At 31.5% G+C, this 138,072-nt stretch overlaps 3 protein-coding genes across 4 annotated transcripts; 2 read left to right on the plus strand and 1 right to left on the minus strand.

Moving 5' to 3' along the window:
* The first annotated feature begins 8,267 nt into the window (after window positions 1–8,267).
* On the plus strand, window positions 8,268–9,878 carry LOC146529151 (uncharacterized). Its single transcript, XM_085202003.1, has 2 exons — window positions 8,268–8,420; window positions 8,685–9,878. Exon 2 carries the CDS (start codon window positions 8,830–8,832, stop codon window positions 9,766–9,768), a length of 939 nt encoding a protein of 312 aa, XP_085058129.1. The 5' UTR covers window positions 8,268–8,420; window positions 8,685–8,829; the 3' UTR covers window positions 9,769–9,878.
* A 2,136-nt stretch (window positions 9,879–12,014) lies between these two features.
* Sb (serine proteinase stubble) lies at window positions 12,015–110,707 on the minus strand. 2 transcript variants are annotated; one of them, XM_085201997.1, is made up of 10 exons: window positions 110,442–110,707; window positions 97,423–97,502; window positions 57,393–57,470; window positions 21,171–21,329; window positions 20,379–20,771; window positions 19,686–19,943; window positions 18,298–18,490; window positions 16,293–16,590; window positions 15,972–16,121; window positions 12,015–14,340 (listed from the first exon to the last, which is right to left on the minus strand). In XM_085201997.1, the coding sequence occupies exons 2-10, from the start codon at window positions 97,442–97,444 to the stop codon at window positions 14,203–14,205; spliced, it is 1,689 nt and encodes a 562-aa protein (XP_085058123.1). In that variant the 5' UTR covers window positions 97,445–97,502; window positions 110,442–110,707; the 3' UTR covers window positions 12,015–14,202. The 2 variants fall into 2 exon arrangements, with proteins under 2 accessions (XP_085058123.1, XP_085058122.1); XM_085201996.1 differs by having other exon boundaries at window positions 57,378–57,470.
* Window positions 43,778–44,757, plus strand: LOC146529153 (uncharacterized). The gene has a single exon (XM_085201828.1). The coding sequence runs from the start codon at window positions 43,947–43,949 to the stop codon at window positions 44,697–44,699; it is 753 nt and encodes a 250-aa protein (XP_085057954.1). The 5' UTR covers window positions 43,778–43,946; the 3' UTR covers window positions 44,700–44,757.
* Window positions 110,708–138,072: the final 27,365 nt, after the last annotated feature.

Here is a 138,072-nt window from a genome sequence, read left to right on the forward strand (position 1 = left end):
ATCCTTTTCTGCTGCACAGAAAAGTTGTTTAAACAAGCACCTTAGTTGGTACTTGTTTGTACATGTAGTTTATATGGGTTGATACTACATTTTATTTTATGTATAAATTTTATAGTCAATTTTAAGTAAGGTTTAAGTTTTTAAAAAATATACTATCATTCTGTATAACCTTGTAAAATTTTGTTTGTCTTATTGTATGAAACTTATAGCACCACAGAATTAGGTCTTCCAATCTAATGACCAGGTAATAATGACCAGGTAATGGCCAGGTATCGATGATCGATAAAGCCGACACAAAAAGTGAAGATACTTAGGAAAACCTAGAGAAAGTCCAAACATGGATGACTAAATGTTAAAAAAGTATACAAATAGTTTGTTATTGTGGAAAAACATCGAACTAGAAACGCGATGATTGTGGGCTTAATTCCCACTCGAGGGAATGATTTTTATTTCCCGTCTATGGCGAGACAAAGCGCATTGTTGATTTACGCCAGTCAACACACAAAGCCGAATCGGGCGAAAAGCAGAGGTCAAAATGTCGTCAGTTCTCCCACTCAACAAGCAATGCCTCGAGAATACGACGGAAAGTGGAGAACGGAGTGTCTTAACACTAGGTTTCTAGACTCCTTCTGCCTACCCTTCTATGTATGGGATACAGCGTAAAGCTAAACAAAAAAAAAACAAAAAATCTTATACACATAATATGTAGATTTATGTTTATATTTGTCGTTAAAATATTTTACAATATAAAAATGTTCATCAAATGAAAATAAAATGAAAAATAAACAAATAAATCTAGTATTATACTTATTTTGTAAAAAGGCCTACAGCAAAGCTGAACCAGTTTCTATCTACAGAACAATACACGAACCACCATTAGCCATTTTACAATTAATATTCCAACATAAAAACTCAGCGACATCGCCATTGTTGAAAACATTTTCACTCTCAAAGAAATATTAACAAAGAAACCATCATAAATTATATTATATGAAATATAAATTATATCAGATTTTTCAATAAAAAAAAATATTTAAATACAAAACAGAATGTTTGGGATAATTGCTGTAAACAAATTGTTTCTATCTGCTGAGATGACATTTAGAATTTGACGAAGCCGTAGATTAAATATTTTTACTGAATTAATCTGACACAATTCAGAATGAAACATCCAAAATGTAATATTTTTTATCACGGATTTAATACAGATTTGTAGGATAGCCACAAAGAAATTAATATTTAGGGATCTCATCCTCGTTCTTCGCGCGTAATTAAAAAAAATTGCGAGTTAAGTGGTGGAATAGGTAGGAACTGAACCTAAAACAGGACAAAGCGGCGCTGGCGGTGAGTTCCGCTACTTAACACACAATATGTAGAAAATAGGGCGGTAATGGAGAACAGAGTGTCTTAACACTAGGTTGAGGAAACCTGCTATATGAGGGACACCGTGCAAAGCTGTAACAGATTGTAAAAAGATTTCCTTAATATTTTGCTGGTCGGTTGAACCACACACTCTCACATTAGACTAAGACGGAAGACAAGTTAAATCATCGGTTACGCCTTTTCATTTAATACGACCGAGTGATTACTTCATACACTTATACAATTCTTATAATCTTATATTATAGGTAGTCCCACGAGATGGATTTCATAGATCAAATAGCGATCTGGTCTTATATATTCCTGCATTTGCCTAACAAACTAATAAGCTGATAATACTTATATTTATTATCTTCGATATAATTTTGTAAATAATAATTAACGCCATCATGGCGCAATGGGACAGCATCACTAATATAAAATGGTTGTGGGCTCGGTTCTGCTGTGTGAGAAAAAGCCAGCTGCTTATAATTGTTTAAACAAAAATAATAGGTATTTACATACTGGTTCAGTTTAGTTGGGCGTAAATACTATAAGAGTAACTAAGTGTGCTTAAAATATGAACATTAAGATAATAAATTCACTTAAGAAAATTTACACGTCATTATAAAATATGTAATATTTAATTTTATTTAAATCCCACTCGAGGGAATGAATTATTATTCAGTTGAAATCCGCCACTCAATACGCTAGCGTCGAAAAATTCGACAGAAAGGGGGGAAAGGAGTGTCTTAACACTGTGTTCCTTCTGCTTACCCTGCATGATACAGCGTGATTTGATTTTTATTTCATTTAATTTATTTTGTAATTATAACAAAAATAATTATGGTCTCCCACAGTAAATGCGAAGATTACAATAAGATAAATTTCGATTTCTACTCGTGAGAATGAATTATTTTCATTTTCTCCCTCTGGTAAATAGACCATGGGCGGCGTTGAATTCCGCCACGCAACACGCAATTTGCTGATTTCTGCTATACCCGCCTCTGTTGTTGCAGATGCGGGACAGCGTGTGAAATTAAGAAAAAGATACCATAAGATCACAAAACTAAAAAACTATATAATAATATTACGTAAGTTTTTATTACTTATTAAAGTTAGTACTCTTCAATGTTATTTCCACTATTCTATGCGCGAAGAATTCAAAATGAAGGTGGTCTTCCAAAAGTTTTATGACGTTTGACTTTTTGAACGTGCTTTGTATCAGGTAGTGAACTTCTAAACGAACCAAGTTTTTGTATGAAGCTTTTATTATTAGACGTTTCAGTAGTTTTTGGTTAACTGTTGGTTAACTTTTTAACCGCAAATGATACTTTGTACTATTTGAACTTAGTTAGACGGTTATCTTACGGTCGTTGTTTTATAATGGTAATGTGTTATGAAATATATTTGCTTACGGATTAATTTAAAGAAAGAAATTTAATGATTGTGTAAACAAATATTCAATTTTAGCAATTTTAATTATATTATAGACACTTAGGTGCATTATTAACAAAGTTACTAATTCAAATAATTATAATAAAACATTCTCATATTCTAAGTATATTCATAGTAATTTAATAAAACAAACTATAAACTTAGAATTAAGTACAAAATGAATTCCATTCACTTCCCCTCGAGTAATAACCTACATTGTGCTATCTAGTACAATCCTGTAAAAAAGATAAACTTTAGAATAGCCCACTCGAGCTCAAGCACACTATCGAGCACTCCAAGCTATACTTACAGACTGACCGAGCTTTTAAGCTCACGTGCTGTGGTTAGATGAGATCTATTGGCGAGCTTTGAGCGTTTTTAAGTGGATCGTGAATAGAAAGGTTTTTTTTATTATAGGTTCACGCTGTATCCCGCATATAGAAGGGTAGGCAGGGGGAACCTTGGGGCGTTCCCGACTTTCCGTCGAATTCTGGAGGCATTGCGTGTTGATTCCCACACCGAGGAATGAATTATTTTCAATTTCTCGCTCTTGTAACAAGACAAAGCGCGTGTTGTTCTAAATATCTCGAAAATTATGAGGAAAATGGAAATTTTGTCTTAATACTACGTTCCACGGGGTAGGTACAGCGTGAGGTAAAAAAACGATGAATCAATAAAGCTGTCGTAGCTAACGCAATATAACATTAATTGCAAACAATCTATTAATTTGTAAACACAAGAAAGACATTTACTAATTGCGTCTAATGTGGTTTAAATATATAATTGTTTTTGTATATTACAATTTAGTTGAAAGCAATTTCGTAAATCTATAGTTACTTTATAAAATATATAAGGGAACCTATGAGCCTATTGTTAAAACACTCCGTTCTCATTATGACACTTTCGTTTCCCACTTTCCGCTAAATTCTTGAGGCATTACGTGCCATTTGTTGGGATAATAAAAATATCACGTACACAAATGTGAAACTGATCCTTTGTTAAGTCGGTTAAAAGTGATTTGTTTTTAAAATTGAACAAATGAAAAGACTAAGATAGATTTTTTTGACAGATTTTTTAAGATATTCGGCAAAATATATGAATAGAATTTGCTATTACTATTTCTATTATCCATTTTCACTCGCTTCACGTCACGTAAATCACATATCACGTCTATCATCTGAATGTATAATAATATTGTTATATCTCAGTACGTTAACCCTAGGATTTACATAGGACTCGAAACCAATTGCTTTTGTGTCATTTTCATAGCTGCTGAAATATAAAATCTAGCTACGTCCTTTTTGTGAAAGGTCTCAGTTGATATATTATGTATGTATTTGATACAGATATTAGTGATTCATCACTCCACTGACGGCTTTCAGGTATTTTTGTCTAGAAAACTTATGATCTGAAAATCATAATTCAAAGTCTAAAATATAAGAAAATGCACATTTTATACCTTAAAATTGTAACAAGTGCGAATTGAACCCAGAACAGTCATGTATAAATCTATCTTCTCAACTTGGCAATAATAATAATTAAAGTAAACCATTTACAAACAATTTCAAGTTTTTATCAACAAAAAATAGTTTACCTGCAAGAAGCTATTTTACTTGTGTTTGATACATTTTATTTTGTGGTAACCAAAAAGAACCCGACGTGTTCCACCCAAGTATTTTCCAAGTTTAAAGATGGTCGAAACTCTTTGTTTTTTAGCAAACTAACGCGAGGGACAAAGAACGTACGAACAATTGAAGTCGTAATTGTGTGGTACAATATATAGGTGTTATATAATTTTTTAACGTTTCTTTTTATTTTTTTTTGGAAATTCGTTTTTGTTATGACATAAATTATTGTCATTGTATATTGTATAATATTTATTTATTACTAGCGGACGCGCGCAGCTTCGCTAGCGTATTTAAGGGTGAATTCTAATAACCCAAGAAATATGTGTTTAATGAAATATTTTTAAGAGTCTAAATTTCAAAGTTTATAAAAATCGGTGGCGATTTTAAGATTCTTCCATACAAGCTTTCAACCCCTTATTTGCACCCTTAGGGGGTAAATTCTAGAAAACCATGAAACGTATGTTCAATTAAATATTTTTAAGAGTCTAAATATCAAATTTTATAAAAATCAGTGGCGATTTAAGAATTTTCCCATACAAACTTTCAACCCCTTATTTGCACCCTTAGGGGGTGAGTTCTGGAAAACCATGAAACACATCTTCAGTTAAATATTTTTAAGAGTCCGAATTTAAAATTTTATAATAATCGGTGGCGGTGGCCATAAGATTTTTCCATACAAACTTTCAACCCCTTATATGCACCCTTAGAGGAAGAATTTCAGAAAACGATGAAACACGTGTTCAATTAAATACTTTTAAAAATTTAAATTTCAAATTTTATAAATATCGGTGCCGATTTCATTTTTTTTCCATACAAACTTTGAACCCTTATTTCACCCCTTTAGGGTTAAAATTTTTCAAAATTCCTTCTTAGTGGATGTCCAGATTACGAAAGTAAATATCTGTCCAAATTTCACGTTTCTACCATTAGCGGTTACGGCTGTGCGCGCGTCATACCTCAGTCAGTGAGGACAAGTCCTTTTATATATATAGATTAGATATATTATTTACAAGGCATAGAGAATTTTAACAAAAAAAAAATATTCAAATTACAATCCGTGTTCCACATTAAAAAATATGTTTTATTGAGGTTGACTATAATCACAATTATTATCTATTCGATTTACCCCTGGGGAATGAATTACTTTCATTATCTCGCTATGGTAGCAAGTTTCATCACTAAACATGTAATGACTATATTTATAAAGGGCATAGAAGATGGAATGTTTGACAATAAATTCAATCTATTTACTCTGTATTTTATATTTCTTAGAGTAGTATCTATAATAGTATTGAATTCATCCATTTGTTCAAAATCATCCATCTATTTAAACAATATTAATATACTCGTACACAGATATTTTTTATTTATTTTAAGAATTAAGAATATTAAATGCATTGCCGTTTTTATATGTAAGGGCTTCAAAAAAATATTTAGAGAGTGTAAGGGAACTAAAAGAAGTATTATTTAAAGCATTCATTCCATTTTTTCAAGGCCGTTCCATTATTTTCATTTAAACAAACATGCCGTCGACGTGAAATCTATCTATATATGTAAAATCGAAAGGTCACTCACTCATCACGAAATCTCAGAAACTCGGTACTAAGTACTAGGAATCTCAAATTTTGCATAGGAGTAACTTATAGGACGTAGGTGCTCGCTAAGACGGGAATTTGCAATATTCGACTTCTAAGAGGTTGTTTTGGGGTCGAAAGTTTGTATGAAACTTCGTTACTACAAATGCTAGGAGTTTCAAATTTCGCATAGACGTCACTAGGACGTAGCCATGGAGACAGAAATTAATAATAACATAGTTCACGCGGGTGAAACCACGAGCCGCTAGTAATTGTATTTAGTAATGTAATAGTAATTGTAAAGTAATATCGCCATTTCTTATATTTTATACTATCGAACATTAAAACCGCGGTGAGCGGTCTCGCACGCTCCGAACAGTCAAAGGAGACTTTAATATGAGTGCTACAGATATTTTTCAACGAAATAAGGATTATTTCAACTTTATCCCAAATTACATTTTATAATTAAATTGTAAATTATACTTTTAGCGCTGTTCGTTCGTTTACAATTTAATTTGAAGATTTTATTGTTGAAATTGCTTTAGGATAATAATTTATTTGAGAGTACTATCCTTTGAAGGCTAAGTTTTTGAATATTTGAAATATTGTTAAATATACTATTCATTTTTTATTAAAATAAATTCTTACTAATCTGTTTAACCTTACAAATTGAATTACGGATTTTTTTTTTATTTTGTTCTCTAAGTAATGTTAGTATTAATATGTATCTGAGTAATATTTTAATACAAGACGAATATAATTGCGAGGTTAACTCGTTTGGATTACCTACTATCTTTAAAAACCAGATATTTGTTTTTTTCTTATTAAATGTAAACCTGGCTATAATTCTAAAAAAAAGAACGGTATGTGCTTGAACCCAGCAGGGCATATTTTATACCATAATAACTTGGATAGTATTGAAGAATGGAATTACGTATAAGTTTTTTTTTGTTACTGCAATCTCTTTTATCATTCAAAACTATTAATAAAACGTATTAATTTTATATTATGTGAACGTGCGTGCTATTCAATAGAATATTTAGTTTAGACTTGTGTAAAAGGAAAAGTTGAAATACCTTTCTGGAAATCACCTCGAAGCCTCCAGAGACGAACCCTAGTTACTACTTTGATTCTTTATTTATTTCCTAGATTTCCCATATGATAGAACTCAAATTACTTTACGTAAATCCCCTTCCTGTTATTTTACTGATGATATTTATAATGTAATTTTATATATTAAATATATGTTTTATATAAATAAAATATGAGTACATATAACAAAATTGCTTGTGAGCAAAAAATTTAAAAAACATTAATCTTAGGGCACATTAACTATAGTGTGTCGGTCACGATTCGTTCTCGGTTTGATTTTGGATAAGAAATATTTTAAATTATTGGACCATAATTTGACCAAACCTTTAATACTAAAGTTCTAAATAATAGAAAATATTCATACGAATGTTTTCTATTATTTTTCATATAAGAATATTTTTAATTATTGGCACTATAGTGTGAATCCTCTCTTAATGTTCTGACTGAAGATATAAGATATACTTAAAAAAATACATTATTATTTTATAACATGCATAAGGAAAGAGAATAACCAAAGTCAACTTATTATGAATCAATAAATAATTGATCATTACCTACAGAGAGCTGGTTCCAGTTAGGGCTCATCCACACATTGAATGAAATGTGCACAATAAAGTCGTTACGAGCAGTCGTCGGGAAGCAATTTGCAGCAGAGGAAATTCTTTTAAAGAATAAAGTCCACCACAAACTATTACCACTTAGACACACTAAGGTAATATAGCCTTTATGTTGGATCTCGTAAGTACTATTATGGATTGAACGTTTTTATCAATTTAAACCAATAGTCGACTGTACTTGCATGGAAGGTCGATATAGACAATTGCACTTGTCTCAAATAATGACTTCTATTGTATTATATAATAAATATTTATGTTTTAATAAGTTCTAATATTGTCATTCTGTATTCCAATATTTGAAATAAGGATAGTTTTGGTACCTAGACCTTTACAGAAATATTTTTAAGCAACAATAAGTTTTGTTGATTTTGTTGTTGTTTTTTAAAAATAGAATGAAAACTCGTTCCTCAAGCCGATAATCGAACCCACAATCGTCGCGCTTACAATTAGACTGTGCCCTTGCCCCACGAAGGCTTCTTATGAAAATTAATCTTCAAAATTGTCCAAAATCTGTAAAATATAATTCATTTTATCATAGACAATAATATTATATTTTACGTTAGAAAATGTCAACTTTTTACTCAATTACCCACATTTTATATAAAAATTGTGCAGTAGTATAAGTGGTTGCATTGTATTATTTTTTTATTAATGTTAAACACGACGACAGTACATTGACTAGAATTAGTTAAATGGCATGGATATATTTAAAAGTAAGTACATTTTATTTATAACTAATATTAAAATAATAACATTCAGTATGTTTTATTATGGATGCTGTCTATATTACCTATATTTTTTAATAATGTAAAAAAGAATATCAAATATTATATAATATACCTAACATAAAATAGATAAAAGCAAATTTTGTCAATTTAGGTTAGAAAGACGTATAAAGCTATATCCGCACAGGGAATTCTTAATTTGAAAGATTTATCTATATTTTGCTACAAATAATATAATTTTCTTCTTTTCAGGCATGAATCGCTATAATCTTTAAGTCTTTAGGAGACAACAAATATGAAACTGAAGAAAGTAAAGTAAAAATTTGCCTACCAAAAGGAAATTTAATAAAAAAATAGCAAAATCGAAAGAAGAAGAAGGAGTTTATTTTGTTCAGAAATGGCGACGTATTATACGCACTACCAAATTCCACAAGCATATAATATACCGCTTATTTTTAATGAATGGAATCCGTTAACAAATGCACTGCAAGTTCAAACTCCTTATACTTCACCTGTACCACATATACCTGTAGCAATTGTATCACCTCAAGTATTAACACCAATATGCCCTTACACCGTCGTTCCAGAGTCTGTGACGAACACCATTTTAGATGTTACTCCAGATGCGTACAGTACCACTACTGATGTATATTGTAATATATCTCCAGGTGCATATAGTAACGTTATTCCAGATTTATACAATAATCCTGCTCTAAATGGATATACTAGTGTTACTACAGATGTATATACTAATGTCACTCCAAATATATATACAGATCTTAGTCCAGAAGTGTATACAAATGTATATGATGGATTAAAACCGTCACATATACAAGAAGTAGAACATTATTTAGAAGATTATAAAGAAGTAGTTGCAATACCTGAAGAAACGGCAGAAGCAACTATAGATGAAACTGAAAAAGATCCAGTTGAATTTTACTTAACGTTATCCAAAGAACTGTTTCCACCAGCAAGAATGCTGAATATTGATCCGAATGCCATAATAGATGAATTTTGTAAATTACCTAGTGTAAGTGAAAACGTCTCGTGGATTTTGGATATAGAATTTGGTGTACCCAGAGTTCCTGTGACTCGTTCAATAGCCGTCTACGATGTTAAGTTAAACAGTGTTCAGTGTAAGAACACTCCTTCCGCAATACATCCTGGGTTTGAGAAGTGTAATAGTGATTTTAAAAAAGTAATACTTTTTTATTACGACTGCGTTGTATCCACGTGGTACAGAGGCTATATTTTTTTGAACTATGATAAATCTGTAGAGAATTTTCAGTCGTGGTTTTTAATACTGATGCAAATTTTCGGCATGTGTTGGCCGTAGCATGTTGCATGTGTGGACGTGGAATGTAATTAAGTATGTAAATAGAGCTGTATATTATTTTAGCTATTATTACTTGTAATATTTTTTTACTAAATTTTTTATGCAATGTGTTTATATGTTTTATTTTACCTATTTTTTGTGAATTATTTAATAGATGTATCATAAAGTTTTGCTTATATGTAAACATATATTATTTGCACGTGAACAAACAACAACAATAAATTTTTCATATAACATGCAATTTAAATATAAATGCTTGATTTCTTTTATTGTATTTCCTCAGTTTTTTTCATTTAACAGAGTAGGCAAAACAAGTACATACATTGTTAAAATTATATAAGGTTCCATATAAATCTTAAGGCCTAATAAAAGTCCCAGTTATGATTACGTTATTACAATTGAGGACATGCCTATCATTTTAATTTGAACATGTTTTTATAGCTATATAGAAAAATATTTCTTTGATAATTTAATTTTGAATTCTCTTTTATCTCCAACTTGACCTATATTTTTGTTACGTTTCCATCTACGATATGCGTAAAATGTTTATTTTATATATATAATTTTAGTGTATTTTTATTATAATTTAATATTTTCATTATGTACTGAACAATTCCCACTTAAAAAAAAGTATTATTTATATCCCGCACTTAGCAGGATAGGCTGTGGGAAGTTATAAATTTAGTTATAATATATTAGTAAATAGGGAATTGACATATTTTATATTTTCAGTTCCTCTCTCTGGCAACGGAGCAAAGCGTGGCGTTGAGTTCCGCCAATCTTGCATCCTGCTAAAAATATCGTGAACCTAAAAACAAAAGTGCGCGTAGGCAACTTAGTGTTTAGACACTCTTTCAAATTCATTTTTTATTTAAGCTGAATTTGAAGCTTTCATTTGAAGCTATTCCACCTTAACTGATTCAAGAAACAATTTTATAAATGAGAAAAATTTTATCTTCCTTATTTAATTACACAAAACAATGGCGTTAAGTTTAAGGTAATCATGTATTTTATAGCTTTCTTTAGTATTTATTGAAAAACGTGAAAGCTACCTAAATATAAAAAAAAACAAGATACGATATCGTATAAACGGCCCTCACATCTAATGGCTGAATCGGAATGTTCCAGTCAGGAATTCGATGCAGAATCTAATTTGTTGACCGCAGCTATGCTAGAAATTAATAATCAACAATTAGCGTATTCGCCTGTTATGGATACGTAATGAAATATTGGATTTCAGCTAACAAGGTCTCATTAGCTTTGTATCAACAGATATGGTTGAGAAGTATTATCTGAGAGTTCTGTTAATAATGTGACATATTTTGAGTTTTTTTTGTTCATAAAACGGTGATAATTTTGATGTAACTGAATTATGAGAAAAAAAAAATTATCTTTTAAATTTCTCTTTAAACATTTCAGCTAATCATCCTAAAGGGATGTGTTATTCTTCTTTTACGAATTTCTTAACGATTTTTAATTTTACTATTTTCTATACAGTCAATCTGGGTAACTTTGATTCGTTCGGGTAACATTAACAATGGGACCTCGAACAAGTTTCGATAATTTTTTCATATGATACTTACAACGATAAAGAAATAATTATTTCAATATGCGAAATATACATATATACGCATATAAAAAATCTAATATTTGACAATAATATTAAAACAATATCAAACGAGACACAAGCGTGTGAATGTAAACACGACGTGTGGGTTTGATCCCCATTCGGGGGAATGAATTATTCATCATCATCATCATCATCATTAACAGCCATCTTTTGTCCACTGCTGGACCAATTCTCGCCACCACACTTAGATCAGCTCTTCGGACCCATCCGCTTCCGCCCAACCTCTTTATGTCGTCGGTCCATCTGCCAGGGGGTCGTCCCACCGGTCGTATGAATTATTAATTTTTAATATTTACATTTCCTCGCTCTGGCAACAAGATAAAATTCAACAGTAAGTGCGGAACGGAATATCTTAACTTAAGATCCCCTGTGCCTACTCAGCTACATGCACGAGCTGAAAAAAAAAAAACACAATATTTATAAAGGTTAATTAATATTACATACCCACTTTAGAATCCGATAGCCATGCGCCAGTCGATGACGCTCAAATCGTTGATTATTTTACGATTTAAGTAAAATAATCCGATTTCCAACATAATTGAGTGAACATTTCATTATATAGCACGATAATTAATGGACAAAGGGTATAAATAATTGACGATATTTCAATTCAATATTTAATTAACAAAATTACTGTGCAAACGAACAACATTTCAACGTCATCATAAACTATTCATTCAAACAAAATTTAAATATTACATATTAGTATTATTATTTTAGTATATTTATGTATAATATTATATTAAAATTATGTAATTTAAACATCACTCGAGTTACATACTTATTATATTTGAGAGACGATCGTTTATTCGTTAACAGTATTTTTAACACTTTTTTTTAGGTTACTATTAGTTTTGTTTTTGGATTTTGCTTAAACTTGATTATATATTGGTAAATTAGTTTTTCTTAGTCTGTTATTAATTGCGGTTAAGTAATTATTAAGCATTATTACAAAAAATATAATATAATATCAATCGGGCAGCTTATTCATTCTTATGATGGGTTGGCTTTATAATTAAAGCAAAAGTAGTTTTAGAATTAAAATGCGTTATCTTCATTTAATTTTTAAATTCTTTAGTAATACGGAATTTTAAAATCTTTTTGAGAACTAAATTTATATTTTAAGACTCTTAAGAAAGTATATAATTTTATAAATTTGTATTTTCCTGTGAACATCAATTTTATATTTATCTATTTATCGATCGTCACTCGCGTCTATCATTTATATACATATTATTATATTGAATATAACAAACTGTGATTTGGTAATGCTCACATTTTTGTCAAACTAACATACAAATATCATACAAAAGTGACTTATTCTGTAATATTTTTGAGCTTAAATTCTTAAATTACATAAAAAACTTAAAATTAAAAAAAAGTAATACATAACTATTTACATAAACAAAACGAAGCAGAAAACAAATATATATAAATAATACTGTATAATAAAATAAGCAACTACGGCAAGACTTATTTACATGTAAAATAATTATGATGGAAATAAAATCATTAAATGACGTTAAGGTAGCAGATTCAATTTCCAGTTAAGGCAATTTAATACTAACTTTTAAAGTTCGAATATTGTATACAAAAAACACTTATATCTAAATTTAATACAAAATATATTTGCTGCATTATACAAATATCTACAAAATTTAGACAAAAAATAAATAATAAATTAAGTATAAATTATAAATATACTGTTTATAGTTTATTTTGTATATATTATAACACTTAATCAACAATAATTGGTTGCACAAACATTTAATTTAAAATTAAAGTAGTATTTAATAAATTCGTTACAATATAAAATTATTGGATGTAATATGATTGTATTTACACAGAGCTTCGATATTGTGTCATATAATTGTGCAATATAAGTAATTACATTGTTTGGAAAACAAGCTGTGTATTTAAGGGCGTTTATTAAAGTCCAAGCCTGAATTATTATTACAGAATATTACTTAAATATGCATATTTTGTATTGTTTCCGAACTAAAGTAATTAAAGAAATATATAAGTAATAATCTGTAATTTTAGAAAAATCACCTCTAATAAGCAATAATGATACAGAATCTCGCACGACAAGTTCTGTTCAGCTCCAGGTGGACTGCTCCGTTAATAAAACGCCTCAGAAAACGTTGAAATCAATCAACATTTTTGAAGGTAACTCATTGAAATCCATTAAATTGGGTCGTTATTCGTTTGACATTTTATAAATAAATGATGGTGGAGAGAGTCAACCCGCACTTTACACCGTTGAAACAATAAACAATAAAGAAGTAGTTAAATAAAAAAAAACAATAAGAGACCAAATTCATCAAATAATAAGAAAAAATATGATTAATAATAAAATTTGTAATATGTGGGTTGATTCATCACCAAATTGGCAATACGTGTTATTTTTTCTTTACGTATTTTCTGCCCTTTCTGCCTTTCTGCCCGTTATATTATGATAACTGTTCTCTAGGCAGATTAAAGTTATTTATAGATAAAATGTACCAGAGGATCGAATTTTAAATTGTATTATAAGTTACAGGAAACAAAAATATTTTTAATATTAACGTTTCCCGAATTAGTCATAATTATTATCGTTTCATCAGAAATGTCTATTTTATGTATATATATATGTATTAATTCTTCATATTCATTATTTTTAATTACTGTACTAAAATCACTGTCCATAATGTCAACCACTAAAACACTCACACTACACTGTTATACTATTGAAATATTAACATTTTCCCATATTTCCTTAGTATGAAATAACACTTAAAAACATGTTAAAAATATGAACATTGTTAGGAGTTCACGGTTTGCAGGATCCAAGGGACGAACTTAGATATTCTCGTGCAAACTCCCGGCAAGTTGGCCTCACCACATCCTATGCCCCAACTTATTATCCCCGCTAAGAAGTATCTTTGATCCTTCCCTTTGACCTGGAATTAGGAAAAACTTTTACTTAGTTTGAATTTCTTGGATAAACTATCGTCGTTATAAGTTTGTGTATTGTTTTGTGTTGTTTTTAAAGTTTTTTGAACGTACGACAATATTTTTTTATTTATTATTGATTTTTTTAAAATTTAACCTTTAAAAGTTCTGCCTCCCTACGACTATATTATTTAAATATGACAATAGTGGATTCAATTTCTGCCAGTAGTAAGCAAGGTTCCGTTAGTAAAGTCACTTTGTTTCAAATATAGCTAAAGTTCGAAAGTATTAGTATTTAGTTCTTTTTTGTGTTAAAACTGTCGTTTTTATCCTATTAGTTTTTCTAATATAATATTAACATCTAATGCCAAAATGTATCCATATAACGATCTTTTCATTAACATTATTAAGCTTAATGAACAAACTAAAATCATATTTAGCTTCAGATGCCGTTACTGTCTTCCGTTAAGCTTATCCACAAATGAGCTTTTTCAGTTCCAAATTTCTAGTATCATTGCATTTACTCCAAGTTTCCACTACTACTACAATGAAAATGTGCTTCTTAATTGTTATAAGCCGCCCTCGCGCAGAAGAACAGCGTCTGACCGTAAATATGATTTACGGGTTCGATCCCCACTTGGGGTATTATATTTAACACTAAGTTGTCTCTGCGTGCCTTGGAATACGGAAAAACCTCATGCTTTTTTTATACTTATAATAATGTTTCAAGCAAAGGCCTATTTATAAACAATTATTTTTAGCTTCACGCCATTATCAGCACGTAGCAGAGAGGCAGAGGGAACTTGGGAACTTAGTTGTTAACCATTTCGTAGCCCATTAAAAGAGAATCTAAAAAATATTTAATTTATTGTGAACCAAGCACAAAAAAATATAAATTGAAATATTTATTTTAAATGAAAACGGAAAATTTTTATAAGTATGAAATTAAATAATATCGTATAAATTTGATTATACAAAAGATCTGATGATATTAAAAAATACAATACTGGCACTTTTAATAAAGCTTCGTTATAAATTAAATTGGAATAAAAAATATATGCTATGTCGTGATTCGTTTAAAAATTAACAATTTCATTTCATTCGGTTTATTAAAGAATAATTGAATAGATAGGTGAAATAACTTTATAGCGCCTAGGTGCACGAATAGGTATATATGTTTTTTGCTTAAAGCTTTATGTCGTATATAACAGGGAAGGTAGTGTCAAGACACTCCGCTATCCATTTTTCCGTCTGATTTCAAAACTTTAATTCATTGATTACCGCGTTTACAGAAAGTCGTTAAAAGTGTAAATAAATATAATAATAGTCAATATGACCGTAAAATTCGAATTTAATGATAATCTTAAAGTTAAAGTTGACATCGATCAAATTAAGATATTTTTTTAACGTTTAGAACACTCCATCGTAGGCCAGGTGTGGCGTAGGGGCACAAGCGTGCGATTGTACGCGGTTCTGCAACTGCGACTGGATTCGATTCTCACTTGAAGAAATGAAATATGTGATCTTTTCATTTCCTGCTCTCCTAACGAAACATGGCGTTGAGTTTTGCCAACGCGCAATCAGTCTGCAGAATTGCTATGTGCGGGATACAGCGTGAAGCTAAAATCACTGCAAGTACCTGTAAAGGTCCTCCTGAATCCCCTTGACACGAATCATGTCCTCCTCCCTCGTGTCCCGCACAAAGGAAAATGTCCGGGATAAACTCGTGACGTCCAGCTCGAAGAAACATTGATTTGCATTGATCATTTGATACTATAGGTACTTGGACCTGAAATTATATATAAAAATAGTATCAGGTAATTGTATTATTATTTGAGACGGTACGTATTGTGAGGAGGTTCCTCTCTCTGGAGCCCTAGCCACCGATGGCTTGGACCCTTTTCCCACCGTCAAAAAAGGATTTTTAATATTATTATTACACAACAAAAAAAATATATACCTCTTGTAAAACAGATGGCAGCACACCACCTTCAGAAAGCCTTCCCCAACCTGTCACAGTAGCATTCTCCCCCACCAGCAGATCGTCATTTGCCGGCAAGCATATAGGGGATATATGAGGCGCGTACTGCACGGGTGAGTCCAGCTTCACTAGTGCCAAATCATATTCGTAAGTATAGAAATTATATTTAGGATGAACCGCTTTCCGCGCAACACCTCGTTCTACGTATGGGTACTGTGCTGATTTTGATGAAAAGTCGTATTCTCCAACGCGCACCCTTATTTGAGATGTTAGGAGGCTGTGGACAATATTTTACAATAAATGTTTACAATTATAAAACCTTTGAGAGGCCATAGTGGCGCAGTGGCACAAGTGTAATATTTTCATTGCCTCGCCCCGCTAAGAAGCCACTCAACACGCAAGGACACATCCTATATCTTATAAAACAAAGTCGCTTTTCGTGTCTGTCTGTTGTTTCTAACTCTTCTTCTTCTAAACCACCCAACGGATTTTATTGCGGTTTTCACCATTAGGTCGAGTATTTTTCGTAGAAGGTTTATATATAGTTTATTATTTGTACATTCTTATGTAAATTAACATAAATACGAAAAATATGAATAAAGTCCTACCCGCTGAGACACTTTCGCGCATGCGCTGCTTTAATGGTAAGTACTACATGAAAAAAATGTACTGGAGTATTGTTCCTCTTAATGAGATCTACAAAAAAGTCCGCGAGAGCATATTTTTATCTTTTAAGGATAACGTGTAGTGATCATATTTCTGTCTAAAAATAATAATTTCAATATATTTTTTATTGTGAGGGATATTTTTCCATAATGGTATTAATCCTTATCCTTTAAAATACTTTATTAATTTTCTACGTTAAACGAAGATAAAATTTGCGTTTTACACAATTTCGAAATTGCGAATAGTTTAAGAGAAAAACGCATTTAATTGTTGACACATCACGTCGTTGACACTTCAGCAGTATCGACTCAAGTTTTACTTATCCCTTACTCTCAGCATATAAATAAGTATATTAGTTACGTTGGCCATTTAATGTAGATCAAAAGTGTCTTTACTGTTTTTCATTTTAATAAGTACTTTAGAAGTTGTTACAATATCAAAAAATCCTTGCTGCGAAACGGCTCGCCACTCGCCATGCGTCCGCCGCGCCCGCCTGCCTTACACGCATCGGTGGTTCAGTGGTAGAATGCTCGCCTGCCACGCGGGCGGCCCGTGTTTGATTCCCGGCCGATGCATTCTATTTAATTTTCCTCACAGGCAGCCACGTAGTGCTTGCTTTTCATCAGGGACAGAATACCCTCTTCAGCATTAACCACAAGCAAAAAAAAAACCCGCCTGCCTTTATAGCAACGAAGATTTAGATGCGTTTGCACGTATTGGATAATTAGAGTTGAATGTATTATTTCAGCGCGATATATTTTTTGTAGTAGTTATTAGTAGGTGGGCTTTTGTTTATAATTTCTTCCGTTTAAAAATAGTCATTTAACTATCTAAAAATAGTCATTAAATATATTTTAATAAGTACTTGAAAAGATTAGTAGCACAGATTTAAAATTACGGTACCTACTAAAAAATCCTTGCTGTGTAAAACAATTGGAAAATTCTTATTAAAACTACAAAAATGCGGATTGCATTAGGGTTTAATTAATTTTCACATTATCTTAAGTGCTTTGCAAACATACATTACATGAATAATCCAGTAGTTAAAGCGGGCGAAGCCGCAAGGGGGTCGCTAGTATCACATATAATATGTCGAAAAACGGAGAATGGAGTGTTATTATACTAGGTTCCTGAGTTCGCTGTATTCTATTATTGGGCAGATAAACGCTACTTTTACAGATTAATATCGCTTACTAACATTTATTATTATTAATAATAATACTATCAAGTATAACGATACGTATAAATGATTACGACTAAAGTGAAACTACTTGAAGAAATTTCACATATTTCTCCAAGCAGTTCCATTAAATCTTACTCATCGACACAGTGTCCAGCAGTCGCGATCCAGCCTTCATTGATGATAGCTCCACCACATCTATGATTGGAGTCGAAGCCGAAAAATGAATTTCTTCGAACAGAAGCCTGCCACGGCCACCGTCCGAGTGAGGAGTCTTGACCACCCATTATACGGGTTTCTGGTCGAGGCCGCATTGCTGTTACGCCGCACTCTGAAAAAATATAAATGAAAATGTATGTGAAAATGTATATAATTCTTAAACTATAATAAAAGAAAATAAATATAAATTTATTTTTAACAAAAAGAAAAACCGACTTCTAACAACGAACTAAAAAGTGAAAAATAATTATACAAAGATTTTATAATTTTGAAGTCGGTGCCAAGTAAAACAAACAGGCTTAGTTATTAGATATTGTAGTAAAGGTGTTGTAGCATTAGCTTTTTGCAGTTTGTAATTAGCCTATAAGTAGTTATATCAAATTTATGCTTAGTTATTTCAAATACATGTCCTTTTAAACTCATACAAACTTTATATGGACAATATAAGGTTCAGTCTTGCATGGAATCAGTAAGCCTGAAAGTACGGTCTGAAGATATTTTCCATCCTTGGTATTGCATTTCACAAGCATTGCATCTACCACCAAAGAATATATGAAATAGCAATAAACGAATTTAAGTATTCAACCGCTTTACCACCTGTATTACAAAGAGGGTCTTGAATAGATCAAATTGGCATAACCCTAGTTTTCGGTCGGCGTCAACTTTCAAACGCGAAAACTAAACACGCTTTAAATGGAAATTCATCTTTCGTTTACAGGGACCGCAGTAGATATTTCACACGTGATACTGAGGTGTTATTTACATTCCAGTAACTTTAGTTATATGACTCCAGTCGAGAAATTGCTAAATGGACGCATGGTCGTAGATTCAACCCCCATGAGACGATGTTTATATTTAAAATGTTACCATATTTTTGGCCTAATTCGGCCAATTCTCATCATTCATTTGATCGATCAGCGTAAACAAAATTTGGGGAAAAGTATAACTATTAAAAATTCATCGATGACAATCTTGCCATTTATATATTTTGCTATAAATATTACAAACAAAAGCTCCTTGAATCTGACAAAAGCCCTAAATAGTTTTAAAATTATTTTTTTAATATAAAGGAATAAAAACAACAATAAACACAGCACGTTTGAAGAATGTTACTAGCATTCATCATTACGTGCAGGATACGATAAGTACGTGACGAAGGGTTCAGTATCAGCACAATAGCATTTTGCCTCGACATTATAGCAGAAATGGCAAATAATAATTCATTCCCCCCGAGTGGGGATCAAACTCACAACCGTCGCTTTACAGTCACACTCTTATTATACATAAAAAATATACTATTAACATACCAGCATTCTTAGTAGCAGCAGTAGTCTGAACAGGCGGTGACGTGGACTCGACAGTCTTATTAATCATATTAAACGCCGGGTCCTTTGGTTTCATATAATTCTTATGTGGTTTACTGGTTGTGGTTGTGAACTTCTTGGTTGGTTTGGGTTTCCCCGCCGGCTTGTCCCAGTTAGGTCTCGGTTTGGTTACGAAGGAGGGCTCGGTTGTGGCATGCCAGTGGATTGTGTTTATGTTGCTTGGTCGCGACATCATGTGAACTGAAAATGTATTGTAGAGTTTTAGTTTTATCTTTACATGTTTCTTGCATATTTATTTTTAGGGAGAGAACGTGAGGTAAGCTTAAAATTTTTCTCCCAGTTTCGAGGTTTTACGCGCTAAGTAGTTACGTGTTATTGCCTTACTTTAAGTATATAACTTGATTCACAAAAAAATTACATAGTATGTCCATCCGTATAAACAGAGGATATAATGTGTTATAACTATGGGGTTCTGAGCGTGCCAGTTGTTCAGACAATGTAACTAACTGCCAAATCCGTTTTATTTTTATTTATTTCAATAATTTAATTTATTTGTTTTTATTTTACACAATACTATTTTATAGTACCAAATATATGACTTATATGACTTTCCATAATAATAAGTATTTTCAATGTAACGCCATCTATCCAAAAATCAACAAACTACATACATACCTTGCGAGATGCTGTTTTCCGCATGTTGCTCCGACACCGCCATCGGCCGCGCACCGGACATAATACTAAGACTAGAGGAAAATTTGTTATAAGGACTAGCTTCCGGTTCCGGTCTATGTATATCTTGATACTTATTTACATTGTTATACGTTACTTTATTTACTATATCACTATCTAAATTAACCATTGAGGGTAGATTTATTTCTGGTGGCCGGTAGCTGTATGGGGTAGGCGAGCCATCTATGGGCTTCGTCATGAAAGAAGGGCGTATAGTTTGAGCGTTTGGTCGTAAGTTGGAATTTTGAGTGGTAGATTGTGTGGTTGATGTAATGTGAACGGTACTGGATGGCGCTGAGTACGGCCGATCCGTTACTGTTACTGGGTTGGGTGTTTCTGAAAAATGGGAAAATGTCATTTTATTCTTTTTTATTAATACAGTAATCTATATATTTTTAAAAAAAGGGACTCATTGCATTTTTAATGAAAATAAATAAAATGAAATTTTCAAAAATTCATAATTGGAAATAAAATTAATTTAAGTATTTAATAAAGTATAAAAAATAATATAAAGAAACAATAAAGAAGCAACAGTGACAAAGTAAATGTAAATAAATAAGCTTCTATAAATGCATAATAATTTAATTTATAATTTTAATTATCACAGTTATTAGTATAAAATTATTATTAATTTGATACTCGGACGAAGAAATCATTATATCCTAAATATTTCTCGTATTCTAAGTAGTTTTACTCTAAATAATTATTTTTTACAGTATCTGAATTGACAGTCACCTGTAACAGGTTTGTCCGGCAACCTGCAGCAGGAACCGAACATGAACCCGTCGACACATACACCCGCGTGTATACCCCCCACTCGGTTGCACTCCTGCACCCACATGCACGCTCCCCTCGACCCGCCCACTGTGCACGACTTGCGCGACATTTGATAACCTGGAACCGAAAAAAATATTTAGAGTATATATCAAGGAAGCAGCTTCCTTCATAGCAGGGTTGGCAGAAGGAACGTAGTGTTAAATCACTCCATCCCCACTTGTCACCCTATTTTCGAGATATTATGTCCGGATATTTTAGTTAAATTTTATAGAATAAAACAGAAATGATATTAAATTAAACAGAAGGTCGATTTCACCGTTATAACGGACGTTAAAGTTTTTGTGTTCCTTGACAGGTAAAAAATATATGATAATACCATAAATATTTATATTTGTTATGACCGCCATCTATTATCCTTTGATAGAACTTTAAACTTTCTCTATGTTATTTCGTCGTTCACGTCTACGGCAATAAATGTATAGACGTTGTCAACAGATGTCGTCAAATAAAAAACATGTATATAAAATTTATTACAATTTGAGAATAATAATAAAATAACCGAGTATAACATATTGTTAAAAAAAACAGCTTTGTGCTGTATCCCGCACACATAGCAGGGTAGGAAGAGGGAACATAATGGTAGAATACTCCGTTCCCCAATTTCCGCCGAATTTTTCGAGGCGAGGTTGCGGAACTCAACGCCGGGCTTTTACCTTAATACCATCAAGTCGGGATCGAACCTACAACTGCCGCGTTACAGTTACACCCTTGTGCCCGTGCGCTATGACGGCCCTTATAAAATATTTTAATGGATTGCTCTAATAATAATAAATATAGGATTGCTTAAATTTGTTACTGTTTTTTTAAACCAACCGGACCCGTCTAACAATCTATATGCGAAACTGTTACAACGATATTGATTTACTTTTTGTTGTCTGATTCGTTTAACAATTTACGAAATATATCAACGTTCTTTCCATGTAAAATTACTTTTCTTCATATTGACTCAGCTTTTATATAATTATACAAAAAGAAAAAAATATTTCTACGATCAAAAAGCATCTAGTTCATTTATTCAATTTCCGGCGGAAATAAAATTTATGCTTTGCCCGGTAAACCATATCCTGTCCGGAAAAGAAGCTATTCACACGATTTCTTATAAAAACTGAAGATTTGCTGGTCTATTATAGTCAAAAACGACTATAGTCTAACTTGCATCACCAATTACATTCACTGTATGACCTTTTATCTCTACCTAAACAAATTAATGATATCTAACAATAATAAAATCATGGCCTCGTTGATAGTCTTCATATAATATATGCATATTATATTGGAGAAAGGCCGAAAATATAAAAAAATACTATCATACGAGTAAGTAACTAAAAAAAATATAGTCGAATTGATAACTTCTTACTTTTACAGAAGTCGGTTAAAAAGCAATAATAGTGTAAAACACGCAGAAAATAAATAAAAGGTCAGTCCTAGAAATACCTTGATACTTTCTTGCAATTTCACCTTCTAGAAAAGATAATTTAAAAACAATCTCATTTGATAGGAGTACCGTCGCGAAATGAACTTCCGTATAACGGGACGCTCAAAGGAAATAACATACTAGATCTCCCAGGATATTGCATCGAAGACGGGAAAGGGAAAAATGCAAAAATTCTTAGTACTAGAAGATTCTAAAGTTATAATAAAATCATTTAATTTTAATATATAATTGAGGCTCTAGTTCTAAAGATTGAATTTAAATTACATGGGCAAGGCACATTAAAACAGCGCAACGTCTGTAAACGCAACGGTTGTGGCTCGATCTCCATTACAGAGGTTCCAAATATTTTCAGACTAGATAAGAAGCGGCGTTGAGATACGCCATTTAAAACATAATGTCTCCAAATCACGAATTCGGGCAAAACGACGAAAAACTTTACTTAAGAGCTTTATACATACATAAGTAAAATGTAATTAAATATTTAAACATTCAGGTGAGCACAGTAAAGTATATAACATTTCCACATTAAGAGAAGATTACGGCGCGCAGCACCTACTAGTTCGTATTAATGTAGCGTAATGAGCTTAGTTCTCATTTAAATTAACCACCAGTCCTTAAACCCACCTTATTCCCTAAGCAGGTTAAATATTTATGCATAAGTGTATGTTTTTAATAACTTTAAACACGCCGTATCCCGCACGTAGCAGGGTAGGCAGAGTGGACCTAGTGTTAAGACACTTCGTTCTCCATTAATACTCCGCGGAATTTTGGAGGCACTGCGAGTTTTAAACATAAATATTTCATTTACTCAAGTGGGAATCGAACCCACAACGTGTCGCTTTTACAGTCAAACACTTGTGATCCTGCGTAACGAGTCACGACTCGCCCCAATGAATGTGTATGTACATATGTAGGAGGAACTTACATATTTTTTTTGTATAAATTTGAAAGAAAGAGGAAATTTTGTGGTAACCTTTGATTTTTTCTTGAGTTTTTGCATAGATATTTAAGTTTAGAGTTTTAGACGTTAGCTTATTAACAATTTTTTTATCAATAGTGGACTAAGCATAATGTATTACAAGTGATCATGTGTAATTATTGAATAAAAGAAATATGATTATGATATTTGGAAATATGTATATCTTCATAAAATTTAAATAATATAACTATAACAATGTTTAAAATTTAACTTTATTGTAATTGGAACTTGGCACGTAGTATTATTGTGTGTGCCAAAAAATATCTTCACTATTTTATTACCAGTGAAGCATTGTGAACTAAAAAAAGTAAGTATTTTTTGTTCTTAAAAAGTTAATAATAATAACTACTACGGAAATAGCTTTTAGTGTTAGTTAATAAACAAAATATAAACTCACATTATCGCTTTACTACGTTTGAAAATATATTATTTTAGCTATTTTGTAAAATCATAAACAAAAAAATAAAACAAAGGATTACTTGAATTGTATATAAAAAAATCTAATCAAAATCATACAAAACACCAACAAAAGCAGTACAAATTTGATTGCGTCATCCAAAAAAAAATACACAAGTTACTGTAATTTGGACAAATTTCGAAGGAATATTTCAAAAAAGTCGAATGTTCCAACGTAGATGACGAAAGAATACCAATTTTCTTGAGCATATTAAGGTGGAGAAACAAAGAAATGTTAGCAAACGATCCCATTGTTACATGCCGTAAGTAAATAACCGCCAAAAAATTACAATCCTCAATCATGTCGACAAACAAAAGATATTATAAGGAAGTCGTACTCTAGATGCGACGTTGCGAAATTATGATATGTTGTGTTTTTTTGTTATGTTGGTGCTTAATGATGAAAATATTGTTATTTTCTTTGAGAATGAGAATCTAATGTTCAGAGAATTTGCAAGAAATATATATAGGTATGTAAAAAACTATTCTTTGTTTCCAATATGTATGTACCTTTCACAGCTTCCCCTTGTCTAATTAAAAAACCGCGGCGTTGAGTTCCGCCACTCTACACGGAATATGTATAATTGTTTGTTGTAATATATATGATTTAATAAATATAGATATAATTTAAACATTTTAAATCTATACACAACTACTAAAGCATTTTTACTACCTTCTATAGAGTTTCCTCAGAAAAAGGATTTCAGCAAAATAAACCTCTAAGGCAGTGTAATGGATTGTCAAATTGAAGGAGGAAAACGGATCAAAATATAAGCTCATAATACATATTAAAGTTGAGGAAAATTACTATTTTTATTTCATATGGCTCTATTAAAACACACTATTTGCCTTTTTTTGCTGAATTTATGTCATAGATATTAGTTATTAGACTGAAAGATTTTATATACAAATGGTTTAGTTTTTTCATAATTATGATGTAAACAGTTTCCGCTAATAGAAATATTGCGTGTTGAACGGTGGACGTCAACACTAAGCTTAGTTCAACAATATTGTATTTAACATGTGTAAAACTGTGCAAAACTTAAAATCTCCCTTGCTATTAAAATCATTTTTTTATTCTTCGCTTTGCCCCGGCTACCGCAGTGTAGGCAGGAAGTGACATGATACTCCGTTCATCATTTTACGCCTGAATTAAAGTGCGTTACTAGAATTCATTACCAGCATACAATTTCTTAAGTATAAGTAATAATTAACAATAAAAGTTACTTAAAAATAAAAAAAAACTAAATATACATATTCTTACAATATAACCAATTTTCGTGAGCAATATAATAAAATCCGATATACCACTACTATATCCGCTGTGTTATACGCTATCAAAACGCATACCATGAAACTTCCCTCTATTGTCTTCGGGAAATAACCGCTCTTCGTAACAATAAGCCACATTATGTTACATTATATAACCTTATTTCCGTAATATAAGCGTATTATAACCCTATTTCCGTAATATTCCGTATATGTGAGTGTTTTTGCTTATCCTGTAGCCATCTCTATGTATAAAAGGTATGTTAAGATAAATTTTAATGATCTTGATATTTTTGGGATACATGAAAATGAGGGTAAGAACGTTTTGTGGAAAAAATGTTAGAAAAATAGGTATTTATATATAAAACATAACAATGTCTAAAAAGTTAACTAATTCAATTTAACTATGTTGGATGATAATTTACAGTAATGTCAATGTAAATGTAAAATTTTATGTTCTTACCCAACATAGATGGACAAATAGTATGGCTTAACTCATCAAGACGTTCTCTTAGCTTTGTACAATTTAGTGTTAAAACACTATACCCCACTTACCGGTCAATTTTCAAGCCATTACATTTAAAGTGGCGGAACTTAACGCCGCAACAAAGAACACAAATAACTATTTAAAAGGGCTTCCCATAACATAATTCCAGTATTTAATTACTAAAAGTTTCCAGGAAACATTATACAAGCATTACCTCGCAAACGGGTAATCTCCTGCGATTTCTTGCAATGCGGTAATAATTCGATGCGTCAAAACCAGTAGCTATTAAGATCCGGGATACCGTTAAATACCAAGGACGGCTAGGACTCGTTACTAGGGGCTCCTTGGTGTAAATCATTTTAAAATTCAATTCTTAGTGTCTAAGAAGAATAATAATGTAATAAAAAAGATATAATAAAATTATAAAGTATATCGACCGTCGCGTCGTAGTGTCGTCGTAGTGAGTAGACGCGATAGTTTTGGGTTCAGTTTCCAATCGGGGGAATATATTATTTTCCAAAGACCGAAAGAGGATCGACCCTGATATATGCTGGATACACAGTGAAAGTATATGGGCAAGTTACGCTTTCAGCCCATTCTTGACGTAGTTGCAATACATATTATTTCCTGAATTATAACAAAATTATAAATTATAACAATATATATTTTAATTTATTTAATTCTTCTATATTTATAGTTTGAAATTGTAGGTATATGTGATATCGTAAAACATACTTAACAATATACTATGCGGTGTATGCGTTTGAATGCTACTACTATATACTACTTACCGAATATTTCCCTTGTCGGGTCTAGTTATAACAAACGTCTAGAAATATGTATAATAGAGCTTTGCCTTCGTCACGAATCGGAACGAATATTCATATTCGCATATTTTTGCATATTTGCATTTCCATTCTGTATGTTTTACGAATATGGATCAGCAATTTTTTCTAATTATATTAAATAGAATAAAAATGTGTTAATTTCTTATTTTTGTATTATTAGAAAAATAAACTTAACCCTTAAGTAAAATTATTATTCGTTACATCACTACTTTCCATCTACTACTCATGTATCGGATGTATAAAATTAATTAGAAAAAGAAACCACAAAAAAGAATATATTTTTATGCACATTCTTTTAATTGACAACCATCCATACACACAAATAATTAAGTACTAGGCCTAATTAAGTACAAAAAAAACCTATTCAAAAAATATTTTAATTACGAAAATTAGTATTATTTTAACACATACCTCGAATGATTCTTCGAATGATTCACATTCTCGAAACAGAATAATATATCTGTTAAAACACAAGATAAAGCGAAAAGATAATCAAAAGATAAGATTAAATTTAAATCAGCATCTCACTTATTCATCTCGAGTTAAATCTTTAACAAGCCTGGTATGCCTGGTGGTGACCGTAAGGAATCCGCACCGCAACCAGCTACAGAATGTAACATGGCAGAGCTGTGATTCAGCGAGGCGTTATTTATATAGATAATAAATGTGTAATTTAATTATCTTGATTTTGAAGTAATTAGCTTAGTTTGTTATCCGACTATAGTGAAGACCAAAAAAGGGTTATATATGAGAACAATATAAAGAAACGGACCTATATACATACGTGCTAAAAATATAATCCTCCGTTTGGGCTTGACCGCTGTCGGGAAAAAAAATTACGTATTATATAAGTCCGTACACTGCGAAAACATAAATAAATTAGTTAACGTCTGTATCTGCCTGTGTTGCGGAGTTTAACACTGCCTAAGCTTACGATAAAATATTTTAAATAATCCCTAATAGAATTGAACTCACAACTATCAAGTTTATAGTCTAAATTGCGTAATTATGCTATAGCCCATAATTAATCATACAAATGTATATTTTAGTAAAATCTGTCAAAAAAACCAACCATTATTAATATTTAAGAAAAGATTAATACATTTATATATAAATCCCGTCACGTTGACATTACCCTCGTACAGAATAAAATATCTCAGTGCTACTCGAAAGTATGACGGATGAAAGCCGTCCTGAAATAAGTATATATTCCAGTAAATATTATCTGTATATATTTAGATATTTTTGTACATGTTTTCTTTTATGTTTTAATATACATAAATTTCCATTGTATAATTATAATCTACATATTAATTTGCATAATAACTATACTTTTCATATAGTACGACAAGGCGCGGTGTTAAGTTTCACTTAATACACAATGTGTCTAAAAACTGCGTCACTGAGCCACTAACCAAGTGCGGGTTAGATTCGCTCACGAATAATGTTCCGTTCCATTATCTATAAAAAGGGCAAAAAATCACGTTACACATACGTTGTATGTGAGTCCTCTAAAATATTTACTCGTATTTTAGTTGTTTTTTTAGCGGCAGCAGAAATATATCATCTGTGAAAACCTGGTTCATGAGATACAGCCTGATGACAGACGGACAAACAGACAGCGGAATCTTAATCTTAATCTCATATTACCCATTGGAGACCGACCTTCAAAAAGACAGAAAGTAAAGTACGATTTCACTTAACCTTACTTTCTCTCTGCCGAGCTTCCTCTCCTAGAACATCACTATTTTCGACAATATCCGCTTTCGTATAGCATACACCACTGGACAACAAGTAGTGAGGTGAAATAAATTCATTCGTACAATAACGGTAACGTTATTTTCTCTGAATAGCATCATTTGTTCGTGGCGTGTCCGCGTTAATTACAATTTACAGTACGCAGAATCGCCAATTAATTTGTTAATTACTAGTCTTCTTAATGTAGTTTGTTTTCTGTAAATGATATGTGTGATTGAATGCATTAAATATTTTGAATTCTTTTCAGTATATATTAATTATAATGACGCAATTGGCGTAGTGGTTGTGGTGCAATGGTTCTTAGTTCGATTTTTACTTTAAATGTCTATATTCATAAATATATTTTTCTTTTCTTGCGCAAGATAAAAATAGGTGTGAATTCGGTTTTTACCTGTAGAAATATTAATATTTATATAATATTTTCCATTTTCTTAAAATAAAAAGGAGCATTTTATGAATTAACAAACAATTTAAAAAATGTAAGCAGCGTACGTGTGTCTTTAAAAATGAATATAATTTTCTCTTATACAAGTATAGTATTAAAAAAAGTTAATAGCATTATTTCTCGTCACAAGATCCTTTCTTGCAGTAATCTCTTTTGTAAAAAAATCCTCCTTCAGAAATATTAACAACAAAAGTTATAACAACCGTATCAAAGTTTCACCGTGGCGAGTAGACAAGGGCTCAAAATCCGTCAAGTAAGAATGTTTTACAGTTCTTATATATTATTATACCTACCATAATATGTCTGATATTAAGCTACTGTTTTAACCTATAAATATATCAGGTAGTCGTAGCGCATTGGTTGTGGTTTGGACAGAACAGGTGGTGGGTTCGATAATCGGAAATAAAATATTTAACATTTTCCTTTCTTCGCTCAGGTAACCAGGAAAACTGCAGCGTTGACTACCAACAAGCAATGCCTCCAAAATCCAGCGGAAAGAGGGAAACGAAGATGTCTTAACACTGGGTTCCCAGGTTCCCTTTATATATCCTGCACCCTTTTGACGTTAAAAGCGTTTATACACTAGATCATTGTTATTTTTCTTTTTTCACGTTTTTTTCTGTTCGTTGTCTGTCAGTTACTCAGCAACAGAAGAGTTTTATAATTTATATAGATGATATAACATATTAAAAGTGGCATAGAACAAGAGATGACATCATCATCATAATCGCAACCGCAACCGTAACCATGTCGCGGAATTTATTTAATGTTCTATCTAGTGCCATTGTGGTAACCGCTCTGTTGGCACAGAGATGGACTTATGTTAATTAACTTTTTCTTTTCTCTTTTCATTTACACTAATCTTGTATTCTGTTCATTTTTCATTTCTGCTTCAAATATGTATTAGTATAACATACATAGATATACGAGTATATGTTTGGGAAAATTAAACAAATAAACATGAATATGTTAAAAAGAACCTTCACCTGGTGAAATTGGAGCTCATTACTCACTAATAGAGAAATCTTGCAACAGTTTTAATTTTAGTATCAAAAATAATACGTCATTTTACAAAAATAAAACAAAAATATTTTTATAGAAAACGTTCGTACTTTTCAAAATTACTTTCAAATATTTGTACGTTTTCTTAAAAAAGCATTTAAAAAGAGCAAATATTCACAAAGTTCTTTTTCCCTACAACACAAGCTGACATCAAACAGTTATGAACGAAGTAATGAGCGTGAAAGCCGCTAGCAGACGACCTTCCAACCCCGCACAGTACACCGGCACCGGCGTTATACTTAATTATGAATGTAGGATTTTAACAAATAGCTTCAATATTCAACACAAAAGGGACCAAATAAACATATTGTCGTTACTATTTAGTAACAGAGGCTTCTAAATAATATGTAGGTAGTTGCGGTGGCTGTAAATTCTTTTTTTTTTCGCTTCACGCTGTATCCCGCACATAGCAGGGTAAAGGGAACCTAGTGCTCCCGCTGGATGGTTATCTGAGTAAATAACATAACAATAATTTATACTCAGACTAGTGGACCCGAACGCGGCTTCGCCCCCTTGAACTATACGAATATTTATTAAATATATTTATGAAATTATTTTCAATTTTCAATAGAGAGATGCGTTAAGCAAGCTCATTTTGGGTGACGTATTCTAACAACAAACTTTGCAAATCGTTGCTTAGCAACGGGTGCACATCGACGGTTGTTATTAACATGGCGGAATAAATTGCATGTCAAATTTATAAGTATTTTAATATATTGGTATATATCGAAAATATTACAAATATGAGAAAAAAAAGTATCCTATGTTCATCCCGGGACCCTCAAGTATCTCTATATGAATATTTTATCACAATTAAATTAGCGGTTTGGCCCTGATTGCGTAAAAGACAGACAGACAGACAGAGTTACTTTCGTATTTATAATATAGGTATGGATGGTATACCACTACGCCACTATCACTATGCGAAGACCTGGAATTCTTTTAACACTCCTTAGATTTTTAATATTATTATGATTTTCTCGAAATCGAACCCAACAACCGTCACTTTTACAGTCAACCGCTGTGTCACAACGGCAGTAGGTATATTAGACGATCATCAAACCCATTACATCATTGTATTGTAAAGAAAAATAAATTATTTCTTTTTTACTATCTACATTATAATCATTAATAAATATTCGCTACGGCATTAACGGAACTTGCGCAATTGATTAGGACTTAATAAGGTTTTTTTGTACTACTTTTTGCAGATTCAGCGATAGATATTAAGGCATTGTGTTTAATCAGAAGCGAATTTTAACATTGTTTTGACGAAATTCAACTTTCTATTAGACGTCATAAGGTATATTTTAGATTGTGTTTGGCTAAGCTTTTCTTTTAAATTAGAATTGATGACTTGCGACCGCATATATGCGGAAAAACAGAAAATGAACGTTGTTAGTAGTACAATGACATGTGTGACGTACTGACGTGCTTTACTTGGATATATTTGATTGTTATGGGATGGTATTCTCACATATATTGGATAACATTTTTTTTATATGTATATTCGTTGGTATATGATGATTCTCCAGGGAACTACTTTTTTATAGAAATAGTTTAAAATATTTCTTTTTTTTTATAGCTACACCTGTGTCGCTAAGGTAGGTAGTGTAGAGGGAACCTGGAAACCTTGTTAAGACACATACTTTTCGGAAAGTTGTCGAGGCATTGCGGATCGAGAGGCATAACTCAACTCAATGAGGAATTTCCCTTAGTGGGAATCGAACCTACCCAATATATTTGCTTTATTTCTTATTTTCTTAAAATAATTATATATTAAGAAAATTCTATATTATTTTTCCAATTTACGCCCTTTTTTTAGAGACAAAATTTGTTCGATAACCAATACAAGTTTTTGTCTAACAGACCAAATATATACAATTTAAACCAACGTATGTGCTAAGTCCCGTAGTTAGATAAACCGTTAGCGTAACTATCTCCGAATATAATCGGTGGCTGTTGACATCATGAGTTTTTTGTCAGCTGACTTCACTTCCCATAGGTCAATAGCTTTGAAATCCCATTGGTTCATATAATAAAGAAATAAATATGACACGTTCAGATTGATTGACTGTAAAATTTACGATACTAGTGTTCTAACACTCCGTTCCTCACTTTCCGCACAAATATTAAGACATCTCCTTTTGACTGGCAGAACTTAACTCCGCGCTTTGCCCTGTCACCAGAACGAGTAAATGAAAACAATTCATTTCCCTGAGTGGGAATCGAAGCTACAACCGTCGTATTTACAGTCAGACGCTGAGCGATAACGGCATCGAAATAAAAGAAATTAAGAAATATTTTTATAAGAATATTGAAATAGTATAATATTAAGAAAAGGGACTAACAGTGTTAAAGAAACTCAATAAGTAAAAGAAATCATAAAAGATATAGAAATGAAATAGAAAAATCACATAGAGCCAAATATAAAATGGATCCAAAAGCTTAAATAAATAGCTTCGTGTTATTTTTTAAGATAATCTTTTATCGACACGACGTTTTCGCCAGACGATTTATCTTTATTCCTTCGTTCAATAGAAAATTCAAACATTAAATTCAGAATTCCGATAGATAATAATATATTAAATTATGAAATTATGGCCGCCCTATGGGTAATGGGTTTGATTCGCAGTTTGGTGCATGAATTATTTTCAATTCCTCGAAACTATACAACGCGGCGTTAAACTCCTCTACTCAACTCGCAATGTCTCTAAAATGAAACAACTGACTTGTTTTATGCTATAGAAAAAAACAGTTTAGATTGTTAAAATAATTATATTTTATTCAGAATAGATATGTCAGAAAAATGTAAATCAATCCTTAGTCCAGTTACAGAATCCTGCATACATTCGAATAATAAAAGCTTCACAAGAATAACCTTTATAACATTTCCATTTCGTGTTCACTTTTGTACTGTAAGTGCTATTGCCTAATAAAATTTCATGTAATTTTAAATATCATGTATTATTCTTAGCATAAATATTGCTATGTAAAAAGATTTTAACATGAAAATATAAAGTAAGACATATATTAGCTCACATTAGTTCTTTCACATTTCTTCCAATCAACACTATTAGAAACGGCCCAAGATGCGCTAGTTCAAATAAAAATTAAATTACACAATCTTCTTAACTTAAACAAAAATATATTAGTTCTGTAAGGTAAATACAATGCAAAAATATGTTAAAATCCATGCCTATATAAGCTTCCAAAATTAGGAGGCCAAAAGTCAAAAGTCGTTATACCCAATTTAAGCAGCATTACTCATAAAACTGTCATGAAATGTACATATCTGCAAAGTTTTAATTACACAATAACAACAATAAGTAAAGTATAATTTAGATTCCACGGTATGTATTTGGGTAACCTAAGTAAGTATATAGGGTACGTCCAAACACCCATAGAAACTTTGTCGAAGTTCGGAGCTTTATGCTCAAAGTTCGAGCTAGAATTATTATCTTAGAGACGTGTTCTTAAACTCGAGTTAATATTGTTTAAATTAAAAATAATACTAGCAATGTTGGGGCCAGTTGTGGCGCAAGAACACAAGCGTGCCAAGTTGTGGGTTCGATTCCCTCGTGGAAATTACTCGTGACTCGTGGAAATTAAATGTTTCATATTATCACCTCCTCGTTCTGGTAACGAGGTAAAGCGCGGTTGAGTTTCGCAACTCACAATAATGCCTCTAGAATTTGGCAGAAAGTGGAAAAAATAAATGTCTCATAGGTTGAAATAAATATGACATAAAAATACAAATTTGACATAAACTTTAAAAATACTACTAGCAACACAAAAATACGTAGCCTAGTTAAAATTTAAATAGGTTTCTTAAAAGAACGCTTTATGAGGTGACCTTAGTCATTAACTCTTGACCTAGGACACAATGAGTTGAATAAGTAATTATATTCGCGTGAATAGAATACCTACTTTCATATTATAAGAACGTTGTTTTTGTAGTAGGTACGGTATTTAGTTTTCATGAAAAGAATGTATAACATTTTGTAAATATATTACAAAAGTCTTTGTTTTTTTTACCTGTATCCCGCATGTAGCAGGCTAGCCAAAGATCTTAGTGTTAAGACACTCTGTTCCCATTAAAACACTTCTGTTGCCCACTTTGCGTGGGCAAAATTTCAAAATTTTCAAATTATCAGGGCATTTAAAATTGATTCGCGTAACTCAAAGCCGCGCTTTGTCTTATTAGCAGAGCGAGGTTATGAAAATTAAATGTTTTTTAATTAATATATTTGTTATGATCAAAAATTTTATTTCAATAAAAAGTTCACATTTCAGTTTTTGTAAGGTTTAAGAGTTATCCCTAGAAAGTTATATAGGACATTTTAACAATATAAACCCAATTCTGTTAATAAAAAGTTACGTTTAACAGACAGCTGTTGGGAAACTGGTAGAAATGTAATTAAAAACGATGAATTTGCAAAGATCGACCGCGAGAGCTTAGTCATTTATTTTATGATATTCACCTACATTTAAGTTGAAAAGTAAATTTAGTGCCTTGATAATCCATTCTGCATTTTCCGCCCAGTTTCGAAACATTGGTTTGTCAAAGCGAGGCGGATTTTTCCGCAACTTAACATCCAATGTATCAGAAAATAGAGAACGGAGTGTCTTAACAATAGTATCAAACACGAAGCTTATTTTTTTAAAATTATTAATTTCCAGCCGAATATCCCACCTATACAAATGCATGTGCGCAGCTGTTTAAACACAGATTAATTCCAGTGCAGTTAACTCGGGAATAGCAATTTAATTTCACGCTACTCAACCATTACTTGTAAAATATATTTGTACTAATAATATAGTTTATTTCGTTTGTAACTTGTTGAATATTTCCTAGACATTTGATGATGTAAGACTCTTGGGATAGAGCTTTCGCCTTCTAACTTTATGTAACATTTTTATAACTACATATTGTTATTGAACACCGTTTTAATGATCAACCGTTCCCCCTAAATGGAATCGAACCCACAAACGTTGTTTCTAATTAGATTTTTGCCACGCTAGCCTCTATTTTAATCTGACTGCACAATAATTGTAACAATTAAATTTATTTGAAATATTAATTGATTACTAGCATTCTTCATGTAAAAAATTATAGAGAGTTAGTTATTGGTTTTATTTGCTGCTTATTTTTAAATTGCTTCCCGCATTGATTGATAGAGAGAAATTAGTGTTAAAACATTATATTTATCTAATAGCATACAAATATGTTATCGTCTTTATAATATACGTTTCATGTATTCATAAGTAGGTTTGTGATTTTGGATATAAAGTAATTTAAAAAATGTAAAACAAATATACATACAAAAATATCTAACTAAACACATATAAATATAAATTTAGCATTATAATAAATAAAAATTAGCACCACACTTAACGTCATTTGTCGTTAAGAATGGGAGGTGATCTCACTTTCGCTCGCAGTACAGTTACATGGCGACAGACGAACTCGGAAGAGGCGTGAATAATGAAGTGTACTTATAAATGAATTAGAATGAGTTATTGTTACCTATGGTTGCGTGGTTGAAGCATGTCTGTTCAATGATAGAAGATTGTTATAGGTTCAAAGGTCTAAAAAAAACATATTTTTTATTAAGTTTTCCTGATTTTACCTTTTGTATGGCACTTACTAGTTTGGGAGGTAATTTTGATTCGTAGCTGAAGCTGTTTCAGTGTAAACAACGATAAACGAACTATCTAACACAAAAAGGTTTTTTCAATTCTAACCACTACTTGTTAAGATGAATGCGTTCTACCAAACAAATTCTTCAGCTTTATAAATTTGTACCGATCGTTGGTTTAATAAAAATATCAAAAAAATATTCAAAAAGTTAGAATTTCAATATATTATAAAAAAAGATAATATTAGTTAATTTGATGTTTGGGTCGTAAGTCCTAGTCATTGCAGCGAATTAAACATTACAAATATTCCTACATTATAAATTTCTCAACATTTTCAAATTGACTACTGTAAAGTGTTTGTACCTAATTAGAACAAGAACAGATCTTACCACAATTAACAATATCTTTCATAAATTATTATAAATAATATTCTAAATTACGTTAAAAAGCAATGGCATATTGTATTTTAAAACCCATATGAAACATTATTTGCTATAGAATTACAACGTTGATTCCATACGGCTTCTAATTTATTCATTCCCACGGTATGCCTCATACACAATAAGTTGGCGAAATGGGTTTTGCCCATAAATGGAAATATTAATTTAGGAGATTTCTAATATACTATGAATGTACAATACAATACTTCAATTAGGAAATAAAAGAAAGGGAATTTTTGTTTTTTCATAAAAATATTAATATACAAAGAGGCGAGCCGTGGCGCTGGGGCATAAGCCTACAACTGTAAACGTGACAGGTCGTGGGTTTGATTCCCAATCGAGGAAATGAAATATATAATATTTTAATTTCCTCGCTCTGGTAACGAGGCAAAGTGCAGCGTTGAGTTCCATCGCTTATGTATTAAGTGTCTCCAAAACTTAGCGGAAAGTGGGTAACAGAAATGTCTTAATGCGAACGGAGAATCTTAACACTAGGTTCCCAGGTTCCTTCTGCTTGCCCTGCTCTGTGTGGGATACCGTAAAAAATATCATAAATTTTTCCATTATACATTTCAAAATTCACGCAAACAAAGTTGCGGGGTACGTTTACTATAAAATAAAACTATAGAAATCTTTTTAATAACTTAATAAAGCAAAGCTAATATCAATATAAATAATGATAGTAATATCTGGAGAGGAACAACAGTTTGCAATGAAAACTGAACTTTCATAACACAGCACTATTATTAGACTTGAGCGTATCCTCGCACTAATACGTGTATTTTATATAAGGAAATATAATAGCGAATGGAAGGCTTAATCCGTACTACGGAACTTAGATCGCTGTCGAGAAATAAATTGCGTAAAACCTGCTCAAATAGATGTATTAGCGATGTAAATGTTGTTTCGTTACTTTAGGTAGATGTTAGATACTTTGTAACTTAGGCATTTTTTTATTTAAACTTTATACTCGAAAATTATTTATTTTAGTATGGCCATCTATGCTATTATGCACTTAATTAAAATCTTATAATTAATATAATTTAAATCGAACACGACAAACGCGATTTTTGCTGCGCCCCAATCCCACGAGAATTCCAGCTCACAAAGTAGCCTTTATGTTGTGCCTCAATCCCCTGTATCTTTCAATGTTAATCCCATAAAAATCGTTTCAGCTGTTTTTCTGACTAGCCTAGACAAATAGAAAAACAGGCAGACAGACAGAAAAAAAAATCAAAATTGCTTGCTTATATTCTAAGCGTATAAACAACGCACTCAGAAAATCACAATACTTCAAAATACACAAACAGACACTTCAACACAATATATCTATACAAACATAATAACCAACATCAAAAAAAACAAGTACCACTATTACACAATCAATACACAAGTGTATTGCAACACAGCCAGGCGCGAACCGCAATGAGTTATTGCAAGTAACGAGATCGCAACAAATGGCCGTCCGCCGCGCTATCAGCAATGCTAATCGGTATTATTTATCCATATAAAGGAGCTTGACAACGTTTGACTCTATATCAAGGAGCCTTAGCCTGCGGGCTCATCTTAAATATGAGTAATTTATTAGATTATATTACGTATTCGATGGGGTGGGTGGAGAAGGAAGAAGGTGATAAGTCATTCCTTTTACCACTCTCTGATCTTGACTCTTTTTTTAAAGAACCTAGAGAAAATTTATGAATAAGTTTATTTTTGAGTTTCACTCCGTATCCCAGCATAGTAATATCTTAGTGCATATCTATACCCAGAAAGGAGGTCTAGTGTTAAGGCACTGCCTCCTCCTGAATTCATGATATTGTATCATGATTGGTTCTTCTACGGCGGAAGAATAAAAGTAATTTACTCTCGCTTCCAAAGACTAGTATTAAAATGTAATAGTATATATACAAGTGGTATTTTGTATTAAAAATTCAGTTTGGAATGTACACACAAAAATAAAATAATTATAAACAAAAGATTGTACAGACGTCCGTGACTAATTACGGCACAGAAAGGCTTAAGAGCTCTATGCTCGTTTGAAATATTACCTTACCAAGTACAGCCTTACTATTAATAATATACTCTTATTACGGAAATATAAGAGGACGAAGTATTATGAAATAGAATTTATGAAATATTGGCAACGAGGATCGATGTATTAGAAAATAATAATGGTAAATTGTTTTGTCATAGTATATCTTCATCTCACTGGATTACCCCTGCCTTCTCTTCTATAAGCGCAAGATTCTCTTTTTTAAGCAGAAGGAACCTAGGAACCTAGTGATACGACAATTATTGTATATAAAGTAATTTCAGTTCTCTTTCTGCCGAATTGCCTCTTGAACCTTAGCCTTAGTACCGCAGGGAGGAAATGAAAATATAAAATATTCTATTCCCCGAATGGGAATAGAACAGAACAAAACACATTTGTGTCTCTGCACCAAGACGGTCTATACTTGAAATTATTATTTTTGCTTTAAATACATTCAAATAAAATAACTTAAAACTGTTTCTTTATAATATAATTACTCAAACCTTCTATTATTATTTAGTGAAAAGTGCTATAAAACTATATCTATCCATCTTCGTGCTTTCACGAGATGATCTACCGATGTATCACACACGGCGCACGCAACGTTCCACATCTGATAGAACATTCGTCAAATGGCTTTCTTTATACTTTTGTTTTGGAAAGAAATAAGAAATTTTGTAGATTTGGTTATTTTCATAGGAAGCCGTCGCGTCGTTTCATACGGTAAAAAATAAGAAAAGCTAGAAAAATAAATAAAAGAGCAGATAGAGAGATGCACCTGCGTTACGTTTTTATACTAAACTTCTATATTATTGTTACTCTATATAGCTCACTTGGTGAAATAATTAATAATCTTACAATATAAATAAAAAACGTTCTATTAACATTGCAATGAACGTTTTCACTTTTGTTATAGCTGTGGAAGATTCGGTAATTATACTAGTCGCTTCTGAACAATAAAAAATATTGCTTTAAAACCTTAACCTGGTTTATGGAATATAACCACACGCCTTAGAAATGCTATCACTTTTGTTTATGAACAATTTATATTCTGTTGAAAAGAAAGGAAACAGAAAGAGGTTAAGAAAAGATATTTTTTTCTGTTTGTTTTCATAAGAAGACAATATGTGGTGGTAAGTACGAAAAATGTACAATAAAACAAAACAATGGAAAACATTCGTTGTCGCTATACGATATAAAAATAATAAAAAGGAAATCACAAATATATATCTATAAATACTCATTATTTTTTGATTGGCGTATTAATCCGAACAAACCAATACCCTGATTGCTGAAATAAGAAACGTGTGTTCAATTCTCGTTAGTTAAATATGTAGTTTACCGTAAATAGCCTTCCCATATTTTATAACTCTTTTATTTAATGATTGTATATATTTATCATTTTCATTTCTTCGCCCTGGTAACATGGCAAGGCGTGTCGTAGAGTGTAGTTTATATTTTGTTTATTTATTTTAACAGATTTAAGTAAATGAAAGTAGGTATATATATCTTCACATCATTATTCATTATACAAAGTTTAAAAACAAAATGAAATAATTAATTAAGGCCAAGAAATACGTATGCCACTTCCATTATTTTCTATGATTAACACGATGTCCATCGGGCGAAATGAAAGCGAAATGGCCCATAAACTGAGATGGTATCGTTTTATTTATAGCCGTAACTTTGCGTTTTGGCACGTCATATCTGGAGAAAAGTTACTGTTTGTCGGTTATTGTGTTCAACGGTACAGTGGTGCAATAGACGCAATCATTGAATACCGTACAAAATACTTTTTCCCAGAGCCCGAATGTCAACTAAACGCCGTATTTTATCTAACTACAGCGTTGAATTTCGCCACGTATCGTATATTGTTTTTTTAATGTGCGAATATTGAAAAAATCGGCCAAGTACGTGCGTTGCGGACACGCGCGATGGGTTTCTTACCTTATCTATAAAAACAGCAAATCAAATAAATAAATTAAATATTTATTTTATTATATTTTTAGTATTTATTGCTAACCGACAATAGAAAAATATGTGATTCTTTTTATTATTTATCACATTCATGGGATACATTTGGAGACAAATGGACAGACAGCGATGACTTAGTAACATGTATTTTTGGTATAGAACCTTACAAACGTAGAGACAAAATTATTATTACGAAATTCTCAATAATACTATAGGTAATACTTTTATAACATTTTTCACACAAAAGAACAACAAACAAATTTAACTATCGCTTTTTGCTAAGAAAACTATACAAATATGCATATACAACATAACCTTCAATACCAAGATTCAATAAGAAATTTAAATGCAAAATAAAAACAAATAAATATACTAGCAATTATTTAATACCATATTCGGTTCACATTCACTCAGATTTTATCAGCTTTATACATCTTAAGCAGTACTGTCGAAAGCAGCGCCAAGTTTATCTAATCTTATTTGGCACGAGAGCTGATTTCATTGGCCCCTCTGTAAACAAACGGACATACACTGTGCAAATATTTACCTTAGATATAGCTTGACGAGCCGCCTTTGGTCTGTTTAAATATTTACTCTTCTTTGTATTTTATTTCATGTACCTATGTAGTACCTACTTTTGAGGCATTAGATTACCCAATAGTTGCGGAACTGAACGCCGCGATTTGTCTTGTTGAATGTTAATGAAATGAAAACAAAATATTTCCCCGATTGGGAATCAAATCTACTCTTTCACAACTTTCGCGCTCACAGACATATCACGACGATCAACATTTTTTTCATAATAATTTTATTTTGCCTCTTACTAAGTTAGCTTATCAACTTACTGCAATAAAAAAATTACAATTAGAAAAAAAATAATGATATACTATGAAATAGTTATATTTGCCACACACGAGGCCCGTATATATAGTTTAGACTTGAGAACGCCTTACCGGGCATTTCCTCCGTTTCACCTAAATGAACAAAACAATTGAGCGGCAAGTAAGGCCCGGTGGTGTAGATAATAGCATAAGGAATAAACAGATAACGCCATACAAAATATAGACAATAACACTAATTTGAAAACTGTAGTTTTCATAAAAGCAACTTGAATCAGGACAAGCCTTATAGCTTTAGAAATAGGTAGAATATGGTATAGGTAGAGATATGGTAGGCACGTAGTCTGTATTTTTTAAATATTGTCATTAATCTATGACTTTTTTTTTAAATAAGCTGCGAATAGTGTTAAGACACTTTCATAATTATTTTTTTTTTAGTTTAAAGCTTTAGCGCAGTAGGGATAAAGAGTGTTAAGATACTCCATTCTCTATTTTCTAACCAAATTCGAAAACTAGCATCAGGTTAAAGTCAATGCCTCACCTTATTATACCAACAGAAAGAGGAAATAAAATCAATTAACTCCCCCGAGAGTGGGACTGCAACACACAATCACTGTATACAGTTCTTTGTTGTTGCGCCATGATAGACAAGAGTTGACAAGAGTATTTAATTTTATATTTAACTTATTTTATTCTCGATCTAAAAAACTAAAAAAAAAAGTAATTAGAATCCATAAAAGAACATAATTAGAATCCATACATTTCTCTCTAATAAAATATTCAGCTAGTGTCACCTTTTAACACTCTCGGGATCTATCACAGTATTATAATGTTCCGAAAGAAATTACGTTTTCAAAATTTTACGTTCACATTTTTATTTTTACGTAAAATTTTACGTGACGGTTTCAAAAATCCATCCACGTCCATCAAGAGATTCCATTTTAATTAGATTTCGTAATGGAAAAACTTTCTTGTGCTACTTAATTAGGAAATCCCTTTGAATCCTTAAAATTGTATAAACTTTTTTGATTTTCATTTTTATATAAGAATTATAGACGTAATAATATCTCATGGTATTTTTTTTTTATTATATATCTTAATTTATACTGCGTCGTTATGGTGCAGTCGTAACCATACTATACGATAACTGTGAATTCAAATCGCATAGTTTAATTATGTTTAGTTTATATGATAATACAATCATGAAGTAATAAAACTCAGGTTATTATCAAGATTCAAGTATTACCTACTACAAATTTTATGATCAGAAATAAGGTATTCACTATCGTTTATTACTTCTTTATAAAAAATAAGCTTTAAGGCGAACTCCACATACCTGAAGAGGTGAAGGGAATAAGTTCCCTTCAACGTTAACATGTTAAGACACTGTTCCTCACTTTCCGCTTAATTATCTGGAACCAAGCTCACTACCGTCGCATTTACAGCCAACCACGTCAGCCTCAATCCTTTTTTTTTCATGAATTACAAAATGTATGATAGAAGATCCTCAACCAAATCGTCTTGAGATTTAAACCTGTAGTCACTTATCATAACTACTAAAAACTACCAATAACCAACAAGCCAATTATTCCTAACAACCTATTACATTTAATGAGGTTAATTTATATAAAAAAGTTCCCTCAACAATAGACCGCCCATCGCCCTTAACACGGTTTAATCAGCGAAAGTATGTAATAGACGTAAGTACGTAAGCACAATGGAGTGTGGTCTCTACACTTAGCTTGCAAATGAAAGCGATTTTTGACACGCTTTCCGTGTTAGTCTTGTGGGATAGGTTATATTTTATTTTATGTTTCTATATATATATATATGTAGAAGCATCAGAGGGGGCCTCAAAGCGGTCTTGGCTGTTACTATTCATTTGTGGGCGTTGAAGCAACAGAGATGTTTAAATAAAAATCACATTTATATTCTACAATGTCTTATTACTCGTTTACATAAGAGTTTTACAATAAATATCACAAGATTAACAAAATTACAATAGATTAGGAGCCAATAGGTTAATTGGTGAACATCTCACGCCATAGCTGTCAACCAATGACGTCTGCTATTCCTCGTGGCTACACCTACTACCCTATTCGGGGTTACCCGCTCCATTTTAAATATTCTTCTAATATAATCCAATACATAAAACAATTAACATCCAAACGTAATAATTGTGAAATTATAATTAAAACTAATACATAGCAGCGCGCCGTCACGGCCGTCCTGCATCGTCACACGCCCTCGTGTGCATAGGTTCAATCTGTGAACAATAAACATAGTGCTTTGCAATACTTCCCGTTCGGTCTTCCTGACCACACAATATCTCCCCTTAGTGGATGTAACAGTGAACTCATAGTGAATACAATTTTATAAGTGTATTACAAATACTACGAAATGTTTCGTATAAGGCAAACATAACAATCTTACAAATGTCACATCCGTTAGTCAATACCACATAGGCTAACAGTCACACAGACAAGTCATTGCCACAACGGTTAGTAATTGCCACACAGGCCAGTCATTGCCACACAGGCCAGTCATTGCCACACAGGCTACTTTTTGCCACACAGGCCAGCCATTGCCACACAGGCTACTACTTGCCACATAGGCTAGTCATTGCCACACAGGCCAGCTGCTGCCACACAGGCCAGCTGCCGCCACACAGGCCAGCTGCTGCCACACAGGCCAGCTGCTACCACACAGGCTACTCGTCGCCATACAGGCTACTCGTCGCCACACAGGCTACTCGATGCCACGCAGGCCACTCGTCGCCACACAGGCCATTCGTCGCCACAGAGACTACTCGTCGCCACACAGCCACTGACATAGCTCCCAAAAATTTTGTCAAAAAAATAGTATTTATAATTTATAAGTGAAAATATTTATTAATAAGTAATGCATTAATAGTCACCAACCTGTCAGCTATTAATCCTACAAAAATATCTGCACAATTATCTATATACTATAACAGTTCTTTATAATCGTGAGTGACAGTAGCACTATGGAAGCCATTAAGCAGTCTATGCAAGAACTATCACAACAATTCAACACTAAAATGGCGGAGTTTCAACAGAATCTAAGTTCAGCAATTCCAGCGGCAAGTCCAACATCACATATTGCCGCTCAGTTCAATACTTTCCGATCTTTTGTGTTGAGTGCACTGGAAGGTCTTCAACTGCAAATTAATATTCTCTCTAAGCAGTATGACATCCTTGATATGAGAAGCAGGAGAAAGATTTTACTACTACACGGAGTTCCTGAGGAAAAAAGTGAAAGTGCTTGTAATGTTGCTGTGAAGGTTTTATCCAACCATTTAAAAATGCCTGAACTGGATGCTGATGACATTAGCCGCTGCCAGCGCTTGGGTACCACAACTTCTAATAAGCCAAGACCGATACTTTTGAAATTTCGTGAGTTAACCTTAAAGAATCAAGTCTGGTTTGCTAAAACAAATTTAAAGGGCACTGGCATCACTCTGTCGGAATTTCTTACCAAATCAAGGCATGACATATTCATGGTGGCCCGTAAACGCTGTGGTATTGGTAAGTGCTGGACAAAGGATGGCACTGTTATTGTTATTGGGCCTGATGGTAAGCGACATAATATTTATTCGTGTACTGAACTAGACAATATCTATGGCGCATCTGAGATACAATCTGTAAATAAAGCATCTGTTGTGGGCTCAAATTCTGGGGTTACCAATGCAAAGCCTGTTTCGCAAGCTGCGCGTGCGAAGAGAGTGATTAAAAAGTAACCTACTTGTTATCTCATTTACTCTGTATATTTGCTGGTAATACAGCATTTTTACCTTTATGTGTTATGTATTATGTGTCAATATCCTGTATAATCTTAATGTTGCTTAAATTACTAAATGTTTACCCCCAATTTTTACAAACTTTATGATAATAAATTAATGTTTACTCGTTGTGGTTGACATATTGACAGTTGACATTTAACTTGTCAATGATCTAGGACAATATCATAAACAGTGGTTTTTGACACAGATAGCATATGATATTGCAATGTTTCGTTTTACGCTCACTATTGTATTATTTATATTAAGTACTCTATTTGATTTTGTCTAATTAAGTTTGTTTTATTTTAATAACTGATTGCTGGCAGGCATGTGATGTAATTTAATTGATTACTATAGATTTTAGGTTTTTCTTTTTTTTTTTATTGGTGTTTTTTATTATTATAATATTTTATTATATATATATATATATATATATATATATATATATATATATATATTAATTTTGTTATTATAATATTATATTATTTATTTTATTATTTAGTTATTTATATTGTTAATTTACGTATAATCATATTTATATATAAATAAAGTATGCATTATAATATGAGTTCTAGTAGCCACAGCACAAATAATGACACATTTCACCAGTGTGCTTCAACGGCATCCGATGACAGTTTCCATAGCATTCCTGACCCGGAGCCTCTTAATTCCTTGTTAAATTCCAAACTTAGTTCCTTTTCCAAAAACTTTAATGTCGTGCACATCAATGCGCAAAGTATTCCCGCCCATTATCCAGATTTACTCGACTCTTTTGACGTTACAAACATTCACGCATTACTTGTATCTGAGACGTTTTTGAAACCTTGCTTGCCTTCAACGGCTTATGCTTTACCAGGTTTCCATCTTATAAGGAATGATAGGACAGAAAAGGGTGGAGGGGGTGTAGCTATCTACCTTCGTAGTCACATTCCCTTTACTATTTTAGATAAATCCCCTTCAGCCTACTCGAATTCCTTAGAGCATATAATTATTGAAGTTCTGTTTGGCTCGCTAAAGCTTTTACTTGGTGTCTTTTATAGTCCTACGCTACACATAAACTATTTTGATGTATTTGAGACTCTCCTAGAAAAATATATTCCTGGAGTTGATCATACTATTATAATGGGTGATTTTAATACATGTTTGATTAAAAAAGACACACGCGCAAATCGACTCAAAACTATAATTGACAGTTCCAACCTTGAAATACTACCCTCCAATGCAACCCATCTATTCCCTGGCTGTGCGCCTTCCTTACTAGACCTTATGATAGTCTCTTCAACAGAGAATGTTGCTACATTTGGCCAAATATCAGCTGATGCCTTTTCGTATCACGACTTAATTTATCTATCCTATAAAATCCGCCCACCTAAGCTTAAACCTACAGTGGTGATGCGAAGATGCTTTAATAGCATAGACAATGAAAAATTAATGCATGATTTAAATTGTATCGACTGGGATTGTATATTTGGCGCTAAGTCTGTCAACGACCAAATAAACATCTTTAATTCCCTTTTGATCGAACTATTTGATATTCATGCACCTCTTAGGCCTATTAAATTAAAACATCTCCCCGCTCCGTGGTTGACTAAGGATATTAAGCTACTTATGGCTAAACGCAATACTGCAAAGTCCAAATACAAGAAAAATCCTACTAATGAAAACTTGCATAAGTACAAAATACTACGGAACAGATGCAATAGGACTTGCAGAGATGCTCGGCGTAGCTACATTCACGCATCAATTGACAGTAACAACTCTAAAAAAACTTGGAAATTTCTGGACGCGATGGGTATAGGCGGAAGGCGTACAAAACATTCATCTGTCATAAGCAACTGCATGGATTTAGAAAGCCTAAATAGGTTTTTCTCAACTGTCAATCGGATGAATAGTAATACCAAAATGAAAACCCTCCAATCACTATCACTACTTCCTGATCCTTTAACTATCCCCTTTCTATTTACATCTGTTACTCCAGCAGAAGTACGAAGGCATGTGATGGCTATCAAATCTGATGCGATAGGTAGCGACAACATAAGCCGACGCATGATTTTGTTAACCCTTAATTCAGTTCTTCCTATCCTATGTCACATTTTCAACTACTCCTTATCCTCTTGCGAATTTCCTGATGCTTGGCGTCATGCATTAGTGATCCCTATTCCAAAAATATCCAACCCCACTTCCTTTTCAAACTATCGTCCAATTTCCATACTTCCTTTCCTTTCCAAAGTACTTGAACGCATTGTGCACGACCAGCTATACCTGTTCCTATATAAAAACAATATCCTGTCCTCTTTCCAGTCCGGCTTCCGTCCTGGCCATAGTACAGTTACAACACTCAACAAAGTATGTGATGACATTAGACATGGCATTGATAACCAACAGGTTACTGTACTTGCGTTATTGGATTTTTCTAATGCGTTCAATACAGTTGACTTCGACATCCTTTTAGCAATTCTAAGGTCCATTAACATTTCTTCAAAAGCTACTGAATGGTTTTCCTCATATCTTCACGGCCGCACTCAAAGCATTAAGCATGACGGGAAGCATACTTCTCAATGTCATTTAGGCGCTGGCGTACCGCAAGGAGGTGTGCTGTCTCCCTTACTGTTCTCCATTTTTATTAACAATCTCACTCCACATATATCAACATCTTATCATCTCTACGCCGACGATTTACAAATTTATAAGACGGTACCTGCTAATGACACGCCCAGAGCGATAGATGAAATTAATTCCAATTTACAATTAATTAGTTCTTGGAGTAAATCGTTCGGACTATCTATTAACCCAAGTAAATCTAATGTATGTATGTTTGGGCATCCTAAGCAGTTATTTAAAATAAAACCAAATCTCCCTCAAATCCTTTTTGACAATGTCTGCTTAGAGGTTAGTGATAGTGTCAAGAACTTAGGAGTCAGAATGGACAGCACATTTTCTTGGTCGCCTCAAATTGCCGAGCTCAGCCGTAAGATCTTCTGTGCTATAAGAAGTTTGAGAAGATGGAAGAACCTACTACCATTAAAGACTAAAATCTCATTGGCTCAAACTCTTCTTCTCCCTATACTTGATTATGCCGACTCGTGTTACTTAGATTTATCTCAACAACTACTAAATAAGCTTGAACGGATGCAGAATCTTATAATCCGATTTATCTTTGGATTGCGAAAGTTTGATCACGTAACACAATACCGTACTCAGCTTAAATGGCTCACTGTAAAAGACCGACGACAATTACACTCTCTCACTCTCCTTTTCACAATCCTTTACCACCCTGTCACTCCTTCGTACCTCAAAGAACGGTTTAAGTTCTTGGGGTCGAACGCCCTCCACTCCCAACACCTTCGTTCCCGCAACAACAACCTCCTAGAAATCCCCTCATGTCACACTAAATGCTATGGAGACTCTTTTACTGTCCAAACAGTAAAACTCTGGAATGCTCTGCCAGGTGAAGTTAGACGATCTCCGTCAGTAAATATTTTTAAGCGTAGGCTTAAAAATTACTACTTAGAACAATATTTAAAATAAAGTATCATAATATGTACGTATGTATACATTTCCGTATTATTTTAATATGTATGTATGTATGTGTCTATGTATGTATGTATGTATGTGTATGTATGTATGTATGTATGTAGTTTGTGTGTATATGTTTTTATATGTGTATGTATGTGTATTAAATAAATATATATATATTATTTATATAATTATATATCTTTTTTTTACTTTGTTAAATAATACTTTTTGCGCTACTACTTACTACTATAATTTCTTGCATAAGTCCTGCACTTTTAATGGTTGCCTGTAAGAGATCACTTGCAGTGATAAGGCCGCCATTGCACATGTTAATTTAAGTACCTATGTATCCTTCTTTTTCTTTTTCTTTTCTTTCTTTTTTTTTTCTGTGTAAATTTTATATGTATATATTTTCTTTTCATGTGCAATAAAGTATTATTATTATTATTATTATTATACTAATGGCTCCCGTAAATGTTTGTTTCTGCATGTCAAAATAAATTTTCAACTTCACATTTTTTTACAATTTTCACATCTTGTCAAATTTTAACACTCTGTTCTGTATTTTGTTCCTTATTCGTTGCTGGTAATCCCACTTCTGATGTAGAAGCATCAGAAGGGGCCTCAAAGCGGTCTTGGCTGTTACTATTCATTTGTGGGCGTTGAAGCAACAGAGATGTTTAAATAAAAATCACATTTATATTCTACAATGTCTTATTACTCGTTTACATAAGAGTTTTACAATAAATATCACAAGATTAACAAAATTACAATAGATTAGGAGCCAATAGGTTAATTGGTGAACATCTCACGCCATAGCTGTCAACCAATGACGTCTGCTATTCCTCGTGGCTACACCTACTACCCTATTCGGGGTTACCCGCTCCATTTTAAATATTCTTCTAATATAATCCAATACATAAAACAATTAACATCCAAACGTAATAATTGTGAAATTATAATTAAAACTAATACATAGCAGCGCGCCGTCATATATATGTGTGTATGTATGTATATGAAATTATCATTTGTATATATGAAAATTAGATATCAAATTAGTTTGTGTGGATTTTAAGACATTAAATAAATATTTATCCTGTACGTAGATGTAGATCCTGGACGTAGGAGTTTCGGGAAATCACTTTTAGTGCTCTCCTAACTGTATGCCAAATTTCAACTTTTAGAAGTTTAGCAGATATGTTCATAACCACTGAGAGAGAATACACAGAAGAAAATATTCTATAGATTCTGCTTTGATTCAATTTAAAACCTAAAACGGAATTGGAAATAATAAAATGTTATAATATTACAGCAAAAATGTTTAAAAAATCATTATTTTTAAAGCAAAATAAAATGGCGAGTGCTTGTAACTTTGAATGTCATGAGCAACTAGTATGTTGTAAAATAATTTTATGAGAGCTTTACTGCGAGTTTCCTCTATAGTACGTTTAAACAGTTATATTTTTCATTTTTTTTAGCTTCATGCATGTATCTCGCTGATAGCATTGCAAATTAAAACCTTATGTTAAGACAGTGTCCGCCGTGCTCAGCCCAAATTTTTTTTATGGAAAAGACAAGGTAAACTAATGTATGGGTCACCTGATGTCAAGTGATCACCGCCGCGCACGACCACGTGTAACACCAGAGGAGCTGCAGGTGTGCTTCTGGCCTTTTAAATCTTTTATATTGATTGAGCAGCGGCACTCAACGCATAGCTTTGTCTTGTTACCAAATAATCGCGGAAATATTTCATTCCCCCGAATAGGAATCGAACCTACAATTGTGCCGTTTATTGTAAGACCACTGTGCCGCTGCGACGCGAGGGCCTCAATTTTTTTTTATTTATCAAACTGAAATGTTATTTTTTTTATTTATAATAAGAAAGTCTCTTGGTTTCTTGACAACCATCTATCGTTACCGGTTTTCATTTCTCGTTCACAGACTTTTTTAGTTTTCTTCTATTGCATTAGATATAAAGAATAAATTAGGTTAGTATTTTTATTTTTTTTCTACTTACACGCTTATCCGGGATGCATAGGGAAAAAATGCATAGTAAAGACAAGTCAGTCCGTTGTACATTTACGCCCGGCTTATGTGTCGAATGGAGGAACCTAACGCTGCACCTGGTTTTGATAAGATCAGACCCATTACCATCATATTTACTATATACTCAGACGCAAGCCATTGAGGCCTAATATTTAATGTTATCAAAAAAATATATATTTAATTTTAAAACATCAAATAGGTCAGTCAGTCACATTTTCCATTTACGTGTCAAAATTTATCTCCTTATTATATAGCATAAAAGTCACGGCTAAAATTTTAAAGTGGTAATCACATCGTACTTTACGTTTGTTTACACAGTTTTATCGGTAACCAACTTTCCCGTGAAATTGTGTTTCGAGTGGTCATAAATTTAAATTTAATAATAGGTGCGGACGACTGACATTTACGTAAGATATATAAAATACTTTTTATTTCATGGCACACTCCCTGATTTTGAACACGGATCAATTTAATTTTTAATCTATAAAAATAAGGGGTAAAATAATAAATATTAATTAAAAGTTTATAAATAAAATATCAAATAATCGACCCCTTGTATGCTAAAAAAATATACAAGAGCAAAGGTCAAAATTTTCAGTTTCATTTAAAAATGCCGAAAAAAGGCGAAACAAAAATCGATCGAAATCGAAAAGGTCAAAATTATCTTTACATAAATCTTATTTGGCTTTACCATTGCCCCGCAATGGCATACTAACGAAGAATAGAATATGAAATAATGAATCACTAATCTCTTTCACTGCTTTTCTCTGTATACTAAAAAACATAGAAAAACATTATACACAAACGTACTAAATATAGATAATTTAAGCCCCATTCACCACTTAGAAACAGTAAATTTCACACAAGCACAGAACTCGTTTCATATATAAGTAGACGGAAAGTAAACTTAACTCATCTTAGTCACGACAAGTCATTTGTTCTCAATCGTCAATCGTCAACTTTCGTGTCGGTGAAACTGTTTGCACGGGAGCCCTAGCGCTGCCCTAGAACTGACCATTGCTGATATAGAAATAGAAATGGTAATAATATAAAATATATGACTTTTATATAGCATGGCAGAGGGTATCAGGGAACTTAATCTTAACTAGATCCCATTAAGACACTTCAGCTTCCCACTTTCCGCCAAATACTGGCATTGCGTGTTAAGTGGCGGAACTTAACGCCGCGTTTAGCCTCGTTACCAGAGCGAGAAAATGAAAATGTATGATATTTTATTTCTCCGAATGATAATGGAACCCACTACCTGTCGCTTTTACAGTCCTACGCTTGTGCCCCTCTACCACGACTGGCTTCATTATAATTAACGTCAAAAATATCTGGCATTATGTGTGAGTAGTTTTGGGTTTCATTTTAATGAGGAATAATTATATTTCATTTGGGCTATAGGCGTATCAGCACCGCTTGTTAACAACATTAAAGTATTTAAATTGTAATTTTTTTTTTATTTTTCATTTATTTGTTTAACAATTTGTATTAAAAGGAAGTTCCCAATCTGACCATCATCTCATCTCTGTGAGACGTATCTAGATTAGATACTCGTAACTTAATTACGTAGATTAATTATCAGAATGATAGGGATTTCATTTCGAGAGATCACAGTGATTATTCCAGGATCGACAATAATTAAGAATAATTAGTCAACATGGGACTGAGGGCTTAAAGGACGTTATTGCTTTCAATAGCTATTAATTAAAGTCATTGTTGTTTAACCCAATCGTTGTGTGATCTTATTGCTTATACTCATTTGTGATTTTTTCAAATTCAGGCTGTATTCCGCACAGAATAGGCAGAGGGAGACTAGTGATAAGACACTTCGCTCCCCATTTTTTGCCGGATTCTGGAGAAATTCCGAGTCGAGTGGCGGAACTCCTCACGCGAGCGAAGAATCTAAAATATTTAACATTTAATTTCCTCAAGCGGGAACCGAACCCTTGGCACAAGTGTGTGACTGTGTTTACAGGCACACACTTGTGCCACTGTACCTAGACGGCCTCTAATACAGTTTATTTATTAAAAAATACTTTTTGATAAACACACTATATCTATATTAAAATGACAACTCAATTTTTAAGTCTTCGATATTGGTAGTGCTTACACAATATATAAAGTAAAAAAATAATAAAAAACATCATTAAATACTCGCCAATTTTATTTTTCATCGACGCTATAAAAAAATCACAAGCCCTTTCTTTTATTATAACATACAAAATTAAAATATATTTTATTTTTACACGAGTACCTACACCCAAGAAAGCTGTCAAGTGCACGTTTTTGACAGTCAAACTGACAGTCGTGACCCAGTTCCCACAGACAGATGCCACTTCCATTTTATTCGCCCTTAGGTAGTATCTGGTTACAGTCTTTTCCACACTTCTCAATTTTACTGAAACAGTCCTGATTTAAAAAATACTTACGAAATTATAATACTTGACCTTTCAAGGCTTTTTTTTTTATTTTAACATTTGATAGCATGTTACGCTAAGAAAATATATAATACAATTAGTGAAAAATAAAATGGATAAGCAACGGGATCAAAATTATTTTCGAAAATATAGATAGCAACACAAAGAACTTGTATGTTTTTTTTTTAATATAAAAAAAATATTGTCTAATTATCCCGATATTATTGTTCTAAAAGTTGGCCACCCTGATCTGGTTTCACCCACGATCTAGAGCAATCTCTGTAAACGTTATCGTTTGACCTCTGCTGCTTTTACACCATCGATTGTAATTTGATTCGTGAAAGGAAGTCTGCATTTATTTAACGGTCTGTCATATTGCAGACTGCAGGCGGTGATTGCAGGTTCAAATCACGTTAAATTTAAATCGTATCTGATTTGTTGGAAAGTGTAGAATGGAACATGAGATCTCTAAGATGTTTATTCTTTGCTTATACTCATATGAAGAACATAGCATAGTTAGTTCAACAATGGTAAATTATGTATTATTTTATTATTTAAATCTTATTACTTTTATAAAATATAAATTATAAATATAAATTACTACAAATAAATATTAAATTTCCACGAATTTCTCGAAAACTAAAAGTTGTATTAAGTTGATCCTTTTTGATATTGACATACGTACCCAAGCATTTCTGGATGTTATTATATTTAGGTAACTGAAAGATATTTGAAGATTGTTTTTAAATTATATTTTATTATTTTACAATTGTTTACTGCACAGTTAGATGTAAACAATAAAAAACAAAACACTAAGGGCTGGAAGGTGTTAAAAAAGCCGAATGCGTTTTATAAGCACTAAAATAACAATCCACTTAAAGCGCAAAATTTAACACATCGTAAAACAAACGCTACCCGGTTTTATATTGTCATTAATTTTTCTTTTATATTTGTTTAGATTGTATACGAGCGTGGATTGAGTATAAAAAATCGAGTCGTAAATTGCTGAAATTTGCGACGCTTTAACCGTTTTTATGTGAACATAAATGTAAAATCTAGCAATGTTTGACAAATTTACAACTATTGTTTTCATTTTTACTGCATTTTCCGTAATTTGACTGTAGAGGAAACTGGGACCATTCGAGGCCAGCCATGGCGCAGAGGCAGGAGCGTATGATTGTAAAGCTACAGGTTGTAGGTTGGATTCCCATTCGAGGAAATTAAATATTGCATATTACCATTTACGTGCTCTGATAATGATAGTGTAGTGGTAGTGTTTAATACACTTCCCTCTCCTTACCCTGTTACCCTGTCATAATGATATACGGAGTGAAACTAAAAAACAATATATTTGAATTAATTTTAACCTAACTAACCTTATCGATTTCTTTTTTTAATTTGTTATAAAATTCTATTTCAAAGCACAGAGTAGCAGGTCAAAGTTATTTAAGTATAAAATTTTCAACTTTGCAACTATAATGAAAGTAAAAACAATTAAAAAGACAAATAAAACGCTTTTGACCTTGCTCGTCAACATTATAAAAAAGTAAAAGCGTTACTGCCCTCTTATAGGGCGGACGGACGAGTATATAATTATTAGTAGTTAAAAGAAAGTGTTCAAGCATATTAAAAAATAACAGGAAATTTAAATTTTCACAACGTACAATCTTAGCTGTACTTATAATTGAATATTTTTATTTATTATTAAGATGGCTCGTAAAAAATTTTAAAGACTTTCAATATTGAAATATTTAAATAGTGAATGAAATGCACTATAGCCTATAAAATTTGTTATCAAATAACAAAAGAAAAATACTTTTTTACAACTACCACGTAAGAACCTACTATGCATACATCATTAAAAACCTTTATGGCCCACATTTATTTCCATATGTTCAACATATATACTGTAGGTGGAAATCGAACCTATATCTTCACATATCAATCAATTTTACTAACCACTTAACAAGCCTGATGGTATAATGTCATAAATTACGATCAAGTTATTATCGGTCCATATAAATAACGATAATTCCGAAGATGGCTCACGTCATGAGAGAATATTGGATGGATGTAGAGACAGGACAGGGCGATAAATTGACTTTAATTAGTCTCCCTTGTGGGAATACGCTAGCTCTTAGCAAGAAAATTAAGTATTATTACGATAATGACAAGGTTTCGGCCGCCTTGGAATGTAGGCTTATTTGACTGTCACAAGATCTAAGTTGTAAGATCTGATAACTTACTACGAAATTATAGTCCACAGTTCAGTTTTACAGTTCAGTTTCAGTTCTATTTTCCGTTATCATTAACTAATTTTAGAATTAGGTATACCAATATCAGGATAAGAATTTAAGTAAGACACTGGCAAAGAAAATGTACGAAACAAAGCTTACATTAAATATTTATAACCGTAGAGTTGTATAAATAGCTTAGTGCTAAATTGTTAATATGCTGTAAACTTCTTTAAAGCTTGGCAAAGCACCGACAGTCGTAAACAAAAGAGGATTCAGGTTTACGAGCGACGATAATAAGATTAAGTTTTACATGCATATATATAAACTATATGCGACATTTTGCTGATTAAAATGGATACGGAATGTCATCATGTGTCAAGTGACAAGCGACATATATTTTTTTAGGTTTGCCTAAAATACAGAGTAACGACTTCACTTCAGCTTCATGCTGTCCTATCACGACATCCAGCAAGTAGCACGATACACAGAGGAAGCCTAATGTTAACACGCTTCGCTATTCATTTTCTGTTGAATTCTGGAGGCATCACGTGATCGCAGAACACAAACTCGGACTCAAACAAAAATATATAAAATATTAAATATTTCATTTCCTCAAGTGGGAATGGAACCCACAACCTGTCGCGTTTACAGCCACACGCTTATGGGCATTCGCCATGGCTATATTCATGACTAATGAACATGTAGTAAATTTGTCTCAAAGTGTAAGATCGTTAAAAGGCAGCGTTTGATCAGTATCTCAAGTAAGTAACTAAAATCCTCTCTTGCGGAACAAACTTGTGATTTATTTGTATTTGCTTTGTCATTTTTCACTCATTCTAATTTAAAACTTTTTAAAATTATTTTTATATTTATTTTAAAAGAAACCCACTCGAGATTGTTCAAAACTATGAATACTTGATTGATTACCACTCTTTACCTTCAGAATTCTTCGTAAAAGGAGGAACGAAAGTACCACTAAGTTCCCAGGTTCCTTGTTCCCAGATTCCCAGGTTGCTCTTGTCCACCCTGCTATGTGCAGGATATAGCATGAATATAAAAAAAAGTAAACCTTTTATGTCTGTTACCTGTTTATGTCTTAAGCCGTCAAATACTTAAGATCGAATAATTATCTATATAAAAACGTCATTACATCAAACTGGAATGCAGATCGGATATAGAATAAAAGAAAGTGCATCTTTACAATGTTGCAACGTGAGATCGGTTAAATAACTTGAGCAAAACTGATACGTGATAAGAAATCAATGATAAGATGGAAATACGTGATAAGCAAGTTAAGCAAATGTTTGAATCTTGCGTAGTAGACAATAATTTATAACAATAGGTTTTAGTTACACAAAGAGGCTGTGAAGGTTGTAATTTTTAAGGGTCACTTCTTATATTGATATGATACATTATTACATTATGAGCATTAAGAATTCAATTATAATCATTTAGATATTTTCTTTTACAAACAAATATATTTTCATTAAAATATTCATCAATCATCATTCATCAATCATCAATATTTTAATTATTATTTACCAAAATATGATTATAGTAGGTTATTTTACTAACAGTACTATTCTACAACTATTTGCTTATCAATTGCAGTTAATAACGGGTTCAAATATCGAATAATGCATTGGCGTCATAGCTCATCCATAATCGTCATTGGTCAAGGTCGTCAACAAAAAGCATTACTTTTTACCGTCAAGACTATAAATTTTGTGTTTTTTTTTAATAAATAATAAAAAAAAATATATTCAAATAACTTTTAAGAGAAAACAACACCTCGTTACGTCTCTTCAATATTACAAAAAGCAAGCATCGAACACGCGCGTCAGACGAATCTCACTTTCGTTTTGAATAATTTGGTCGATCTTTGCTCAACCAACCATAGGTTGTCATGCTCATACACTTTCGCTGGCGTCTTGTATCGGGACGCCTTATTATATCTGACGTGAGCGTATTATAGAATGCAAATCGATATTTTTTTATACTGTTCAGGCTTTTTTTTTGTGATTTTCTTTATATAAAAGGAAGAGGAAATTTGTGGTAAGTTATTTTATTTTCCTCCTCCGATTTAAGAAATAAATAAAATTTAAAATTAAAAAAGGAACAAATATTTGAAATTAATTGTGCACTAAAGTTAATTTTCGTTTTAAAGTAACTTGTTATAGTTATTTATTTACTACGATAGATATGTATCTATCGTTTTGACCAAGTGAAAGATAGAGTCCCAATTTATCCCAGTGTTTCAATAGGTTTCATCTTCTCACTTCTGTAGTGTGATATAAGTAACACCAATAGTTTCCTTCACAGATTCCCAAACCAAGATTTTTCAAAGATTTTACTTGCACGACATGTGAATTTCAGGAAATTGAAATGAAATGGAAAAGTGCAATAATGCTTACTGTAAAATAGCTCACCGGGGCCGGCTCGGGGCGAGGCGCGAGCGGCCAGCGCTAGAAGCGCCACTGCCCACCACCATGACATCACAACCACACCTGGAAACAAAATCTGTGTTTAGTCTACGATATTTTTTTTAGTTTCATGTTGTATTAGTTAGTTATTGTTGCGTAGTGATGAAGGTAGAGTGAACCTAGTGGTAAAGCACTCTGTTCTCCGCTTTCAAGCCGCTATTAAAGCCAGTGCATGATTCGACGTCTTGCGAAAAAATGAAAATAGTATAATAATAAATAATATACGATATATGTATTATAAAATTTGTGAGAATTTCAATAATTTCAAATGATTTTGGGTAATAGGTAAAATGAATTGTTAAAAGACGGAGCGGAGTTATCTTTTGAAGCTTTTCGTTTTTTGGAAAGTTTTGTCAATTTGTATTACAAATATGATATTGTATTACAAATATAATTGAACAGTATGTTAAAGAACGACTTCTTATATTAAATTTAAGATAAATTAATCCAAGCAAAAAAAAATACGTAAATTATTTTTTGTAGGATTAAATGTAACAGTCTTGGTATCTAATTACATACGTTATATTTTTTAATAGTTCTGAATGGTATGATTTCCCTTCTTAATTTACTTTTACCTTGTAATTGAAATGTGACATAAAAATTTAATCTATTGACATGTATCAACTTAATCCTTTGAAAGCTTTCAAGGTTCACGTATCATTTTGTTTCTCATGGAACTATTTTTTTACTGTGATAATATTTATATTGGGTGTCAATAAAGTAGAGAACTAAATTGGTAAGAAGGAAATAAATTAAAAATGTTTCTTGAAAATGTTAAATTTATACAAACATAACACATAATATCACATGGGTGATGTATGAAAATGCATACAAAAAAAACACAAGGCATAATAGTTTTAAATCTTAGGTTTGCTCTCCCTACCCTGCTATGTGCGAGATACGGCGTGAAGCAAAAAAAAAATGTTAGGCACACGTTTAGTAAGTGACCTACAAGAACAACACTTAATATTCAGATCGAACATGTAGTTCTCGTGAGAAAATGACTATTTTAGCATTCAATTTAGTATTGAATAGTTGGCAACATATAGATATTGTTTTTAAAATGATAATTTGTAATAGTTAAAACTGCATTTAAATCGGTTAAGCCGTTTCTGATTCTACAAATACAAAACGACAAAAACAGACAAAATCATTATTTTAGATTCTATTACATTGTTAAATATCCTAATTACAATTTTTCTTATACATCTTCTATGGACAGAAATCGATCAGCCACGATTTTCTAAGTATAGATATAGATTACACGTATACTAGAGGAAGTACACTAAGCTAAAACAAGTTACGCGGTAGTCAATGCAAATTACTTACATGATAACTTATCTAAGTTATTACAAAACGTTACAAATCACTAGAAATTTATTTAGATGCAGATAAGACTTAATGGTAAAAGGATATTTAAGACTGCATATCCAGGATCTATCGCCTCGAAGAGTTGAAATATATGAAAGCTTTACTTCATGGACCGTTTTTTTAATCTATTGTTTTTTATAGTTTCACGTTTTATAATGCATTTTTGGGCTGTTAAGGTTAGCCAAAAAATATATATTGTCAAAATACTCCGTTTTAAGTTTTTAGCTGGAATTCAACATATAGGTACTTACTATTCCCGAAAAAAAGAGTGATGCATTATTAGAATCTTTTTATGTAAATTTTTAAGAGCTGAAATAGTCCTACCTATATATATATCGGCTTCATGCTGTATCCGGCACACAGCCTCAAAACTTATGAATCTTAAATACAAAACTCATTGCTTACAAACTATTGGACATGAACAAACTAAAATTTGACATGTGACCATGAAACTTAAATGGAATTTCTTGAACTATCTGGAAAAAAATAACATTTTAACATAAGTTAAATAAACGAACGTGTTGCTCGTTTTCCCATAAAACTACTAATCTTGGAAATATACAGCCTCCACCGTCATTTATACATCACGATTATAATATCTTAGATCTGAATACTTGTCTTATTCAAAATTTATTTTCCAAACCAATCGAATTGGAGATTTATTCGTTATTCGAGTGTTAAGATTTGTTGTCCTACTTCCAATGCTATTAGTTCGATAAGACCGACTAGAAAGCACTTGTTTACGTCGCGCCCGAGCTGTTGATAAGGGATTTATTATACACAACTGGACCGCAAAAACTGGGTGAAAATTTTACTGATTATTATAATATTTATGACTTATTTTTAGCAATATTTTTAACGATGTCGACTTACTTACTTCTTACTAACTTACTTAAGTTCTTTATTTCTGTTGTCGTCTTTTCAATTATTACTTCATTTTGTATGTGTATTTAGTGTGGAAGTTGAAAGGACGTCTTCCTATAGACTGCTCTATTGGAAACATTATATCGAGTATTTATTGTTTGTCAACTTTATTTGCAAATTATATTAGCATAATAAAGCTTCCAGCATTGTTGCAACATTTTAGAAATAACCAGTACTTTAACTTAGTAATCTTCGAAAACCAAAGACACAGGAAAAGGTTACTAACCAATGTAAAAAAAAAAAATAACTTCACGCTTTGCCCGGCTTAGCAGGATAGATAAAAAATAGAAACGATTTTTCAGACGCAATGTCTTGTTGTTGAGTTTTAAACAGCGCAGTTCAACGCCGCGCCGCGCTTTGTCTTGCTGTCGAAGTGATGAAAATGAAGCTAAGTAATTTACCTGAGCGAGAATCGACTTCACACACATTTGTGTTCACGGTTGTTTTACCACTGTGCCACCGATTTTTACTGTCACTAACAAAAGGAAACGATGATAATTAGGACTTTCGTAACACGTACTTGTATATAACACTTGGAACAAAGCTTATCTAAAGCCTACATTGTTCTATAAAAGTTAGTTAAGCTCCTCTCTGACACTTCTGAAAGTGTACGTGGGAAAGTATGAAGAGAATATCCACGTTATATCCGCGGTGGAAATTTTCAATTGGAGCAAATATAAGACCGCATTTTTCTTTGTGTAAGAGCTTTCAAACTCTATTTTCCCGCCGCCATGATTGGAAACGACATTTCTGCAAAATGTTGGGAAATTGTTTTGTTTTTAAAAAAATTGTTTCGTCACACAAAGCTTTTGACGCTTATTAAAATTATTAAGCAAAATATTTTTATATTATTTGAAGTGTGTAAACTTTACCGATGACTGATTTCGTTGTGGCGCACCGGGGAGTTCTTTGGTTGATTACGATGCTTATCAATTGAAATTCCATATTTCGAGAGTATGAATATCTCTGTTTTAATCCATATTTATTTGAGTGTAAAATCTTATATATATAAAAATTCTACCTAACAGAATTAAAACCTAATCCTAATCTAATCTAAGAGGTCTCTTAGATCTCTTAGATATCGTTTAAGAGCTTTAGGGATACATTTTTACTTATCTACGTCGAAATTTTTATATACTTGTAACTATCGTTCTTATTTCCTTCAAAAAGGTAAAGTGAAAAGGAAATAATAAAATAATCTAATAAATTTTTGAATGCAACATATGAAAAAATTGTCAACGTTAAAAAAAATAATAGAAAAAAAGTTTGTCATCTACAGCATGTCACGAAAGGCCAACCCGATCTCATTACCCGCAGGCAGGTAGGCAGGTACGTACTACCAACGAAACGAGCCAAACTTTACTGCTTCTAACTTCAACGTACAATAGTCGCCAATTTTAGTTTATTTCAGTTCCACCAACTTCTACACTTCAGAATTTCCATGCTTTTACTTGCAAAAGTTTTATAGGCCTCTGGTTGGGTTTAATTATTTTTATTTTTAAATTCAATTTGATATAGAAATCTTACGAAGAATATTATATTAAGACACTGCTTGCACCGTTTTTGTTATGTGATTGGCGATATTGCTTTATTAAATTGGACAAATAATTATAATAACTCTGAAATAGGAATTGAACACATGACCCCTTCTAATCCTTTCTAACTCTTCCATAATACTTTCGACGATTTAATAATGCCTCCAAAATATATTTAAATAAAGAATAATTAAAATTTAAATATAATTTGATTTATTACTATCTATCCAATAAGTCCCTGTAAACAAGATAATATCCTTATAATTTTTTCTTGAACAATCGACAAAAACTCGATTTATTTTTATACAAAGGTCAGATTAAGTTTGATCGTACTCCGGTTATATTGAATTACAGTCTTATGTGATTATAAGGGATAGGAAAAAGAGGGTAGTTTGCAAAATAAAAGTACATATTCTTATATCCTTTTATATTTAGCTTATTAAGATAGAGAAATATATTTCAAATAAAATAATAAGATGATAAGTTATTATTATACACGCGGGGGAAGCCGCAAATAAAGTGTAGTAACGTATATAATAAATATATAAAAAAATATTTCAAAGAAATTCAACGGATCCATACACTCAATGCGCAAAGCTTTCAAAATATTATTCAATTTAATAGACATGTATTGGTTTCGTTGTTCTGATTATTCGATGAGTGTAGAGTTTCCTTTGTCAGGAAAATGATTTCGTTCAATCTTTTATTTATATTGAATTATATTGTAGAAGGATAACTTCTGTATAATATTTATTGTTTTAGGTTCACACAAGAAAATATATTTTTGGCTTCAAACTGTATGCCACATAAAGTAAGATAGGCAGAGGGAACCTATTGTTAAGACATACAGTGTTAAGAGATACAACGTTGCGGAATAGCGGAATTCAATACTATACTTTATGTTATTTCTAGGGTGAAGTATAAAATAAATACAGAACAAGTGGATGGTAGATATGAAAATATCGTAATTAAAATTAAATGAACTGGCCAAAAACTAAACTTACACTAATAAATCTGAAATTAAAACGATAGCTTCAACCATAATAAAAAAATATAACAAGTAAAATCGTATCTATGACTTGATAATATTATATAAAAAAACCTTCCAAGCCTTTATTAGAAGCTTTATAAAAGGAAATATAATAAAGGAATCACAAGAAACCTATTTACAGCGACTCAAATATCAAAGGGTAGCTTCAAACGATGGTGCTTTACTATTCGTAGGGGCCTCCCCCGGGTATATCCGGCCAATATGGACCGTCAAGTAAATGGTATAAATTCAAAGACCTAGTACTTTCTATATAAAATATATGTATTAGATGTTTATTAGAGATATAATGCTTTATTGTATACTAATTTAACATTCACGGATTTGATCACGTTGCCTACACAGTAATAACTAATGAAAAAATGTCTCGTTTTCTGGTAAAAAAAAATTTTTCTATATGTTTATATTTTAATAAGATCTTTAATTGTTGTTATTTTGTTATTCATTGACAATTAGAAAATATTTAAACCAAATTATTACATCTATAGAATCCCATAATGTATACTCTAACGGCATCAAACATAAAATGTGAAATTATAACCAGCACTTTTTAGAAGTTCGCTACATCTCAAAAACATCAATGTAACCAGGGTGAAAATAGTGTTAAGTCACTCCGTTTCCCACAATCCACGTCAAACCAAACATACAACACATTCCCCTGACTGAGAATCGAACCAATTACCATTAGTTTACCGTTCGCCACGAAGGACCCTATAGCTAATATCTCATTTGATATACAAATATATATCTAATATATATAAACTTTATTTACCATACGTACATACAGAGTACAGATATTGCGTGTGCTTACACCGGTCATTACTCATTGCCCCGCAGTTGTGTTTGTGTTGTTATTTGTTCCGCTTATTACGTAGATGTCGGTTTAACCAAATACAAGCGGTACCTTTGCGTAGGTAATACTTATTTTTTATTAAATTTTAGATTAATGTCTGGAAAACAAGATTATCTCTCCCCTTTTATCTATTCCCATAAATTAATGGACTTTACTTCACAAGGAGTGATTGCTAAATGATTTCTTTCAGCTTGTGTTGAGTGGCGGAGTACTCGGACACTGTACTGCGTCAAGATAGCCTCAATTATCTATTTGTTTCATTATTCTATCGCATTTTTATAATGAAATTAATCAATAAGGCAGAAAATGGGGGAAAGAGTGCTTTAACACTAAATCCCTTGGTAATATAAGTGATACAGTATGAGAATAATAAAATAAATAAAAAAATATATTAAATTACTAAAATATATAGAAATATAAAATACTCTTGTAGCTAGTAGTAACCAATGTAGTTATTTTAGGGCCGAAAGATCAAACAGTTAAAGCGAAAGTAAGCCTATTTTCGTTTGTGTGCGGAAACACTTATCGTTTAAGTCGAAAGTAAATTATAGTACGAACATGTTAACCTAAAATTATTTTAACAACAATTTGAAACAAATATGTTATTTAATAATTATAGATTTGAATCATACTATGCGTAACGGAATGATTTAAAATGGACGTTTTATTAAGAATTTAGTTTTATTTTAGAATTTTGGTAAAAAGAAGTTTGGTAACTGCGACCACAACCTTTTTTATTTATAATGTACATAAAAAAGGAGAGAATAGAGTCACTAATTTCTCTCTCTATATCAATTTACGTAAGATAATAAATATAATAAATTAATGCCAGCGAGATAAGCTCCAATAAGAGATCTCGCACAATCTTGTTTTGCATAAATTAACATGCATAACAACGCTGCGTGTGTCACCTGTCACCATGAAGATATGTACTTTATATCGTATCTACATAATTAATTTTACGCTTCATACATTCGTATTTAAAAATTGTATTTAATATTTGCATGCCACGACAACATACTCGTATAATGGCATATAAGTTATATAGGCGACAGGCTGCGGCGTTTGTGGGTTCGATTTCCACTCGTGGGAATAATTGACATTTGATAAATTAGAATTTACCTGGCAGAATTAAAAAATACAGAATTGAGGAGAAACATCAAATTGAATAAAATCATATTAGCATTGAAAATGGAAATAAAATGATATATAATTTAAAATAACATACGTCGTCGTGCAAATAGGTACTCGTAGGGCGAGTTCTACACTTGTGTCCACATGAAAGTACCGACTCTGTCAATCACACGTGAAAGCGAGACCACAAATTTACTTGTCAAAACATTGTGACGAATTGGAAGAAAGTCAACGTATATGTGTCATATACATTAGATGAACCGATATGACATTGCTATATGTGGGTAGAATTGAATGCCATATTTTTTTTTCAGCTTGTTTGAAGGGTAGTCATAGGGAACCTTTTGTTAACACACTCTGTTCTCCGTTTTCTATCAAATTTTCGAAACAATACGTATTGAGTGGTGGAACTTAACGCCGCACTTAGTCTGAGCGAGAAATAAAATAAAAGAATTCCTTCTCATCGGAATCAGCCCATAACCAGCAGAAAAAAGAAGATAGTGAAATAGGTAATTAACGAGAAAACTAAAACATTTTCTCACCTTCATAATACTTAGAAACTAGGAAACAAGATGCAATTATTAAGTATAATTTAACTATATATAGTAATAATTACATCTTTAATTGTAAAAAGTGCAATAAAACTTTTACACGGTTTAATTAAAGGTATCTTGACTTGACTTGAGGTACTAAGACTTAATTGCTTTTAAGTCCAACTTGATCAATACATAAAAAGTAGTTTCTGTCCTCATATTATGGCAAAGACAAGATAAATTTGATCATGTTTTTTCAAGCTGTTCTGATGTCGAAAAAAACACAATAAGCTAATTAACACCGAAAATTATGTCTGACTTAAAGTATTTAATTACCAGTCTAGCGGTATTGGAATGGGCTTCAATTTCATTCAAGGGAATGTTTTAAAAAGCTGTATGCTTTCTGGATATGGATAGTTATGAACAACACCCAGTAATCAAATTCGCTGGCAGAATCTGAGTCATGTGGTAATTGATTATTATTTTCACTTCCTTCTCTCCTTTCTCTGGTAAAAAGACAAAGCTTGGGGTGGCGTTGAGATCCGCCACTTAAGCGAGAGAGCGATATCTCGGAAATTGAGTATAGACTGGAGAACAGAATCTTAATCGTAGAAATGACTAAAGATTTGAAAGCAAATGTTGTTGATGAAATCTTCTTCTCTTCTATTTTTTCATCATCATCATCATCATCACCATCATCAATAGCCATCTTTTGTCCACTGCTGGACATAGGTCTTCCCTAATTCTCGCCACCACACTCGATCCTCAGCTCTTCGAACCCATCCGCTTCCCGCCGACATAAAGAGGTTGGCGGGAAGCGGATATTTTTTCATAGTTGACCTAAATTTATATAGTGTACCTTAGACTTAATTTTCAAGCAAGTCATTTTGCTAATTAGAGCTCTAATTCCATCTTGATATAACATAGCTGTTAGAAAGCTGTTGAATATATATTCCAAATTAGGATCCAATTTATCGCTTATTCAGGTTTATGCATGCATGCATATGTATATTAGAAAATTAATTAAGCTTAGTTCTTCGAAACTTTTTTTAGAATTAAAATTATCTAGAAAGTAGGAATTCTAAACATTAAATGAAGTGACAAAAATGTAGTTCCAATCACAAATACCTATCAATCAAATGCGCATTTAGTTCATAAAAGGTTATTTTACGAGTTCCGAAAAGCATGATAATGAAGTGGAAATACTAGAATAACAAAAATGGTCACGAAACCTGGAGTCAGTTTCTAATGATTTAACATCGTCTTATACGCACTGTAGTACCGGATGTGTGAAAACCTCACTAGATTCACCATCCATATATGATAAAGGGCCAAACAGCTTTTGCTTATAACTTTACTCGCGATAAGTGTTTTGTTTCCGGCGAAAAATCTTTATTACGGTGTGATGATGATTAAAAAATGTCTTAGCTATAATAGCCATCAGTATACTGGAGTTAATTAAGTGTGAAAATGCCTTGAAATGTCTTGGATTCACCTCACAGGTATGAGAAACTTGGAGCAGTGTCTTGGAGTGCAGATCCAAGTGTCTATGCTCCCCTTCCTCTTCTATTGTATATTAGAAATAAAAATCAAATCCACCATCCATAGAATCCACGAGCACCATCTACTCATACATTTATATATCTATATATATAAAATCGAAAGGTCACTCACTCATCACGAAATCTCAGAAACTACATGTGCTAGGAATCTCAAATTTTGCATAGGAGTTACTTATAGGACGTAGGTGCTCGCTAAGACGGGAATTTGCAATATTCGACTCCTAAGGGGATGAAATAGGGGTTGAAAGTTTGTATGGATTTTTTTTTAAATGGCCACCGATTTTTATAAGATTTGAAATTTAAACTCTTAAAATTATTTCATTGAACACGTGTTTCATGGTTTATTAGGATTCACTCCTAAGGATGCAAATAAGCGGGCGAAGCTGCGTGCGTCCGCTAGTATTATATAAAAGATATGCGCATAAAATATAATATTTATGTAAAACATAAATACGTAATAAAAAAACAAGTTATCAAACGCAAGAGCAGTAGCGATCGAATTAGCGATAATAGAATGGTTTAAAAACTACATAGGCGATGTAAGAGATAGTGTTCTTTAGATATTTAAATATAAATTAACTGCAAGTCTCGCTTAGTATCGGGCACGCCCCATCTGTGTATACTGCCAGCTCTAAGAATCATGTAGAGTAAATGAAAATTCTCTTTTTTCTATACGATTTTTTATAATGTATATTTCACATTTTAGTGGGTAGAAAAAAATTCGTAATGTGACTTCACCTTTACTTTCTGTCTTCTTAACGATATTGAATAGTATGTGGCGAGTATCAATGGTTGAGACTGTCGTGGTGCAGAGGCACAAACGCAACAGTTGTGAATTCAATTCCCACTCGGGGAATTAAATATTTAATACTTAATTAACCTCGCTGTGTTATACAGGCAAAGCGAAAGCAAGAATTTTGCGGACAGTGAGTAATAAAAGCGTCTTAATGGGCAGCGGAGCGTCTTAACACTAGGTTCCCAGGTTCCCTCTGCATACTCTGGAATATGCGTGATTCAACATGAAACTAAAAAACGAAATATAATTTTAGATTTTTAAATCATTCAAATATTATTATTCATATAAATAACATGGAAATAATGGAATTCACACCTATCACTGTTAATAGTCTTAACAGCACTATGCTACAGCGATCGTCTTCTCATAACATGGACATACCTTTAAAAACTCGTAAAGCAAGAGCCGTGTATGATTTTTATCTGCTAGAAAGCGAAATAAGCTAATTGCACTAAGGTATCAGTTTTCACGCATATCAGCGTCCGTAGTCTTCGGTACTAAGTGTTGTACATTATAGTACATACTTTTCTTTACTTGCAGAAGATTTAATCGGACCACCAGTTGTTATGTGCTCTGTGTATTTTATGTTTATATAAATTTAATAAATTAGTATTTTTTTTTTATTAATTAAAGTGGTTATATTATAAACTCCTTATTTGTACAGGCGGTGGTGGAACTGTGCGCGATACATGGTGATTGTGAGTTCGATTCTTGTCTAAAGAATATTTATGTTTGATAGACAAATTGTAAAGTAAAATCCACAACTTAATTTGCAAGGCCTCTAAAAAGACGATAACCGAAAAATGGAGTGATGTATCACTTAATTATTTTTACTTACAATGCATACTATGGGGGATAGATGACGGAAACAGGTAAGTAGGCGGAAACTAGTACAAGACACTCAGTTAGCTTTTCGCCCAATTTTTTTAACATGGCCCAGGAATTAAAATAATAAAAAATATAATATTTTTTCTAATCAGAATCGAACTCGCAACCATCACCAATTTAGTCCAAGTCCAACCTTAAAGTTATCCAATCAACAATTCTGTTTCCAATTCCATTGCACTCACAACCCACATACCCAGAGATATACATACTAAATCATATGCAATTGGAAAGTAAAAACTAGATGCAATTAAATGTAAAATATGGTTAATACAACTAACAAGGCAATTACGTGCCGTAGAAAGTTGTCGCGGTAAATTTATTAAAAGTCCATCAGATAGCTATAAAGCTGATTTATGACGTACGAAGCGAGGAGAGCGACTTTACGATTTGATAATTTACGGTGTTGTTCTAGTGTTGTGGCTAGTGGTTTTGTAGTTTTTGTTTTTTAGCTTCCCGTTGTATCCTGCATCTAGTAGGGTAGACAGAGGGAACCTGGGAACCTAGTATTAGTGGCGAAACTCAATGCCGCGCTTTGCCTTTGGTATAGTAGTTCTGTTAAATTTATGTAGATAAGTCTATGAATTTTAATCTAAAGGTTGATTCAAGTAAATATTCCTCCAAGGTGTAAAATAACACTTTAGTAAATTTTATTCTAGAAGTATTTTATGATTTATTTAGGTTCTCATGGCTCAATATGATGGCTATTATTTTGTGCGACAGAGAACGCTACGGTCGTTGGTTCCATTCCCACTCAGGAAAATAAAAAAAATTATATTATAATTATAATTTATAATTTTCATTTACTCGCTCTAATAAAGCGCGGTGTAGAACTCCGCTACTCAACATACAATGTCTCGAAAATTGAGCAGAAAATGAGGAAAAGAAAGTAATCATAGTTAGGAACACAACAATCACAGTTAGTCAGGTGCAATTCCACTTCACAACACTAAACAAAAATATATGAAATTTTTGGTTCAATTTTAACTGAGAATTTATTTCATAAAGCTTCAAATCATAATAGCATCTACAATGTTTCAAACGTCAAAAAGCCTTTCAAAATAGAAAGTAATCATAGTTTGGAACACAACAATCACAGTTAGTCAGGTGCAATTCCACTTCACAACACTAAACAAAAATATATGAAATTTTTGGTTCAATTTTAACTGAGAATTTATTTCATAAAGCTTCAAATCATAATAGCATCTACAATGTTTCAAACGTCAAAAAGCCTTTCAAAATAGAATTTTTAAAGTAACTGAAATAAAAAATATACTAGAATTCATAGCAATTTTTTTCATGCACCCGCATTCAAGTACCAGCGAGTTTTAAAACGAGGCTATTCATACTTTATCTTTCTACCGCTGTTTTGATAAATTACTTTCGTTTAATTATTTTATATGGGGAGCTTTCGTTTGTTTCCGTTTTATTTTATTTGAGAATCAACTTTTTTAGCGTTACATTACACGGCACACACCAGGGTAGACATAGGGAACCTAGTGTTAAGTCACTCGTTTCCCACTTTTCGCCGAATTCTCGAGGCATTGTGTATGGGCAGGCGAAAGTTAACGCCGTTCTTTGCCTATACGCAGGTACCTGGGCAAAAAAATAGAAATATTAAATATTTAAATTCCCCGAGTAAGTTCTAACCCACGACCGTCACGCTTACAGTAACACACTTGTGCCACCGAGCTACGACGACCTCACTCTATTCTTAATATGATATATCTCAGGACATATATTTAGAAATTTTCTTAGATATACACATACGGTTGTATCTTTGACGCAGTACTACGCTCTGATTCCTTTCATTAGAAAACGATGTTTCATTGTGCCGCGTCGCTTAGCTCTGTTACGAAATATAATTTCAAAATTATCTAAGACAATTGAAATGTAGAGAGTATGTTGTTATTATTATGCATGTTTGATCGTCTTCATTGTTTACCAGTTAGCGTGTGTCTAACTCGATGGTTGTGACTTCAAATACTTTTTAAGGGTAAATTTATATTTATTACAAAAGTGTACGGCGATTATAGATACGACTCCCACTTGAGGGAATAAATTATTTTCATTTTCTCGCTCTGGTAATGAGGAGGTTTGTCATGAGGAGGAGATTCCCCACTGATTCAGTGGCGAAACTCAAAACCACGATTCTTCTTGTTACCAGAACGATGAAAATTATATCAGTGGAAATCAAACCCATAGCCTTCACGTTTATAAGCTTACGCTGCCACTCTAGAATGCGACGGCCCCATTTCTCCTCTATAAATAAAATTTACAAACTAAACTATATAAATACGCCTAACAAAGAGGGAAAGTGTAGATATCGATCTAGAACTTCAAATATCCTTTGAAGTCAAGTAGTATCCAGTTATAAATGGTGCATTGAAAACTTCAACTCACCTAATTTACTGTGCCATCAGATACAGAACCTGTACTTGTGTGAATGGTTTCATACAACATTTAGATCATCTGGATAAGTCATTATAATAGTTAGGCAGGTTCTAACGCTTAGAGAAACAATGAAAATATTTATATTCGTTTAACATACAAAAACAGCAAAATTATTACATAAATATATATACACATATTAAGTATTATTATTATTAATATCCAAATATATAATACAGACAATGTTCCTTAATTGCCAGCAGTGTGTGCGTTGGCAAAATTGTCTTTTTATGTGTTTATTAAAATAATAAGAAAATAAGATTAAAGTAAGACTGGTAATAAATATATGTGATATAAATGTGACCACATATTCTAATTTAATATTTGCTTTGGGTTAAGCTTGCACCATCGTTGTACTATGCAAAAGTACTCGTGGTCATAGAAAGATTAAATTATAATATATTCTCGCTGAGCAAACAAAATATCTGCAAGTGTTACAGTGGGAGAACGGTTCTGCAATAATATAGAATTGTATAGATAACCTAACCAAACATTAATATTATTTATTATTTTAAAAGATACACTAGTCGCTGTCCGTAGCTTTGTCCGCATTACAATATAAAAGCTCGTATTATACCGATCCCGTATGAGTGTCGAAAATGAAAGTATAAATGGATATTAAGTGAAATCCTCTCGTCTCCCATACACTTCCTTACCTCTATGCCAAATTTCAACTAACTAAATTCAACATTTTCGTGTTTGCATAATTTGTTAGTCACTCTTTTTCATTTATCGTATAACATTTAAGCTCGGGTGGCTCCACAGTGACGCAGCGGCACATCACGTAACTGTCAACACGAGGGTTGTGGGTTCAATTCTAGCTCTGCTAAGAAGACAAATCACAGGATTGAATTTCGCCACAAAAATCTCAATGGACCGAAAATGAGGCAGAAAATGGGAAACTCTTACTTAGCACTACCTAGGTAGTACCTACTTCCAAGTCCATTTCAGCTCAAAGAAGCTCTTATTCTTAAAACTGCAAATAGCTGTCCATTATTTTATGATTGAACATTTCAGAACTTGGAGCGATCTCGTTTGATTTAACCAAAGTTTTATACCGGATATTCAGACCAAGTTTAAATCGAGGTTTTAAAAGAATCTCATTTACTCTAGCTCGGTTTATTCGGCGTTTTACTTGAAATAACTTAAAAGGAATATTTAAATATTAGATTTTTTTTTCACATTTCTCAGCGACCTTAAGTAAAGAATAGTTTTTCTCTTTTTGAGAACTAAATTAATTCGTGTTTTCTTTTGGTTTGTAGTCAACTTTGAATTCCTTAATTCGTATAACTCAACACAAATATGTATGGTGATGTTAAAATGAAAATCCTGCTATATGCGAAATTAAATAAGCTACCTACCTATAAGAAATTATTATTTTAATGAATTTATATTTAATATAGTATTTGCGCCCATAAAATTACTTATTTAGAAATTCTTGAAGAATTAATTATCTTTATGTTAATTCAAATAAACATAGTATTAAATTTGCAAACCTTGTAGAAATGGAATCCAAGTTATGGTTTCCAATCATCTCTCTATTGATATTATGATGTATTTCAATTTCAATATCGGATCGTCCTAGATATATATTGGTTCTAGGAAAGATTGGAAATTTATCGGTTTATCGAATGAAGTTGTATCAATATTTGCTACATGGTATTATATATTTCTTTTAAAAAAAATTAAAAATATATGCAAAATAATAGAGTTAAGATTGAGGCCAGTCGTTGCGTAGGGGCATAAGTGTTAACTGTTAATGGGACAGATTATGAATTCAATTCCTACTAGAAAAAATGAAATATTAAATATTTTCATTTCTTTGCTCTGGTAAAAGGAAAGGCGCTTCGTTGAATTCCGCCACTCTACATGCGATGCCTCGAAAATTTAGGGGGAAGTGTGCAACAGTAGTGTTTGAATTGGAACGGAGTGTCTTAACACTAGGCTCCCAGATCTTGAGATAAATCCCGAGATAAATCGCGGCAGATGGTATCACGCATCACGCTTTAACGTGATGCTTAAAAAAACTTATAGGATATATTCAAAGATAATAAAGTAAAATTTAAAAATTCTTTCTTAACAATTATGTATTTGTAATATGACTACTTTAGTTACTTAAAAAAATGAATCGGTGTCAATCTTCTATTTTATTTAACTCTTTACTCTAGATATAAATAAAAATATATAGAGAATGAGAACAACCAAGAGTTAAACTACCATTATTATTATTCACTAGTATTACATATTAGATATCGTAATTCAAGCAAAACATAGCTGTCACGTCTAATCCATTCATTGAATGAAATTTAAGTGCCATATATAGAAGACGCGTTCGAATTTATAGCGGCCCTGATTCGAAAACGGTTGGGGTCGTATTTTTATGGATCGTCAGCATTCCCAAAGCGATTTTATGATGTTTTCGCAATTTTTGCAAGTCCCAGCTTGATATTCGTTATAGTGACCTAGTGGTAATACCTCTATGTATGTATATTCTAGAAAGCTATATGGATAATCCAATTTATATGTATAATTGCATTGTAATATACTAAATTGGTATGGTCTTAATCATAGAAATTATTGAATATATGATAATAAAGATTTTTTGATAAACATTGTGTGATTTGTGTTTAGTTATTTTTTGTAGCTTCACGATTTATCCCGCATATCAGGAAAGACAAAGGCAACCTAAGAACCTAATCGTAATACTCTGTTCCCATTAAAACATTTCCATTCCCCACTCTTCTCCTTTCCCTTCCGTTATATTTAGCTAATGCTACAAATGTAAATATTGAATTATCTAATTAACATAATGTCTGGCTTATAAGGTTCGATTAGTCAATTTTAATAAAACAAAGTGATTTGCCACCAGCCTCAAAGTTTCAGTGTAACACGTGAAGACTACTATTGCAACTTTCCGTCGTAAATCGGAATCTCCAATAGCGGCTATCGTTTAACTGCGCCAATATTCATTGTAAGAGAATTTCTAAATTTCACTTCGAGCTTGATTAATCATAACTTCAATAACTATTATATGCCAGAGCTTAACTCTGTCGTTATTCGTTGTTCAGATGATATGGAAGCGTTAGACCGTTGTTGGATATTGGAAAATAGTTCCTTGGTGATTTTACTTGGCTGCTATATTATCGTAAAAGTGAAATTGGCTTTTACAATAGATTCTTATACATATGTATATGTTAATTTGAACGATGTACACGATCTTCATGGCCTTCGTGGTGCATTATTTGTCTCAATTTCTATTCGGGGGAATAATATAATATAATATTTAAATTATTTCATTCCATTACTAGTAAATAAATCACGTGTTGAGTTCCAGCACTTAATACAGAATATATTAAAATTTGGGTAAAAAGTAAGAAAAGGAGTAAATAAACACTAACTTCCTTGTGCTTCCCTTTTATGTAGAAAAACATTGTTTTAAATTAATAAAGCTGTTAATTAGCACATGCAACAAATTAAATAGGTATATTGCTTGGTAAACGCTTATTCTTGCTATTATACCACTTGAATACTAGATATAATTAATTTAATGAATCATACAAGAATGACAACGACAAATAGAGATTATATATTTTTTTAAATATCTAAGAAAGAAAAAACAATATTATATATTTAAAAAAATCTTTGCATAAGCACCAATCCTAGAAAAAATGTCGACATAAAATAACATCTAAATACAATTCTACGCTTACAGCTTAACACCTTTAAGCCTATCATACTTTAATCAAACATAACGAATGTCTTATTTAAGTGTATGAATCTTAGAGCATTTAATAATTCACTTTCACTTCGATACATTTTGAAGTCATATCTGTCCAGTTGTCGCTCTCGGCTGCACTTGGATATTGGAATAAAGTTTATACTTTCTCTGCCTAGTTAATATTACATTTTTTTTTTACTTTCACCCTGTATCCCGCATATAGTAAGGTGGGCAGAGTGATAAGAGACTGTTCCTCTTATTCCGCCGAATTTTCACGATATTGCGTGTTGAGTGGCAGAACTCAACGCTACGCTCTGTCTTGTTTCCATAGCGAGGAATTGATAATATTAAATAATTTATTTTTCTGATAGTCATGTAATAAGAAACAAACCTTTTTAATATCATGTCAATATAATCTAATCGTAAAATAGAAAATTCATTTAAAACTTAAAAGCAAAAAGCCACAAAGCACTGTTCAAAAAGTTATTATAATATTCGATAAGCGTATTACGCGAATGGCAAATCGATTTTGAACGAATTAATCGCACATAACGAGATAGGCTCTATACAAAATGTAATCCTCTCATACAAATTTAATCTTTCAAACCTAAGGAATAAGATTTATAACTGTGTGACTTTAAATCTATACATAACGTTCTATGTTATAAAAAAAAAGATTTTCAATGCTCCAGATTTAAAGGTCTCATTTACTAAATCGCAATGGGCGCAAGAGAAATTGATAAAAAAATGTCGTGAATCGATTATAAATGGTAAAAATAGTCATTTTTGTATGAAAAATTTAATATTAACATAGCCATGGCCCAGTGATTTGTTGATAGAGTAATAATAACTGTACAACATAATTTTATATAAAAAATATACATAGTATTATAATTTAGTTTTATAAGTTACAAAAATTAAATCACTTTTTTTATTTAATAACTATGTTAGTAACAATACTATTTAATAACTATGTTAGTCTATATGCATCTTATTTTATTATAGTTAAAAGAAAAATATACTAGTAGATTAATTATTATAACATTTATATTTTATTTTTGCATGATACTATTTTCATCATCAATTTTATTAATCCCCTAACCTCCGCACCCTCAAAAACGAGTTGCTGCCTCACATCATATCAAATTCCCGTGTTTACTTTCAAATCTCTTATCTGAGAAAACACTCGGTACATAAATGTAAGGTCTTTGAAGAACCTGATACTAGACAAACGGGTATTAAAGCCCATTCTCGGCTCACTATTTACATTATACGGTAGCTATTGAGTTATTAATTTACTTTACTATACATTTATAAGTTGGTTCCACAGATTTTTACTGATTTGTATGGCTTATTACGTTATTAATATTTTTCTGCTTATTGTAACGTTGCTCCTATAATTATCGTAGGAATTTCTAACTTAGGTTATTCCCTACCAGAAACTCCGTCTGGTGGGGAATTGAAACCAATCTATATGTCTGGCATTGGATAATTTTCTAAAATTATTCCCACATAAATGAAAAAATGACTTCATATTCCCTGATTGTACCTGCCAATGTTGTATGCGGTGTACGTGAAGAGAAATTTTAGATTTTATATATTAACGAAGATCAGGCTGTTACAGGCTCTTCCGCTTGAAATCGATCTTTAAAGGAACAAAACACGGAATTATATTAAAAAATTATATTATATTATCAATTATATTATATTATCAAGATCAAGATTTTTTCATTTCAAGAGAGAATTTTCACAATTTTTCTTGAAAGTTATTCCATATCATCCATTTTTTAAAATATATTACTTTAATATTATAAGCTCTTAAACCCTATAAAATATAAGCTCCAGTGCATCTTTGAATATAGAGTAGATAGGCGTCGTTTCGAAGCCTCTAAGGTAATAAAATTTGATTTGTTTATAAATTGCGAAAGCAGATTTAGCCTTAAGCATAAAATATACTGCAAAGGATTATTTAATGGTGAATCTATATAGAATAAGTAAGTTATGCTTGAGTATATTTTTATCTAATTTCTAGTTAGCTTGAGAGTCGAAAACATTAAATATAATTTATTTGTGTTTGATTAGAACGTTCTAGTTATGTACAATATACTCGTGCATACATATGGTATATTAAACGATTTTATTTAATCATTTATTTTTTTAGCTGCAAGCTGTGTCCTGCAGATAGCTCTTTCTCTATTATCTATTTCTTATTCTAGATAGATATTTAGGAAGGATTTATGTTAATTGACACTCGAGACCCGGGACGCCTAATTAACCATATAACAACATAATTCTTGCGCTTACGCATATGGATATACGAATATTCGTAAAAGTGTTAGGATTCAAAAAATATAAATATTGGTTACAATTTCATGAAATTTACTAATGCTCACACTTTTCCTTAATACGTTTTCAATTAAATGTAACATATAGAAACGTATCAGATTTGTAGTCCAAGTACTAAATCCGTATACCCGAGCGTCAGAAAATCCTGTCTCTATATCTTCTTTTACTCTATGGTACTCTACGCTATTTTCTTATGGTGGAAATGAGAAAATCTATCATTGTAATTATAACAAAAGTTACCCCATCTATTTCACATGATATAAAAAAGGTAATAAAAAATTATATTTCCATACATATCAACATTGCTATTAAAATAAACTATATATTATTAAATGATAAAATATGCTTGCTTCGTAAATAAAAGGCAGGCACTAAACATAAAATAGATTGTGCTTTGCTTATTGAATACACCGTGGCTTTGGTACTGGTCTTAAATCGATTATGGCAATAGCATATAGCATTATGTTGTTAAGCCACAAAGTGTGACTGTAAACGCCACTGGTTGTGGGTTCGATCCCCACTCGAGGAAATTAAATATTTATTCAAAATGATATTTCCATTTGTTCGATCCGGTGTCGAGGTTTCGTGACTCAACATACAATGCCTCTAGAATTTGGCAGAAAGTGGGGAACGGAGTGTCTTGACACTAGGTCCCCTCTGCCTACTCTGCTGTGTGCTGAAAAACGTGAAACTGATTTTAAAATATTATTTTATATGTGGTTACGAGTACTCTCGAAAATTGGTGGCGCTGTGCTTTATTGGCAGAACGGACGTTTCTGACCGGGTTGTTAACTTTTGACTTAAAGGAATATTTGAAAAATTTTACGTTTAGGTAGAATTTTTATTTTATTTTATATTGCTTTTGTCTTCAATATGAAACTGTAAAATGTAAATATTCTTTATATTATTGCTAGCAGAAATCTTGTAAGTTACATTTGTTTCCAAAAATATTAAATTATCAAATAAATTAATATATGTTTTAATAAAATAAATACGTACGAGTATATAAAGACATAAAATGGTAATGTAGTAACAAAAAGAAGATTACATAGCTATATAATTATATAAATTGTCTGTAAATCTGGAATTTTTCTTCAAGGATGGAATCAAACTCACAAGCATTGCATTTACAGGTACTACGATAGCTTCATAAATATAAATATCTATATCAATATAAATGACAAATTATTATAGCACATTATCTTATAACTGACTAACTAACTTACATTAAATTTAAATAAAATAACCTAACAAAATTGCAAGTTATTACAACCCAAGTAATCTTATAGCACCACGAGTCGGCAAACACAAGTCATTTGGCACTCAAGACCAGAAATGTAGATATCCATCGGCCACCACGCAGTAACCTCGCGCACCTTATCAGATACGCTACTCGTCAGATGACGCCGATGCGTGTGACATACGGATAAATTTATTATAAATTGAAAATATTATTATTTGAACTTAACATATTAAATAATTATATTAATTGTAATAATAAAATAAATAACATTAACACACGCTGTATACCACGTTTTAGCTGGGTAGACAGAGGGACCAAAAAATAACGCCGCTGTTTGTCTACTTTCCAATACTTACAACTTAAATATGCACTTATAAAACATAAATATATTTATAAACAAAATATCTTATTAATTAAAAAATCATTTCTATGCACAATCTTCTATTGCATTCAACCGTGTGTTTAAGCCCCGCTATCTCGAGCGTCGCGTCGGGCTGGTCGGCACATTTGCTCACTTCCCCTGTCGCCTACTGACAGCTTTGTCTACACTACAAGCTACGTGTTGTACGAACTACGTGAAAGATAAAACAGAATATAATTCTAAGGTAATTTAATATCGGCTTATCTTATACTCGTACATGGTGGAAATGGTTGATTTATATGAATATTATATTTATTTATATAACATATAATTGGCGGATTGTGCCTGTCTTGACGTAGCGTGTGCTTTTAAATATTACTGAACATATTTATTCTCTTTAAAGTATATATATAAACAGAAGAAAATGAAGAAATAACTAAATTTAACAATAAGTTTTTTTCGCCTATTTAGCTATATGCGAGAAATACAAAGAGTAATTTTCTATTTTCTTTCCTTAAAAAGGTCTCATTTAAAAAGAAAATAATTTAATAATGTTTATTTAATAATTTTATTTAAAAAAATATATTTAATAATTTAAGCATAAAAATAATTGTATGTAATTGTAGATCAAAATTTAAAGAAATATTCTATGTTCTATATAATCTACCTCATATTTTTGAATGAGACTATGAAGGCGACGCTCTGTTAAACCTTTGTATGCTAAATTCCTTCAAACTAAAACAGAGATATGTTGAGAATTTCGTGTGAACAACCCCTTTGTAGAAATTCATTGTTAGTTCATAAACGTGAATACTAGCTTAGACTACGTTGGAAACAAACCTTATATTTGTATTTACTTTGTGCAAATAATATACAAGTATTTCTATATAATATTGTTTCGAATCATATTTATGGTATACAATAGTATAATTTTATATTAAAAATGAGAATTTATAGTTTAGTTTATTCAAACTTATTTAATTGCGAGTATAAATGTAATATACGATGTTTGGTAAAAGCTCTAACATTAGATAATAAAAGCTATAAAATATTTGAATTAACACATTCGTACAAATTTAATTATCCCATATACGATATTTACTACGAATATAATAATACGAAAAATAAAAATCTTATACCTTTCAAGATAAAATATATCCATAATAGTACTCTCTCTAGAGACGAATAGAGCACTTTAAGCTCCACCTAAGACTTGGAGAGGTAAATAAACAACTGGCACTCACAAATACTTCTATCGACAAGTGTCTAAGAAAACCGATGCGGATGCGGAGGTAAGATGGGCGGTTTCGCAACACAAAGGAAATGTATGGGGGTATTGATTATTGTAACGATATAATGTAGCTTGTAAAATTAGGTTTGGAGATATTTAAATGTAATATGTTGTATTCTATATTAAGAGAAGGAAAAAATTAAGTAATTTAAGGTTTATACTTAGCCTAAAGACAACAAAAAACAGGATCCTATAAAAAATCTACGCCAAATAAATTTAATATGTTCTAGTTATAATCAAAAATCTTGCTATTAAAATATTATATCCCCTTATTTCGCCTTTTCTCGGCAATTATATAAAAAAAATAGTAGAAACACTAATATACTATTTCACTATACACATGTCCCAAACGTCACCCTTCAATAACCCAACCTACTCTAACTTCAATGGATCGTTAAAACATATTTACCACTAAGCCAATACACACATTACTTCACAAAGCCTAGGGGGAGAACGCTAATTACAAATATATATGGTCCACTTAATTTAATTGAACGCAATCATTCTACACTTGTCAGCTTAATAAATCTTACTTAGCACAGTTTCTAAGTACTGGTATTAGATATTTATGTATGCGTTTCGTTTCCATTCCATGTCAAACTGACAATCTAAGACGATGTGGTATTATTGGTTTGTCAAATGCTTTAGGGGGATTTTTTAGAATATTCTAGAAATTTTATTACTATTAAATTTATTGTGGCTCAGTGGGGCTCTAAATACGTCTCACTCGAGTCATGGTTCGATTACTACTCTGAAGAATTCATTACTTTTAATTGCTCTTTCTGTCGAGATATGGCATGGTAAATCCATTAAGCGGAGGATGGAGTAACTTGATACTAGATTCTCTCCGCCTAAACTGCTATATGACAGAAAAAGCGTTAAACTATTAAAAATACAATTGACCACGGGACTACAGCAAAGTGTTCGAAATGTCAGATTTCAAGAATATAATACTAAATAAACGCAATTTCTATCTATAATTTTATGAAGAAGGTTACACGATTATAATTATGTGTTATTAGTATGTAATTTAGTAATAGTTTAATTAAATATTCTATAAAATTAACATAATTATTTGCTCCTATTATGTTAAAATTTCTATTTTATTTAATAAACAAGAAAAAGTGTAAATAATGATCTAAGAAAATAAAAAACAACATTTATCACTTAAAATCGACTTTCTTTTTTATACCATCAAAGAAAATTATGCAGATAAGTACTTAACACCAACTTTTCATGCTAATTATCATAAAAGCTTATTATTAATTCATTCAGAATTATATATTAATCATATATGTATATTATCGCATAATCGCTGGCGCTGCTAGCCTCGTACTATCTGTGACTGATTAACCTCACTACTGACATGTCATTAAATATTTACATATTGCATATCACTCGAGCTTAAAAGCTTAGAAACTAAAATTTCAATCCTTATTCGAAATAATCAATCAAATGATGATAAAAAATTGTTAATTAAGAATGTATTTTTTATTATACCTTTTATATACACATTGTTTTTACCGACTTCAAAAAAGGGATAAAAAGAAGATAGGGTGGGAAGGAAGTTATCAATTCGGTTGTACGTTTGTTTGTCTGTATGTAATATGGTCATTTAATTTCAAAAAAGTATAATTAAATGGCGACAAATAAGTTAAGAAGAAGTTATGATAAATATGTTATTTTCATTTTTCTGATTTGGTATTTAAATTATTAAATTCTACCCCTGATTACACAGGGTATCTCAACGGTAGATTCTCAGAAAGTAAAAAGCTACTAAAGATATAATATATATATATATATATACACATTTATATAAATATATATATATATATATATATATTTTTCATTTTTCATATTATTTATTGGATGGGGTTTGAACTCATGATCATCAAATAGCAATTTGCAGTCAGTTCCACTAACTACTAAGCCTATACACACAACAAATTTCAAATGAAAGTAAATGGAAACTCATTATAATTGCAAATAAGCTATCTCCGTAGTCTAGCTGATAGCAATTAATAAAAGCAGGAAAATACGACCCAATTCTGCTTCAATTTCAATAGAATCAATTAGGATTAGGTGCGAAATAGGAAAGTGTCGCCATATAATATCATTCTCATTTTAGCGTCCGTCCATTGTGCTACCAGCTAGTTGGCTATAAAGTTATTGAATATTTTATCTGTAATCTGAAAAGGTTGACGCTATTGTAGCTAAGTGGGACAGTATCTGGCCAAACACTCGATAAATATAGGTTCAATCCCAATTCAGGGAAATTATCATAATATAGGAATTATATTTATTAGGGGGAAGGCAAAGCACGATTGGGTTACGTCATTCAATACGCATAATCCTTAAATTTGGTACAATTTAAATGAAGGAATTCCTTAGCATTATATTATCAGTGTAAGGTTATATACAGCTGCTTTAGACGGTGAAAGGTTAACCTTTACTAATCTCCATTAGTTATCATACGTGTTATCTTACACAACTCCTTGTGTAAGATAACACGTATTGTTATAATAATTTTAATTGATAGCGTTTTATTCGTGGAAACTATGGTTGAGCTGAAGTTTTTTCTATTATTGATAATAACTTCCATAATAAATATTAGGTAACCCAAAGTTTATGTACTAATTTATGTAATTAAAATAAAATAAACAAAATTTCCCAATTTTCTTACAACTACGTACAAACATAGATTATTTTATAGCAACGAGATTTATATTAACTAGATGGAAGCACTTAATATAATATAGCACCTACCGTATAACGGCACACTGTAGTACCACGTGATAAAGCTCCTATTATATTGAATTATAGTTGTATAAGCTTCTGATAAAAGTTTCTTTCCAGCTAAAGTGGGGCAGAGATTGTCACAAAGGTCAAGTGATATGCGGATTATATATTGTTAGCTATATAAGAGTAAATTGTATGAATTAGTTCTAGTAAGAAATGGTATGCGTTTTTTTAAATATTTGTATTGTTACGTTACAGCTTGTGGGTTTAAATTATAGATGATTTAAACAGAAATGTTTTAAAGGGAACGGTATATCTTAATATTAGGTTCCCATGTTCCCTCTGTCTATCCTCCATATGTGAGATATAGGGTGAAGGTAATTAATAATATTATGTACATATATGTACACAATAAGTCCAATACAATACAAATATACATAAAAGTAAATAAACGATAAAAAGGTACTAAAAAGGATAAACTGCAAACGGAAAATTTCGCAAACGTTTTCAATATTTGCCCTACTTTAGATTGAATCACTTATGATTCACGTGAATACATTATGCAGTGAGTAGTGTATTGTTACGAAATTCGTATATGACTAGGTTAGGTTATGTAAACATTTACATACATATTTATACATATTAGATATTAGGGAAAATGTATAAAAAAATTTAGTGTTTTTTTAAAATTGATATTCTAGAAAAAAAAATTACAAAAAGAAATGTATTTTTTTTAAGTCTAACGATAATTTTAAAATACATTTTTTTTTATCGACATTGATATGAGCACAAAGCCAACAGACAAACATCCTTGGCGTCATTATTGATTCGTCGATCGAGATACCTACATAATTATAATGTTATACCTACCTCTTACATAACGAAAATAGCGCAGTTCTGTTTACCACCTCCATATTACAACAAAACATAAAATAATATTACTGCAATATTACATATGTATGTAGATATCCGTCGAAAAGTAGGTCGAGCCTGTATTATTATAACTGATAAATATTGCATATGATGGAGCTGCCATGGCTTAGTTGTTAAGTCTTTGACTGTATACGCAATGGTTGGAGTTGGAAACATAACATACATACATATATACTAACTGGAGGCGAAAAAAAAGTATAAATTGCCATAAAGCTACGAATAAGGGACCACCTCTGATATATGTGCTTTAGAATCACTAAAATCCATTCAATATTGGCTGAGCAATCAACATATATTATACAAACAAACCCCTCCCCCCCCCCTTTTTTTTGAAATCAGGTAATCAGAATATAAATATAAGTGTTTTGGGGGAAGTCATATAAAAGTTTTCTTTTAAAATAAAAAATATATATTCTCACTGGGAATGTGGCGTCAAAATATATTTTTTCGTTATAAAGAGAAATATTTTTACTTTAAATAATAAATTTGAAATGCAAATATATGTACACTTCATTAGTCATAAGGTTATTGAACGTTATATTAGCTTAAAATAAAACATAACACTAATATTGTTGTTTTAAGAATTCAATGTGTCACCTTTGGATGCACTTAAAAACCACTATTTCGTAAACATGAGGAAAATGATAAGTTAATTCGTAAAACTGAATAATCGCGGATGTGCTACTTTTTAGAAATTCTGTATTTGTCCATTATTTTTTTACAGGAGGTACTTAAATTTTTTTTTCAACTTTAAGCTATGTGTAGCAGGGTAGGCAGAAGGAGCCTAGCCTAGTGTTAACACACTCTGCTCCCCATTTTCCGCCGTATTCTGGTAGCATAGCGTGATAGAACCTATTTCTAATTGATAGAACCAAACAAGAAAAAAATATAAAAATATTTACTTTTTAGAAAACAATAAAATTCTAAGTGTGGAATAACACTAAAATAAAAAAGTATTTTTTTGCTTAATATCCACTTCTCGAATTGAAGTTGAACTTAAAATAAATATTAAACCAAAACATACAATACAAAATTATATTTAAACGTATATTTGCAAAGTATTTTGGAGCACTGCACTCGATAACGTACTCGTATTTCTGTGAAGCACGACTTTCAATAGAAATTCGTATATTTATGTTTTGTATGAAAAATATCGCTAAAAGCCATTTCTCAAACGATATACAAATGTATCAAACTGAAAATATTGCTCTTATGAAACTTAGTACAAAATATACTTAAAATTGTTGCATGAATTAAAAGTTTTAGAGTTATGAAATGTTATTACTGTAAGCTTTAAACCTGGCTAGCATAATACAGAAAGCAGTAGTAAGTTAATTTTATTAAGCAATTGTCTATTACATATTCAAGTTAATATTATTAACTACTTCTATACATGAGTAAGTACGTTTACAAACTATTTTATTTAAGCTTAGGTACCTCTAGTACCTGTGAAATTATTGACGCCTGTCGTGGCGCAAGTGCACAAGCATGCGACTGTAAACACGACATGTTGCCGGTTCGATTCCTACTGGAGAATATGATATATTTCATATTTTCATTTTAATCGATAAGAGACAAAGCGCGGCTTTGAATTTCATCACTCACTACTTACATATCTTCAGAACTCTTCAGAAAATGAAGAATGGAAGTGTCTTAACACTACGTTAGACTCTTTATATTTCAAACGCTTCATTAAGCACACACAACAGCTCTCAACTTCACAACAACAGGTACACGTAATATTGCCATAATATTTCAAAATGAGGTAACATATTTCCCTATAGCTCATACATACATAAATAGACATAGGCTGACCTAAATCAGAGTTGAGTAAATTTTAACCCGACCGTTACCAATCGTACCTTACTTCCGCACCCCGAAAAGGGTGAACAATACATCCATAACATAACATTATTGTGTTTACTTGCCTCCTTCAATTTGAGACACACGTCCTATGTGGTTATGTTATTGGCACGCTTGGTTTGAGTAGTTAAATATATTTGTAATACTTTAGTATTTAATATTATAGTTTACTAATAATAAAGAGATCAAACTGATTGACTGACTTACTTTGTCATAGCTAATACTTTAAAAATAATCAAATATGTAATTTCTATTCCAAAAAAAATTATTCTTAACAATAAAATGTTTGGATAGCTGAAATTTGTTAAAATATCCTAAACCGATGCTATTAATATAAATAAGATACAAGCAGCGTATAAAACCTTGGCATCTTAATAAAATCGTTTGACTTAATGTTAAGAACACTTGGACGTTTTCCAAGAAGCGGGGCTTCAAATCTCGTCATACGTTTAATTTAATAAACGTTTTCTAAAAATATTTTTACAAAATATTCTATATGTACTTAGTGAGGAATAACGCTTTAAAAATATAATAATTGATATATTCAGCAAAATTATAAATGACTATTAATAAAATTTTTAACAAATATTTTTAAAGGCAAAATCACAAAATTTAAACCCACAAAAATATTCAATGCCACCATAAATAACATGAAAGTAGAGTTTAAGCACCCAATTTAAGTCCAGTTACATTGTGGCCGTTCTCACACGATATCATCTAGATTCGATAGATAATATTCCGTCATAACCAGAACTGGGGGTTTATTAAAATTCTATTGAGAACGCTCGGCCTAATGAGGTACAAACTTTACAATTTAATGAAGTAAGCTTGTATTATATTTTTAATTACATTTCGTTGCAGTTTCGAATTTGAATTAATTTATTTAATTTTAACATAGCTTTCACAATTTTTATTTTCACTATATTCTGCATACAGATGGATAAAAAGTAGGAACCTAGTGTTGAGAAACTCCGTTTCCTACTTTTCGGCCAAACGCCGCGTCTTGTCTTTCAACTAAAGGGAAGAAATAAAAACATTTAATTTTCGTAAAAAATAAATATATGAAGGAAAAAGGAAAGTGGGGTATTCCCCACAAGTTTGAACGGGAATACCGCGCTTTGTCTTGTTACAATAGCGAACTTGTAGAATTCGAACTCACAAACTTCGCGTTCACAGCCAGACGCTGTCAAAATAGATGATGTAGAACACATAATAAATTAATATAAAACAAATTATAATTAATACACCAATAAAGCAACGTGACGTGAAAACTAAAGATTTTCATATAAAAATTCATAGCGTATACCAACTTCGAAACATTTACTCTTCGTATTTGTTAGAACGGTAGCAAAGTTAATAGAACGATTAAAATTCAGTCCACGTATATTTTCGGTAAGAGTGTTGTAAGTTTTACTATACATAACAATGTGACATAATCAGTTGTAAAAGAGAAAATTTACTAATTAAGTTTTGCAAGTAATTATTATAGAAGGAAAACTTATATTAACATACTATAATTAAATCATAGATACTATTTTGAATGCTTTATATAACACTTAAGAGAGAATATTGCATTTTAGAATTCTTAATTTTTAATTTCTCGTTTAACAAGACAAAACGCGGCGTTGAGTTCCTTCTCCAAGATAGAGCATAAAGTGAGGAATGGAATGTCTTAGCACTAGGTGCCGTCTTACTTCCTTACTGTATAAAAACAAGATACAGCGTGAATGTAAAAGAAAAGATAGTTTCCAGTTATATGGTGCTACAAAATGAATAAAAAATGGAAAACAGAAAATATCAAAATCGAATTCTCTCTGTCTATTCCGCAAAAATACAAAAAAGTCACGAGACCAAGATTGATGCGTGAATATAGAAAAAAACCAGCACCACTCCACAGTCCACTGACCTCAATATATCTCATCAAACAGTCATTATCATTCAATTTTTCCAACCAAGTAAAAGAAATAAAAATGAATCGTTCAACTTTCTATGGTACTTGTTTTATTTTTCCAATATTTGTTTTTGTCAATTGTACCAGACGTCTATGGCGCCTTAGAACAGTGAAGTGGATATGGTATCTCGTACTGATTTTTCGTTGTAAAACTATATTAAAAGTTGGTACGAAATTGGCAAAAAGTAAAGTGACCAATCACTACGCTATATACATAAAATTTGCCATATATCGAGAAATCAATCAATCAATCAATCATAAAATTTATAAATATATTTCTTCATAGAAATTTTAGTGATAAAAATTATAATATAAAACGAAAAAAACATTTATTTGTATAATATTGTAATAACAAAACGACTTCCTTTAAAAATACATAATAAATAACAAGATTATAGAAACAAAATAAACTCTATACTATTTTCATTACTTTACGTTCTGTAACACCGCAGACTGTTTATATATGTTTTAAGGTCGTTTTCACTTTCGTCGGTGCCTTAGTTAGATTCGATCGCGTATAAAGACGAACCATTTTAATAAATAATGTTTTCATCGGATTAAAAAAAATATATATAAAACTAGTGGGCCCGGACGCGGCTACGCCCGCGAAAATATAAGCCTAAATAATTAAAATAAGTTAAAAAATAATAATAAGTGGAGATTTATTATTAGAAAAAATATCTGAGTAACCGAAATGAACAAACAAAAGAAATAAAAGTAACTAATGGAAATTCTTAATATTAGAAAAAGTACCTAAAGTTTGCCGTGCGCGCGTACTAAACATTTTTCTATATTAAATAATTATTAATTTTTGCGAACATTATTAAATAAAATCTCAAATGATATGTTTAAGATATTTTAAGTGTATAACATCGGTATAGATAACCGAACTGAGATAAATTAATTATAAGCAGCAAATAATTACATAAAAAATAATAGTAATTCGAAAATATATAAAAATTTACAAAATCATCAAAGTCATCTGCCCGTTCGCGTCGTTCATACAATACCACTCGTAGGCTAGGTCATTTGGAATCAGTGACATCTTAATTATTTATTAGAATGTTATACAGTAAACTATAATTTCCATCTAGATGAAATGCTAAAAGTGACTCTTATATTTATTTGCATAAGGATGAATATCAAATTATAGAAATCATCTAATTTTTGTTAATGTATACGAATCTATATGGGCGCGCGCCATGTATGCATTAAGCAAACTCACTTTGGGTGACGTTTTCTTAAAACAACAAACTTTGCAAATCGTTGCTTAGCAACGCGTAGCGATGATTGTTATTAACATGGCGGAATAAATTCCTTGTCAAATTAATTATTTTAATATATTGGTATATATCGAAAATATTACAAATATGAGAAAAAAAAAGTATCCTATGTTCATCCCGGGACCCTCAAGTATCTCTATATGAGTATTTTATCACAATTAAATTAGCGGTTTGGCCCTGATTACGTAAAGGACAGACAGACAGACAGACAGACAGACAGACAGACAGACAGACAGACAGACAGACAGACAGACAGACAGAGTTACTTTCGAATTTATAATATAGGTATGGATAAAAAATACTCGCTTTGCCTTAACATTAGAGATCTTGATCCATTGTATCAATACACATTGTATCAAGGATTGCCTGAGCCCCACAAATTCCAGGCGCAACGACTTCTCGCCAGCTAAGTAGCGGAATCTAACGCGACTTAACAAAACTACTAACTACACCAAAGAATAACAAACAATTTAAACACAAACATTTCCTCTAAGTGGGAATCAAACTCCACACCATCGGCTATACTGCTAGAAACCACCAGCCCACGATGGCTTCACCAAACCTACATATTTAATTTCTAACGAAAGGAAAGACAAGCAACTATAAGTTTAACCCCATTCTATCTTCATTCACGCTTCAGTTCTTCCATAATAATAGTAGGGGCGGCGAAGAGGGGACTTTGTGGAGTCATTCGAGCGCATCAGATTAAGATACTGGGGATTCCTTGTACTCGGTTACGTACTTCCACCAAATATTAGCTTCATATGTATAGCCGCGCGTCTAGGATAAAGGATCAGATTAGTAAAAAAAAATTGATCATCGGACATTCTCGAGCGCATCAGATTAAAGTAGGGTAAGTTAGTTACATGCTAAATCGTGTATATTCCACTAATCTGACAATTTGAGAGTGACGCAAAGACGGGGGAGGGCTCCAAAGTTGTAAAAAAAAAACGTTATCTGGACATTCTCGAGCGCGGCTAATTTTTTTTTTATTTTGGAGGGAATCATTCAAGGATTACGAAAAATATATAATCTGACAAATTCCGCAAGCCGAAGTAATAGAAATTGATCGATAAAGTTCGATGTACCTAAGAATTGCATATATTCCTCTCACCGTATTTCTATTCCTATCTCCCTCTTTCTTTTTTTTATTAGTCCCTAACTCATCAATAAAGAAGATAATTTAAAAAAATACTTGAAAAAGTATTTTTTTTTTGTATTTTTTTTTCATAAATACAAGTATTCTATTTCAAACATACATTCTTTTAGTTACATTCTATTTCTTGAGCTTTGAATAAAAAAATTGAGGTCAGCCGTGGCGCGGGGGCACAGAGTGTGACTGTAAAACCGACTGGTTGTGGGTTCAATCTCCATTCCAGGAGATGAAATATTTATTGAAATTTATATTTCCATTTCTTCGCTCTGGTGTCGAGGCAAAACAGTGACGTTAAGTGCTGCTACTCAACACTCAATGCCTTCAAAATTTGGCAGAAAGTGGGGAATAGACTGTCTTAACCTTAGGTTTCCTCTGCCTACCCTGCTGTGTACGGGATACAACGTAAAGCTGACTTGTTTCTTGTATTGGCTTAAATAAATGTTAATAATTGTCAGATTAAGCAAGTCCCTTCAGATAATCGTCTGATTTTGAGATATCACGTCTAGGGCATGAAGATGAACCATATATATCTTAATCTGACGCGCTCGAGTATTTCAAGATGACGAATTTTTTTTGCATTTTCAAACAACGATTACGAACTTGCGTCACATCCAAAGTGTCAGATTATTACATAAGAGCTTTTTTTTAGGTTCACTTAACACCCCCTTAGAAAATCTGACGCGCTCGACAATATTATTTTTTTTGCCATTTTTAACTCTTACGCACGACCACCTCCACTATGGAAACTGTCAGATTAACATATTTTCATGCTTAAGAAGACGTAGGCAACTGATGATACCAATATCTGACACGCTCGAGTATGTCCATGGAACAGTTTTTTTTTACATTTTTGAAAATCTATAGCCCCTCAACCCACCGGTCAAACGAAATTTTTTATATGACATTTTTTTCTTGTTATCATCTAAGCTTCGCAACCCAATAGGTCTCAATGACGCTCGAGTGACTCCACAGTTTGCTGCTTCGCCTCCCTAACTATAAGTGTAATTGTTCTGTTCTGAATAACTATGCCACTTAACTATAAAAAGTTGAAAAAATATTTAAATATGTTTAGTGTAAATTGTTATAATTATTTTAAGCATTATTAAAAATAGAATTAAATAATAAAATAAATAACTAATATTGGATATTGGAGTCCCAACTACATAACGTAACGCCGGGGAACTTAACTTCGGTCCCTCTACATACATAATTATGTAGGTGTTAAATCATATTATATATGAAATTCAAAACTCTCTTCAAAATGGTGGAATGTTACAGATATTTTCAATAAACGCGAAAAGATTTTCAATATGGAGAGGAATTTCAATCGATCCGAAACCCTGTCATGAACTAGATGAACGGCGTTTTACAAGGAAAACTCGCATTATATTTTACTAAGAGAGTGGTGAATATCATATTTTTATAAAATATACTTGTTTGGGCGGGTGCGGGTTCAAATATCGCTGCATTGATTAATTTATAAGTTTTCCTAAATATCTAGGTATATATAATTTTATATATCTTTCTATATATTTGACTTCGCAAGTCCGTTTTATAGAAACTATCTTATAAGAAGTACAGAGTCATTGTCTAATGAACGAATACGACGCAGCATTATTCACACTTCATCTATTATTTATAGAAAGATCATAGTCATTTTCTATAGCAATAAATGTAATAGTGTATACACTATTACATCTGTTGCTAACAATGTTATAACAGCATCACCTAGACAGGTTTACAGTATATAAAATATTTATAAATATATAAAACTTATATGATATCTAGAATGAAAAATATACGATACGTACGTACGTATATATACGTTGAGAGTGACAAAAGAAAGCTAAAAAATATTAATGAAGCAAGAATAAGTGATAAGAAAAGTAGAAAGACATCTCTTATCTTCGAGAATACTGTAATAATGGTACTGGAGGAAGAAACATAAAAAGCACTAGGAGACACACAATCAATTCGCTATTGTAAAAATATTATTAAAATAAAGCCTTAAAGCTATAAAACTAAAGTACTTATATTTCAATTATTCTCAACAATTTTATGAACCGGATATCATACTTGACTAAGATAAGTGAAAGATAAATTAAAACAAAATGGCCGCTAGATATAATTAAAGCTTAGGCTATAAGAGAAGGATATAATAAATTATACAATTTTGTTGTTTGCAACGGTATCTACACGTAAGGAGATTTTTTTCTTTTTTATGATTGTTTTTTGTATGTTTTTAGTTGCTTGACACTTTTTGGGCATAGTAGGTTAAGCAAGAACCTAATATTATGTTTGTTCGTTTAAAGAGTTCGGTCCAAATCTGTGTAAAGAATTGTATTATCGACCAATTTCCTTTTTTTGTATAAAGTTACTGTCTTAATTTTTTGTAGTCGAGTTCAACTATGAGAATATTAAAAAGTAATTCCAATTAAATATATTACCTACATATAATTTAAGCAGTTGTTTTATCACAGATAATCTGAATTTGTTATACTCAGAGTCAGAGGTTATATTTTACTATATTTTTCTCCAATACATTGTATATTTTATATACTTTAAATGTCGACCAGATGGATTGCTTCATAAAAGAGGCCATTATAGATCGCAGCGTAGGCCGGAGCTAGGGGTTTTAAATTTCAATAGAAAACATTTTCAATAAAAATGCTATAAATGCTACTATTTTGGAATTATTATTATTGAGACTTAGAGTAAAATTTTTCCATTGTGAATTTAAGTCAATACTGTGTTCTTTTATCTTCAAATGAAGAAAAAGAGTAGATCACTATGTTCTCTTAGTTTCTTTTCTTAGTTCTCTTATTTATGTCTTGGTTTCAGTTCCCCAAAATAGCACAAAGCCTGGTTTCCACCGCGAGTAAAGTGGGCCTTAAGGGCTGCTCATTTAAAACGAATATGTTCAGCCTAAGCATCACCCGCTAGAAGAAGGAATCAAACTCATAATAATCGCCATATCTACACCACTTTGGTCTCTTTTTGTTTCTAACTGTTGTCAAAATTAATAATAGCATTTTATACAAACGTTAAATCGGCCCTAAAAACGGAACATTCAATATTTATTTTAGGTAGCTTTGCTAAAAATCCATCAATAAATCGGAATCAATTTGTAACGCTACAAGTCCATTTCATGCGGATCAAGTAGGTAGGTACCGAAAATACGGATTGTGTAAATATTGCTTCAGTTACATTAAATATAAAGCTTTTTTCATTTTATTCTACTTTTTTTTCATTTCAATGCATGCAATAGTAATATGGTTATTTTATCGGTGTTTTCATTTGTATCAATGAACAGTGTGTTTTAAAAAAATATTTTTCTATTTAAGTAATTAGTTTGTTAATATTATACAATTTGATAATTCGTACAGAAAATTTTACCTTTAGTATTCGAAATTTTATAAACTTATTAAAATAATTACTAAATACATTTGGACTATATTTTTTTGGAATTATACACTAGCACAATTTTTTTTATCAGCTTCGCAATAATTCGTTTTTTTTATACAATATACACGCTTATATAAGACTCTCCAATTCCCACCTTCCGTCGAATTCCGGAGGCATTACGTGTTGAGTGTCGGAGCTTAACGCGGCGCTTTGCACACGTGTACCCACGACTGGCCTCACTATATATTTTCATAGAACAATTACTAAAACAATAAACAACACTAATTATTGCAAACATTATATTAGCAAAACCGACACGTATAATGTCCCTTAACATTCAAATGGACATCAACTCTTAATTTCACTCGATCCAGTCACGTGTCAATATTGTAAAGCAAACTCCACTAGTCCACCAGTCACGATCTTCTATAGAATTAAACGGCTCATTGCCTATTCGTGGGCGATCGTTACATAAAGAAATTATAGTAAAAGCTCGAGTAAAAGTAAATAGTGATTTGGGAAAAAATCTTCACTTTTCACTTTCACTGGTTTGATTGAGTTAATTAACTTTTAGAACGTGAGATTGTGTATTTTATGTTTTATTATAATTATGAGCAAATTAGCTTATTTTACTGTAGTTTTTTTGTTTGTTCAGGACCGTTGTGGTGCTACGATACAACCTTTGACGTCTGGCGGTTGATGGTTCGATTTCCACTCGTGGGAATGAATTATTTTTATTTCCCTACTTTGGTGATAATATCTCAAAAAATGGGGAAACGAAATATCTGAATATATAATCCCCTCTTCCGTTGACATAATCGGGATACAGCGTGAAATTTAAAAAAAATAATCTCCTCCATAAATCTTCCTTCCTATATGATAGACCTAAAAACGTATTGTACGTTCTTTCAAGCGTATAAATGCATTTTTAAGCATTTTAATAGATTTAAAAAAACTTACGTTATTGAACTAATAAATAATCGATACATGTGAACAATATGAGTGATTTATGTTTATGTGTATTTTACTCTATGGGTTTCTAGGAAACTTGCAAACGAGGTCTTTTCAAGCCTAATGAGCTGTAAAGTCGACCGGAACTACATAACTGACGACGTTGAAGATAGTGCATTTATTAGCTTAGTTATAGCATAAAACAATTGGTATAATAGTATTTATTTTTTTATATATTTTTTTATTTTTAAAATATTTATTTAATTTTGAAAGGAGAGCGAAGAGAATCGAGTCATAAACTTTCTCTTTATTTTAACTTCTATGTAGAAAGTTTAGTATTTCTTTGTAGAAATCAGAAAATTAAATTCTTAAAACGCTTTATAAATTACTGAATCATGATCCTTGCAATATGTTTTAATATTTGTTTACCAATAATATAAATAACTAACATAATATAAATAACTAATTTTCTATAATCATTCTACCAAGAACTTGGCACAAAGCCTCAATATACAAAAATAGATCCACTCAATGAGGCTTAGCAAATTTAATGGTGTGTATCACCGTATCCTGACGACGACGGTCGGTACGCGTGAAACGTAATTAATATCCTATTATTATTTATAACTAAACCAAAAATAACATAAATTACTCATATTATTCAATCCTGAGATTATGTGGCCATAGCAGTGTAGGCAAAAGGGAACTTGGGAACCTAGTGTTAAGATACTCCGTTCTCATTAAGACACTGTCGTGACCTATTTTCCGAATTTTGGAGGCATTGTGTGTTTAGCGAAGGAGCTCGCCCCCACAGCGAGGAAATCAAAATATGAAATATTTTATTTCCTCAAATGGGAACCGAACTCACAACCTGTGGCAATACAATCGCCCGCTTGTGCCCCTGCGCCACGACTGGCTTGAGTTATATCTAGTGTACTTATAAAAGTCGTAAAAAGAGTTGGCAATAAAAGAGAGATTTTAACCAGTTTAAATTAAAATTACAATTTAATTTCTTTGTATACTAACTAGGAAACAACATTGTAATTTCAAAGATCACGTCCTCTAGTAGTAGCAGCTGTAGCAGCTGTAGTAGAAGTAACCAGCTCAATAATTAGTAGTACGCTATAAATCGTGCGAACCGTTATTACAGGAGTTATTCTCTAATGGACATAAACGATTTCATAATTTAAACGCTAACGATAATTAGGTGCTTGTGTACTACTGGCTTTATAATGGATATCTATTCTAAAATATACAGCAGTTAGTCTGACTTAGGATATAGAATTTGATAATTATATTATTTTTATTACATTCCCTATGAAGCCTAGTGTTAAGAGTTTAATATACTCTGCTCCCCACTTTTTTCCGAATTCTGGAGTCATTGCGTGTTGAATGGCGGCGGTTTCCCTCGACACCAGAGCGAAGAAATAAAAATATTAAACTACACTAACTAAAATACTTAAACTACTAAAATACTTTAGTAATTTAGATACTTTAGGAGCAAAGTGTTTATGCAAAGCACGCTGCATTTCTCTTTGTCTAGACTAAAAAACTAGATACTAATTCACTTATTTAAATAAATGAAGAAATATTATATAAATTCATTATGATATCCTTGAGAAGTTTCAAACAATTCAAGCAATTTACTATGAACTCGTATAACCAACAACGTCTTAAAGTAATCTTACCGAGTGGAGGACTTTGAAGAATTTGCAACTAATACTCAAGGAGCCACGTAAAGAATTTAGCTCAAATTCTTCAGTGAACTAGCGGTATTACGAATAAACCGTAAGCAAAATTATTATTATAAATTTCACCCTTAATTAAAACGCGAGAAAATATTAAATTATTCGCTCGCGGCTTCCTAATCTCAAAAAGTACTGGTTCTGACTGAAAACATATATTTTGTATCCGATAGTCCATTTACCAAGTTAATCAGCTAGTTCTAATATACATTTTTTTTAGCTTCACACTGTATACGGCACATATCGAGGTAAGCAGAGGGAACCTGAGTACAGGGATCAAGTGTTAAAACACTCCATTCTCATTAAGGTTCCCCCCTTGTTGAGGAATTCTAGAGGCATTGCTTATTGAGTGGCCTTAATCAACGCCACGCTCTGTCTCGTTACCAGCGAATTTTATTAAATCAGCTTCACGCTGTATCTACACAGCAGGGTAGGCAGAAGGAGCCTAGTGTCAAATTTCCGCCGATTTCTGGAGGCATGGTGTGTTGAGTGAACCCAACACCTCGCTTTGCCTCGAAACCAGAGCGAAGAAATGAAAATATAAATTTAAATAAAAATTAATAAAATAAAATATTTTATATTTAATAAAATATTTTATACATAATTGTAAATATTCCAAAAGAATCACTCTATCTATTGCTGAAAGCCGCATCAAAATTCATATATTCATAGAGAAGTCATTTTATTTTGTACCAGGTATGTAAAGATAATAAAATATATATTTCATACAAAAACCTAAAGTAAAATGCTTGTAAATAAAATACTTGACTCTCCCTTTGAAAGCTGTAATTATTTGAATAGCACATTTAAAATGAGCGTCTAAAAGAAATTTAATGTGTTATATAAAATGAACAAAATACGCTAAAACAGAAATACTTTCACTAAAATGTATTGTGGTTTGATATATTTAAGTGAATTTTGTATTTGTTTAGTGTATGAAAGTGACGGGTCTCGTTATAATTGAAATATAATTACTTATCTTAAACTGGGCGGAATGAAATTGAGGTAGTGTCATAAATTTATGTTATTTTTACCTTATTATGATAGATGTGCAGATATAAGCACTTTTTTGTTAAACACTGTATCTCTCATATATTTCCCTATTTTTTTATTTACAAATTATCGTATCGGAAGTACCGAAATGGGAACGGAGTGTCTTAAGCACTAGGTTCCCAGGTTTTCTCTGTTTACTCTGCTGCCAAGGAAGTGTCATTTACGTGATATAACACAAAAAAATGAGTTTTTTAATCATCATTACAAAGAGCAAAGTCAAGTAGAGTAGGCAAACGAAGCGAGCAACTAGTCAACAGAAATTCTACACTTTTTTCTCTTTTTTATTTTCTGGTAAAGCTTTAAACCAACCACTCTTATCAGCCACGAATGATAAAATATGTTTGCTGTACACTCCACTTTGGTTTTTCCACCGCAATGAGTCAGATAAAAGCTTGATTGACTTTTATTCGTGTAGTTACTTATTGAAGTTATTTTTATAAAAATATCTCGATAATACTTATGGTTTTAAGTAAATAGCAACTATGTTAATGAAATGTATGCATTTAAAAATCTTTTACATTTATTACATTTTAGTAGATTGGTTTCATATAAAATCAATATGTACTAATTATATCAGTATTGTATGTTTTTGGCAGTGTTATATAATAATAATCTTAATAATCTAATATATTAATATATATTTTTTCTTTTTAGCTTCACGCTATATCCTGCACATATCAGGGTAGGCAGAGCTAGTAGGCTTTGCCTCCTTACCAGAGCAAAAAATTCAAAATATTTTCCCCCGAATGGGAATCAAACCCAAAACCGTCGTTCTTATAGTCCCACCTTTATGTCACGATGGTCTCTAAATATGAATATAGTAGACATCTACTCGTAAGTACTAACCGGATGCGCGGGCGGCATGCATGTGTCGTTCGAGCGCGCTCGCGGCGCATCACCGCACTTTGCACTGTCTGCAACGCGCCCTGGAGACGAGAAGACAAATTAAATATAAATAATATTAGTAGTTAATAAATACAAATAATGTTAAAAGTTGTTATTTTCATAAAATTTACAAAATATTCGTTTCAAATTAATAGTCTTATTAACTACCTAGTAGCATATTCTGGCCGTAATTCTGGATGTATGACAAATATACAGATATTTTCAATGAATAATATACTTCAGAGGGAACCTAATATTAAGAAACTCCGTTCCCCACTTTCCGCTGATTTTTTCGACGCATTGAGTGTTGAGCCAACGCCGGGAATATTTTTTTTTATATGTAATGAATTATATATAATGAATTCATAAAAATTACCCAATATACAAAAATATCAAGAGAATAAAAGCAATTTTACACACGTACATATATATCTATAAAAGAAACTTCCAAAAATAAAAGTAACAATAACTTCTGATTGCGCACGCCGCCGCCGGTAAAGTTTTAGCACCCACATACTTCTTACTTTAGGTCATAAAATAGAGATAGGCTATAAACAACATTTTGCCGAGACCTAAATGAGGTCTCGAGAAGATAAATTAAGAAGAATAAAGAGTTTAAGAATAACAATGTCTTTATTTAATCTTTACTATTTTTAAGCGTCATTTAGGAAAGACAAAATAATTTAGTTGACGTATGATAAAAGGAAAATTAATATCATTTCATTCTAGTTTCGGCCATTTTGTACATATAAGTTAAAACATACCTGTAATTGGTAGGCCATCTATGGAAATAAAATGGTATCTTTATAATAATTCCGTCGAGTGGGAATTGAATCCGCATCCATCGCTTTTTATGTTACACACGCTTGAATCATATAGCAAAAATAAAATAAAATAATAAACAAAATACATTTTTCAATGTCTACTTATGTTAATTATACTTAAGAAATTTCGCGCCATATTGAAATATTTTTTTTATATTTTATTTTCATTGCATGTAAACGATCTCTTTTCTGCCATGCGGAAACAACAGCGCTTGTGTATTCAAATTAAATGAATAATGAACAGATTATATATACGTTAGTTATCTGTTACACTTTTAATAAAATGAAAAAATATGTAGATTAAAATATTGTTAAAACATTTTAACATAAAATTGTTGTAAAAATATTATGTAAATAGTTATTTTTTTGTTTGAGTCTTGTATTTACTATGGTACAATAAATTTTACATTTCATTATTTTGTTAGTAGTAAAGAAAACGAAAAAAATAATCTAAAAAAAATGGTAACATTTTATACTTATTTTATTGACACTGTGTGCTGGTGAGTACAGCAGTACCCAATACCGTCTTTGTTTATAAAGATAGGCTAATGAAAATTATTTGTAATTAAATATAAACATTTCGACAAATGCTTCATTTAAATTTAAACCCACTATTATCACTTGCCGACCATATATTAGAAAAAATAAAAATTAAATATATGAAATATGTCTCAAAAATGAAATTACTAATTAATTTCCAACTATAAATCGGGGAAAAAATATTAAACATAATTAGTGATATCACATAAAAATTTTCTTTCACGCTCTGATATAAATATTTTCTACCTTATTAAATTAACGAGAACTTTAAAATATGATACTAATTACGTAGGAGAGAGTGGATCTGTGGAACTGCTTAGTATGTGGGTTAGAATTTATACTGAACTCCATATCACGGCCGGAGAGTAATTTAATTAATTGATTTGATGTATGTATCTAAAACTAATTCCAAACTAGTTTTGTAAAGGAATTTGTTTTTTTATTAATGCAAGTCAATTATTTTTTAATTATATATACATATCGTTATGGTTTATCTTACTGCAAGCGGTTATTGTGGATTCACATTCCATTTAGGGCATAATTTATGCTAGTAGCTAGTTACTAAGAAAAAAAATTAGAATTTTATCTTTTTCTTCTCTATCGTGTCTGGAGTAACACTTAAATAATGTAAAAATTATTTAAACAAAAGAAAAAGAATAAAAAGATAATTCGGAATTTAATAAGATTCGGACTAGTAACAACTAGTTTATAATATAAAGAGTTTCCGCTTACTTTAAAATCTTCTCAACTTATAAAGCAAAAAAGTGAAAGACAACTAGTTCCTCGTCTTCAAGACAATACGTGGTGCCACTTTAACATAATAAGGCCGATTTGCGGTGTGCAAATTACTCTTATTTTCGCGTAACGGTGGCTTGGATAGTTTTTCACTGCAATTCATATTTAATATTTTCAACCGACTGTGCGACGCAAAGGAAAGTAATGTGTTTATCAGTTTATGTATATATGTGTAGATATCAAACAATTGACTCATATTGATGATTTTTACGTCAATTCGTATTTAATATACCTTACGATTGGACTGTTAATCCAAATGAACACGAATTTATAGTATTTTTATTATTATTTAATGTACTTTATATTTTATATAAAATTCCTTTCCTTTATTAAAACAAATAAGTGCTCTCTAAATAAATATGTTTTATAAATATAAAGTTTACAATAAATAAAAGCGTCGGCCTATTTAATCTACACAATATTAAAACAATTGATAATTTAATAAAATAAAGAAGTATGGCATAGTACTGGCCTTACAAACGATAGTTATGGGTTCTATTTGTACAAAGGCAAAGTGTATTCTTAAAATATTTTATTACTTGTAACGTAAAACATGACGTAAGGCTTTAGGTCTCTCTGCTGCATAAAAGATAAGAAAGGTATACAAAATGTATAGTTATAGACAATCCCATTCGACTAATTATTTCAAAATAATTTATTTATATTGTGTTAATTGAGTTTTTATTCCTTTTTATTACACTATAATAATTATATCCGATATAGTTTATTAATTAATTACATTTACATATTTGGCAATTAACAAAATTTAGCAACGCTACTCAAAAAACCTTGGAAAACTTATCCTTTTGCGTGAGTGACTTTTTTCGTATAGTAGTGTCAGTGTTTTTTTAGTATAATACGGTACCTACCTAATTAAACGTTATTCTAGAAAAAGTGATTGTTTTTGTCATTACAACGAGGGAAGCAAAACGTGCGTAGAGGCAAAGCTCATTTTCCATGCATTTATGTAGTATAATTGAAATTCTATAGAAATAATAAATTTTCTTTGCTTAAGTTTTTTTTAATAACTTCAAAATAAAAATAGTTACAAAGTACAAAAAATATATTAGTAACATAACTTTCACATGAGATTTGAAAAATAAAATTTTTAATATTTTTTTTACTGTTAAGTATTTATTATTTATTAAAAAAAATATTTCAACTTATCAGTGTTATTCAACACTAAACTTTTTGTTTGACTGTCATATTCTGAGCGTAAACCAGAGCGCGCCGCTCGACGGTCGTTATGATAATGAAAATGTGCTGTAAACCGTGATTTTGTACGAAATGAAATAGTATTTTTGCAGTTATTCAATTTATATTTTATACACGAATAATTCACGATGTTGACAAAGATAATCATTTTAAAGTTATATTTAAAAAAACATTTATATATAATATAATTGAGAACAGTCGTGGCGCAGTGGCACAAGCGTGTGAACGCGTCAGTTGTGGGTTCGATGCCCACTCGGAGAAATGAATTATTTTATTGCTTTTTCATTTTTTCGCTCTGATAACGAAGCAAAGCGCGGTGTTCAATTCAGACATTGACTCTAAAATTCGGTGGAAAGTGGAGAATGGAGTCTCTTTACAGCTAACACGGGGTTCCCTCTGCCTACCCTGCTATGTGCGGGATACAGCGTGAAAATGTAATAAGTATTATTGTTTTAGTTAAAAATATTAACTATAACTTCATGCTTCGCCTACCTCTTGCTTCTGAATGCTTCTAACTCAACGTCACTTTGCGTAACGGCATGTATGATTTTGACAAATCTTGTAACTGGATTCAACAGTGGAAAAGGTTTAATTGTATTTTAATTATTCAGGTCATTGACCGGACAGGCAGACAGATATAGTGAGGTGAGTCCACCTTTGATTAAATAATTTTCATACAAATTTCAAATTCTCTCAGCGTATCTTCATTTTAAATCTGGTTTTGGATATATCGTTTAATAGATTTCAGAAGTTTATAAGTCCAATTAATGCATATTATATGAGAGTAAGACCAAGAATATCAAAGATTTGCATTGTGATGTAATATAAAAACCATTATTGATGTTAACCACCAAAACGGCAAACATCGAAGTAGCCATAAACATGTAGCGGAGGCGGGCAAAACCGGGAGCAGAACGCTCACTTATATTCTCAATATATTTATCTAGTTTTTACATGCTTTACTAATCGCGAAATAACTAAGTCACTTGGCAACTTTTAAATTTGTGTAAAAATGTGTCATAATTATGCTACAGTTACAGAGAATTGCAACGAAACGATTATCATAATAATATAACATAGCCTTCGTCCACTAATGGACTCTCCAATACAAAAATATTTTTTTCTATTCGAAGCAATAGTTCCTGAGATAAATACGTTCAACCAAACAAACTCTTCAGCTATATATTATTACATAGTATACCCATAAGTATAGATTAGTATAGAAGTATAAATATAACTGTTTCTCCGGTCTAATTATACTGTCTTAAGAATATACATGTATAAATACAATATTAAAAGTTTAGCAATATTAAGTATATTATACATCCACAACCACGAAGACAAACGAAAATAAATTTGTTCTTGATTGGGTATAAACATAACTATTAACTATTGACATAAATATCAGAAATATTTTATCACAAAATATTCGTAAAAAATATTAGAATTCCTACAAAAAAGTAAATACGTTTATTTTATTTAGGTTTTTTGTACATATTTTTACTTTTACAGTAATACTTTTACTTTTACAGATCGTGAATCGTGCAGCATGCAAATGAATGCGCGGACGTTGTTTTTAATATAAAAAAGTGAGAAATTCTTCATTTTATATTGAGAGAAAGTAGTATACATTTGTTTATAAAGAAAAATACTTGATATTTTCCTCTTACATTCCATTTAATTTCTAAGAAATATATTTTTTAGATTCACGCATTCGAATACAGCAATTAAGGAATCTAAGGAATTGATTAGAAAAATACGTGTGACTCAATCTATTTTCCGAATAGCCATGGCTGCTTGAGTGCTTTGAATGCCAAATTACTGACACGAACTGTATCGTAATTGCAGTTTTATTGCACACGATGTGAATGTATTAATGATATGAGCGGATTCGTGAGCAATGTAGAATTGTATTAAGATTGCTTTTAAGTAAAAAGGAAACAAAATTCCTATATAGAAGTTGAAGAGATATAAGAAGAAGAAAAATAATTCATAATATTTTTCTTTTATATTTTTGGTCCTCTGTATCCCGAATATAGCAAGGAAGACAGGAAATCTAGGGTTTACACACTCTGTTCGTAGGGTCCGTTGGGTGTCACTCCTCCAAGTTAAAATAGTCACTCTGATCTCCATTTCATTTTCCAATATTTCTTTTTAAAGACAAATCGTGGTATGTAGATAAAATTACATCTTGAATAAGACATTTCTACGTTCAAATCCCGTTACATTAAGTTTTCAAATTAAAACTTTTACTATCTTTTCGTTCTTTAATAGCTTTGTAATTGCAAAACTTACTCCTAGGTCAAAGCCATAATCCTTACACCTACTACTTACTTATATTAACTCTAATCGACTACATTATTTAAATTCAAACTCACTACCACTTGATTCCTGCAATTAGATTCCTATACTCGGCAGTAATCAATAAATATTTAACTGCATCGTAAAACTGATGATCCTATCTAGTTATCTAAAACGTCGCTTAACTTGATAAGCTAACCGCTTAATTTAAACGTGTCATTAATACTATCGGGATGGTTTCCTATTACTGGGGTGAAGCAACATTCTTAAGCACCTTTTTAAATGAGTGTCGTAATACATTAAAGGTGGGTGTCTTTTTTTTTATTATAGGTACTGAATATGTGCTAGGTTTTGATAATTTTAGGGTAATTGTATATTAAGAATCGGAATTTAAAATGGTGTTTTATGGACATTTTTTTTTTTATATTAAAGCGAGTTAAATCGCCGTGGCGCAGCGGCATAGCTTCTAACTATGTATGCGAAGATTGTCAGTTTAATGACTTCTTAGGAGAGTTAATTATTTCAATTTCCATAACAAAGTATACAATAAATGACATTTGCCCTGTAAGTTATTTATCCTTTTGAATAGACTATTATACTATTCAAATTTCTGTTTTTCATGATTTTTTGAATGTTCATCGTAATATCTAAGGAAACTTGGGAAATCAGTTCCTCTATAATTACCAAGAAACCTACTTCCCACATTTCAGCTTCTATAACCATAATATTTTCAGCTGTATGTCTGTGCGTCTCAGATTTTTTTATTTGTACTTAAGCAAATTAGTACAGTGTAACGGTTCTGTCTTCATTGCCAACTAGAAAAAAAATGCATTTTATTATTAACTTTTAATTATTGTTTAAATACCTTACTCGCTCACTCTATATCTACCTACGAAACAGAACGAAATATTATTTATAAGGCTTTCTGTTTCTGATTAAGATGAAAGTTAACAAATACCTACTAATTACTATAAATAATTAAAATCAACTATAACAATATAAAAGTTAATCTGACTCCAATAAAAGTTAAGTTATAAATAACTGAACAGTTATTTTTAACCACAAAGTAAGCAGACCACGAACGTGAAGCCAGTTCACTAACCAGTATGTCCTTACCATCTTTATTAGTACTGATTACGTTACACGGGTATCATCAATCTATATAATGTGTATAGGCAATGGTTATAACACGAAACCGGTAGTGCGGGTTCAGATCCAGATAAATTAATCGGTTTTATATCGATTATGTGGGAATTTATGTCTCTAATGTGTGTATGCCTGACCACCAATTAATCAATTATGCAAAAAAGCTTAAATTTTATTTAATTTGGCATATATAAATATATAATTTATTTAGATAAGGAATGTTGCCAAATACGGTTTTTTTGTAAAAACGTGACTCTTCTATCTTACTCTTCGTTTTATGGGACTGATTTTGACGTTTATTATTTTATTTTATCAGTTTCACGCTTCATCCCACACAGCAGAGAGAATTTAGTGTTAAAACATTTTGTTCTCCGCTTTCCGCAAGAAAATTAAAAATAATTTTCCCAAAAGAATTTTGATTTCTTTGATAATAATGATCCCCATAGCGTTTAAAACCAGACACTGCCCCAGCACGCCAAGCTGCAACACCATTAACTCACCAACTCAAATATAATATTTAAATAGACAAAATAAACACAAACACTATTATAGATACCTACCGTTATTTAATATATTCAATTAAATATATCGTGTATTCGGAAGCTCATTTCCATAGTAATTACTAACTATTTACATAGCTTTGTAGTTAAACGATAAATCGTTAAAGACCCCACTCTAATTTAAATGCTCATAATTTTAATATGTTGCTAAAATATTCAACATAATTTATTGTTAGTATAATTTTAGTGGTATTTCAACTAAATTCGTATATTTTGTATCATTAACGTATCATAAATTGTACATTATTGAGGACTTAATTAATTAATTAATTAATTAACTGTATATTATAACTGTAAACGCTACAGTTGTAGGTTCGATTCTCATTGGGAAGAATTAATTATTTTTATTTCATCGCTTCTGTGACGAATTAAGGCGCAGCGTTGAGTTCCGCCACGTAATGTCTCAAAAATTTTACAGAACGTGATGTCTCAATTTAGGTTCTTTCTGCCTGCTCTGCTATATGCGGGCTACATCGCGAATGTAAAAAAAGACATTTGTGTTATTTGATCTCGTGGCGAGATTTGCACTCACCTCTATCTCAAACAATTATTTTCTTTTTTTATTTGCTTAGTAACTATCTTTACTATTTTTATTGGTATTATGAGTAAGTTATAAATATATAGACCGTCGTGGCACAAGAGCACAAGCGTGAGACTTTAACACGACGGCAACGGTTCGATTACCACTCTAGGCAACGAAATATTTCATAGTTTCATTTCCTCCTTCTGGCAACAAGGCAAACCGCCACTCAACACGCAATGCCTCCAGAATTTGGCGGAAAGTGGGGAACTGTTAATGGGAACGGAGTGTCTTAACATTAGGTTCCCAGGTTCCCTCTACCTACCCAGCAATATGCGGGATACAGATTGAACCTACAAAAAAAGAACAAATTGATTGATTGAATCAAACCCATGACCCACGAATTAACAATCTGAGTAACTAAGTAACCCGACAGGATACGGACGATGCACTTATGTAAATCGTTCACTTACGATAAAAAGTATCTATCAGATGACTCATTGAAACGGCATCTTTAAAATGTATATAAAATGACCCATAGACTAATGATAGCGTAGGAATTTGAAAAATATTATTAAGTACAGCCTTTTACCATTTCTTAGAAAGATGATAAAAATGTAGTATAAAATACATATTATATCTTGTATATTTGTAAAGATTTTGCATTCACAGATATTTTTTTAGTTTCGTGCTGTGTTCCACCTAAAGCCGAATAGACAGAGGGAACCTAGTGTGATGACACTCTGTACCCTATTCTCCGTCCAATTCTCAGGATATTGTGTGCTTAGTGGCAAAGCTCAACGAACAAATCAAACGAAACAACAAATTTAATTTTTATGATATTTAATTTTGCAAGATCATGAGTTCAAAGCGGATTTTTTAAATTCTCAATTGATTTGACCAAAAAATTATAAGAAATTGTTATAGAATTATTGAGTTAAATCACTATCACTATTAATCACAGTGTGATGAGCTTGATGACCATTTTCATCTAAATAAAAAAATTATAATTTTTGTACAATTCCCGACTACCCAGAATATTACGTAGCTGAACCTGATACAAAGTAAATTGATTAAAAGATACACAAAACACTATAATTGCACTTAATTAGTCTACTTTTGCCCGAAAGGTTCTCAGGTATTCATTTTATTATTAACTTGACGGTAATTTGCGTTTCACGTTCAAGAGGTCCCAAGCAATATTGCTTCTGAAAGCGGAGTTCGTGTGAATGTCGAAATTAATTTTTGTTCATGGCTGTGTATATTTTTATTTAATGTTTGTGTTTTATTCAAGGCATTTGAGAAAATTCTTTAAAAGTTATAATTTTTTTTCAAAAATATATTATGTTTAGTAAAAATAATTGAAGGCGTAATATAAATTATTAAATAAAAAAATAACACAAATACTTCCTTGACGGATTTGGTAACCTAAATTTGCACTAAAATAAATATTTATATAACCCTATATAAAAATATAGACTTTGTTACATAAATATAAAAAATATATTTAATCTTTTGGAACTGACTTACCAAAAGTTTTATTTTTTTGCATAATGTTTTGCTTCCGTTATAATAGCTGCAATCTGCAAGCCAAATATTTGCTCAAACCGTTCATTTATTTAGCTGAGCGAAGCTAATTTTTCAGTTTACATTTTTTCCTTCTATATTTAAATTTAAAAATATATATTTAAATTTTAAAAATTACAATGTCTATCACATGTTAGCGTTGTGAATTTATTATAATGTAAAGTTATTTTTATTAGTATTTTGTTGTTAAACTTTATAAGTAATATTTTGTGAAGTCAAATGACACAATTTTGTTATAATTGTATTTGTCAAGATAGTTGTTGATTTGACTAATAATATAAAAGGCATGGAATTAGTAGTCGGGATTCATTCCTTGCCTGAGCCTCGACAAATACACTTACTTTACGGCACAGTGGTATCAATCAATAAAGTGTTGGAACCGAATGGTTGTTTCTATTCTTAACCTGAAGAAGCTTTTACACACACTAAACACTAGCTATTTCTATTCATATATCTTCTATTTCTTAAATTGTGAGATTGAATGTTGATTTGTGAGATTGATGAGAATAGAAATACATGTTAATTCGATCTCCCTCTTTTCATATAAGTACACATTAAATATCGACGTACACATAACGAGCCTCATGCGTCATCACAGCTTTTACACAGAAAGGTAGACAGAGAGACTCAATTACTAAAGCACTCCATTTTCTTCCTTTTCTTCAGCTTCATAATGTATCCAGCAGATAGCTGTTTTCTCAAGTAGGAGTCGAACCCACAACCTGATGCGCTTAAACGACTGGTCACTCTGTTCTCCGCTCAATATTTAACGAAGCGAAGCGTGCTATTAAAGAAATCTACGTCCAGTAAAATATTTGTCCTAAATATATTCTGAACTTTTAATTAACATGTAAGATAACATACCCCCAACTAAACAACTATAGCAGAAAATGTACAAGAATTACAAAATAAAATCAACAAACTAATACATGTAAGTAAGCCATTAAAATCTACGTATTCATTTACTCAGCACGCGTTACGTTTATTGTTATTAATTAACTTTATGAACACTAATTCGAGCCTGCGTACCGGGTCGATACACTTCTGGCTCTCACTATGCCACTGACATACTACTATGTGAGGTAACCATGCATTTAACTTTATAGATACTATATATATTTTATATTTTAGACACTGTAATATTATTTTTAGCTTCACGCTGTATCTGGCACACACCGAGTAGACGGAAAGAAACTAAGAATCTAGTGCTTTAAACAATCCATTCCCATTAAGACACTTCTATTCTCCACTTTACGTCGAATTCTGGAGGCATTGCGTGTTGAATGGTGAACTCAATGCCGCGCTTTTGCCTATTTACCAGAGAGAGAAAATAAAAATTTTAAATATTTAATTTCCTCTAGTGGAAATCGAACCCACAACCGTAGCACTTTTGTGTAACAAATTGATTGCCAATTATTTATAATATGTTTTATACACTTAAAAAATATTTAACAGTATTTGCCACGTCTCGAATGTTTAGTAAAAAGTAGGGCACGAAGTGTTTTAACACTAGGTTTCCTCTGTCTACCCTGCTATGTAAATAAAAACGTTAAGGTGCTTAAACTATACTAAATATATCAATGTCATAGCCTAATAAATAATATGATAGCCTATCAAATTCATTGATATCAACTTATCATTTGAAACTGCAAACTAATTACACCACAGTGTTTAAGTGTCACTTATTTCCAATCCATGGTAACCCCACTCGTAGGAAGCAATCTTCGTTTTGCCTTTTGAGTCGTTGCATTTTGCATGAGTATTAGATATCTGTTCTATTATTCTACATTCTGTACTGGATCGTTTCTTATGATAATGTTATTCGTTTTATATGAATTGCTCGTGCTTCACATTTTATCATATGATTTACGTTCATGTATAATATTTATCGATATTTGATCGATTTGAATTGAAATTGTGTATGAATATGAAATGAGACGTAAATATTGTTTTTTTTATAGATCGATTGTCTTTAACCCGTATGTACGAGTACATGGATATCTTTCTAATATGGCCATTGACTAGGGGGGCCAATCAAGAGTGACAAGTTCATTTTATATAACTTAATTTATAATCCTTTACTTTTCTAATTATTTACTTCATTCGCATTCGTCATATTCTGGACGATAATGATGATGAAAACCTACACATATCACTAAATTTTTATATTGTAAATTAGTCTCTTTAAATTCAACATTTCACTTTTATTATCAATTTTTATTGATTCCTAATTTTATATCTTTCCTCAATTAATATATTTATTTTAAATAAAAGCATACCACACAATTTACAGTAATGGCATATTACGAAATAGATATACTACACATGCACTTATATTATTATGCACTTTATTATATAATATACCTAAACTAGGAATATCTATTTAGGTCTATGCGGGCGTTTTCGAAATATTATTTTGCATATTGTTTATTTTTTATCAATTTTATATATATTTTTTTATATTCCAAGAATTTGTTGGAGAAAAACTGCAGCTTATTATTTAATATATATAAGATTTTGCTATCTAGTAATCAACATATTTCAATAGTAAACTGAAAAATTGTCCTGTCATCACCATACAAAAATCTATATTAAGCATTTGTGTCCACATATACTGATAGTTTTTTATTTATACATACTAAAGTTTATTATATTTAATAGACAATTTATGGGGTACATATTAATTTTCAAATTATAAGAACAATGACACGTTAAGTAATTTCTTACAATTTATAAAAACTAAAAAAAAATAATTTTGATGTATATTTTAGAACAAGTCGTGAAGTTGATAAAGCTTTATTAGGTCATTAAAACAGACATTATTATTAATTTGCTACATCTTATAGATACAGTTATTTTTTAATTAAATGATGTTAATAATCAATTTATCTAATTTACATTATAGTTGAGACTTTGAACTTTAATGACAAGTTATATTTTCAGCAAAAATATTTCCTTTCATAATTGTCAATCAAAGTTTTGCTTAACTTATAAATTCGCTAAGTGCATATACGAGTATAATGTATATATAATATATTAAGTTATAAATTAAAACTTAAAACTTGTTAATAGAACAAAAATAGACAAGAGAAGTAGTAATCCACTACTAGTCTAGCAATGCATCTCCGCGAAAGTTTTTCACTTCGCACCGTACGTATAAAAGTGTCAAAATAAAAGATAACATTGTTAGCTGTCAGATGCATCGTGCCGCTTCGGCGGTTCTTGTTTTTTTCACATATCGAGACTGATTTCTAAATAATTTAAATACGTGCACGATATCGCTAATTAAAGCCATTCGGAATTGAGTTTGGGATTGCGTGACGATTTGTCTTGCTTTTCTGTTTCATGACCATTTTTATTTTTTAATTTTTGCTGTCCAACTGACCTATTCAGCGCGGAGTGAAATGATATAATTAAATTTTTTATCTGTATTTTTTTCTTAAATTTTATAAAGAAGTATTTATGCTAAAATTTAAATAATATAGCACTTACCGTCTACATTCGCTTGAAGATGACAAGTTCGGGAAGCTCGCAACAAAAAATTCACACACACAAAAGTACGCTCAAGAAACGACAAATTTTAACTATACTTTGCAAATTTTATTAAAAATCCAAATCTGGCGGCTTTCAAAGAAAGTTGTTTAACTAATTTCACGTAAATTCACTTACGATTTCAATGGCACGGTAACGGAATCCGATCACTGTGTAGCATTGCACTGTCACTGGTCACACGCGTGTGTGTCGGCCGGATGCGCGGGCGCAACTGACTACTGAACTGAAAATGTAAGGTGATTGCGATTTTTCTCTCTAGTTAGGAAATTCCTCAAATTTTATATTTTTTTTATATTTTTTTTCTGTTATGTCCGCACACCGCATTGGGTTAGTCAAAGTTCGATCTGTGCGCGTGAACTTCACAACGTTCCACAGCTTAATTCTATGGGACACATTTTGACCATTTACTCAAAAAAGAGAGAATAGTCAAAATCGTCATGTATATATAGTTCATTTAGTTTATTCTATTCATTTTATTCATTCTGAAATATACACACTTTTTATATACTAAGTTGATTTATACCGCCGACATTGCCGCCGATTTATACCGACACACTAAGTCCATTTTAAAGATAATTAGTTTTCTTTCCGGTGATTTCTAAGTCTGAGCTAACTCCAATCATTTTTACTTTTACCAACACAAAAAGCTTGCTTCACTTCAATTATGATACCAACAATTCTATAGATAGTAGCAAATAGCCAATGGGGAACTAACGAAGGTGTATTTCAAGTTTACTATGATATAGTGTGAAAAAATAATTTATTGCTATTGCTTTATCAATTTTATATTGTCCGAAGTGTAGAAATACGTATAACTTTTATCGAGGCTGCCGTAGAGTAGCGGCGCAGCGGTTAACTTTAATTAGGGTTGTGGGTTCAACTCTTACTCGGGAAAATTAACTATTTTCATTTCCGTCTTTCCATTCATTGATTTCCGCCAATCAACACGCAATGTCTCAATAATTTAGGTTCCTTCTCTCTTCTCGGCTGTATGCGGGGTACATCGTAAAGTTATTTTACTCATTTTCCTTATAAGTAATCGATTTCATCGTATTCGCGTTGTCTACTAAGTCTATATAAGTATACAATAAAAAAGACATCAACGCGTGCTCAAGCGCACTAAAAAAATATCATTTTACTTTAGTTTTACATATAATTTAAAAATATCATAAATCACATTACGCTTATATTTATATCAAGTAGATTAGATTACACATGGTTCAGACATCAACCTATTTATATAACTAAAACGAAAACCTAGTGTTGAGACACTTCGTTCCCATTAAGACACTTCTGTTCCCTACTTGCCGCCGAATTCTTGAGATATTGCATTTTCAGTGATTGCATGTTCAGTGGCAGAACTCAATTCCGCAATAGATCCAGGGCTAAAGTGAGAATGAAATGAAAATATCAAATATTTAATTCCCCTGAGTGGGAATCGAATCCACACACGTCGTGTCTATATTCTCTTACGCTCCAACTCCACGATGAAAAAAAACCAACAAAACTATAATTAATCAGTATTAATCTAAGGTATATAATTAAATTATACATAAACAGCATAATAAGAAATCAGAAGTATACAAAACCACGATACTGTTAGCACTAGCGCTAGTGCTAGAGCTAGAGCTAGTGCTAGATACTAGAGCGTTTGATATCATCGCGTAAAAACCGTTACGTGCAGACAATTATAACAATATGTTTTCGTTTGACAAAGCCACACTTTGTACGAAACATGATGCTCTACTTAAAGTGACTTCTTGTGGAATAAATTGTTGATTGTTATTTTGTTGTTTTGTTTGTCTTTTAAGGTATTATTTTATCATTTTAGTGAGGTTGTCTTTTAAGTATTCACTTTAAATCCATAGATAATAACAAAACTGTCGAGTGTGAATCGGACTCACCTACTAAGGATAGTGGGAAGTACAACATATGAAGTTGACAATCTTAAATTTGCTGTCGTATGTATTAATTTTGTTTCAAATTAACTACATTTATAAGTTTGTAATAGTTTTTTTCTTTTATTTGTACTACTGACAACTTATTCACTTCTTGCCATATTTCATAATTGTAGGTAGGGGAATACTCTAAAGGGCTTTGGAGTCTAAAAAGACCCAATGTTAAGACATTCCATATGTTAACTACAGTTTATATCTTACAATTGATAATCGATATATAATTTTAACAGAGTAATATTCATTTTTTAATATATTTCAAACAATTTACAGAACCCACAACTGTCACGTTTACATTCAAACGACGTCACGCTTTGATGGAAATTTTAATCATATCTATACTTAAATGACTCACACTAAATTATTATCGAGAATATGACACGTTGCTCCAAATTAATAAAAATCTCATCTTGAAGTACTTTCGAGATTAAAAACATGAATATCGTTTGCTGCTTCTCCTAGTGAACGTCATCACAAAATATTTATTGAACTGAAAAAAACTATTTGCGATGATTTTAATATGCGATATGTACCTATTAATTTAATAACTTAGCTTGGTAAATAGATGGCAATGGCAGTTATTTCAGTTACAGATTAAATACGATAAGTTAGAAAAAGATCGTAATGGTGCAGCGGGAAAACTGTCTGTAAAATCTGCCTGCGGTCGTGAGCTCAATATCCACTCGACGAAATAAATTATTTTCATTTCCACTGATTTCCTTTCTAATATTTTAAAATTAAATCTAATATTTTATAACCTATCTTAGTTTGCCCAGTACAGTTTTAATTTCTTATTGTATACATATAGAATAAAATACTTAATTATCATCTGCAAATGATCAAAAACACTAAGTTGTTAGAAAGTGCTTCACAAGATTCCGTGAATCTGTCTATCCCGCATAATGTAGAACACGTTTAAATTAAAACAAAATTATGCTGACTCATTCTAATTTTGCTTTTATTGTAAAAATTAACTTAAAATGGATCCTTTCGTTTGTGTTTCGTTGTAATAATATATTAGATAATTTCGTATAAGTGGATCTTACACATGGCTTTGTCTCGTTGTATAAGTTGAAAATTAAGCAGAATTAAGATTGAATGCAAGCTTAAACGGATTTAAGAATATCGTATATAAGAAAGCATTGTTTCTTTTTGAGCTCCATGCTGTATCATAACGAGGAAGGTAAAAGGAACTGTTGAATCACTCCGGTTCGCCACTTTCCGTCATAGCATGTTGAATGGCGTAACTCAATGCCGCGCTTTGTCTTATCATCAGAGATAGAAAATAAAAAAATACGCATTAACAGCATGCATATATTTAGAATATGACATTTGTATCCTGAAAAATCCTTATATATTTTATTATCATTGTTTCAAAGGTTACTAACAAAAGTTTTGCTAACAAAGCGAGCAGGAAGCGCTTCCTAGTTTTCTTATATATCTGTACGATAAGTATAGCTTTAAAAATATATATTTCATTATTTAAGGAATATATTACTTTATAAACAAAATAAGATAAAATGCAAATGCAAAGTGATAATAGTGATTATTCTATGAATCTGGAACAGGAAATATGCTGTTTAAATCACTTGTCAACCTGTTCGAAGCGACGTAATGACACCAATCTATGTATAATGACGCTTATTAAGGAGATATAGTATAATATAACATAGATTCTATCAATATACAAAATTGTAGCATATACTATATGTAGGTATTTAATATATACAATGTGTTTGTCCCCACATTGCAAGAGAAGACAAGCAGAGTTTGTTTGGTTGAACGCTCTAATCTTAGAAATTTCCCTTTGACACTAGTGATTAACCCTAGTGTCAATTCACTCCGTTCTCAATTTGCCGCCCAATTTTAGAGATATTGTGAGTTGAATGGCCGAACCTAATGCCGCACGGCATATACAATGAGATACTTTCCAATCATGCACCGATAGGAAATTTACCATACTGGCGTGAATTAATTAAAGGAACATATACGTAGCTACATACGTGCGGTAGCCAAATTCAATCAGCTATGATATTATTTGTCAATGCCGCCAACATTAACTACAATAATATTGGGGATTATATAATCTTACTGACAACTGATATCTTTGATGGTAAATACATAACATTGTATATAATACATTCAGATATAACATAGTAATGTATATAAAACATTCAGATATAACATAGGTGACGTCCAAGAGACACTGGTTAAATTTAATTACGGTTTACTTTTTATACGTAAGTTAAAAATATTTAACATATAGGAATGTACTCGAAAGGCATATAATATAAAAAAAAAACCGACCAAGCGCGATGGTTCCCTACAGAAATTGGAGATCTCAAGCTTTTTCATCTGATATCTCAATTGAATTAGCGGCTTTAATATCAAATTTTGCCCCCCCTTTAAAATGATTCTTTTTTAAGATTTAACCAAAAATGTATCGCTTTCTGATTTTTTATGAACTAGTAACTACGTGTAGAGGCTAAGTTTTAAGTAAATGTAAAGAAATACGTTTTTTCAGGAAATCTAGGGAAGGTACATCTGAGTATATATTCAAAGTGATCTTATAAGGGTTCTTTTTTCCATAAAAAGAACTTACGTAACCCTAAAAATAATTATATTTCCTAATAGAATTGAAAAAAAAATATTCGGTGTGCGACCCCGACTCGCGCTTGTCAGGTTTTTTCATTACTTTTAACTTTTTACTTTTTTAAATATTTTTTATCTAAGCATGTATTTTACTTCCATTTTAAAAGGAGTATGTAAGGCAGCCTCTGCCGTATCCATTAAATGAAACAAGCTTATGACAATGTTGCGTAATGAGAATATAAAATGTTATACGTAGCAAACATACGAAATTATATATATTTTTGCTTCTACGAGCAATTTGTTGAGCAGAAATAAACTAATGATGTATCATTTACTTACTTTTTCATTTTTATCTATAATGAAAGTTGCTAAAGGAAAAGTAAGTACCTATTCAAAAACTCGGCGTTTAGGTCCACCACACTACACTCAATGTCTAAAGTTGGGCGGTGCGTGGGGAACAGAGTGCCTAAGCACTAGGTCCCCGTTACCTATACTGCTATGCGGAGAAAAACGTCTAGCCGCTTATTTTTATATTGTTACGTATCAGTATAGCAGTATATTTACATAAACTGCCTAAAGTAAAATCTGGCCTTAATGGGTTTACTGACAACATTTAAAATGGCTATCATTTCAACAGTCAGCTAATTAAAGAGATTTTGGTCAGCTCCCAATTTATTTGTTGGCAAGCAAAGTAAATTAAGCTTTGTAAGTGATTAGCAAAAATAACTTAGGCACAATTGTAATTTTTTTCCGCATTTCTTGCAGCTTTCGGGGTGGGCAGAGAGTTCTCTGCACTAAGTTTAGTGTTAAGATATTTTATTCTCTACTTTGTGTCTATTTCTATATATGTCAAATATTTTACCTAGTAAAGCCCGAATTCACGACTATTACGTCATACCGTTGTTCACTTTTATAAAGCGATGATGATATCAATTAACTTTTTACCTCATATTTCCTGCGTTTTCAAAAACCTAATTTAATAGTTTCCCATTTACTTATTCATAAATTAAATATACTATGATAATATTCGAAAGAACTTGTGTAGGCTTTACTGAGTCTTTTTTAGATTGATTATTTAAAATTATAAAATATTTTAAAATTAAATAATAAAAAGCAAAATGGTACGGATCAAATTTGTAGCCAGTTTCTAAAAAAAAATCCCATTTCAAATAAGTCAGTCAGTCTTATTAACCAAACTATCTTTAGCCATAATGAAACCGAATCCGCTATACGATAGGCCATTAAGCTCTTCTCAGTAGAAGACGAAGCTTCTTCATAAATCACGGTCATTTGCGCGCAGAACAGGTGAAAGTGATCTAACCGATTAACCGATGCATCTCCGTGCAGGGAACGTGTCGATATCTTTGAAGATGTACTGAAATAATGAATGATGAAAGTTACTTTTGTGTTGTCTATATGTATATTTGGAAGTGTGTTAGTTGTTTTATGGAGATTTTGTGTTTTTTTGTGTTTATAAGTATAATCAGCTTCACGCTGTATCCCGCACACAGCAGAGGGAACCTAACCGTTCCCCACTTTCTGCCTAATTCTGGAGGCTTTGCGTGTTAAGTGGCAGAACTCAAATGTGTAATATTTAAAACATTTTTATACATTTATATAGTCTACACATAAAGCTACTGGACTAGGTAGTTGCAAATAACAAATAACAAATTTCAAGTAGGTATGCATTTAGATTAAGGAGTGTATGGCAGCAATAAAAGAGAAAATTTCTATTTGTTTTATTTTTTTACACTTTCGAGTAACATATAAATAAATGTACAAATACATAAAGCCAAAAAAGAACATAGCAAATTTGCGGTCTAAGCTGACAATATTATAATATATTTCTGATGCATATAAATAAAACAAATAAAAACATCTAAGTTAGCAGATACATAAGAAAATAATTCAATAATTCAATCTCACAATTAGCATAAAGCGTGCGCAGCTAAGGCTGTATCTCCAGAATACTTTGTCCACTACCTACAAGTGCACCATAATCTACACGCGACCCTCTCTCTCTGCATGATCGTAAAACAGAAACTACTTTAATTTACATATCCATGAATATAATGTAGATAAAAACATATTAATCTTTTAAATGTGAGAGTTTGTATGTTTGTCGCTCAAACGAGGATTCAGAAATGTCTGAAGCTTAGATAAAATTTGATGAAATTTGAGATAAATATAACCTAAAAATTTAGGCGGCGTTGAGTTATGCTCAGGACACTCTACACGCAGTTTGTCATATTATGAATGGATATTAATCTTATTGTATAGAGACGAACAACGTCTGAGTCAGACTGTAAACGCCACGGTTGTTGATTCGATTCCTACTCGGATTATTTACATTTCCCTTCTCTGACTTGAGTCAATGTCTCAACTTCGTGTGAAAAACAGAGAATAGAGTGTCTTAACACTAGGCTCTCTCTCACAGCTCTACGACTTGTCAGATACAGTCTAAAGCTAGAAAAAAATGTTCTAACAACATCGGTGTGATACGTACTAACATTTTACTGCGTTTGTACTATAAAAAAAGATAATTGGTAAGCGTTGTATGGCGCTATAAATCTGCCGAGTTTATCGATATATTAACTATTCCCTTATTTTATAGGCTCTTCTCTGACAGACGGCTTTAATACTCGCCTAATGTAAATAACTGGCAATCTGTGACAGATGGATATTAAATTAACGAGAAAGTGTGTCTGTTAATCACTGAGTGGGATCAGTGAATTGATTATTTTTATGTTTTCCTTATTTACATATTTGTTATTCGTTATTTAATCTATATTGTTTTATATATGTATGGTTTTTGTATTTTATCGACATTATAATTGGTTTTATTCTTGATTAAATTGAAAAATGTTTCGTCTATATATTGGGAAATTGCAAAATTAAATTATAATAAGAAGTTTTACGTGTAAAATCAAATAATCTATATTTATTCTTAGCAAATAATATTTTTTTTTAAAATATGATCTTATATACTAGAGACAAAGAAAACTTTAAACTCTTCTATGTTAAGACAAGATTATTTACTAAAATTAAACGATTCAGTGGGGTATTATATTTAAATTATTTTCTTATTATTCCTGGTCTAGGAGATACAACGGAGCGTTAAACTCGCTTATCAGCATGTTCTTCTAAATGGGATATATTCAATAAAAACATAAAAATAATAAAAGAATAAGGCCAAACACAATAAAACTAGTGCAAAACGAATAAATTAGCAAGCTTTTATGGGTTGCAATATTTTCATTTCACCATATCTTTAGCCTGTCAGATCCTTTTGAGTTGATTATGTTACGCCTTAATTAACCTCGTAGTATTTATCACACGCGATATCAGTCTCTTATACACGACAATAAGTCCTAGTATGCTAGGCTTGTTTCACATTTTCAATGACAATATTATTAAAATACTGTGGAGGACTAAGTGTCTTGGCTCTAGGTCCTCTCTGTTACCCTGATATGAAGGTAAAACTCATAGAGAAATTACAGGTTACGGCAATTTGAATATTGTAATTCTTCTGAATGGAAATCGATCATTTTACTATTTTTACCGACGCTGGTAGCAAGACTACTTCATTTTCCAAATATTAAATATTTATACATATTTGAATGAAATATACTTATCATGCTCAACAACCTTCCTTAAGTCAGCAATATTTCTCAAAATTTACGAAACAAACAGATAAACAGACAGAACAAAATAAAAAAAATAGCTTTGTACTCTATTACTATTTTTTCATTAAGAACGAAGATTACGGGAAAAAGTTTACAATTTATTACGCTATAAAGCTACTACTAAAAGTTTGTTTCAAGTTTTTGTCGCAGTGTGAATGCAAGCCAAGGCAATAATAAAAGCTAATTGTATATTGATTTTTTTTTCTACTTTGTATATGGTAATTGCACTTTGCCTCTGGCATTTGAAATGTGCATAACTACGATATTATTTTTTCATAAAAAAAAATTTTCATCGCTTAAACGACTACAATTTAGATTCAATGGGTTGTAGCCAATTCGAGCTAGATATAGATGTGTATATGAGTAAATACATATATCTAAGCAAATTAATTAAATATATTTATTAAAATACATCAGGTTATGTAATTAACGCTCGTACGCAACATCTAAGCGGAGCTGAAAATCAATTTGTTAACATTAATTAATGTATTTGAACCTATTACGCGAGCTGATTGGATTATATTAAAATTTGAACCCCTTTTAGGGACTTGTACGTAGCAATTTATGTCCGTTGTAAATGGAAATATTGTATTTGACGTTCTTAAAACAAAACAAAAGGCCATCATTTACCAATTTATTTTGAATCCCTTGCTTGAAGAACAAAATATCGGTGTCGAGTTCCATTATTCAACATACTGTATCACATATTTGGGTGGACCACCCAGATACAGAGTATCTTGACACTACATAATTAACATGTTCATGATCCAAAATGGATTCATTGCAGTACTTTATATCAAACTAGCGGACGCGCGCAGCTTCGCTTGCGTATTTAAGGGTGAATTCTAATAACCCATGAAACATGTGTTCAATGAAATATTTTTAAGAGTCTAAATATCAAATTTTATAAAAATCGGTGGCGATTTAAGAATTTTCCTATACAAACTTTTAACCCCTTATTTGCACCCTTAGAGGGTGAATTCTAGAAAACCATGAAACATGTGTTTAATTATATACGTTTAAGAGTCTGAATTTCAAATTTTATAAAAATTGATGATGATTTAAAATAAACCTATACAAACTTTCAACCCCTTATTTGCACCCTTAGGGGGTGAATTCTAGAAAACCATGAAACATGTGTTTAATTATATACGTTTAAGAGTCTGAATTTCAAATTTTATAAAAATTGATGACGATTTAAAATAAACCTATACAAACTTTCAACCCCTTATTTGCACCCTTAGGGAGAGAATTCTAGAAAACGATGAAACACGTGTTCAATTAAATACTTTTAAAAATCTAAATTTTAAATTTTATAAAAATCGGTGCTGATTTAAATTTTTTTCCATACAAACTGTGAACCCCTATTTCACCCCTTTAGGGTTAAAATTTTTCAAAATCCCTTCTTAGTGGATGTCCAGATTACAAAAGTAAACTTTTGTCCAAATTCCATGTTTTTACCACCAGCGGTTACGGCTGTGTGTGCGTCTTACCTCAGTCAGTGAGGACAAGTCCTTTTATATATATAGATTATTTAGCTTTTACTTGGAAAACTATATGGTCGTTCGCTACTTTACGCCTATTTGGCAAAAAATTACGTGTCTTTGGTGGTAAAGCGCAACGCCGCACAATTCAATTTGAAAATATATTTACAATTTAGTAATTTATGGGTAGTAAATTTTCAGTGCACGTAAAATACCTACCTGCTATTTAAAATAATATTTCGTATTTCAATTAAGTCTATGTGAGTAAAATGACATTTACATAGCTCACGAAAATATCGCTTTTGAATAACAATAGCCCGTAATCAAATTGAACCACATAAATTACCATTTATTCTACATTTGCTGTTAAAATTTAAATTGATCAAATTATTTTAATTTTATCTGTAGTTGTAAAATGATTTAATTGAAAGATTGAAAGCAAACTGGCAACAAGGCAAATCATGGTTTTGAGTCCGCCACTCTGTTGCTTGGTCGCAATGCCTCAGGAATTTACCAGAAAATGGAGAGTGGAAATGTCTTAACACTAGGTTCCCTCTGCCAATCCTAAACCTAAATAAAATATTAAAATGATTTCGAGCGTCGATGTCACGACTTTAAAATTCTTCTAAATTACATCTACGTGTGATGTAATTTAAACAACATGAGAAGATTATGAGAAAACTAATTTTCCGTTGCTGCTAGCAAAATTCCTGGTTCAAGTAATTTATGTATTTCTGACACCATTAAACTATTTCAATAAAGATGATAAAAAATTATAAAGAAATTGTAAAAATACCTCGTATATACACAATTACATATCTAATTTTGTCCAAAAATCGTACAAATATTATATTTCAGAAAAGCAAGCAATATTATATTTGAGGAAATTTTTGGTCTATAGGATAGGTAGGACCAACAGAGTCACAGGCGAAAAAACAATAAAAATATTAGATATGCCTTATAGTAAACTATAATAATTTCCTTCATAAATTTCACAATACGCTTGTAGAAACACGAACCTGGCAAGCGTTCTGTTCCAAGTTTCACATAAACCTGGCATTCACAGCCATGTCACTTGGCAATTCCCCGGCCATTTCCAAGCGCCACAGCGTGAAGCGAAATATGCGTGACCTAATTATTTCGCGGCTTAATTAACGTGAACCTGTCCCGCCTGGATTGGGGGCTTTGTACACACCTGTGGAAATATATGTATTTAACGAGAATTTACGCAGTATATTCCTGAAATTAGTAAAAAAATATGGGCATTCTATTTTAGAATAGGAGATAGTCGATTATCGATTGTTGATTATTGATTATCGGTAAAGTGAATAACGAATTTTTAATATAATATAATATAATAATATAATCTATATATATAAAAGGACTTGTCCTCACTGACTGAGGTAAGACGCGCGCACAGCCGTAACTGCTGATGGTAGAAACGTGAAATTTGGACAGATATTTACTTCCGTAATCTGGACATCCACTAAGAAGGGATTTTGAAAAATTTTAACCCTAAAGGGGTGAAATAGGGGTTGAAAGTTTGTATGGAAAAAAAATTAAGTCGGCACCAATTTTTATAAAATTTGAAACTTAGACTCTTAAAAGTATTTAATTGAACACGTGTTTCATCGTTTTCTAGAATTCTTCCCCTAAGGGTGCAAATAAAGGGTTGAAAATTTGTATGGAAAAATCTTTAAATCGCCACCGATTTTTATAAAATTTGAAATTTAGACCCTTAAAAATATTTCATTGAAAACATGTTTCGTGGTTTATTAGAATTCAATCCTATTTAAGCAAGCGAAGCTGCGCGCGTCCGCTAGTATAATATAATGAAGCCAATCGTGGCACAGGGACACAAAGTGCGACTGCAAAATGGAAATTGTGGGTTCGATCCCCACTCGAGGAAATTAAGTATTTATTAAAAGTTATATTTTCATTTCTTCAGTTTGTCCACTCAATACAGCGTTAAGCTGATTTTAATTTATTAGTTTAATAAAAATATAAAACAAACAAATCTATCACACATTAAATAGGGCAAATAGATGGGGCAAATCCTAAAATTTGTTTAAATATACCTTATTTTTTATTACTACCATTCTATCCATTTTTTATCTTGTAAAATAGGAAATTAAGCAATCTAATAATAATTCAAATCTCGTTAAGCTACCTACAACTCCCTGTGACGTGACTTAACGTGACAGAGGATACGTGACATTGTTATCAGCGGTTCTAATTAACTAGTTCTACGTTCCCACAGAATTGTGGAATACTTGAATGTCAAAGTTAATCCGTGTTCTTCAATTAAAATGTGTAAATTTTGACAAAATAGAGTATCCATCCATCCATATCTATATTATAAATTCGAAAGTAACTCTATCTGTATGTCTGTCTGTCTTTTACGCAATCAGGGACAAACCGCTAATTTAATTGTGATAAAATACTCATATAGAGATACTTGAGGATCTCGAATGAACATAGGATACTTTTTTTTCTCATATTTGTAATATTATCGATATATACCAATATTAAAATACTTATTAATTTGACATGCAATTTATTCTGCCATGTTAATAACAACCGTCGATAAGCGACCGTTGCTAAGCAACGATTTGCAAAATTTGTTGTTAGAAAACGTCACCCAAAATGAGTTTGCTTAACGCTTCTCTCTAGTGAAAACTGAAAATAATTTCATAAATATATTTAATAAATATTCGTACAGTTCAAGCGGGCGTAGCCGCGTTCGGGTCCACTAGTAATATTATATAAACAAAAAGCTATATGTACTAATACTTATATTACCTGACGTTGGTATGACCACCTCGTACATAGTAACCACAAGATGGCATGTATCACTGCGAATGACATATTACGTGACCCAATTATCTCGCGGTTTAATTAACGTCCCGCATTCGTACTCGCACAAATTACTAGTTTAAGACCTAACCGAGGCTTATTTGTCCTTTTTAACATATATACGACATACGTATGCTTATTTGTAACTTGTTTTTGTAATATTAATCGAAAATTATCTATAATAGTTTCCTAAAATTAGAAAATTGCCAATTTTTTTTTAAACTTCATTTAACTATCCCATAGAGTTAGAGAAGTTACTAAATCACCAGACCAAATTTATATGTAAAATGTTACAGACACCTAAACAGGACTAAAAAATATTCAAACAAAAAAATAAACTCTTACCAAAAACACGACTGCGTATAAAAATAGTTATACCTCTTAACATACACGTTCATTTAAAAAATGAGCACATTTTTCTCGCATATTTATTGCAGGCTGGCATTTCCCTGCGGTTTTCATCCCGACACTAGACATTTGCATTTTCTGCTCCAATTTTTTCCTATTCTACTCGCAGCGTGACGATTTACGCGTGTCACATTATTTTTCATATCACGTTTATATAAAAATTAATAATAAATGAGAAAAAATCAACCAACTCTTTTTATTTTTAAGAATCTTGTTCATTTTCATCTCATTTGAGCTAAAAAAAATTATTCACAAAATGTGACTGTAAGCGGTTGTGGGTTCGATTCTATATTGCGGAAAAAAAGAAATAATATTTTCATTTCTTTGCTCTGGTTTTGAGGCAAAGTTGCGGAGTTGTATTTCGCCCCTAAATACGCTATGCCTACATAATTCTGGTATACTAGGTTCTCTCTAACTATCGTGCTATGTGCGGGATACAGCGTGTTATTTTTGTACATGTCAATACGTCGTCCTCTTTAGATTATTGTTTAAGCTCCACTAGGTAGATATGAATAGAAAAAGAATTAAGAAATAATGCTAAAATATAAAAGAAATATAAAAAAAATCGCATTAATGTCAAATCTTAATATATTTGGTCATAAAATTATAGTTGTTTGAATACCTGGATTGGTAGCCATCTAGGTCAGCTATTCATTGACATCATTTGTCTAAGACTGGCCCGAGGCTACTCTGCTATTTTATCTCTAAACAATAGAAATTTCGAACGGTATAATAAATTTCGTAGATATCTATCAAATTCTGTTTGGCTGGTCTGACGAAATAATCATTGTTATTAATTATGTGAGTCAGCAAATGATGATGTAAAACAAAGCTTACATACTCGTACATAAACACTGTAAAGTGTAGGTGGTGGTAGGTGGTTGAGATTTGTCTGATCGCACGTAATGGTTGTGTATTCTAATTCCACGCTGGGACATTAATATAATAAATAAATAAAGAATAGCGTCTGTGCTAAATTGCGACAAAGTATATATAAAAGAGTGGTTATTATGGGGGAAACAGATTTTTTTCTTATTTTCTACAGGGCGTGATTTTGATCTATGAGATGAAAAATGGCTTGTACATTTTTTTTCAAATGCTTAATTAACTTCTAGGAGTCGTTACCGGTAAACATTTAAAACGATTAATCATGTTATTAAAAATGTCTTTCAAAATTATATTTGTTTCTTCAAAAACTACTAACCAAATAATTAAGGTTAAGTTATTAAGTTATTAATTACAATAGGCATTCATTGTCTAAACGCTAAGAGAAAATTTAAGCATTCGTTTTATCTCTAACAAGAACTCCTTACATTCGCAATCTGTCTCGTAGATATCATCGGCGGTACTACTGGTGCAATATTTATACGTAAAACCTCTTAATTAAAGTATCAATGTAAAGTATTTATATACTTCGTGTATCATTTTGTATTTAATATGGGTACTAAAATTTATTATTATATGAGAATTATTTTTAAAAAGTCAATATAATAAAATATTTATCAGACGGCAAATTCGGAAATTCGGAAAATGTTTGGATATTATATTTAGCAAAGACTCTACACTTTTCTAACAGATCTAGACCACAGGAAGTGTTAAGACCTTGCGTTCTCCATTTTCTGCCAGAAAAAGAAAAATATGAGTTATCTCGAATGTGGCGAGAGAGATCGAGCCTAAAACTAATTAAACTTGACAAATAGAAAAAAGACAAAAAATATATTTCTCTAACCATTTCCTAAGCAAAACAAATAGTAGGAACCACACGTGATGCGTTTTCGAGACCGTCACGCGGTCAAAGCGCGCCGATGTTTTAATTATTCTATCTAACACTATCTAGATGGCTCGACGCTCGTTAGTGCCTCGCTCGCGCTGCGACGGAGAGCGGAGATAACATCGAGATTTATTTAATAACTAGCGTCGGTTCCACTTGCTTACGTCGACAAGTAGTTTTGAAGTTTTCTTTTATTATATACATATATTAAATATATACCTATATAATTATAGCAGTGCGAAATCAGGAATATCGTGTAAGAGGTAGAACTTGACTAAGATATGTAACATACAGGGTGAGTCATATTGAACTTTCCGGTTTTGGAAGGACGTTGCACGAAGAAGGGAAGGAGTAGAAGGGTGGGGATGGTGTCATTAGACGCGCCATGACATGCAGTTTTAGTGTGAGCAATGGCTTGGTCGGGACAACATCGTGCGTTCGTAGTTGAAGAGTTTATTAAAAATGGCGGCTCCGTGATCACAACACAGCGTGCGTTCCGTTTACATTTTGCTATTGGTCGACGTGATCCCATTCCCACTGGACCAACAATCAGAAATTGGGTATCAAATTTTAGAGCAACATCATCAGCATTAAAAACAAGACCACAAGGCCGAATTAGGACGTCAACGTCAGCGGAAAACGTGGATAGAGTGCGGGCTTCAATTCAACAATCCCCTCGGCGTTCTGTTCGGAAACATGCCGCTTCACTAGGGTTATCTTTCAGTAGTGTCCGCAGAATACTGCATAGAGACCTTAAATTTCACCCATACAAGATTCAGGTAGTGCAAGAATTAACAGTTAGAGACTTAGACACACGAACAAATTTATGCCGCGACATTCAGCAGATCCCCCGCACTGCTGTTTTGATCTTCAGTGATGAGGCACATTTTCACCTCGCCGGAACTGTCAACAAACAGAATTTTCGATACTGGGCTGAGAATAACCCACGAAACCTACACGAACGACCACTTCACAGCCCTCGAGTGACAGTGTGGTGCGCTATTGCAGAGTTTGGTGTGTGGGGTCCCTATTTTTTTGAAGAAGATGGTCAAGTCGTCACAGTTACCTCTGCTCGGTATTGCGACATGCTTGAAACTTTTCTGAAACCGAAATTGGAGGAATTAACGCAGAATCATGACAACGATAACATCTGGTTCCAACAAGATGGTGCTACAGCCCATACATCCAGGCGTTCAATGGAAATCCTGCGACAAATGTTTCCCGGTCATCTCATTTCTTTGCGAGGTGACGTTGGGTGGCCGCCGAGATCACCTGATTTAACCCCCTGCGATTTCTTTCTCTGGGGTTACCTGAAGGAAAAGGTGTACACGCATCGTCCCCGAACCATCGATGAACTGAAGGCTGCAATCACGGAAGAAATCAATGCTATTCCGCTGAATATGACTCGACGAGTAATGGACAACTTCCGGGAAAGGCTTCAGCAGTGTGTGGTCAATGGAGGTAGACATTTACAGGATATCATTTTTAAAACCAACTAAATTAAAACTGCATGTTATGTGCTTTCAAACAATAAAATAATTTTTACTGCATGTCGCTTTGTTTTTAATACACACCTTATTGAAATCGGAAAGTTCAATATGACTCACCCTGTATTTCGTTACTGAGAGCTTACTCTTGTAACGTAATTCCACAGTGTACACATCTGTGTTTTTCTTACCATTAATTTGGAAGCGATGAGCCCGCATTAGATTTCCACTGGGATGCTGTGAGGACGTTTACTTTGCAGGTACTCGGGTACTTGTGGACCGAAACGAGATGTGCTATTTGAAATTCAACGACTAGCTCGTTATTCAACGCTGCCCTAGGGTTTACGTTAAATTGTTCTTATATAAAATATTATATATTTTTAATATAGCTATTTGGCTTATAATTTTCTTAGCTACTATACAATAATGGTAAGCAAAAGGTCGTCGGGTCAATCCCTAAGAAGGCTATGTTTTATACTAACATTCATATATCAAGGTGTAATTGAAGAATCTATAATTGCTATAGTATAAGAAGATATTACAAGATTTACATTTAGGTTAGCCTATATACTATAAAAATTATACATCAACAATCAAATGTCGAGATAAATATGAAAGAACGGATCTTTTTATCAAAGTTATCCAAATTCGAAATATAAGTAATAAAACCCCATCTTTCATTGTGCAGAAATACATAAAAGATGTTTGACGAGCATTTATCTCCACGTTCCAGGCTTATACTTTAAGCTGTAAGCTGGAAGCGCGACGGTCATCCGGCTTACTACTAAATGAAAATGGAACCATATTTTTTATATTTCAACAATAACTCGACTGGTATTCCGCAAATAAAAGTTTTTTACCTGAAATAGAAACTTTACATTTCAATTGTTCGTTCGTTCGTTCGTTGAGTACACAAATATTTCGGGACTTTTCATGTTGCGCTCTTTGTTAATTCAACTTTCAATGAATCTCTCGCAAACTGAAATTTTTAAAGGTAGTTGTCTGATTTTTTAAAGTTAAATAAAATATAATAAACGTTATAGTAGAGATATTTTTTTTCTATATGGCTTTTTAAAAGACACCAAGATAGAACAATTAATATTTCTATTTATGATATATTGTAAAGTAGCCGTAAATAAATGCGATGGTGGTAAATTCAAATGTCTCTAAGTTGATTATTTATATAATAATAATATAAAATAATTTAGATTTTCGAGAAACAAAGATCTGTTTTTGGCTTCCACCATTACGCGTGATAGACATTTAAGATTTATGATTCAATTCGCAGGAAGACAATATGTAGGTAAGTAAGTAAAATAAAAACAATAATAGAAAATGTTGGCTGCTATTCTGAGTAACAAGAATCGTGATATATAAATATGAATAGCTACTATAGTATAATTTTTCCAATAGTTTCCTTTTTCGAAAGTGACTGTCGAACACTTAGATTTCTAAATGAACAAACAGACAGACGTTTATAAATATAGATAAGAGAAAATTGAATGTCTTGTAACATGTAACGTATAAGCTTAACGAAATATTTATTACTATATTTAACGTTACTAATAATATTAAAGTAACTTATTAGAAATTTAATAAATTGTACAAATAACCAATAGATTGCTTAATGATAAATATTAAGAAATAGATTAAAATAAATATTTAAGGGGGCCATACAACAAACGTGATTATTTGCCGTTTCGATAGATAAAATTGTACGGAACCATACATGCGCGATTTCGACTCGCACTTGGCAGGTTATTTATTCCTTCCCCTCAGTGGAGATTGAAGTCACAATCCACTGTCGGTTAGACGATACTCCACTGTGGTACGACGCCCTCATATAGCTTTAATTAAAAAAATATATAAAAATGTTAATGTTAAAAAAGGCCTAATATGTTTCGACGTTGATTATAATTCAATCTGTCAACGCACGTTGATTGCCGGTTACACGCTACTGCTTGCATAAGTAATGCTTTGTTATACAGTTGATGTTATTTTAAAATAGGTTTTTATAAAAAAATATTGTATGAAATAAGCCTATGTGAAAATTATTTTTATGCAGTTGTGGTACGTACTTTTTTCATTCCATAGTCATAGGCAGAAGGAACCTGGGAACCTTGTAAGAGTAAAACACGCACTTTGCTTAATTACCAGAGCGAGGAAAAATATTAAATATATTATTTTAAAATATTAAGCTTTAACGTTAATAATTTATTCAAAGAGACATCTATTGGCTTTAAATTATACATCCACCGTGCTAATAAAAAAAATTACAGAAAAAAATAAGGGGATTCACCTTAACTATGTTCATTGTACCGTGAAATAGCACAAACGTAGCTCATTTTTGAAATCACTGACTCAGCAGCAATTTCAGTTAGGAACGATTAAGTCAGCACTTTTATTTCCCTTCTAAAGCTCTTTGTTCGCTACACATTTTGCTTTTATTTTCTATTGTAGCATTTAACAAGTGTTTATTTTTTATTGCAATTTGGATTTGGTTAATCTGTATAGATTATCTTATTTTCAGTTAAAATATATAAAATGGTCAATTAGGTCTTTATGTATATTATATTAATTTTGTTTGTATATTTTAAAAATGAACATACATTATTATTTTTGAATATATTTTTTTATATCTATGCAAGTATGTGTGTATATGTATGTATTTATTATATATGTATTATAATAGTATACACTTATATATATATGTATATATATATATTTTAGCTGTATTTTGTTACTAGTATATAATTTTTAATTTCTTAAATTGTACGTTGTTTTGCTCGCTCATCCACTTCCACTGGTTGACTGGAAGAGATCTCTTATAGAGATAAGTCCACCTTTGTACACGAAATGTCTTTATATATTGTTTATTATGTAATATTTTAGTGCAATAAAGAATATATATACATTAATGATCTTAAACAATACAAAGGTTTTCACAACTTTCAGGTAATTTTGGCGTAATTGCGATTAACAATAAAAGTCCACATGCATATTCAGTGGCGGAACCCATCGACGCCCAGTTATCTTGTTACCCGAGCGAGGAAATGAAAATAATTAATTTCATCGAGTGAAAATCGAACCTACAACCGTCGTGTTTACAGTAAAATGGCGCGCCACGACATCCTCTATCTAAGAGCCCCGATGATCAGATTCATCCTCTATATTACACTTAATCCTCAATAACTCTTCAAGTACAGCGTCGTACAGGCATGAACTATGGAACAAGTCTCTTTAACGTGATGTTTTTGGTTTTAATAAAATATAACTAAATATATAGGCCATTAAAAACGCAAACATTTTGTTTTCAGCTTGTTGGTGTACCTTGCATGAAGCGGCGTAGGGAACCTAGTGATAAGGCACTCAGGTCTCCATTTTTCACCGAATTCTGAAGGCATTGCTTGTTGAGTGGTGGAACAAAACGCCCTCTTTTGCCTCTATACCAGAGCGAAGAAAGACTTGAATCATTCATCAGACTAGAATCGTTTTACCCATTAGGTACGGAATTTTAAATAAAAATTATGCTATAATTTTATATACTAATAAAATGAATTATATAAAAAAACTATTTAAATTCAATACATTTTTATTCATATAATTACTTGTCTCCGTATCCAGTTGCTCATCATTACCGCGCTCCAACATATAATCGGTGAAGCCCGGCAGTGGTGGGTGTGCGGGCTCTTTTCGCGTGTAATTAAATGTCAGAGCTGTTCGGTGTTCGTTCGCGTGTCAATATGCCAGCTACGACCAGATGCTGTGGACAGAGTAATTCGGAAATACGTAAACTTAAGTATTAAAAGTTATTTTTGGTTAAAAAATATATTGGTATAAAAAATAAATACAATTGTATTGTAATTGTGAATAAGTTTGGCCCTGGTAGCGTATTGAAAGTTAAAATGTTTAATAAATTATTTATGACATAAATACATTCTTTCTTTAGCGTTACGTCACAATATTTCTGGGCTGTGTTAAATTCTGTAATCTCGAAAATTGGGCGGAAAATGGGGTATTGAATGTTTAAGAGAACCTAATGTTTCTTCTGCTTGCAGTAAGCGCGAAAGAACGCAGACAAAACAATACTTATGTTTTTTTTAACTATAATGAATTTTTAAGTCTACCTTTTTAATCCACTTTACATATTACATTTGAATAAACCATGTAAAAATTAAAAAGAAAGATACAATTATCAGTATAGTTAAATACAGAATTATTCTACAATAGCGAGACGAATGCGAGATGATGACAGCCTCAGTTTCGCTTTGAGTCTCAGTTTTATGATCTACATTTACGGCGGCTGCGACTGCCAGCTGAAACTTTTGTAAGTAATCTTTTAATGTGTCCATTAAAGGTTTTTATTGTTTTTTTTTAAAACTCATAATTTTTGCAAACGTTCTGTTAAGGTTGTAAACCATTTGATAGTATTTTTTTGTATTTTAATAAGGTTAAGTAATAATAATTCTAACTTTCTGTCTGTCTTTTAACCTAGAAAACTTAATTGAATTTTAGACAAACGATAGAATATCTTTTTTTTACATTTAATCTGTAAATTTCATATGTGAAATTAAGATAAGACCTTAGTTTAGTATTAAAGGATAAATACATTTACCAATAGATAAGCTTATCATAAATTATAGTTTTGGCATTACTGTTTATTTTTTAAATATTTCGCGTTGGTCGACAGAACCCAACGTTGCGCTTTACACTATTAGGCCGGGGATTTGAAAAATAAAAAACACTATTACCAAAATAAGAATTAAAAACACAACCATCGCACGCAATAATATTACAAAAAGATTTAAAAAAAAATGGTAAAATATGAATGTTAGGAATAAAGATGTGTCTATATACAAATTGCTCTGTGCAGTTAATTCGACTGCTTGTTTACATACATTTGACCTGTAATGAAAAGATAATAAGAAAAAGCTTATAAGCTGCGTTCGTTGGTGATAAGAAACTGAGTTTTTGGATCTTTGAAAATTAGGAAATATATTATAGAATAGAAAGAGTAATATATGTATAACGATTTGAACATAGTGGGACTCGAACCGGCGCCCCTTGGAAACTTCCCAAGTGCTCTGACCACTAAGCTAAACGTCATAACTAAGCTACGTGGAACATTTTGTACATATCTTTGTAATATATTGTGAATTTTACAAATTTCAGCTACTCAAAAAAAAGAAAATTAACATTGTTTCCCGCACTTAACACGGTAGACAGAGGTAATGTTAAGACACTCCACTTCCCGTTTTCCGCCGAATTCTGGAGGTATTGCGTGTTGAGTGGCGGAACTCAACGCCGTGCTTTGCCTCTATACCAGAGCGAGGATATGAAAACATTAAATATTTCGTTTCTTTGAATGGGAATCGAACCAAGAAACCTGTCGTATTTACAGTCGCATATTTTTGCCACTGCGCCATAACTGTCCTCTTCGATTATGAATGCAGGTAATTCAATAAAGCTCAACCACATAGCGATCTAATTATCTAATAATAGAATTTCATACGGAATAATTCGGCTGCTGCTCCAAACTACTAATTTTCACGCACTAGTACGTAGCTAAGCTTAATTAATTAATATTGCCATGTTTGTGGCAAATGCGAATATATTGAATTGTTTAATAATATGATAATTGATAACAATGTTGCGCAAATGAAAGATATTTGATCGTGCATGTGATGGTTGTAGGTTCGATATCCACTTGAAAAATTGCTTTTTCTTTAAAACAAAATGCCTCCCATCAGGGTCCCTTAGTAGATTGGTGAATGTCGTGTTTTAGATCTAGGTGTCATAGTGTCATTAATAATATTGATAGTATAGAAGATATGTTTTTGGAAAATAGATCAAACAACAAAAGTCAAAGTAACCTGATAATTGTAGGTTTCCAACCATATTGACAGCGTTGGGTTTCGCAACTCATCACGAAATTATTTCTTTTTATTTTACCTTTTACTTTAGGCAGAAACTGGGGAACAAGGAATTTAGTCATTCACTAACTTATTATAAGGCCGTCGTGGCGCAGTGACACTGGTCTTCTATTCTCTCCCAGGGTATTAATAAGCTATTTTCATTTCTTCACTTTGATAACAAGGGAAAGCGTGTCGTTAAGTCCCGCCACTCAATACGCAATTCCTCGAAAATTTCGCGGAAAGGGGGGTACGGAGTGTCTTAGCACTAGGTTCCATTCGCCTACCCTGCTTTGTGCATATAGGACGTAATGACGGACTACGCAATGACGACTATTTTCATAGTCCAACAAAATTAAACCTTTACAGAATAGACGACCTTTAGATAAAACCAATAAACTATATATAAGTTTAATCTCATTTCCTACTAATAAGCATTCAATCTAACTGTCATCACATGCTCGGTCAGAGAAAGTGGCGGCACAAAAACTGTATAGGCTTAATTAGAGGCTTCCATGCTCCGATTACTGCACCCCACCGCAACGTAGCGAATACGTAAAGTAGGTACTTATATGTACGACTGTATGTACATTAGGTCATATCTACTAAACTTATTATTTGAATAATTGTTTATTGTTTATCTTGTATATTTTGTGGAGATGGTAAAAATAAGTTAGTTTTTTTTTTTAAATTCATAGGTACTGTATTCGGCATGTAGCGGTGTAGGCTAAGGTAGCCTAGTGTTCAGGCACTCCGTTCCCCATTTTCCGTTGTTCGGTGCATTGTTGGCAAAACTCAACGTCACGCTTTACTTTGTTACCAGAGCGAATAAATGAAAATATTAAATGTTTCATTTGGGAATCAAACCTACACTCTCACATAAAGACACTCTTTGTCCTAATATATCCACTGATTGTTAAACGTTATATATAATATTAAATGTTAAAGATGTACGTTTTCATAATGTAACTATAGCTATTTATCATAATATGTTAATAGTCATACTATGTGTTCATAATAAATTAATAAAGAAAACGCTAAATATACTGCTGATAAAATAGATTATATATTGGATAAAGTACTATTGGATCTATTAAAAAATAAACGAATAATTATGATATAAAAGGCAAACAATATTCCCAAGAGGGAATCTTACGCAATAAATTTCACATAAACGGTAGGGCGAGGGCAAAAAATACTTTCTAAATAGGAAAACGGAATAGATATGCGTAGTCGCAGGCGCGTACTACGTGGAGGTAATGAGAATTGAAGTGTCTTGGAAAAAATTAAAATATTTATATTCATAAATATTTATACTATTCAGTTTAGGTGATTATTTAGCTATAATTTTAGAATTATAACTTAATAATATACTTGACTATTATATATTTCTTTTCTTTGAATGGGAATCGAATCCATAACCTATCGCGGTTACAATCACTCACTTGCGCCAGAACTGGCCTGGTCAAAATAATTAAACAGATTTTGAGGAAACTCTGCGCATGTGAAGTTATATACTATCTTGATTAATACAGATGGTTTTTTATTTTAGTTTATTTCTTATAACTGCAAAATAAATAATGTGATAAAATGTATTTTTAAAATTACTCTTTATGATTCATTCTTCACAAAAAATATTTCACCTTTCTAAATTATATTTTAAGAATTTCTTAAAATTCGTTTAATATACGAAATCCTAGATTCACATTAATCTCCTAACATACCAACGACGTTAACATACGTTTATAAGTCCACAGAGCTGGCACTAGCCAAATTATATTATGGAGTAAGTTATGCAGCCAGAAATTAGATGTCTAGATTGGCATAGGTGTGCTATATGAATGTTCTGGTGTATTTTAGTCTGGGACAAATAAACGAATTGTTTATACTATAACAATTTTAGGTTAATTCTTCAGTGCCTGATATTACAACTTAGAGTTTAGATTACTATTAATATATAGATAACTGAAAGAAAAAATATGATCACATAAAGAATTTTTGTATAATTTCATAATTATAAGTATATTTTTTCTTTTATACAAATTAAACACCCATATCATCGTTGTAGGTTCTATACCAGAAAATACATAATAATAACTCAAAACATAATTTTATTCCAATCTCCTTTCAAAAACAAATAAATACAGCTTTTCCGACAGTTCTATGCCTCCCAATGCAATCACGGCCAATTAGCCATTCGAAACTTGAACTTTCATTGTTTCTCTAAGATGTCTGATAAGCGCTGCCCACTTATCTAATATATGAGTTCTAATCTTACATCTCGTGTGTGTTGCTCTACGACGGCTAGCAGTGCGTTAAATACGTAAAACATTATTCGGTTCTTATAATTAAACAACTTGGAAAAGTAATAAGATTTGTTTTGTAATTATCTTCTGATTGAATATTATTATTTTTTACTAAAAATATTATCTTTTTACATATAAAAGCTTTTATTTAGCATCACCTGTCCCAGTGTCTGTTTGTAATTAAATTTTGTAAGTTAAAAAAGTGGTCTGAAACCTTGAAATGCCTTTAGTTTCGCCATTAATTATATTTCAAATATAACATAATGATACTAAAATTAATTTAGCAGTACTTAAAATTTAATTTAAATTGCGATCACAATATACTTAAATAATCTAAATTGAATTTAAAAAATAATTCTTTTCGAAGACGTCAAATATTAGAATGAGTTTAAATTTGACTGTGAACACTCGATACGTAAGGTTTTAAATATTGATTGGAAAGTAGGATAAGGAGGTTCCCCCCAGCTATTCTGGGGTATAAACGGAACACAGATTAAATCAGAAAAAAAAAACTGGTTATTTGTAAAGTCTGCTTACGGACCGAATATAATTGCATTTAAAGACGTCACTTTTAACGCAGAGCAATAAGTGTTGCTAATCAATCAGCAACATCATTGTATTGATCGTTGTTAACTCACAATCCCTTACTGTCAATCAAATGAACGATATTGAATAAATTTTGACTTTCTAGATATTATCTGTAATTTGTATATTGTGTTTCTGCGAATGTCCGAGCGATGAAAAGAAATTAATAAAATAATATTAATGTATTCCATAAATTTTAACTTTCATTATATTAGCTCCATTTATATTAAAGTAAATGATTAATATATATTACGATTATTTTTTTTATTTAACATATAGTTGCCTAACCTTTCAAGTTTAACACAGCTATAGTCATCTAAAGTCATCTTATATAACTTGATTCACTTTAGTTCCCGGATTTTACCATCAATAATGTGAATTTTAATATCATGGTATAAACTTTCTATCCGCAATTAATTTTTTGTCAAACTTATATTGCTTTAGACCTCATATATATAATGGTATTTGGTATTCGGTATTTCTAGAGCATGTACTAAAAGGACAGGTTTTTTAATTGAAAAGAAAGTTGTTTAATTTGATATTAATATTTTGCACTAATATCAATTTTTTTAGTTATGGTAATGTTTCCCTTAAAAATTAATAAATCTCAAATATATATTTTTAATCATTGATTTTATAATAAATATAAAGAATTTTAAACTAAATGTTAAACAAAACCTAAAGTCCAAAGCTTTAGGACAGGACAAGTTGTAGGTTTAAATAATTTGTAGATATTTAAATAAAAGGTAGTTTTGCACTACACCGAGGTAAAATATGTTAATACTAATAAGACTAATTAAAAATTTTAATTTTTTGGGAAATGGAAATTTTAAATATTATATACCAATTTTGAGACTATATTATTAATTAATTAATTATATACTTATCAAAAGTTTGCATACTGTCACTTTTACGATATTTTTAAGACGGGCAACACTTTCTCTCTAATATTTTACGTAATAAATGTAACGGAAGCATTATGTTATTAATAGCTAGCAACAATAAAATTCAAACATTTTATAATATACAACTTTCACCTCAAAAGAGAGTAAAGTGTAATTGTAAATTAACAATCTGTAACAATATAATAGATTGGGTACCTACATAGTTTCACTCACGACGCTATCAGGAAAGGCGAACTTAATATTTACGAAATTAGATCTTTTTTGCCTTGTGCTGTATTAATGAGTAAATAGTTTAGAATTATGTTATTATTTTGTACAATTATATGCATTATGTTTGTTTAGGTTTAGTATTTTGAATTCAACAAGAAATTTTATGAATTTGGAAATCTAATGTAATGCACATGGATATCAACGGAGTTTATTAAAATGAGAATCATCTCGTTAGAATGATATATCTATATTTTATAATAATTCTATTAATGATATCAAAAAAGTTATAATTTAAAACAACAGTAAACAAAAGAGAAAGTAAGTGTTGTTCGTTGGTGTGGTTAATAATTATATTTTTAAAATTATTGAAATACTCATTCAGTTGGTTTTTGTTTTTAATTATTTTGCAAAACTAAAGTTTCGGTAAGCTTTTATAGTTTATACATATTTAACTGATAAATCTATTATACCTAAATGCCAGTTTCAATCTCAGCTTAACTCTAATGATTATGTCGTTACGATTTCAATCAAAAGACCGTCTCATGAATATTTATCCTCCATTAGTTCAGTCATATCAACCTCATATCACATACACGCAAGTCAAGAAATTGTAATTAGTAAAATTAACGAGAGCAAATGTTTCCTTGAAATATGGTACGATGGTAGTTCGATTTCTGTTTGTTGAATGTCTTAAATAATTTAAATAGATATTTAGAAATTACACTTTAATTTTATTTTTACTTATTTATTTACCAATAAAATAATAGAAAACTATTTCCTGAAGGATAGTAAATATTCATAATTTAATTTGTTATGTGGTTATGACGTTTCACATGAAATCATTACTCGTCACCCGTCCGTCACTTGTCCCCATACCGTCATACGTCCCACAATATCCGTCTTCCGTCCTCCTCGCTGACCCATATGATAATTAATGTAGTAAGACAAATACATATGATAATTAATGTAGTAAGACAAGTACTTGCTCGTTGGTATATCTTACTGGTGTGTTTGACTTGGACTCGTCATCATTTCATTTTATGAAATATGTAGAAACAAAGGAAAGTTTGTTATTCTGGATAATTTAGTTATTTTATTTAATTAAAATGATGGTTTAATACTGTATATAGTATAATTATTTCTTTCTTTTCTATAAATAAAAATTAAGTTAAATTAAAACAAATATTTTGTCGTGACGTTTTTCAAGTAGATAACAAAAATATAATTTTTCTATAATTATTTCTTGAAAAACGATTAAAATTTGCGATATATGTACTACGAGGTCAGTCGTGAAGTAGAGGTACAAGCGTGTGACTATAAACGCGACAGGTTGTAGGTTCGATTCCCACTCGAGGTCATTAAATATTTAATGTTTTCATTTCTCCGCTCTGGTGAGAGAGAGATGTCAGTTTAA

Source organism: Heliconius melpomene, chromosome 18 (assembly GCF_056956725.1).
Source record: "Heliconius melpomene rosina isolate 202511_hmr_F chromosome 18, ASM5695672v1, whole genome shotgun sequence".
Classification (NCBI taxonomy): domain Eukaryota; kingdom Metazoa; phylum Arthropoda; class Insecta; order Lepidoptera; family Nymphalidae; genus Heliconius; species Heliconius melpomene.

Excerpts from the sequence above, each read along its gene's own strand:
- LOC146529151 (XM_085202003.1), top strand. The coding sequence starts at position 8,830 with ATGGCGACGTATTATACGCACTACCAAATTCCACAAGCATATAATATA.
- LOC146529153 (XM_085201828.1), top strand. The coding sequence starts at position 43,947 with ATGGAAGCCATTAAGCAGTCTATGCAAGAACTATCACAACAATTCAAC.
- Sb (XM_085201996.1), bottom strand. The coding sequence starts at position 97,444 with ATGCATGCCGCCCGCGCATCCG. Across the intron at positions 16,591-18,297 it reads GCTGGACACTGTGTCGATGA|CCTCCTAACATCTCAAATAA; the intron begins GTAAGATTTAAT and ends TATTGTCCACAG. Across the intron at positions 16,122-16,292 it reads TGCCATCTGTTTTACAAGAG|GTCCAAGTACCTATAGTATC; the intron begins GTATATATTTTT and ends ATATAATTTCAG.